This window comes from Sphaerodactylus townsendi, linkage group LG07 (assembly GCF_021028975.2).
Source record: "Sphaerodactylus townsendi isolate TG3544 linkage group LG07, MPM_Stown_v2.3, whole genome shotgun sequence".
Taxonomy (NCBI): Eukaryota; Metazoa; Chordata; class Lepidosauria; order Squamata; family Sphaerodactylidae; genus Sphaerodactylus; species Sphaerodactylus townsendi.
In genome coordinates, this window is record NC_059431.1 from 69,016,066 (window position 1) to 69,160,244 (window position 144,179).

The 144,179-nt window shown below is 41.4% G+C and overlaps 1 protein-coding gene and 1 non-coding gene across 3 annotated transcripts; both read right to left on the minus strand.

Moving 5' to 3' along the window:
• Positions 1-7,503: 7,503 nt before the first annotated feature.
• On the minus strand, positions 7,504-103,975 carry DAPK1 (death associated protein kinase 1). Of its 2 annotated transcripts, none has more exons than XM_048502932.1 (26): positions 103,841-103,975; positions 102,658-102,839; positions 63,500-63,721; positions 60,014-60,152; positions 58,417-58,546; positions 50,799-50,847; positions 50,675-50,701; positions 49,648-49,800; positions 49,358-49,403; positions 48,200-48,289; positions 47,333-47,425; positions 44,731-44,850; positions 40,410-40,508; positions 40,201-40,299; positions 38,506-38,604; positions 37,130-37,327; positions 35,047-35,244; positions 32,278-32,376; positions 28,394-28,471; positions 27,200-27,422; positions 21,203-21,391; positions 17,844-18,041; positions 16,845-16,983; positions 15,167-15,287; positions 11,194-11,382; positions 7,504-9,848 (listed from the first exon to the last, which is right to left on the minus strand). In XM_048502932.1, exons 2-26 carry the CDS (start codon positions 102,717-102,719, stop codon positions 8,616-8,618), a joined length of 4,293 nt encoding a protein of 1,430 aa, XP_048358889.1. In that variant the 5' UTR covers positions 102,720-102,839; positions 103,841-103,975; the 3' UTR covers positions 7,504-8,615. The 2 variants fall into 2 exon arrangements, with proteins under 2 accessions (XP_048358889.1, XP_048358888.1); XM_048502931.1 differs by lacking the exon at positions 103,841-103,975 and adding an exon at positions 103,288-103,777.
• On the minus strand, positions 83,525-83,681 carry LOC125437320. The gene has a single exon (XR_007245172.1). It is a non-coding gene; the product is annotated as a U1 spliceosomal RNA (small nuclear RNA).
• Positions 103,976-144,179: the final 40,204 nt, after the last annotated feature.

Consider the following 144,179-nt stretch of genomic DNA (forward strand, 5'->3'; position numbering starts at 1 on the left):
AAGGAGAGCCTTTTCTCTTTTTGCAGCCAGTAAAATGCAAGTTTCAACATAAAAGTAGTAAACATAATATTTGTAGGTTTGGCAGTCGTAATGGGCAGGTTTTATCCAATGTTCTACCATTTTTTGAAACAGTAGATAAAGACATATGTTAAATTTTCTAATTTGACTGAGTGAAATCACAAAGCACTTCAGGATCTACTTAGCCCTTTTACCATCTAGGATTTCACGAAGAGCAGAAAACTTTGCTATTGTTTGTTGTTTTTGTTCAAAAATGGCAATAAACTATTGCTAGATTGGTGGAGCATTAAAGCAATAGTCTCCGTAGATTCTCTGAATTCCCAGCTTTCATTTAAAAAAGTAAGTCGCCATCCTTTCCTTTGCATAGATATAACGAAAAAGGCATATTTCTGCAGGGAAGGCAATGGAGACATGCTTTAGGAACAAGATCCACCAGACCACGGCCACACAGCCCAGAAAACCCACCACAACCAGTGGCCTTCGACAATACAATAGAGACATACTTTTTTTAAAAAGAAAGAAGTCTGCTGTTGCTTCAATGCTGTAATGATCCAGCAATATTTTATTGCCTTCTTTTAAAAAAGGGAAAAAGATCACTCATCTTCAGGATTATTGGAGGAAGACACTGATCCTTCACATATACTTTAAAATGGCCCCAGCTAACACTGGCTCAGGAGCCATTTTCTTTAGTGTTATGTTCCCTGACTTTTCCACATGTGCATTTGCCATTTCTTCAGCTTTCTGTCGCTAAACTTGTCCCTGAAAAACTACAGGAAAAGAAAAAACACGGGGTGTGGGGCAGGGAAGCCACTTGCACCAGCTGCTCTGCAGGTAGAGTTGTTCTATTAATTGCTACTACTTGATGGAAGAGCTGTGCTTCACATATTATTAAAATGGCTCCAATTAATGCAGGGATGGAAGTCGTTTTGTTGAGTGTTTTCTTCTCCAACCCTTCCACACATGTGCTGATTATTCAATCAGTAAACAGATAATTGTGAGCGATAACATTTTTGGTGGAGGAAGAAATCTCTCTAGAGCTTATGTGACCCTAGTATAAACTGCTAATTTAAAGTACATTTTTTAATTTAGTGTCTAGTCACAGATTGCCTAACGTGAATTGTCTGTTGCTAGAAAGTTGCTTTTTATGAGCCATAATTATGACAGGCATTTTAAACTGATGCAGGCTGTGACATAAACTGCAGTGTAGATGTGCACATTTGCAGATCTGGCATTGTGAAAATCTACAGCAACCCAGAGAACTCAGTAGGAGATGATGAGGCAGGACAATACACTTTGCTAGCTTCAATTGATAAGAGTCATAATGCTGTGAAACCTTAGAGCAGGGGTCAGAATGAAACCTTTTATAATTAAGAAATCTAGCTATGTCAAAACTCAGAGCAAAAGGTCAACAAAGCATTGGTAAAAGAAAGAACATTTGCATATCTGAACATAGATAACATTATTGATAATTTAATAATTATTAACGTTTACCAACATTATTGATAAGTAATCAATGAAGCCTCTGATGCCTTCATTGTTGTTGTGAGTCTTTTGTTAGGAAATGACAAATAAAGAATCTTACAATAAATAATAAGAATACACAAGATGATCCTGTAGAATTGTTTTAGTGCATTGGCATGTGTTTGCACATGGATTACTAGCAACTTTTCATTTCTCTTTCTGTACAAAATGCTTGCCATTTCCTTCACATACTAGTTATTCTAGCATCCCACCTACTGCCTTCCAATATACTTTAAGATTTTTCTTTTTTTTTAAAGAACAGCTGTACTGAACCATGTTTGATTCTAAAACTATACACTACTGGCCTCTGCCTTGGAAGTTCTTTTGTATTATATCTGTGCCTTATACAAATGTAGGAGATATGGCATTTCCAAATCTATTATATGCAACTTTTTCTTAGGGGTTAAGTACATCTATTTTTGCTGTGATGCATTCAATATTTTATTTCTGCTCATTGGCATGGGGACATTATAGCTTCCCTAAGGAGGTTGACAAATGACCTAATAGATGTGTTTAATAGCTGAGTTTAAAAATCTGCAATTCACAATTCCTCCTCTAAAGAACATAAAATGTTACTGTCAAATAATGTAGTGATTGAAAAAAATGCAGAAATGTGTTGTGGTAGTAAATTATCATTCTGCCAAACTTGCATCAGAGAATTTTGATTGTATCTTTATAACCAGGACCACAGACTTTGCCAGCAGTAGTGTTATCCATTTATTTCTAATATCAGCAGTTTGTTCAAGTCCGACCTCCCTAAGCATTGTAAAAAAACATAACCAAGATATCTTTCATAGTTCACGGCAAATCTTGTGCACCAAGGGATAACATGAGCTAGATCCTCAATGGTCCTACAGTTGCAAGAGCAGACTCATTATAATGGAGTCTCATTATAATGACTTCTTAACATTAACAGTTGTAAGGTATCCAGATTTGGCTTAGCTGGGTCAGACCTGGGACTTTCTGTTGCAGCTCTTTGATGGGATCATTTCTGTTCTCTTTCCCTGAAGGCCTCTAAACATCTCCTAATGCTTAAGCAACAAACTTCTTTTGCTGTCCCAGCAAGGACTACTTATACCTCACAGGTTTGAAAATGCTAGATTTTTATTAGTTTTAACTGTATTAGAGGGCTAACAAAGTTGCCATATTTTCCCTTCTCCTGCTTGATTGGTTAACTCCACACCCTTGATAATTTCTTTCCTCCTCCACTCCAATCTTGAATAGCTTCCCAGTATCTGTTTCACTTTTCCAGCGCATATACAGGCCTTAGATGCAGCCATCAGTATACCTACAGCATTGCCCCATTTACAGATTCTTAAATCCACTGATTGGAGCCCCACATAAAAGAGAGATTTCTCAGGTTTGCAGCAACAACCAAAAAAGTCATCTTGTACAGAGTTCACAGAAGGAGGACTTGCTACAGCATTTTATTTTTTAAAATTTATTTTCTATACATTTATTACTCACCCATTGCAAAATACCCCAGGCGGGGTATAATCATAAGAACACCATAAATACAATGATATAAAACCATCCTAAAATCACATTTTAAAAAACCATCACTAGCTCCAACCCCAACTCACCCTTATAAAAACTACGCAATCACTCAACACGCATAGGGACCATTCCAACAAATTTCAGAGATTGAGCTGGGCTGGCTGGTCCAGGAGGGAGCAAATATCAAAAATAAAAAGGAGTGAAGGGGAAGGGGGGAGGTACCATTCAGAAGGGGTCCCCTGTATGTAGGATACAGAGCGTGGACTTAGGCAGGTGCCTAATTCCTGCAGAGTTGGTGCCTGGTGGAACTCTGGGGCAAGTGTTCCAAAGCACTGGGGCCCTCTGGGCAGCCCCTACCCCCAGAAGTTCGGAAGGCGATGGGGTGAAGGTAGTAGTAGTAGTCTTTATTTATAGTCAATGACCAAATACAATACAAGGGCAAAGGTACTGATGCACTCTCCTGGCCCACTTCCACCTGGCCAAGTCCCAATGCAGTGAAGGTTGACAATGTATTCCCAGCAACCCCCACCCAGCCTTGCCACAACAAGTTAGGGTACATGCCTTGCCAGGCCAATGTGGGAGATGGGATGTACTAACCTGGCCTTGTCTTGCCTTGCAAAGGGCAGACTTGTACCATCTCATCCAGTCTGGCTGACCAGCTTAGTCAAGGACTTTTTGCTTGAGCCAGGCAGGTGCTCCCTTCCTTCTTTGAGGCAGGGGCCCAAGACTGGGCCCAGGTGGGCTGGGCGAAAGGTCCCTTTCCAGAGCAGTTTCTTCCTCTGGTCAGCCTTGTATCATGTCCCACCGCATCATCTTTTTTTAAACCAGAAAGGCCCTAACTTTTTAGCGTCTCCTCACTAGAATGGTGTTGTAAACCCTTGATCGTCTTGGTTGCCATCTTCTGTACTTTTTCCAGTTCTGCAATGACCTTTTTGCAGTACAATCACCAGAACTGCATACAGCACTGAAAATACGGTCTCACTATAAATCTATACTGTGGCATTGCAATTTTATTTTCTGTTACTTTCCTAATAATACCCAGCAGGCACTCCCCAAATTTCCCCAGATTCTCCTTTTAAATCCACCCCCTTTGGCATGGATTTAAAGGGACAATCTGAGGTCCCCAGTTTAAACATTGAAAGTGATGCTGTTTCAGGGTGGGGGAGAATCCATCCCAAAACAGCATCACTTTCAATGTTGTTTTAACTGGGGACCTCAGATTTTCCCTTTAAGGTGGATTAAAAAGGAGAATCTGCACTCCCTAGTTTAAACACAATTGAAAGTGATGCTGTTTGGGGGTGGATTCCAGCATCACAGCAGCCGCCCACGGGGGGGGGGTGGGGGCACACAAAACTCAGATGTTACACCGGGCTCCATTTTCCTGCCTGGAGGGTAGAGTAGAAGGGACTGCCGACTACAAGCCCTGCTGGGGGGGGGGCGGGGGGGCAGGCAGGACAGGGGAGTCTGCTTTCCCTGGCCTCGGAGAGCTGCTTTTATAAGCATTGTGGCCAGGGACGGGGCTTGGGGAAACGTGGCCACACATCCCGAACCCCCCCTAAAAAATTTATACCTACGTCACTGGATCTAAGAGACCCAGGTTGAAATCCCCACACTGCCATAGAAGGCTGCTGGGTCAGTTAAATAAATTTAACCTAACCTACCTCGCAGGATTGTTGTGACAATAAAATGAAGAGGAAAATGATGTGAGCCGTTTTGAGTCCCATTGTGAAGAAAGGCAGGGTATATATGAAATTTTTTAAAATCACAATTTTTATTGAACACTAGCGGGGCCCGGCCATGCGTTGGCTGTGGCAATTGTCCTTTTCATCACAGTCCGCAACCCACACAGATGTCTATTCAGGTCCAATGATCCCCAGCATAGCCTTTTGGGGTGGTCAAATGGAATCCCTCTTTCCCTTTTCAATTCACATTGTTGTATGGTGCTGTCTTGTTTTTTTAGTATAATGTAACCCTTTCCATTCCTAGCGGAACTGTCCCAGAGTGCATGAGATCCCGCTGTCAAGGAGGCTGGTTGACACATACAGTCCCCTGGCCAGGTAAGGCAGGAGCACTGGGGCAAGGAGGCTATCCCAGTCAGGCAGCAGAGGCAGGGTGGTGAGGCGCTCAGATCGAGGCCAGCTCCCTGGGTTCTTAAAGGGCCATGTGCAAAAGAAGCGGAGGCAGTAGTGTTGGTTCGCCCCCATCCCGTGGATTTTCTTAGAAGAAAAAGGCAAACTCCAGCTCGCTTTTAGTAAAAGAGAGCTGTGGTGAATATGGGTGAGGAAGTGGGTAAGTGGTGGTTGGATGTGAAGAAGGGTGAGGATGAGCTGGATGTGTATTGTGTGGTAGCAGCAGGTGAGGCACAGAGAGTGAAAGTTACCTGCGTGTGAGTGTCTCACACGGCGTGTGATGTCTCACACGGCAAAGTGTGTATGTTTCACTTCCACTCGTATTACCTAACAGTATCACCTATTTACTGTTTTCACTGCTCATCTCTGCCCATCTGCACGAACATTCTAAGCCCTCATACCAAGCCCTCAGGCCACAGACAGGCTGCACAAACATTCTAAGGGTGACAGTTAAACAGAGGCAGCTTCATGGCCTAGTGCGCCAGGAAAAAGACGTTTTACCTGGCTCAGATATGGACTTTAGGCGATTTGAAGGTCCGATTACCTGCCCAGAACAGGGAGGAATGTCATGTGAAAATTTGGGGGTGATCTGTCCAGCCGTTTCGGAGTTAGGGCATGACTAACAAAGTCACTGTTAGCTTTTTATATATATAGACACATGTGTGCACATTCACAAAAATCTTTGAGGACTTTTTGGCACAATCCTGTTTCTCTCCCAATCTTTTATGTTAAATGCCAGGATGTTTATGTTTGTACTGAAGTCAAACACATATAATGAGGATAATTATCAGCATTCACTTCTACAACAGTTTAGTTGTTTGTAAGAAACCAGAAGGTATAACTATACCTACTGCTGTTTGCCTTTACTGGTTACTCTTAGGCAGCAGATCCTATCTTAATGCACACACAAAGTCATCAAACATGCCATAGATTTAAATCTTTCCTGCTCATATGCTCAATATACACCAAGTCCCATCCCCTAAAAATGTTTTAAAGAGAGGCATCTGTTAAGATTAATGACTGCCCATGTGCTTTGCAGGAAGATGTATCCAAACTCTATTCCAGCCAAAATATCTCTAGTTGTAAGGCTGGAAAAGATGGACTAATTGTAAATTTCTCCCAAAAGGCAAATGGGGACCCCACTTGGAGCCACAAGGTATGCTATGTGCTGCAGTCCTGATCTGAATTGGGGCCCCATGAACCAAGTTTCAAAAGTGATTGGCATCTCTGAGCGTCGAACGCCAATGCACATCTGGGAAGTCTTGGAAACGAACCAAACATGTAGTTAAGCTGTTAGCTCAAACAAAAGCATTCTGGCAGAGGGAGATTTATCTCCAGTTTCTCAAGGTATGCTTCAACAGATAACTAAATTAAACCAGGATAACCCATTAAAACCTCTTAGCAGCCATGTCCAGTTCTCATGGACTCATATGATACAAACAAGGAGTCACTTAAATGAAATGAACTGAAAACAGAAACCAGTTTTCACACAAAGCCATCTTACTAATAAGAAGATTCTGCTGAATGAAGTAGGAAACAACTATGTCATAGTGACTCGGCCTACTATTGTCTGGTGACCGTGATTAATTTGCCAGCTTTCCTGCCTTTTACCATCACTGACCATAGAAATACACTTCACTGCTCTTCCTAAATTCTGCAAAATCATCATTCTTACTGGCACCCTCAGCAGGAAGGAAATGAACTGATATTTTCCTGAGGTTATTCTATTTACTCAGAAAGCTATTTCCTTTTCACAAAAGAACAGGTTATTCATCAAATCAAATGTTGAAAAACATGTTTGCATGTATTTTCACTTTTGCATTTCTCTGAGCCCTCCTTCCTATATTCTACTATGCACAGGTTTACACACATGCACGCTAACAATGAGTGTTCCTCTTGCTCTGTATCTTCTGTAATATCCAGTTGTTTCAGAAGAGTCCAGACTCAAGGTGTGAGGGTTTTTTTTTAAAAAAATAAAAACGTTTATTAAAAAGCAGCTTGTTTCAGAAGGAGCTCTGCCCATCACTTCCAGTATCCAAACAATTATTGGAAGAATAATATTACAATCTCAATTCTTATTGTCTCAGTGCCAGTTTACACATTTCAGTGCCATTGGCTACCTGGTTAGTATATTGTTTTGCTAAAAGACATACCATACCTAGCTGCTCGGTAGAAAACTGCACCATGTACAATGGGCATTAGAATGAGAGTTCTTAGCTGCTAATGGGGACAAGCTGTTATTATCAGCATCAAGTAGGTTTCAGTTCAAAGAATCTTTAAGTTAACAATTCAAAAACATATAAATGAGAAGTGATAAAAAAGACACAACCACCAATGGTTTATTTGTAAAAAAATCCTTTAAAATTTTACTACGACAAAGATTAAAAGAAAACAGTATTAATATATATACATACAATACATATGTATATACACAATATATCTTGTACCATTAAAATTACATGCTTTTCAGACAGAAGAAATGATCTTGTTCCCTCATACCAATTTAAAAACCCTCTCACTGCAAGAATTTCTTGCTTTCCTAAAAAAAAAGGCGAACCTTCAAGTATAAGAAATAAGCACACCAGTATCTGAAAGCGAAAAACCATTTGCTTCAATCCAAATGGATCATTATTAAATACAGAATAAAGTCTGTTCAACTAACACTTGTTTGTGTGCGTGTGTGCTGTGGTGTATTCTACAACTGTGTAAAATCTTTTCCTGAGATATGTGGAAATAATGGAAGGTGCAAACTTGTGGGTTTTAAAGTTTTCATTCCACTTTAACTGAAATAAAAACTGATAATGCATTACATGTTTGTACCTTCTCGGTATCCAACACAAGAGCTTTTCGGTAGAACAAATTTCATGTTACCAACACCTGACAACAGCAAGAGAACACAAAGGCAAGCACCACTTGTAGCAACCAGCATGCAGACAGTGAAACAGAGGTAGCCTTGTCTTAAGAGCTTCAGCAGGATCACTTGATTTTAACTACGTCATCTTCTGCAAAGGCACTCTTTTTTCCCCATTTTTAAGCATGGTGTTAAAATCTAAATGCACTATCATAGCTTTTCAATTAAAAAAAATTAAACAAGCTTAATGGAAAAGTGAGGGCATAACAAAATGAACATTAAGCCAAGGTGTAGTCTTCTTCAGTTAGGAAAAAATGATTAAAAAAACACAGTTGGCTACTTTAAAGCTGGAGTCAGTATTTAAGCAGCACAATATAGAATTAGAAGCAGACTGCAAAATACCAGAAACACACCAGCTTTTTAAAATAAGTAAAATAAGAGAAACAGGTCATTGTTAAAAAAATAGGAAGACTGCTTACAAAGTGATGCTAGGAAAAGGTGGAGATTTAGGAACTTATAAATACATACAAAAGTCAGCCATACTAAACCTTCTTTCACTGTCTGCAATTAGATCAGAGTGTGCTTTCTGGCATTTGCTTTTACCGGGAGACTACTGAACTGATTGAATTATAAGATGTTCCACTGTTGCAGCTAGAAGCGTAGGCCTCATGACCATTAGGATCTAAACTGACCCTGAACACAGAGGATGCTTTCAGTAAAAAATCTGCTGCATCTCTGCGGCCTAATTCCCTCAGCTTAGACATTAAGACACCCACAGTACTCTCAGGGGCATTTCCCCACTCCTGCAGAAGGGCATGGGATGGGCTTGCAATAAAGTCATTTTGTGTACCACTGTTTGTATTATATTTTGCAACAAGATCTGGAAGGCCCAAGTTCATTGCAAGAAGGCACCAATCCTTGCCCATGGGATCTGGTGGATCCAGAAGTCTACTCAATTTCCTCCTTGTAAGTGGATTCAGATCTGACACATGGATATCCATCCCCAAGCTTCCTTGTGAGTAGATATCAAGACACCCAAAGCATAAAATACTGCTAAAACTTTCTTTATAGCCACCCATGGTATTAGTCAATGAAGTCTCTTTTTGACTTTGTGCACGGAAAAAGTCTCTTGGCTGATAGATCATTACTGGCTCATGGTGCTCCCTTAACTGCTGAGGGCTGAGATAATGTTTGACTGTTAAGAGTCCTGGCAATGTTGTGGCTATCAAGTTATCAATGGTACTACAGACAGAATCCAGCAATAAGCAGCATTTGATCTTCTCAGTTTCAAGTCCTCTAACTTGAACTTCAATACCTTGACCATTGTTGACAAGGAGCACAAGGAGCTCAGTTCCACGGTTCATGATCTTTGATCCATTTACCCACAAACGTATATCAGCATCTCCATCTGTGCCCTGCTGATGTATCCACCTGCACAAGTTCACCTGAACTTTATGGAAGATTCCACAAGGAAATGGGGTCAGGTGTTCCACAGGAACAATTCTAACACCACCATAAATCATAACGTCATCCTCCTCATCAGCCCAGGACCTATGCAGGCTGTCAGTCTTGATCAAGGCAGGAATATCTATCATTGTGCCACTGCTGAGATCCCTAGCACAGATATCCATGGCATCCAAAATTTGTATAAGCTCTTCTATATCACTGTCTGGTATCAGGCGCTGGACATCCTCTATGGTGTATCGGCCTCTGTAATGATGAAGGGCTTTGGGGTTCTCCACAGACAGAAGTTTTCCAAGGACATTTGAACATAACCAGCGAGGATCCAGAAGAACAACATCTTGGACTGTCTCACTTTGCATGATATTGATCTGCTCAGTAAAAGAAAGTCACAGGTCAAGTCCAGTACAAGAGGAAAAACAGCACATGAGCTTTCTTCATGGCTTGTCATCCTGCTAATCATATTCAAATTCTCAACTGAAAAGTACTACTAATAACAAATTCTGTGTTTGTGTGGAACTGCAGCATATACACACTGCCCTGCTCGCCTTGCCTCAGCTTTGATTTCTCCCAATGCATTAGAGGGTACAGCTTTCCAAGGGAAGGGTAGGAAAGGTTAGCAAAGACTACAGAGGCATTTTAATGGAAAAAACACCTACTTCTAAAGAAGATATTCTAGTCTAGAATACTGAAGTGATCATTGCCCCTAATAATTGTTAAAAATGGAAACATTTAGAAAGGCTTTCTTAATTTTAAGGAAAGGGTAGGTAGGGGCTGATTTTACCATGGTAGACGAAGTTGAGTTTGAATGCAGAAGAATGAAATTCTTCCTCAGCTATGAAGTTCTCTAGATGACCCTTGGAAAGTTACTCTCTGGACTTATAGTACTTAATAGTGGTCTTTACAAGTCAAAATCACGTTAAACTTGTAGAGTTCTTTGAATAAAGAAATGTTCCACTTTAAGCAGATAACAGATTTTGACTGAAACGTTAAGTTAAACTAATTAATCAGAACATATCCGCAAGATTCAGACTCTGAGCACAATTTATTTGAGATTTTAGATACTAAGTGCAATTGAGGAAATTTGGCAATTATACCATTCCCTGAAACACAGCTATTAAATAAGGGCTAGGAATATAATGTGAACAGCCCTGCAAAGTATATGATTTTTTTTATTTGTGTAGCTCCACACTGAGCAAAATAACTTGTTTGTTTTCAGTTAGAAATGGCAGAGAAGAGAAGAGATCTCAGGAATTTGATCACAAGGTAACATAACATATTGTGAGTATTACATAATTTTTGTTTCCTGACTGCCAGACCTGTGATGATTTGCTAATTAAATTTTGGAAAGGGCTCCTGGTCATCAAAACATTAGACTGTTGTTGCCAATCCAATTATGGGGAGAAGAGGGTCTCCCATATTGTATTGTGCTTTGAAATAGGCAGCAGCAGCTAAGGACTGGGAACCCTTGTTGTGGGTGACCGGGGTGGGTGGGTGGGTGGGTGTCATCACATAACTTAGAAGCAATTTTTGGCTGTTCTAAAATTCAGCATTTTATGAGGCACCATCTTCCTTCTGTGAACTCCTTCTGAGGAGTTTATGGCAGCCACAAGTTTTACTGGCTAGTAGGTAAAGCTAAAACACTGTAATTCTGAGTATCAATAAGTATGTAGAAGTGACTATCTACTTAATATTACAAAACTGTTGATTACTTACTTCTCCTATGCTGTGTAGCTGCTGGGCAATATGTCTCAAATCATCTTCATTTGCTAATGGATTAAGCTGATCCTGCACATCATATACAAACTGTTGCAAGGACATGAGCTGATTGGGTCCATTAATTTTTCTCCATGAAGGCAGGGTGGAGATGATTTTTTCACACAAGTGAGTCATTGGTGGACATGTCTATGAGAAACACCACAGTGAACCTTAATTTTGCTTCAAGAAAGTAGACTCAGATTTTAACTCAGAAAAAATCTCATTAGCAACAAAACTGTATCTGGCTGTCTATGTTATTTCAGCAGCAGTTGTACTGGATGTGGAAGGTTCTACTGACCTTATATGAGATGAAGATTTACTGTCTCTTTAAAATGAATACATATATTCCTTTTTTAATGAATGAAATGCCAGTTAAGGCACTTCCTGACAGTTTTGGGAAGCTATCTCTATTCAAGCATAAGCTCCATCAGTAACCCTGAATTACCTGGAGCAATGGCAAAACACAACTGTTGTAAAGTGAAAGAGATGACCAACCTGCACATTAACTGAATGCTCAGGATGCATACTGACCCCTTCTCCAGCCTCTATGGCCGTGATGGCGAACCTATGGCACGCGTGCCACAGGTGGCACGCGGCGGCCTCTCCTTGGGCAAGCGAGTGCCCAATCTCCCCCTCCCCCTTTCCCCCTCCCCCTGCCAGAGTTGGCTCCCAGTCTGGGTCATCAGAGGCGCCAAGAAGGGCCTCTGAGAAAGGCAGTGCAAGAGGGGAACGCCCCAGAAGGCACTGGAGAGCCAGAGAACCCCAGTGCCTTCTGGGGGCGTTCCCCTCCTTTTTTCTTGTGGGGCGTCCCCTCTAATTCCCACATGATTACTCTCTCCACTATCTGCCAAGAGGCCCAGAGCGAGAGAATGGGGGAGCTTCAAAGGAACAGGAGGTGAGCCGTTTTATCTTGTAAGCCTTTTAGGGGGGGCTGGCGAACAAAAGGAGGCTCCCCGTCGCTTCACTGTGAAGTTTCCTGGAAATTCTTTCTCCTCCTCTTAGTGACTGCAAACAATCCGAGCCCAGGGCTCCAGTTTGCCTCCTGCAGCTTTCTGCGAGGGACAGGGACAGGGGTTGGGGGGATAGGCGGGAGAGAGGAAATTAGCAGCTCCAGCATCCCACTTTGCGGGTGCTGAGGAGTGCAGAACTTTGACCCTGGGATCCATCAATGCACGATCCACCCAGAAAGAAAGGAAAAATAATCTTTCCGTCCAGTGAAACGGCTCCTCCGCCTCGGCTCCCCTTCTCTCTTTCTTTTCACTCTCAATTTGCTTTTGCAGCATCTCATGGTGCTCTTGGTGCATCCCATGTGCAACCACATTTCAACAGGCAAAAAAAAAAAAATGTTAGCAGAGCAGCTTCTGGTGACACCAGCAGCGGCTTCACTGGTAATTCAAGAGTGGGGCAGCTGCAGGACATTAACAGCGAGCCGCTAAAAAACACCGAATGGAGCCAGGGCAAGCAGGTCTACTCAGGAGTTAAGCGCGACGTTGTGCAAGGGAAATGACTCCCGAGAAAGTCTGCGAGTCTCCACTCTGGTGGGATGCACCATCCAAGAGCACCATCACGGGAGCCGAGTGAGGAGGAGCCATCTGAATGGATGGGAAGATTTTTTTCTTTCTTTCTGGTGGATGGGTGCATTGATGGATCCCAGGGTCAAAGTTCTGCACTCAGCAAAGTCTCTGCAAAGCGGAGGGTTGCAGCTGCTTTGCATGAACTTTGCTGAGTGCAGAATCACCCTCCCTGGCCCTTACTCCCACGATGGCGTACTCATGCCTTACAGGGGCATAGGTGGGGGAGAGAGACGGAGGGGCAGCTCTCTGGAATGCAGAGCCAGAAGCGGTCGAGAGAGGCTGGCTCATCCCGGGACCAGGATTGCAGCCCAGCTCTCTTTTGTTACAGCTTCTGCTGGCGTTTGGCTAACCAATTTTTTTCTCCCCTGGGAAGGTGCAAAGGGTGGTACATGCGTTAGAACTCCCCACTCCCTCCCCCCCCCTTTTACAAAAGGCGAAGGCATAATAATCCCAAATCTTTCCAACGCTCCGATTTGTTCCTTTCTGTTTTAAGGGTAGGGTAGGTGGTGCTGCTGGCCCCTTTTCCGGAGATGCGGGGATAGGTTACCAATCGGTGCATCAAGCAAATTATTGTAGGTGTCTGGGCGGCCGGAGGGAGAGGCCGGACTGCTTAAAGCCGAGAGGTGCCGAGATGAGGCAGCCTGTTGCTTCTACTTGAGTTTGCTGGAGGGGCAAAGTTGCAGCAGCGGGACATGCATGTGGGGGGTGGGGGGAAAGAGCAAAGGGGCAGGGTTGGGGGAGGTGTTTACTACCGGCTGCTGCAGGAGCAGATGGGATGCTAATCCAGTTCTGCTTAAAAGCACCGGCCTTTCGGGTAGCAGGGAGATGGGATTGTCAACAAAAGCCGCGGTCTGTGGGAGTGTGCAGCTTTAAAAATTTTTTTTGGCAAGGAGTTCCCGTCAGACTCCCTCCCACCTCCCACCTCTGCGTGGCCCTTTTGTGTCCCCATTCAAACAGCCTCTCCACTCCTTGCTGGCCCCTCTCCCCGCTTTCCTGCCCTATAGTCGAAAAGAAGTTGGAGGGTTTGAGAGAGGAAGGAGTGAGGGAAAGGGACCAGCTTGCACTTAGCAGTTGAGTGCTGCAAGGAAGGGCGGTATGACGCATTAATGGGAACATCTTCGATGGGCTCAAAGAGCCACCGTTAGTTTTCACTCGTTTTTCTCCAAGTAGCAACAGCAAAGGTGTAGATGGAGACAAGAACTCCGCGTATAAAATCACATCACAAGGCATTTTTCCTTTGGACAGGAACCAGTGTGGTGTGAGCACTCCCGCTGGATCAGAGATGCACTTCACAAGTGTTACTGCCAGTTTCTTGGGCTTTCAACTCCTTGTTAAACCATAGCACAAAACACAGTCCCCAACCCCCCTTAAAATACATGTTTACTCATTATTATTAAGATGCTGATTTGCTCCTGATGTTAAATAAAATCATGGAGCTGATAATTGTACCAGGTTTAACTAGTGAACTGATCTCTGTCACCTGGAGATCAGTTGTAATCTCAGGAGATTTCCAGCCACTGCCTAGACAAGATGTTGGTAACTACACATATTGTGCAACAGTAGCTGTTCTTAATTCCATCCCTTCCCCTGGAAAAATGTAGGGACACTTTCCTTTGGCTAGGTTGCAATAACAGTTCTAGTTATTGGGAGTCAAGAATGTGGCACCCAAAGGTGATTACTGCCTTGGTCTTTTTGCAATAGAAATCTGCCATTACCAGGGGCTTGGTTAAAGTGCCGTATTGGCACTTGGCGACGCATAAGTGGGTTTTGAGTTGCAGTTTGGGCACTCGGTCTCGAAAAGGTTCGCCATCACTGCTCTATGGACTTGACTGGATGTCTGCGGGATGGGACCACATGGAGAAAGTGGCCACACGCCCTTCCCATGATCAGCAGCACAGGCATTCCATGCATTCACATACTGCAACCAATCAGGCAACTATGTGAAGGCGGGAGCTCTCTCGTGCTCACTCTCCCTGCCCATTTGTTTAGTCAACACATGGTGGCAGTGGGGTCATCTGTACCAGGCTAATGCTGAAAAATACACAATAATCTGGGAAAATATTGTATAAGAGGAATGCAGCTATCTTTGAACTCTGGAGACATGCTATAAACCTCCATTATTGCAATAAACACCACATTATGTTTATTAGGCTCTGATTTTGAAAATCAGAAAAATACATTTGCAGTCTAATTAAACTCCTGTCTTTTCTTCAAAAAAATAGAAATCTTCCTATTTTTTTTCATCTAAAAGAGTATGAAGTTTACAGTTCAAACTGCACTACAGACTAAAATGACTGAATCCCTATATATGCAGTTTCACCAAATCATATTTCTATTTCAAGGAGACTTTAGCTTACAGAGATAATGTGGCTGCGTAATTCCTGAAGATGGTTTCGGAGAATCTTCATATCTTTTGAGCCAGATGCGCCAGAATCCAAAATAAATAATCTGTCCAAAATGTGGAGGTCATTGCCAAACCTAAGAGAAAGCCATGTATTATTTTATAGTTTTATAGAGCTAATAGTTACTTCTCCTATTTTACACATTTTTAAAAAACTTAACAACTGTAGCACAGGACCAGATATGCTGAAATACTGTTGCATCCTTATCCCATGTGGGTTTATCCAGAGGTAATTACTAGGCTTGGTAATTTGGAATATCCGAATTTTAAAAATACTGAAAAAAAGCTGTATTCATCTTTTTTTGGCTTTTATCAGCCCCGAATACAAGTTGATAAAAGCTGATCAAATAGCTCAGAATGTTGAATGACTAATAGATATTCGACATTCTGCATTCAGGGGATTTAAACTTTAAAGGAAGCCTTCAACAGTGGCTAGACACCTTGGCCTCCCTTTAAAATTAACTACCTTGACTGTGTATAGTTAAAACTAGAAAATGCCCCCACCCCTTAAACTTATGCACTTGAAATTAAAACTAGAGACATCCCCCCCCCCCCGAGAATCTCCCTCCACTTTACTTACCATTGCTATGTGTGTTGGAGGCTCTCTGGTAGGGTCTGGGGTGGGGGGAGCAGCCTGAAGCCCAGCAGAAATGGTGCTTGAGCTGGCTGTGGCTAAGTCTCTCTCTCTCTCTCTCTCTCTCCTTTCCTGGAACTCTGCTGTTTTGTTAATTTGTTTCCAGGGCAACAAACTGGAGACTGGGTGACTCAGCCAGCCAGTGACTGTTATGTATTTCTGCTAGCTAGAAATTTGCAAAGTTTTGCACCTTGAGGGACAGGACACACGAGGAGAGGAAAAGTTTAATCTGCCCAAGCAAAACTGCCCAAGACTGGGATGATTTTCATTCCCTGGGATATTCAAACTCTATTTGGGTTGCCTGGCTGGCTGGCCCCAAAGTATAAATTGTAGTGCTGGTTCCTAGTCAACACATTCTGTGCCAGAGTCCAGAGAGGTAGAGTGATAGTTCAAGAACCTTGAACGTGTCCTTCCTTTGGTTTTTTTTGGCTTTAACGATAATTTTAAAGTCAAATAAAGCTGAATCAGAATTTTACCTAATTTTTTCAGTACTGCTCTAGTAATTACTATCAGATTCAAAGAGCTATAGTCCAACGTAAATGCACACACAGTTGCAGTCTTAAAGCACTCAGTAAATGCAACAACAATATTCTCAAGTTACTAGAATGTCTTTACTTATACTGAAGAGAGCAGTATTATGTAAAATAACTCAATTCAATTTCTTGTTATATACCTAGAAATATCTGAATATTTAATTCATTACATGGTGTTATATTTTGTGCTCCATGTCTTTTTTGGGTTTTCAATTTTTATTTGTATTTCAAAATCAAAGTCGAAAACATATTCAAAATAAAAAATTCATCAAATAAAGTATTTTCATATAGACTTCCAGTTTCTTCTACACCAAATACTAACCCACCTACATGTTCAGCACTTGGCCTTTAGGCAGGAAAATGAAATTAAATCTTTAGCATCATTATTAACAAAAAGTATCACTTTTCTCTGTTGGGTCTTAATTTAACAATCCTTAACTTATATTATGCTTCGTTTCTCATCTCACCTGTTTCTAATTTCTTTTAGAAGTGATGTATCTTTGTCATACTGAAACTCTCCTCCAGCAGAACGTGGAAGATTGACAATGTCAGCATGGGTAGCAACCAACACAACATGCAGTGGGGCTTTCAGCTTTCCTCCAAATGCTTTAAGAAGAAAAAGAATGAACACTTTTAGGGGGTGGGGGTATCTTATTGTGATTGAATTAGGGATTGATTATGCATTTTCACTACATTCCATAATACAAAGATGGATCTTTACCACAAATAGTTGAAGTGTTCCATTTCACGAACAAGGAAAAAGCAAATTAGGAATTCATAAGCCGTCTATTTTAAGTTCCCACAGAAGATATATTTGAGAAAACGGCAACATAGTTTTGAGCAGGTGATGGGGACAGCCACTTTTTTAAAATCCAAAAACAAAATTACTGTATCGCCATCTGTAGTTGGTTCTTATTGTTTTTAATTGTTATTTTATTGGCTGTTATTTATCTGTATTAAATTTAATGTTGTGCTGCACCGAGCCCTTTTGGGATGGGCAGGATACAAATATAGATAAAAATAAACTAATAAACCTCAGAAAAATAACAAATATGGGGTATTGAATTCAAAGCTGATCTTTAGCCATTTTGATATGTGCATGAAATCATTCATAAGCTGGCATTTGGGAGCCAAAAGTCCATGCAGAGTTCAGTGAAGCACAAGCATGTCTAAATAGTCTGGAACCAAGTTCTTTTTTCTGATTATGAAGGGAATGGTTTGCAATTCTCCATGAATTATTATAAACACTCTACAAAACGTTTGTTGAGCTATTAAGGACAGTTGTAGCAAAGTGAATTTTAATTTTGTTATCTGCTGTAATCAAAGTTCATTTTTCTAGATGTGTATGGATGCACAGATACTTTATATACACTTATTTAATATGGAAAATATAGATTTAATTTACATTTTCATGATTGTAGATGTTGGAACAGACAGTATAATGGATAGACAGACAGATAGCATACCTACAGGTTCTTCAATAGCAACAAGCGATTTTAGGAAACTAAGCCAAAAGGTCACTTGGTTCAACTGTATTTCATAGGGTTCTTCAAGACTAAAAAGCACAATGTGAACTGAGGTGGGATCATTGGCAGCAAAATAATCATAGCAGCCGAAATACACAGGATTCCCAGAGAATTCCCATACACTGAAATCACCAATTCCTACAAAAAAAACACACAAAAAGATATCATCAAGTCTATCAGATGAACACAATTTCTAAATATACCAGGAGTCCCCAACCTTTTTGAGCCTGTACACATCTTTGGAAATTTGAAAGGAGACAGTGAGCATAACCCTAAAATGACTGCCACAGGTTGCAAAGCCAAGCCAAGCCAAGCCAAAGATGGCTGCCAAAGGAGATGGAGCCAAACCCAATACCTCCCCACTCACTTTGCAAAAGAACTTCACTGTAAACATGCTGAACACATGAAGCTGCCTAATTCAGAGTCTGGCCACTGATACGCCAAGAGTAATATAATAAGTGTGCGGTCAGGAAGCAGAGTTCAGCCAGCAAGGAAAGAAACTCTGGAGCACAGGTGGACGGACTTCTCCTTAACATTCATCTTCCCTCAGGCAGCCTAGTTCCCTAGACTGTAAGACTTCATGCTATCATTTCCCCTCACTTCCATATTATTTTGTTGATCTAGGTAGGAACATATGGAGCAGATTTAGACTAACAGGTTATAGTGAACGCATGTAAAATCTGTGTATTTATTTATTAAATTTGTAGGCCGCCTCATCCCCAAAGGGCTCGAGTGTATAGTGTAACTTGATTGTTCTTTGAACAGGCAATGTATATACAACTGAATGTGTAATACAAATCCAACATTTATACAGGTACTGGTCACCAATTTAATTTGTGAAGAGATCTTTCTTGGATCTTTCTTTCAAGCAGATGTATGGACATTCAGGCGAGATGCTCATGCTAACACTTTCGAATGTGAATAGCATTAATAAAAGACAGGATTGTCTATCAAAGTCAGAATTTTTTCTACTCTTGACTGCCAAACATTATTGGGAACATTCTAATGTAATGATATTCATGCTACTCAAATCTCTCTTAGGCTTTTCATATTAATATGGCTTTGGGTGGAAGTTTTAAAAACATTTTCCTTTTTGTTTTTAATGAATGTATTTCAAAGAAGAGAAATACAAAGAACAAAGGAATACCTGGTGAGGAGGCAGGAAAAGAAAAAAAAAGAAAATGAAAGAAAGCCTGAAGGAGTTAGGGAGAAAGAGAAGTGGTACTAAAAAGAGGAAAGCCTAAGAGAAGAGGAAGACAAGGGTACATGGGATTGCACAGTAATTAAGGAAAGCCCAGTCTCCTGGTTCTTCAGTGGCTGAGGCGACAACTGCAGTCATTGAAAGCCCATTAATTTGAAGAAGAGCAGCCAATAATAACTCCTGCTTAACAATGGCCCCACCTGCTTCATAAAAAGCTCAACAAGAATCAGGAAAGTATTGGCAGCTTCCAGTGCCATGTTGGGGACCTCTGACCATACTTAAAAAAAAATTAGACACAGAAATCACAGGACTTTAGCCATATATATTTGTGTAGGACACAGTGATTAGAAGAGACTTACTGTGCAATCCACAGAAACCCAGCGGGGAGGGGAGGAGGCAGTTCTGCAGTTGCCAGAGATGGCGCAGTGGCAGCACAGTCACACTGCTTCCTAAGGGATTTCAGGTGGTGCAGGTAGCATAAAAACCTTTTTTACTACCTCATGGGCTACCCTCACTAAATTGTGGTGTAAATTCCCAGGCAGCATAGGGGGTAGTTCTGGGTCAAAAACCCGGTGGAAACCTGAAGTTGGCACCACCCCCTGGGAATGCTCCCTAAATGCCCCCACCTAGGCTGGCTCCTGTGGCAGAGGAGTGTCGGGGTGCACAGCAGCTTCTGGTTTCAGGCTCCATACAGTTGTGCTGCTTCCTGAAGTCAGCATCTTAGCTCCTCCACTGGGCCTTTGCCCCTTTTGTTGGCACTCATGTTGGCGTGCCCTTGTGCTGCTTCCAAAAGTACTTTTGTGCCCCCCCCCCAGTGGATTGAACTACCTAATATGTGCAACGAGTTGCAAAACTGTAGTCAAAATGAAATAAGTTCATCTGCAACACAGTGTCTTTAAGGAAAGGAATGGGGGGGGGGGGTACAGCCTTCCTGTAGAATCATAATAGTAAGCCAAATGGATAAAAAATCTTGCATAAATGTAGCATGGAAACTTTTATACAACATACTCTCCTATCCACATGAGCGTTAGATTTTTTGAGTTCTCTCTTGCTTGACAGACTCTTAAATGTATCACATGAATGCCTTTTTACTATGTGGTATAAGGTCCCCTCAAAAATAAAGGCTTAAAAATGCACAACTTGTATCTCTCAGGAGTAATGCTGCTAAATCTGCAAAACCAGTGGGATTATGATAGTCACAGCTGGTTGCTAATTTTCATTTCATGGGCACTGTGAGTGCTTTATATCCCAACCAACTGTATTTTGCTGAAGATGAAAGAGTGTTCAAACAAGAGGGGAACAAACGTCACCCTACAAAACTAGAATTAGTTTTGACCTAAAGGGTCAAGAAATTGTTTCAAGGGACCACTAAGTATAAAAGGATTAAATATAAAAAATACATATGTATTTATTATAAATTATACTTGTATAATTATACTTGTATAACATCTATACTTGTAAAAGGCACATAATAGCCTACCTATAAGAGGGAGGGGGAAGCTAAGATATCCCATTCTGCTGACAGAAGATCCTTTAGTAAATGAGGATTCATTGCTAAGTGAAAAACATGATTCACTTATTAGTGGTGATGACATCATTCCTGCACTCAAAATATGAATGTTCACAGTTTGTGATGTTTTCTTCTAGATCAAAATGAATGAACTGCAATCAAAGCTGGAGAAAAAAAGTCTTCTTCCTTCTCCCATATCTGAGTGGCATGAAAGTAGGAAGGGACTGGGAGTATTCTGTCTGCTTCTCTAGTTTTGAACACTACTATGAAAGCATTCTAGACATTACGAGACGAGAATTAAATCCTGTACAGAACCCCACCCCTTTATATTTATATCAGATCTATTCAGATACCATGTAAAATATCCTAGGAATGATCTTCTCTTTAACAGGTGATTCATTTCCCATATCCAAACCCAGATGTAAAAGTGATGTCACTATTTCATGTTAAGCATTTATTATAGCAGTATAACTAGTCTAAAAAACTGAGCTACCACACTTCTGGAGATTTCCATACGGAATATTTCTGCACTGAGAACATGCCAGTTGCATTAAAAGCAAATAATCATGCAATGAATACATCTTTTACCGTTCAGATAAGCATTCTGCACATCAATGGCCTTTGTAGACTGATCATCCGTTGAACAGTGAGAATGGTGAGCAGGTGAAACGAATACTTCCAACATCCCTTTGGTCAGGCCTGGCTCAAAAATCATGCTCCGGCTTCTCACGCTAACATTCTCACAGCCAGGGTAAAGATTTGAAATGCTTACAGAAACTAGATCATAGGGAAAGGGAGAAAAAGTACAAACCTTGAAAAATGTACAACTAGATTATTTCAAAATCATATGGGATTAAGACAACGGGACAGAGCAAATTAAAGAAGAAAATAAGCTCCTAGTTCTAGTACTATCAACAGCTGTCAGGAATATCCTTTTAGGATTTACGAGTGCATGGCAATCAATCACAACAGAAGCACTCCATGGTCCTTGGAGATGATTCAGCTGTTTGGAATAGCCCTTTGGTGACAAGGGAGGTCTTTTCTAACATACCTAATTAGATATAAAAAGGAGGAAAAAGACCTAGAGAGATTGGGTTCTCAGTAGGGTGGATTTACTATGCTTAGGTTGTATTTATTTTTAATAGCCTACTTATTAGGCCATGTTTTAAAAGCACTTTATTTCCCTCGTGTCATTATAACACGGATTAAAATCAACAGACCTACACAGTAATTTGAACCAGAATGTTATTTTCTAGCACTAAGAAGACTAACCACAGTACTGTATTTAGATGAAAACAATACAATTTTTAAAAAGTTTTTAAACATTTTTTAAAATGGGGGGTTGTCTTAAACTCTCATGCAAATTTACTGATACATAAAATTGCTCCCATTTCATTACTGGTGAGTTCTGTTGGGGTGGAGGTACTGCTCACACAGCCTGCAGAGATAGGCAAGAGAGTATGCCATCCATTAGCTATATGGTGCAGTTTAGAAATGCTGATGGGCACAGTTGAGCCCTATGTGCTTCGTGGTCAAGTAAGAAAGCATTCAGGAAGAGAGACCACTCCAACAACTAGGGGAGGAGGGCAGAAGTAGCCAACATGACTGAGTCACCCAGAGAACAAAGAAGCCTTCCACAGACTGGGTGGGAAGGGTGGAAGGGAAGAAGGCTGACCTGTGCCGTGTGGAGAACAGCAGCAGTGAGGAAAAGGCCCACAATGGCTATGAGTAGATGGAGTATGTGAAAGGAACAGCAAAGCATTTCCTACTCACTGAGTGATCCCTCGGGTAGTGCTATTAGTGTCAGCAGCCCCAGAAAACACTTTAAAAAGGGATTGTCTTACATACATCTTCCCTAAAAATTATAGTACTGCGAATTTAGTTAAATTACTGCAGGGGGAAAGTGGAGCAAAACAAGGAAGCAAGAAGGGATAAGTAGAAAATAGCAGGAAGATGGCTCGGGGAAAGAGTATTTATTTGGGAATTTTTACTTCAAAGAAATGCCTAAGGTGGTGCATGTGTAAAAAAAACTCCAAAACAGTTTAACACAACTGGAATAAATGTCAGAGCAGAGAATGTGGAGAAACAAATTTTTGTCTTGTTGAAAAGAATTTGGACAACTTAAATAAAAAATGAGTGGTTGCCTAACATCAAGTGTGTAGAGTGATTGTTCACCTGTGGATTGAGGATTTGGAGAAAACACTGGTAATGTAATATCCTGAATATATGGAAGTGAGATACCACCTTAGGCCTAAATTCTAAGCTAGGATGTAGGACCACCTTATCAGGGTGAAATCTGGTAAATAGAGTCTACCCAGAGAGCAAATAATTCTCTTGCTCTCCTGGCAGAGATGATATCGACCACGACAGCAACCTTATAAGACAAAAACAAGTCAGACATTGTCAGTGGCAAAAAAGGTTTCTGTATAATTTGTGATAGTAACAAAGATGGACTCCAAATTGGGAGACAAGGATTAAACATGGGGTAGAGGTTAGTTAGGCCTCTCAAAAAATCTTTTGGAATCAGGTACTGAAAATACAGAAGAAGGAGGGAGATTAATGTTTGCTGAACAGAGGGAAAGGTGTTGTCAGATGATAGAGAGGCTGTGTACTAGCAGAGGCAGCAGAGTCTATGACAGGTGACAAAGAGTATGGAGGGTGGGGGGAGTGGGAGCTTCGACCTGAGTCTTCCAGACTCTGACCACAAATCTGACGAGCAGATTTCAAATGACAATGTCAAGAAGATGGATGACATGGAAGTGATGGATCTCCACATCAATGAGTTGGGAGATTGACACCCAGAAGATATGCTGGACTGAGTCAAACCTCTGTGTTGAGGTGAGGACAGCTGATGTTAAGAAGAGACCTCTGGTGGACAAATCAGGGAACTACACTGTGGATGCGATGCAGATGAGCCCTGGGGTCATGAAATTAGTGGCTTGGCCTGAGTGGTATTTTTCACTTTCTTTTTGGTCTTTTTAACAGGGCATCCAAAGCTGGGCCAGATGATTGCCCAGATAGAATCATAGGAACTAAAGTCACCAAGAACTTATGTGTCCTCTTCACAGACTAAGTGGAAGGAGTATCCACTGGAATGAGACTTTTCTCACAGAGAAACCTCTAAGCCAGCGGTGGCGAACCTATGGCATGGGTGCCAGAAGTGGCACTCAGAGCCTTTTCTGTGGGTACATGTTCACAGAGTTAGTCATGTAAGGGGAGCAGAAAATCACCCCCCCCCCCCCCGTCCCACACACATATCTAGGCTGGCCTGGGCACAATCCTTTACCTGGGAGTAAGCTCGGTTGCTGGCAATGGGGCTTGCTTCTGAGTAAACCCTTCTAGGGAAGTGATTCACCCATTTGAAGTGTTGCACGGTTGCTTCACCAAGCTTACTCCCGAGTAACACGTGCCTCGGAGCCAACTGTTTTTTCTAAATTAAAACCTCAGTATTCAGGTTAAATTGCCATATTGGCACTGCGATAAATAAGTGGGTTTTTGGTTGCAATTTGGGCACTCGGTCTCGAAAAGGTTCACCATCACTGCTCTAAGCCCATTAATTCTTGGCCTTTGGAGTGAAAAGGCAGGAAGACAGGCATGTAACTGGGACGCATGAATCTCACCAAGTCAGAAGAGGCATTCTTCATTATCATCATTATGAGCCATCTTTGTGCCTCATTTGGAACACTTCTTGAACAAAGACATCATGAAGAAAGAAAACATTTTGAAGTAAAATGAAAGCACTCAGTGAAGCAGATCCTCTTTCTATGGCAGCAAAGAGAACTGAGGGAGGAGCACTCTCCATGCCTCCTTTTCTGTGACTGTTTGGATGGGAAACCAGTCCGGTCTCAGCTCTAGAGGGGAGGGGGGAGCTTGCTTCAAGCACTCGAAAACTTCTGGAAGCCTTCTGGCCAGTTCCCCATAGCTGGTCTGCACACTCCCATCAGGACTCCATAATGATGAACTTGTGCTGTTTGTAATGCCTAGTTAGGCGCTTAATACATTTAGTGTATTCTGAAGGGCAATGCATATGGCTATGAAAACTGTTTCTAAAATTATATGGCACAAGCATGTCTTTTGCAGATGGAAGAATAAGCAAAAGACTGAACTATTTTATAACATTTAAGAGTTTAAAACAAGAAAACAAATCTTTTCTTGTTCTGGTTTTGTGTGGCCATTAGAACTGTTTTTCTAATTTAAAAGATTCAGATAAATTGAACAAGTACTAAGGACATATAACAATCTCTGCAGTCAATTAGCCTCCTCTAGTGGTCAGAAGAAGTAATTCTTCTGTGCTGATATTTCTGAAGGCAGAGATAAATGAAGATTTTAATAATAATAATAATAATAGCATATACTTAAAACTATAAATATTCTAATAAATTAAATGTGATGAACTCAAATTTTGATGTCAATGAACTGTGCAAGAAGCAAAGGTTGTATTTAGTATGGAATACTCTTTGTCCTTCCTTGGTACACAGCATTATCTAACAGAATAGGTTCCATTCTTGGAATCCATGAAGGAACATCCTTATAACTGAGGATGCAAAGGACATTCTAGTTTGTTCACATCATTTGGAAACAACAACAATATGTCTGAGATGTCTCCTGTATCGTGGACATTATTTTTAGCTGTCAAGTCACAGCTGACTTGTGGTAACTCTTCAAGGGAAGTGGTTTGCCATTACATGCCCTGAATTGCTGTAGTATTCCTTGGAGGTCTCACATCAAATACTAACCAGGGTCTGGGTTGAGAGTGTGTAGCTCACCCATGGTCACCCAGCAAGTTTCCATGGCACAAGTGGGAATTCGAACCTGGTTTCCCCAGCTTAACCACTATACAACACTGATAGTTTAACCACTATACAATACTGGCTCACATCCTGGACATTAGAGTGTTTATTATTTATTTATTTAGGGGAAAAAAAGAATTTATGCCATCTTTGAATGAAATCTGCCTGTGACTTTCTAAGTAAAATATAATGAGAAAATTAATTGGAAGCCGCCTCGAGCTCTTTGGGGATGAGGCGGCCTACAAATTTAATAAATAAATAAATAAACAAACATTAAAAGCTATAAATTAAAATTCAGCATTAAGAATCAAGCATAAAAACAGACCACTAAACAGCTAGAAATATCAGTTTCAGAGTAAAAGAACACTAAAATGGTGTTAAACAATCAACTCTTTCATTAAAAGCCTGGGTCAACAGAAATGTTCTGTCCTGGCTTCTAAAAGACAGCAATGTAGGAGGATCAGGTGGGTCTCAAGGGAAGTCAGGTGCCACTACTGAAAAGGCCTAGTTTTTTGGCTGCCACCCACCTCACCTCTGAATAGGGCTTGTGAGACAGGTTTTAACAGCACGGCTAGACATTTAGGGCTCTAAACCATCTGTTTGAATTAGCCTTGGAAACAAATGGGCAGCCAGCACAGATATTTCAGTGTTTTGGTGATAGGACTGATTCTGTATCTCTCCTGACAGTAGCCTAGCTGTTGCATTTCAAATAAATTGAGGTTTCTAGACAAAGGCATCTCCACGGACACTTTTCAAGGAATGGCCATAACTGGCATATCAGCCAAAGCTAATAAAAGATACTATGTGCCACTATAGTTTTATAGTTTTAAGGTTTTGTATTATTTTTAACTGGGGCTATTCGATTTGTTTTATTGTGTTGTTGTTTGTTGTTGTACACCACCCTGAGCCCTCTGGGGGTAGGGCGGTTTATCAAATTGAATTAATAATAATAATAATAATAATAATAATAATAATAATAATAATAATAATAATAATAATAATAATAATAATAATAATAATAATAATAAAAACAGCAGGACCTGCAAATTGTAGGTGCAACCAGGGTCAGGGAAAAAACGTTCATCTTGGTCCTCCAGTTTGATACTGGTGGAAGGATTTATAGTGAACTAGCTTCATCTAGAAGTCCAGTGGCACTTTGAAGACTAACAACATTTCCATAGGGATCTTAGCCCTAAAAAAGCAACTGAAGGCCAGCAGCTGCTTTAGATAATTATTTAGTTTGCATTGCTTGCCCTGATCTGGATGGCCCAGGCTAGAGATCTCAGAAGCTAAGCAGCATCAGCCCTGGTTCCTGTTTGGATGAGAAACCACCAAGAAAGTCAGGGGTTGTTATGTAAAGGCAGGCAATGGCAAGCCAATTCTAAACGTATCTTGCTTTGAAAATCATATGGGGTTGCCATAGATCAACGGTAACTTGACGGCACTTTCCACAAACAGATTTGCTGAGATACAACAGCTCCAATCTTTTTTTTTTTTGACCTAGGATATTTTTATTCCAGGGATACAGAGATGTATAACTGCTGACTGGATATATGTTGAAGGAATAAAGCTTTTCCCTAAATGTTCAAAAAGCAGTATTAGGTACTAGAAAAATGCACCCCACCCAGATTTCCCTCTAACGGACAACTATTAGAACACGATGTGGAACAATATCATGCACCCACATCACTATTGATGTAACTAATGCCCAATACTTTAGAATTTAAAAAAATATCAACAGTAAACACAATCATTCTTACTCAAAGGTACAAAATAATGATCTTTAAAGTAGTACCTGATGGCTTATTAGATAAAGGTGAAGGAGGAAACCTGACGGAATTTGTAGATGAAATCCTTGGTCTCCGTCTTCTGAAAAAGCTTCTCAGGAGGCCACATTTTAAAGACTCTACAAGAGTAGTTTTCCCAGATGCAGAGTGGCCAAAGAGCTTAAGTTTTATCCTTGGTTGCAGATTATGTGTAGGTCTAAGATGTTGGATGAACAGCGTTCTGTGAGTATCCTAAAAACACAAATATACATACAATTATGAAGTCACTCTGACTTGCATTACAATCATATGCAGAGTTAGTTCAGTTTAAGCCCAATGAAGTCATAATCCTGCATAGGATTGCACAATAAATCAGCTATATTTCTTGGTACATTCCAGAATAAGGAGGCTATGAAGCAATTGACTTTTTGCTAGAAGTCATCTTAAGAAGTGCCAATGTAGTGGTGACATCTACATTTCCTCACTCTTCCTGTCTCCTACCAAGAGATAACTCCTTAGGGTCTAAAAAGCAGTAGGGAATCAGATGTACCTGATCAGAAAAGATCAGCATATATCTGTGGTGGCGAACCTATGGCACTCCAGATGTTCATGAACTACAATTCCCATCAGCCCCTGCCAGCATGGCCAATTAGCAGGGGCTGATGCGAATTGTAGTTCATGAACATCTGGAGTGCCATAGGTTCGCCACCACTGGCATATATCCTACATACTTTTCTTCCTTTATTCTATCAAGTCTGTAAGTTTGTTGCATATGTAACTATCCAATACCTTAATTTACAATTTATCTGCAGCCACATAATACCAAAATTGTTTAGCCACATTCTATCCTATTCTGCAGCTCACAGCTCACATTCAGTTTTGAGCCAGCCATGGAATCAATATTTTGTGATATTTTGTGTTTCTGTTCAGGTAACCATGAAAGGCTAAAAATTCATACTTAAACTTAGCTTTGTGGCAGATCATTGATGAAATCATCCACAGAACCAAAGCTAGAAACTGATTATCTTCAAGTTTTAAACTTATGTGAAAATGGTAATGTTCTTATCTAATATAGTAATTAAAATAAGGAATTTATGTTTTCTGGAGCTCATTAAATGAAGGGAAGAATTAGATATTTTTAATCCATTTTTTATAATATCTTTTGATGTAAGAATTAGCTGAATTGAATTGAAGCTAAATTGAATTTTTATTCATTTCCTTACCTTTTTTAGCCTTGTAAGCAAACTAGCTACAAGTTCATGCTGCTCTGTTCTAGCCAGATCTTCTGCTGTTTTTCCATCCTGTTAAAAGAAAAGTTATTAATGACTTCTTGTTACATTACCTTTGAGAAGATAAGTGAATGCTGTCAGAAGCAAACTGATTAAGGAACAAAGAAACCTAGCTGGAATATGTAATCTTTTTAGCATTAAAGAAAAAAGGATTTATTTTTCAAAACGAAGAATTGATGTTACAGTCTCAGGAAGCTTAAAATTCACGAATTGAGGATACAATTAGTGCTACTTGAAATAAGTGTCTCCAAATAAATGTACTTTCTGAAGCTATGAAGCTATTTTGTAATATGCATGGACCTTTGAAGGATCATAAGGCTATATGCTGATATGTATTTAACAGGAAGCAGAAGCGGTAAAGACAAACAAACGATAATTTTATTATACTACCTACCATACTTAGGTTAAAAAAAGGACAGAGCACAGCTTTAAATAGCCTAAACATATTTCAGAAAAGTAGGAAATCTGTCTTATGCATTCTTTTCTTGACTTTTTCGTACTCACATTTCACAAGTCAGCAGTTTAACATAAAAGGAGCTATAAGAAAAATCACATGAGGTTTTTAATCTCTTTGGATGGCATTTGTGCACTTTAAAAAAAGATGTATCTTGATGATATATCAGTTTTTCTTTCATTAGTTTCTAACAGTAGAAAGACAACTGCTGTTCTGTATATACATTTATCTCTGTAATAGGACTATTCTATATTTAGAAGTAAGGATCAATTTGATCAGCTGATACAATATGATAGTTTAAAATGAAGAGAAAGAGAAAGAAATACCAGGACTCACATCAAAGGGATGCTCCATTCCTGGCCAGTTTGCAATTCATGTTATCATAATCTTACCTGCACACCACCACATTATTTATTTATCACACTAATCCCCACATTTTATTCTAAGGTTCTTAAAGAATGCTCTAAACAGATTTGGGTCACCTTATCAATATCCATTTTTAATGGTGACTGAATGGCTACTTTATTATGGAAGAGGTTTATTTCAGACTCTGAAACAGTACTGGTGTTTCCCAGTCCCTGTGTTTCCATCTATTAGCAGCAGATGCTTGGTCTGCTCTTCACCAGGGCTGTTCTTCTAGTGACTGATGGTTACCCTTCTGAATCAGCAACTTTTAGTTTCCCTGGAGCATTCTTCCTTTCCATTCTACTTCCAGTGACCTTTTCCTCCATGTTGTGTCATATGTCATTTGGCCTGGAGCTCCCTTGGGGAACAGTTCCTAACTGCCTTTTCTAACTTATCAGTCACCACTATGGCAAGTTGTTCTTAAAAGAATGCTGATGTTGTCAAAGAGTCACTTGGGGTCTTATAATTAGTAGCAGGCAGCATTAAGCAGATACTTGTTTTCTGCTTCTGCATTCTGCGCACAACTGGGTTGTCTAAAATGACATATTTTTAGCAAGCAGGGTATGAAGCTCCCCTGTTAATCCATTTATAAATGGGCTTTCATACAAGGTTCCTTCTTAGCCTGCCACTGCCCCCTCTGAATTGTCAGCTCCAAATCTAGTGAGATAAAATGAGCTTCATTTAAACTCCGTCAAATAGTCTTCTTAGAGCACATCAGTAATTATATGCAGAAGTCCCTCATCTTCCTTGCCATTTCTTGCTATCATTCAAAAGGTTAAGGCAACCCTAATAATGGCCTTCCAAGTGGTGCATTGGAAAGACACAAGTAAGTGTCTTCCTTGGCCTCTTCAACACTGCTAGACCAGAATCTCAAAGTCAGCCAGGGGCTTGCTGATTCCAGTGCCAACTCAGTGAGTAGCAAATTCCTTCTCAAGCAATAATGCTTTACACTGTTACCACTAGCCGTGAAACACTTGTATGAGGAAACCGGCTTTAATAAAGGTTTTCAAGTGCGTGCTACACAGCCTACAACACAGATTCGCCCAGAACACCAAATAGCACCTAGAAACAATGTGGAACCAACGCAAACACTAAGATGTGCAATAGTAACACCCACTGGTAGGGGGCGCTTGTGTAACCTTTATAATCATATAGTTAACTAGGACATAGGGTATGGATCAATTAATACAAATGAATGACTATGTAATGCTGATCCACACTACTATAAACTCCAGATTGGATTACTGTAAGGTGTTCTATGTGGGGTTGCCCTTGAAGACATTTCAAAAGCTTCAATTGGGTCAGCCAGATTCCTGACTTGGGTCAGCTATCCAGAATATATAACTATAGTGCTGTGTCAACTGCCTGGGTTGCTTATCTGCTTCCAGGCTCAATTCAAACTGCTCATTATCATAACTGCCAAACATTAAAGTCACGCTGGAGATATGATTCAAGACAAGATCATGCAGCAGGGACACAGTAAACAACAGGTGAAGAGGCCCTGGAGATTCATGCAGGTTGGAGACTATCTGTTGGTCAGTAAAAAACTCATGCCTGACTTGGAAGCATTTAATAGCCAGGAGACTACCCAAAGAACAGTCAAAGGGATACCTGAAAACAAAAATTCTGGAATTTGGAGTGGATAAATGTTGCCTATTTTACATTAATTATGAAAATCTAGTGGCTTATTGTGAAAGTCATCAGCATGTAGATCAGAAATTTCCTTGTTCCTCCTTGGTAACGCGGATAGTGTCAGGCGGGTTGCATGTCTGATGTTTTCCTGGTACAATGGCTTGCACTTCTTTGGCATCATTGGACACAAATATTAGACAACAAGAATCCATACTCTGTCACCCTGCCCACAACAATGCGTGCAAGACTTTCTTCCTGTAGTATTTGTGACAAGCAGAAATTCTGAAAAAATTCTCCTTGATGTCCACTAATTTGCTGTTAACAAAGAGAGGGGAAGGGTGTGTTATTACAGCGGGCAAATTTCCCTTGGCACATTGATGAGTGCTTTGCATCCATCACCATGAAGTAATAAAGTTGCCGGTTTCACTCTAATACGGTGGGAAGTTTGCGATGTGAGAAAAACACACACAATTATTTCACATTGAGGTGGACCTTGGCATCTGCCCCACCCCGCCTGCTACTGACGTAGGCACTGAGTCTAAGGCATTGTGGGAAGAATAAGAAAAACAAGTTAAAAGATACCCATGTCATAGAAAAGTCCTCTTGTAGTTATAGTAAATTAAAGTGAAATGTTTATTTACATGTAACTTTAAAATGTACTATCTGACTTTTAGTGGTTCTTGCTCTGAGGGGCAAGGTGTAAAGATGTACTAGAAATTTTGGCTGACCAGGTTTTGTGTCTGTTGTATGGGGAAAATGCTGATATGTGTTACTTAGTTAATGATGCATGTGATAGCTGATGGTTTTTCATCAGTTCTTCAGAAAGCCTATTTTAGGAACATTACTCAACCCTGGTGAGATGGAAAAGATGGCAGGTGGTGCTGATTGGATGCAGCAGTGCAGATCGGCTCGACAAGTAGTAATTGCTGTACAAGCTCACTTGCGTATTTGCTTATTCATTCACTCGCCCACACATACATACACACTGTGAAATATAACTTTCATTTCAGTCCAAAAGCCTTTCGGAAGAGCAACTTAAAAAAAACCTGACTAGCATTGATACGTTTTTATGACATATTAGAAAAATGGCTAACAAGTAAGTTGCTGAAACAAAAGCAAGCTATTTCTCAGAAAAGGCATTGTTACTCACAAAGAAGGACGGTGTATTGTTTTCAAGGCCACTAATAATAATTTAAAGTCAAAATAATGTGCCCAAACTGGGTTTTTTTAATTGCAATGGAAAACACTTTTGCATTATGCCAAATTTTTTTCATTTCTTTTTCCTACTAATAAAACAAGATATCAAACAACACGAGGGCATACTTACAGAAGTTAAGGCTTCCACATTAGCTCCACTGAGACAGAGGTACCGGACAACATCAAGAATTCCATTGTTGGCTGCCAGATGTAAAGGTGTGCGCCCATACTATAAAAAGGAAAATAAACTTTTGCTCAGCAACACTCCAACTGAGATATTAATATTCTAGGGCTGTCTGGCAAAAAGAGACACATGTTCAGACTGATATAAAACAGCTAAAAGCTTCTCAACACACCAGTTTCATTTTCACTTTAATTTCTAGCCTCCCACAACCTACTTAGATGATTCCCAAAACACTCCAGTAGGAAGCACCAACAATTTCAATGAATGAGTGCGCTGCAAGAGAACCCATCGGAAAGTTTTGTGCAGCTCCAGGTCTTAATTTTCAGCTCTTTACAGCAACATTATTGAAATCATATTAAAAATAGTATCCATTGCATCCATTTACATAGTATTCTGAAAACTGTCCTTCACAACTACTAATTCCTGTCTAACCAGAGCTATTTCTTTCAGCTGATGTCTTAATAACGTTGTACAGAAGTCCAGTGGGTACATGTCAGTTTTACTGAAGTACTCAATGTCCTAATACACTTCGATGCTACACTCTGCAGAGTATTCAATCCCTTAGAACAGTTGTATGAAAATTCTTTCTTTAAAATTATTCAGTATGATTATTCTTAGGGACTGAAGGCTCTCTGCCTGATTACAGAAACACTGTTTGTAACATGCCATATTGGGAGAATAAAAAAAAAAAGGCCTGAATCTGAAGGGTTGTTTCTATGGGACTAAGAAGAAGGGGTTTATTTTATCCAACTGCAACTCTCTGTGTCTCATCCATACTAGTTCCACTAACCTTGAGGGGTGGCTTTTAGGAGGTGCAATGCTAACAGCCTCCTACTTTTAAGAGTGAACTTTACCTTACCTTCTCCTTCCCCTTGCTGAGACTTTAGGACCCTTTCTCTATTAATTTTAGAGAAGCAGAGAAGTAGCAGAGAAAGAAGCATAAGTTAAAGGGAAGGGGAAAAGGCTTGGTGGCTGAACATACACTTTCAATTAGCAGCGTTTAGGTAATTTCTTACATCAGTGGATAAAGGATCTTCGGCTGCAGAACTGCAAAAGATCTTTGCTTGAGACACCAAAGAATTCATGCTAGTTCAAAGTAGATTTTATTAGGCTGAAAGGATTAATAGGCTGACACTATATAAGACAGCTTATAAGCTATCTGAATGCTTCATCATTATTGCTTTTGAAAGGTTTGATCCTGATGATGTTTTAATGCTAAAATGGTACTGAAAATACATTTTACTCTCAAGGACATTTCACTCTCAAGGACAAGTATGCAATAGAACCTAGGGGTACAAACCATTCTGAATATGGAAGCCTCTGCAGCATCAGTACTTTTTAGAGGCTAAAGACCAGTAAAATCAAATCTTCTGTTGTATGAATTCTGCCTTCCTGAAACAGTTTCTATCATGGCTCTGCAGTTAATTGCTCAATCAGGATTACATTGACACAGGGTGAGCTTGGCTGGGGGAGCTCATTGTAAGTTTTTTACATGGTAGCTGGCAACTCCTACATTTAAAAAATAATCCAGATACATAGTCAGTCAAAAATCCACTTTTCTATTGTGTGCTATAGCACAGAAGGTCACAGGGTGTCTTTAGGAGGCAGAACAATACTTTTAAACTCAATATTTCTTAACAAGACTCTGAAATTTAACTTTTAAAAATGGGCTTTATATAAACTATTATTCAGAATAGCTGTTTGCCAATCAACCTTTTAAAACTATTTTTTTAAAATATTTCTACATATATCTCTGTATGCATGTGTAGAGCTGTATAGACAGCATCAGAGTAATTCAAATTATCACTACAAAAATATCATTTTCCATTGCAATCATCAGAGTGCTGGAGTGAAAATTGCGGAGGTGTATTTTTACGGACTGTTTGAAGAGGAGTCCATGAAAGCACAAAGAGCAAGCCATGCTATTTACTTTTTCTCTTTTTTTTTACAGCAGAAAACATGCAAAACCACTGGGTGAAAGCAGAGGCACAGCTCCAAGGGTGTGTGTGTATGTGTGTGTGTGTGTGTTCGGGGGCATTTCGGGGGCATTCCAGCGGCGGGGCGAGAGTGTTCCGGGACGGGGCAGAGGACGTACTGGGTGCTTTCCCCCCTTGCATGCATGCATGCATCCCCCTTTCACATCTCTCAGTGAAAGCCTTCAACAATACATGCAAAACAGTTCTTATGCTTGGACTGCATCCATACACAGCTGGGTACTGTACAATCCTTGTGCAGCAGCAGTGATTTCCAGCTAGATGTTTCTGTGTGACCACAACACAGTTCAATTGTGAATTATTGCTATAGCACAATATCCAGCAATGTGTCAGTGCAGCCCAGGTGTACTGCATTAGTGTGTTTTATTTTTGCTGTAGAATTCTTTCACCAGAGAGACTCACTTGTTCCTTTCTAATGCCAGCAAGTAAAACCTTTTTGTTTTGTCTGCCATTTCCGCAGGGATTTCCCCTTCCTGCCTGGGTTTAATTTTATTTTTTGTATGTACATTTGCAGAGAAACCCCAGCCCATGCAGCATTAATCCTTGCAATGGAATAAAGAGACTGCATGGAAATTCCCCTCCCTGCATTTTGAGTACTGGGAAAATGTAATTTTCTTGGAACATCACTTCTTTCTTGGGGCAGAATGTCTGCATTCCCTCTCCTGATATTCCACTACCTATATATTCAGTTCTTAAAAATAATTCATTTGGATATTTTTACCTTATTAGTGATATCAATGTTACAGTTTGCTTCGCAGAGTGTCATCACAATAGGAATATTTCCATCTTTGCAGGCTACATGAAGAGGAGTATTCCCATGTCTGTCCTGGAAATCTATACAGCATCCATGACGGATGAGTGTTTTAACGACTTCCATCTGACATCTTCGGACAGCAAGATGAAGGGCTATATGTCCATCCTAAATGCACACAGACAAATACAGGAACCATTTGTTATACTGTAAACAGTATTTCCAACAGAAATGTTCTATGGCCAAGATCCAGAGAACAGAGCAGGTAAGTTCTGCATTCAAAGAGAATCTGTAGCTTCAGTTTCTCTAACTGCAGCATTTCCCCACTCCCACCAATGCCACATAAGACAGGGAGATCCTTTATTAGAAGGGATAAAATTAGAACTCTCTCTCTCAGCAAACCCGAGCTTGTTTGAAGTAATTCTTTAAATACCGGTTTATTCCTGCATTGGAGAAAATCCAGAATAATATAAATTAGCAACAGCTTAAATTAAATAACTACAAACCAGTGATGATGATGCTCCTTACATTGTGATAAGCTTTACACAATTCTCAATTTTTAAAATATTATAGAACTCTTTTACAGGCAGTAACTTTTAGGAGCGGGTAAGCAAAAGGAGACCCTTGGTTCTGAAAGTGAAATGTTTCCAGTGAATAAAACAATGAAGAAAATAGAAAATAAGAAAACAGCAAGGAAGAATGCTTAAAATGTTTTTTTTTCCATGTTCACTTTTTAAGAGTGCTGTTTTTTCCCCAGTATAGAGCATCTCCTGACGCCTCAAAAAATGAAGGACACCACCCAAGAAGAAGAGCATTTTAATTAAGATGGTAGATCAATCTCTCATAGTAAGAATAGTAAATCTAGAGTCTGGATTAATAAGTCTTCTCTTGGCTGATTGGTTTGTACAGATGCAGGCCAGGAATCTCCTGAAGATCTGTTTGATTGCTGAAGATCATACAGTTACAATTGACGACCAGCAAAAAAATGATGCAGATATTCTTTTGGTTGCCGGATGATGGCTTCAAAAAATGAGAGGAGTGCAAGATTTGCTATCATCCTCAGACAAGCTAAAAAACAACAATTATTCCCCTTTCTATCAACTGCTGGGGCTCTGGAGTATGCCATCTGGGATAGTCTCAGCAGGTGAGCTCTCACCGCTTCAAGGATTGCTAGAAAAGAAGGGAGAGACTTCTACATTTCCATTCATTGATTAGCCCGATGTCTTCACCACTGATGACGAGCACATAACTGTTGGAGCAGTCTTAGCAGGTGCACTGAGAATATTGAGATGGATGGAAAGAAGAAACCTGCTCTATCCCTTTCCAGCCAGTCTTTGGTTTTAACAGTTTGTCTGCTGGGACTGTATGCACTCCTCTTCAATTGGAGGACTTGTGGGGAAGGGAAATCTCACTTATCACACCTCTCTTCTCTTCACCAGAGCCAGCTGATGGGCTTGGGCAGCTTTACCATTAACCATCATTACCATAATGTCCCCCCCTCATACAATAGTGCTTCTCACTACTATTGTCACCATATTCTGGTCCTTCCCTCTGTCTTCTTTGGCACCTCCTCTTTTTTCTGCTGTTTCTTTTGCCTGCCTTCAGCTGCTTCTTAATTTTTATGTGTGTGTTTGAAGTCAACAGCTTGGTTGACATTTTTCTAGCACAAACATAGCTTCTCTGATTTTTGTGGTTTCTCTACCAGAGGCCTCCTCAATCACACTGCTGCCTGCCTGCCCAACTTGCTTGCTGCCTTGGTTTGGTGGCTTCTCTTGACTTCCCTGCCAATACCCTGCACACTCACTGCCTCCTGCCTAAAATGTGAATGCCAGATGCATAAAAAGTAGTTAAAATGAATTTAACAAATGTAGTTAACATAAAACAACAGTTATTCCACATTAAATGTATTTAAATCAATCTTTCATAGTGTATCATATTCTGCTCTTTAGAGAATTTTCATTAAATGACAAAAAGCCATATAGATCCATACTAGTTAAGACTAGTTAAGACAAGAAATTCCTTGAGAAATGTGACTCATTCAACCATAACTAACCTTGTCAGTTGCATCAAGGTCAGCTCCATGCTCTGCTAAACATTCCACAATATCATGGTAACCTCTTGCTGAGGCTGTCAAGAGTGGTGTTTCCCCTTCTTTATTTTTAGCATTGACATTAGAACTGGCCTTACAAAGTGCTTTGGTGACAAGGTAGTAGCCATGCCAAGCAGCACAATGCAAAGGCGTTTCTTCTTCCTATAAAATAATACTGCTATTAATAAGGTTTATGTACAATTTTTTAATCAACACTATTTTGCTTGCATAAATTAATCTCTTCCTAGGTCCACATTGCCAAATTAAAAGCCTTATTCTAACTATACTGCCAGATTCAGGTTGTACACTTGGCTTTTGTTAATATTATTTGCAGATCCCAAGCAATATCTATATTAGAGATAGTTAATTTGTGCATCTTACTCCTTGCCCCAACCTTACCAGTAAACATTACAGAGTGTACAGTGTTTTTTCTTTGTATATTTCCAGTTATTTTTTCCACAAATATAACATGAATAAACCCTACAAGATTATAATTTATTCCTACCATAATTAAATGGTTGGTGTCACTGTAATATAATGCATTGAACGTATCACTGCTCAGCCATGGCAAAAATAGGATCTCTAAAAGGAGACTGAATTTCTTTAAACTGTACTTAATTAAATCCCCATGCAATACCATTAAGAATAGCAATCTTTTTCCAATTACTGGGTTTTATTTGCATATCTTTGCATATTTCTCAGTCAGAACCAGTTGATTCAATAATTTCTGTGTACTTGTAATAAATTTCAATCATCTGATGCACAGAAGAAAACATAGCTGGAATCAGCCAGTCACAGCAGACAGCAAGACATATGATATCAGCACAGGAGAAGTTCAACATGAAATGATGACTGGCTGTGGCTTTGTTTGCAATTGGCTGGCTGGCTGGCTTGCTTATAATGTATGACTGAGCACAAGCTCAAGTCAGGAATATGTATCGTATATGTTCTTAGGGAAGCCATCAGCTTCAAACCCCTCCATCACCAAATGATGATGGGGTCTGGGGTTACCCCCTAAATGGTGGCAGAGATCTTGCAATGCAGTGTCACATGATCATAGCTGGCATTTCTTTTATGTATTAAGTTGCAACGTGGGCTTGCGTCAGGATCAGTTCTATAGTTCTGGAGGCTTCAAATCCCCCTAGATATATATTTTTTGCAATATTAAACACACACACATATGCAGCTGTGCATTCTGCACACAAATAAATGCTGCAAACCAGTCATTTGTAGATGAGACAATTTTAACTTTTTAATGTTTGTGAATTGATTTAACTTAAATTTACAAAATGGTAGGACATGTCCTTGTTTAACAGAGAAATAAAGGCGTTACTACTCACCTTATCTTGAAAATTTGGATTTGCACCAATACTACACAGGTACTGTACTACATCAACATGACCATAACGAGATGCCACATGGAGTGCAGTTTCCCCTGACTGTAATTAGAAGACAGTCACATGCTGCTGTTACTTCTCATGCCACAATGTTTACTGCTGCCAGATTATGACAGAAAGTTATAGTGACTTTCTATGAACACCAGATGATCATATTTACATAAGCATATAGAGCAGGGGTCCCCAAACTTTTTAAACAGGAGGGCAGTTCACTGTCCCTCAGACTGTTGGAGGGCCGGACTAAAAAAAACTATGAACAAATTCCTATGCACAAATGATTGTAAAATGTTTGATTTCACCTTTCAGCCTTTCTGTCATGGTCTATTTTTAGAACAGTGACCAAAGTATGTCAAGTACAGGGTGGGCTCCAAATATTGTTGGGGAGGCTGTGGAATACCTTCCCCTGTAAAAAAAAAACCAGAACTTTCCCAATGAAGCATTCCATCTAACCCAGGATCAGGTATCTTCCTGGGTTCTTTCCTCCCTAGCAGCCAGCGAGCGATTCGCCAGGCTGGCTGATGCCAATGGGAGTGAGGCGGAACAGAAAGCCTGAGAGCAACACATGGAGTAGCTGAGAGGGAAGGGAAGAGCAGGGCCCCACTGCACATGAATGGAGCCATCACTGCCATACCTGGCGGGCCGGATAAATGCCTTCAGGGGGCCACATTTGGCCCCCGGGCCGTAGTTTGGGGACCCCTGATATAGAGGGTAGCACACATACAGGACGTAGTTGATTTTGCTACTGCAATTTGCTAAATTGGAACAGCCAAAACATTATTTTGTTCACAATGGCTTTTAACTGAATTTTATTTTCTTGCCTTGTTCTCTTTCCAGTTCAACACATGTTTGTTTTATATTTATGTCAGCTTTAGGGTTGCCAGAAACATCTTGGCAAATGCCAGGATATTTTGAGGGAAGTGCATGAGGAGGGTGTGATTTGGAGAAGATATGACATTACTTTTGGTTTTCTGGGCATTTTCCCTAATTTCTATGGTAAAGACCAGAGAGGTGCAGGGTATTCCTTCTGTGTCACCATGGAGATAATTTTCCAGCCATTCTTTACTCCCATTCCTCCAATTCTCTAGGCAGGGGTCTGCAACCTGCGGCTCTCCAGATGTTAATGGACTACAGTTCCCATCAGCCCCTGCCACCAGGGCCAATTGGCCCTGATGACAGGGGCTGATGGGAATTGTAGTCCATTAACATCTGGAGAGCCGCAGGTTGCAGACCCTGGTTCTAGGGAGACTCAAGATGGGGTTGACCCTTTGAAGTTGTCCAAATGGCAACTCTAATCTACCTGTGTGCTAGTGTTATAGCTACTGTTTTGAAATACTGAAGATTATTGCAATGGTTTATTTTGTTTATAGAGTTATTTTAATTGGTGCATGGTATTGTTTCAAACTGTATTTTTATTGTTTCATTTTCTAAATTTTCTACATAAATAAATATACAATTTCCTTTTCTTGGGGCCATTCCAATGGCAATTTAAAATTTCCTTATTACCGAAGTTTTCAAGGTAGTAAATTTCAGCAAATGGGTTTGACTAATATTCTGGTCTAGGGCAAGCAATTAGGTGAGGTTTACACCTATCATAAAATTATACTAAAAAGTACTTAAAATAAATGTTTCCGCCCTTACCTTGTCTCTTACATCCAAAGGGCATTTATTTACATGGAGGAATTTCAGAGTTTCTACATGACCATGGCGAGATGCCCAATAAATGGCATTAGATCCTGCCTGTTGAAAATGTTTCGTAATAGTAGTCAACAAAACTATGCAAAGCTTCTAAAATCCATTTCAAATAAAAAACACATTTAAAAAACTAGCAATGTCCACAGTCTACTTACCTTATCCTGGACATCAATGCGGGCACTTCGATGTAGGAATAACTGAAGCATATGAATATTTCCACATCCAGCAGCAATCAGAAATGGAGGTGTCCCATGCTGTGAACAATAAACTGTTAAACACTAATCACTCTCATCAGAGATTATAGGACAAATGGATATATGGAAATATTACATTAAATTTTCTGAAGTACGTATCACGCATATAACTCTGTGCTGCTGAAAAGAAGAAGAGTTTGGATTTATACCCCTCCCCTCCTCTACGGAGACTCTATGGGGTTTACAAGCTCCTCTCCTTTCCTCACCCCACAACAGACACTTTGTGAGGTAGGTGGGGCTGAGAGAGTTCTGAAGAACTGTGACTGGCCCCAAGCCACTCAGCTGGAATGTATAGGAGTGGGGAAACAAATCTGGTTCACCAGATAAGACTCCGCCACTCAGATGGAAGAATGGGGAATTGAACCCAGTTCTCCAGATTAGAGTCCATCTGCTCTTAACCACTATACCACACAGTTGGATATTTCAGATACACTTGGCAATAAAATAACAGTATAAAAAATTGTAGCAATACAGAGAATCAAAAACAAATATAAGATGCAGGGTAATTGGCTAGTAAGTAATGGTATTGCCCATCCAACTATAAGAGGCTTTACCTAGAGCAGCGACCTAGCCACTCTTAACTATGGTGACAAATTAGGAAATATGAGCCTGGATCATGTGGTAAATCTCTGTTAATGGAAAGCATTTTATTAGGAGGATTTTGTAGTTTCTCCTGTCCTGTTACTGTCTGAGATGCTCCCCCAAATGATGCTGCTGTGTGGTAATGAGGCTTGGGAACAGCATGAAGGGAGAATTGGTCTGCAGTGACAGGGAGGGAATTAGAAACTCCCACACACATTAGCAGAAATGTACTACAGAATCCAAGCCACATACCCACTGCAGAGATGTTGGAAAGTGAAGAATTCCAAATCCAGACCATGATTTAAGGAACAGAGTACCTTTAATGGGCAGTGGAATTAAAAATTCTAAAAACATTGTAGCTAGCACAAGTAGAGGCAGATGAATTGGAACCTACCATGAAGGTCTCTTCAGTGAGACGAAGTCATTCACACATGGTTAGGTCACGCTCCCTAATGTCCAAGCAGGGCTATAGAAAACTTGATCCTTCTAGTACACGGGCGGTCCTTCCCCTTTGAATTAACTGTTTTGAAGGTTGTACTGAAGGGCTACCACCCTTAGATGTGTGGCCTGAAGCTCAAGTCAATTCATGCTTCTGTCCCTTTTTTGAAGAGACCACCTACCCTGAGTTGCCAAGCCCAGGCAGTGAGCTCCCTAACCTGTCTTGCTTACAACTGTGGTTAATGTGATTTGTTCTGGTGGAATGAATAGAGTGCCCTGTACCAAGTGCCCCCTTTTTAAACCACCACCTGAGATCCCTCTTCAAGGCCTTGTGAAGAGGAATCATCTTGTGCAATCACCTTCCAGTGTCCTTCTGGAAGGCGAGAGTGTGAACCGTAGCATTCTTGAATGCAGTCTGGTCCACCGAATGATGCTTATCGTTGAGATGAACAGTCCCAAGAGAGCTTCTAGAGTCATGAGACCTCAGATATTCCAAAACATCCTTTGAATCTATACCTGCTTGTCCTTGGGTAAGAACACTTTGCCCTTCAAGGTGCTGATCTCTGCACCTAGGTGAACAATTGCATTTGTTGGAATTAAACAGCTCTTGTCCCTTTTAACTAGAAGCTATGACAGCACATGGATTGTCTTCTAGTGTGTTCTCAAGTAGACTGAGAAGGTCATTTACATAGGTAGACGAGTATTCTGTTGAGGCAGAGAAAGGCAATTGAGCTGACCATTACCTTTGTAAAAATCTTGAGATTCAGGATTGCCCTCCACTCCCCCAATTATCTGGGCACTGTGAAGAGTAAACCCTTGGTCTCTCTATGCTACAGGGACTGGCTCTATTGCACCTACATCTATGAGGTGTTGGATGGTCCCCTGTAAAATTTCCACCCTTTTCCTATTCCTTCCTTCCTTCCTTCCTTCCTTCCTTCCTTCCTTCCTTCCTTCCTTCCTTCCTTCCTTCCTTCCTTCCTTCCTTCCTTCCTTCCTTCCTTCCTTCCTTCCTTCCTTCCTTCCTTCTTTTATTTTTATAGCTACCAGTTCTTAGCTGGTTGTTGGCCTTTCATTACAATTCAAGCCTCACTCGGAGGCCTAGGAAGTTGTAATGTGTTGGCATAGTATTCATACGATTACCAGCAAGACTGCCTTGTTGATGCTGATTTTGACAATTTCAAGGTGTTTGAAGTGCTGCCCTAGCATTTTCGGAATGGTGCCCAAGGTGCTGATTAACACGGAGACGACCTCAGCTGGTTATTATTATTTAAAGATCTTTTGTTTCCACCAGCACCTAATCCAGGGCTGTGGTCCCAAATAACAGCTTGCCTGCAAACTTCTCTTCTGAAAGGCTGGCCTTGGTAGAGTAGTCCACTTTCCAGGCCTTGGGCCAGAGATTCCTCTGAACCAGAACTGTTGTGGCTGAGACCTTGTGCAGAATTGCATCACGTCCCGAGAGTCTGCAATAAACCACAATGTGTGCTGTATCTTTAGTAAGAAGCCTTTTAGAGTCGTTGATTCTTTCTCTGGTTCCTTTGTAAATTATCTGCCCAAATGATAAAAGCTCTGGTGAAGCTGGATAGAATGCACTGAACTCTAATAGCCAGGGATATCACCTCAGATGCTTTTTTGAGGGCAATTTTATTTTTCCTATTGAAAAGATCTTTTAAAGCATTCTTGACATCCTTGGTCAGAATGGCTCCTTGCGGTAACTGGACCATCAATTCTTTCATTGCCTCATCTGTGATAGAGTAAAAGTGCTTGGTAACAGCACCTTTGTAATTTTTGTAACTTTTGGGAAACAGCTTGGAAAGGGGCATCCTTTAATAGGATTGGCTGGGTTTTTTTTTTTTTTTAGGGTGGCAACTGTAATTTAGCAGTTGCTGAAATGTTCATTTGAAAAAGGCCTGGCAGATTTGTCCTGGGGATCCTCCTCTTTACTCAGACCACTCACCTTCTTCCTTATCTGAAAAGTCTGGGTCAGATCTGGTTGAAGAGGTCTGTTCTGGGTCCATATTGCTCTAAACAGTCTGAGTGCTCAGATCCCAGAGCTTCCTCCTTTGCAAGGCTTTTCTGCCTCTGTACAAAGGAGAAATGGAACACACGAAGTTCTTCTCCCTCTCATAGTTCTCTTTGAGGCTGGGTGGACACCTATTTGCATGGAGAGCTGAAGCTGAAGACCCGCTCCCTGGCCGCATGTCGGCTCTCCTTCCTCTAGACCCCTGAGGGGAGGGGAAAGCAGATCACAGGAACTCTCAGATGCCTGGTGACTCAGCAGTTCCTTGGGCTCCCCCCTAGTGTTAGCTGTGCTTATTGCGCCAGTAAAAGCTGTAGAAGAGACCAGGAGGGATCTCCCGCCCAATCAGCCAGCAGGGCAGGACAAGGAAAGGCTGAAGAAGAAGGCATCTTTTGCAAAGAGGGAAATGATGGTGGCTTCCCACCAAGTTTGTCCCCAGGAGACTCATTTCCCAGCCACGTGGGAAGAGCCTGATCCACTCCTCTGGAGGTACAGGGGCCTCGATCCCCACTTGGTATATTTACTCTCTGGGTGATCGGAGTCATCTCATCTTCACTCTGCATGCAGACCTCAGACTCCAAGGAAGACTTCAGAGCTGGCCTCAAGGAGGGTGGGCCTGGGAGGTTCTCAGACTCTTCCATTTCTTTGAGCTGCTCCAAAACAGTGACCTGTTCAGATGCAGGGCTATGAAAACTGGAGGGAAAGGGGCAGGACCGCCCCTGTACTAGGAGGAGAAAGTTTTCTATAGCCCTGCTTGGACAGTAGGGGGTGTAAGCGTGATCTAACCGTGCGTGGATGACGAAGCCCCACTGAAGGAGAAAACTGCATACAAGGTTCAACAAAGACACAGAAACAAATGGTTTAAGAGGAATTTAAACAAAACATCATGGAAAAAAATCTACATTTTAAGGTTAGCTCAGCAATGAAATGTGGCCTAAATAGATGGGATTTTATATGGAAAAACTTACATTTTAAATATAAGAACAGAAAGAAGAGTCAACCGAGGAAATACTGCACATGGGCACTTACAATACACAAACAAAAATCCAAACTCAAACTCCAAAAGCCTACATCACTTGCTGGTTCACAACTATTGGGATGATAATTTTCATTTGCTTTTGATATGGTCGTATTTTACTGCTTAATCAGTCTAGCAAGAAAAATCTCCAGAGAACTACAACATACCTTATTGGGTTGATTGATATCATAATTGGTCAAAGACCCCAGGAGATGTTGAAGACCAGGGACATTATCATCATTGATGGCATGAATGATGGCTTTCATGACAAACGAATCTTCTTCATCCTTATCAATTAACCAGAAAACAATATAAAGTGAAAATGGGAAGAAAAAGAAGGGGGAACTCCAATATTCTTTATAAGAATACCAAAAAGGAAATAAAATTGATGCTGTGTACACTGCAATACTATGGAGTGTTCAGAGTATTAGAGCTCAACTTATGAGGCCCTGGTTCAAATCTGTATAGAAAGCTATGAAGTTTACAAGCTGATTTTGGACCACTTGCACTCTTTCAGCCGAACCTATATCACAGGGTTGTTGTGAAGATAAAGTGGAGGTGGGAAGAGCCACATATATTTTCTGACAATGGGACAAAAATGTAATAATTTTGCTATGTCACTCCCAATGCTAAAGTTTTCATATATGTTTTGAAAAGACTTCACTTTTTCTAATGAGCTGCCTCTTTTCCTGTTATCCCCACATACTGTTTATACACCACCTGGGAAACAAATTCTATTTCCAATGTGTTTCCTGTTAGCATTTGCACTGTTTAGGATTTTTAAAAAAATCAAAATTAAAAAAACATAAGAATAATTTATTCCCAAAGAATAAACAATATCATCCATAACAATGCTGCCTTTACTCTTGAGATAACTTATATTTTAAACCACAGTGGCACAATGCTGCAATCCCTCTGGCTCCTCAAGAGTTAGTTTAGCACATAGGTCCATTACTCATGGAGCACTTCTCATGATGCTCCTCACCCTGCAGTAATTTTGCAGTGGGGCATCCTTGTGTTTCCTTGTTTACATGTGAGGAGGTGCCTTCTGCCTGCCCTCATTTTTGGGTTGCTCCCCTGTCCAACACAGGATTGAAGATCGCTGGCTTCTTTTTAGCCCTTTAAATGTAATAACGATATTCCTTATATCAAACTTGTGCATGCTGCTATCATTTTTTTAGGGAAATGCCAGCCATCAATCCCTGTGAGGAGTAGGGGGCAGAGCACCAATGAATAATTGGCCTAAGACAACTGCCTTAAAGGTATAGTACATCAATGTGGAGATTTTATTTGCAAAAATGGGGAAGTTTGTGGAGACAAAAATAAACCAGATTAAAAAAGCAACACTTTTCAGACTTTTTGATGTATAAGCCTTTTAGTTTTCAGGAAAAAATATTTGCTTAGTTCTTATAACTACTATTTAAGCTCCACTGGTCACAGGAATGAATACCATAGAATGTACAGTAAATTAAAAAGGAATTTTCTGGATTTATAGACCTTTCAAGGGTGGTGGCAGCAAGAATTCTTTGGAGAAGTATCAAATATTCTTCCAGATTTTGCTTCAAAATACAAAGTCTGGAAGAATATTTACTATTATTTCAAAGCAGTTTCTTTAAGCGAGGACAGTAGAAATAGAGAACATGCTGTAGATCACAGAAACTGGCTCTATACATGAAGAAGGACTGTTATTTGACTGTATGAGAATCCTGCTGAGAGTGTTGGTTATTTGTATTGCCAAAGGCTTTCACGGCCAGATTCAACTGGTTGTTGTGGATTTTCCGGGCTATGTGGACAGAACTGGGATCTGGCAGTAGCTTTGGGGAGCATTCTCGCCTGCATTGGTGGCTGGCATCTTCAGAGGTGTATCACAGAGAAACAAACTGCAAAATGAATTTGTGAACCTCACCTCCTCCCTGATAAAATCAAATCATCTAGACTGGGCTCAACAGGCTAATGGCTACTCAACAACAGAAATCAGAAGAGCTTTAAGACCAAGAGAAACCCAGAGGACTGAGGAAAAACAGCCCCCCACAGGAAAAATATTTCTACCATACCTCAAGGGAATCACAGATCAAATAGGGAAACTGATGAAAAAACATAGCCTACAAACAATCTTCAAACCTACCAGAAAAATTCAGCAGATGCTACGCTCAGCAAAGGACAAGTGAGACCCCCTCACTTCTGCAGGAGTCTATTGCATACCCTGCAGCTGTGGAAAGGTCTACATTGGAACTAAAAACACAGCATTCAGGAGCACGAAAGACATTGTCAGCTTAACCATCCTGAAAAATCTGCAGTAGCAGAACATGCTCAAAACAAAACTGGAAATAACATTCTGTTTGAAAACACTGAAATTCTGGACAACTCGGAAGGTTACTATGTCAGACTGCACAGAGAGGCCATTGAAATCCACAAACACCAAGAAAACTTCAACAAGAAGGAGGAGACTCTGAGAATTAACAAAACTTGGCTACCAGTACTTAAAAACACCAGAATCAAAGGCCAAGGGCATGCTAGGTTCATGAACAATGGACTCCACCAAGACACAGGGTTTGCATTCACTAAGACTGTTGCTGCTGCAGGGAATGCAAATGTGAATCACTGCCTGGACTGAAAAACCCCACCCAAAATACAATACAGTCAACCACACCTTTGCATAGCAAGTTCCACCCAAACACTTACTGACTGGTTCCCCACCCTGGGACATGGACAATATATACCCTACTAAACATTCCCTTGTCAAACATTATACTCACACCATTTACTTACCAGAGTATCATCACTCCTAGCCACACTCATGTTACTTCTGGATAAAAAAGATCTTGATAATCTTTGGCATAATGATATTAATCTCACAGATTGCTTTTATAAGAGAAGAAAGAGATATTTTTTGTGAAAATAATAATTTGTAATAAAAATGATCACTTGTAATTTTAAGTTCAGCAGACAACATTGCAGGAGAATGGTTACGCTAAATCTCTGTGCAAAAACTAATTTAGACTATAATGTTCACAAGTCTATATAGTAAATTTACTGCAAGGTCTTAATTATGTCACATCCTCCCCACTTTCCTGAGTGTTGAGAAGTCTGTGGGAAGCACTATATTCCTTATTTTTGGCATTTTTGTTATATATGGTCCATTTAAAAATAGTGGTAACAGACTTCTGCTTTAGGCAGGACATGGATTCCAAAGTGCCACCTCCAAACTGTCTGTATCCTATTGGAAATTTCTAATGTCTAACCCCTTCTTAATATTTAACAAGTAATAATTTTAATTTTAACCAAGAGCCAGCATGGTGTTGTGGTTAAGAGCAGTGGAGCATCTGAAGAACCAGCATCAACTGCCCACTGGGTGACCTTGGGCCAGTCACATTTCTCTCAAACCACCTCGGAAGGTCTGTTACCTTGAAATCCTTATTGGGTCACCCTAAGTCAACTGGTATGTTTTGATGGTATGCACACATACATGGAATGCTATACAAAGCTTGGTTATAACTTTTCCACGACAACAATTTTACTTTGAAAAGAAACACTCAAAGAGTTTCAGAACTGAATTCTAGGCCAAAGTTTTAAAGTAAACAAAGACCCTATTAACTTTTTTATTCCTAAAATACAACATCATAAAGAATTCCTTACTTTCCATTTTCTTCGTGCTGCAAACTTTTTGAATTTCTCCATGTTTACAGCAGATGCTTTTCTACTTAGTACTTGCAGAGTATCCTTAGGCTGGGAGGAAATAGAAAGAAGCATTTCAAATGATACATTTTACAGAGCTGGAAGGAAATGGCAAACCATTATGGTCTGTTAACTAGATGAATTTATTTTGCCCTAAACTAGGTTTGCAAATCCATCTATTAGCAAAAGGGAAGGTTTCCAGTTAACTGAATTCTAAGCACAGACAAAAAATCATCCCCCCCCCCCAATTTTTCATTTATTTAATGCCATATTTTAAAAACCCAGACATTTCAAATATGTTAGGTTTAGTATTTTGTCTCTTTTTCAAAATTATTCCCTCGTGGTATATGTGCAGCTATTACCAAGCACCTCACTCAAAGCAAAATGTGGGGCCTTCTATTAAAAGGTACCAATTCTAAGGTACCAATGTAAGAATGCAGCTTAACCAGAGCTAAGTTTCCTAAGAAACCAGAATCCTATGCCCAGGCTTAGGGGCAAATGTAACATGCTGTTTTTAAAAGAGTTGAATCTGGGTTCTCTGAACCCAACTCTGTTTCTCCACAGCCACACAGCAGCTGTGAAAAAATAAGGGGGGAATCCTTTGGGTTTGGACCACTGCTACAGTGGGTGGTTTTCCCATACTGAAATGGTGCTGGGAGTGTTTTTTTCCCTATTTCTGCCAGCAAAATCAGGGAAATAACTCACCCCCTAGGGTACCTGAAGCTAGCCCTTTGAAAAACCCAACATGGCTTGACCTGGCATCTGAATGGGGGGATGGGCAAAGATTAAAGAACAGCTTATGAGGAGAGAGGCAGTAGCCAGGACATAAGGATCCTATCTTAATGTAAGTGGGAACAAAGATGCTGCATTTAGAGCACAGACTTTTGAATTGCAACAGTTCCTTCCACATCAGTCATTTCCTTGGCTAAACATGATAATATATATCCTTGGAATATACTTTTTCAAATCTATGATTGATTTGACCTTCATCTTAGACAAGCTTTGTTCAGTAAGAAAGCTTTAATTTTCTTAACTTTTCAGGTATGGAACACAAATAACCAGAAATACAGAATATAATAACTTAAGGAGAAGGTAACAATCTATGTATTATATACTAACCTTAATCCAGGGGTGCTGCAAGCTATCTTGAATTGTCATCCTTTTCCTTTCAAAGTAGAAACAAATGTTTTCTTCAAATCATTATCATTCTGTAACTATATAGTATTATATACTGCATAATAAGAAGTCATTATGATCCAAGGAGCATTCAGACATTAAAAGCAAATTATATGGGGCAAGTTATGCCAAACAATATAGGAGAACTTTCCCTCCCCAAAAGGTCTAAGAGAAGCTACTATCAGCAAATCTGTGCTCAATGTTACAAAAACACTTGAGGAAAAGAAACTCACTTTGGGTCCTTAACCAGAAGTCTTCTTATAAAATCTTTAGCTAGGGCACTGGTGTTTCTGAAGAATTCTTCCTCGAAGTCATAGTTCACAGCAGATACATTGGCCAACGTTTCTTGCTTGGTTTCTCCAAGAAATGGTGATGCACCACTCAGACTTTTAAAATGAAGTTTGATTAAATAACTATTACTATTGTGTTTTTAAAATCTTAACGTGGTAAAGAAATAACAGATTGCTATTTTCAAAATTCTGAATTGCAAAGGAATGAGGAACAATACTGGTCTTCAAAATACCACAATATTTAAAGAATAGCGTTTTTTTTTAATACTAACATATGTCCTACAACTAATCAATGCTGTACAGCAAGTTAAAAATAATTCTGGAGACCATCTCTTTGGCAGCTCTAACTACGAGTTTTTAGGATCAAATTAATTTTCCAAGAATCTGTGTCTTTTTAGGGTTATTTGTTTGTATTCTTCAATTTTCTTTAAAAACTGATAATTTATTTCAAAATTCATTTTCAAAACCTGGAGGAATGCTGAACATTCTAAGATTTACAGCTGCTGGCTCATCTTGAGGGTTTCAATCTTTCTAATTGGCATCAGCATCATAATTTTTTTCTATTCTGAAATGTGATACTGTATGCAAAATACAAAGATTGTGATAACCAAAGTGGGATAAAGCAGAAATGAGACATTTAATTCCCTAACAGGATTAGTTAACAGGATAAGATAACATTTGGGCTTTTTATCTTTTCTACATCGCCTAATTTAGTAATATTACTGCCCAGAACAAGTGGAACAGTTAATATTTTCCAAATTTCTTTTGTATACGCAGAACTATTGGAAGAAGTTGGAAGCCCTTTTGAGCATTTATCTTCTCTTTTTTCTTTCTTTGTTATTAATTTCTACCCTTTCTTAGGAAAAGATAAATGAGATTAATTTCTGTGTGGATGTTTATATTGTATACACTTGTAAGCAGTAACAAATATTTACAAACACACAATATGATTAATAGCTCTAGTACTTACAGAATGTAAGTTATTACACCAATGCTCCTGCAAAAAAAAAAGAGGGGGAGAAAAATGCTTCATCATTCAGAAATGAATAGCAAAATCACAAATAAAGTAAGTGCTATACATTTTCAGAACTTACCACATATCTGCCTCAAGACCCAATGGTTCATAGTTTACTATTTCAGGAGCTAAGACACAAAGATTAGCTTTAGTACACAGGTGGAACAGTAGGGCAGTTTGATTCAGCAATATTTTATTCTGTATAGCAGTGGTTCTCAACCTTCCTAATGCCGCAACCCTTTAATATAGTTCCTCATGTTGTGGTGACCCCCAACCCTAACATTTATCCATTTTACAGATGGAGAACTCTGATGAAGAGTCTTAGACGACCCCTGTGAAAGGGTCATTCGACCCCCAAAGAAGTTGCGGCCCACAGGTTGAGAACCGCTGCTGTATAGCATTAGGCACTTAGATGAAATTGGGACATAATTCTGCTTACTGTTTATGAACAATATATTCTATGATAAAGTCTAACAGCCCAATCCAGATGTGGGGTGGGGAGCTGAAGCAACTCCTGGAGTTGACACAGAGCTGTGCTGGAGGATTTGTTCGTCCTGGGGTACTTACACCTGCTATGGGGCAAATATGCTGGCAAGCAGCTGCCATGACCCTCTGAGACACCTGGATGTGGTGCTACCGCATCAGCGCTCCTGCACCACAGCCGGCCCTGCCAGCGTAGTGGTGGTGTCCTAGAGGCATGGCCAGGAGTGGAGTTAATGTTAGTGTCAGGTCCCTGCGCACCATGGCAGAAGCCTCAGTGAGTCTGCAGAAGAAGAGGCTGTAGCTGGGCCATCAGTGACCCACAGCATGGCAGAAGCCTCAGATATGAAGTCTGGAGGAGAGGAGGCTGTGGCTGGGCCATCAGAGGTCCAGCCAACTCAGGCAGACTTCGAGCCTGAGCTTTCAGTAGTGGGTGCAGGATCAGGGCCAGGGGCTCAGACAGCTCCTGAGGAAGCAACCCCTAGGATGGAGAATGCTCCCCAAAGCTACTGCCAGATCCCAGTTCTGTCCTTCCCCAGTACCCAGTTGTTCAGTCAAGGGACAGCCCATCAGCTCCTACACCCCCAGGGTCACCTGAACCCCAGGAACAATGACGAAGTTGTGGAGCCACCTACAGGAGTGGAGGCACACCAGCAGGTTGGCAGCCGTACAGCAAGCAAGGAGAAACAGGGAGCCAGGCTAAGGGGAAGGTTGGAAATTAATGGGATTCTGTATATAAGGATGTAGGAATAAGGCTGCAGTGTGGCAGCAATGCTGTTTTGGGATGAGTGAGCCTTTGCTTGTGTTGATCCTTGCCTTAGACTAAATAAACAATAAAGTACCAGACTGCTGCCTTGACTCCTGCTTGGTGGGTGTCTGGGCCACGACAATTAATCAGCTTCCAACTTTGAATTGCCTTCAATTATGCCGGCCTGGGACTATAAATCACATCATTCTTTTGGGTGGCATAAGTACGTAGCCCAATGGAGGGCTTTTGGGCAGCGGAGTGTGTGTGTTTTATTGTTTTTGCCTTCCTGCACAGCCAAAAAGCCCCCTGGAGGTAGCAGCAGCACTGTCCCCAACAGCTCTGGATTGGGCTGTAAAAAGAACCAACAAAACAATGCAGCTGGAATAATCTATGCTAACTAATCATTGCTCAGTTAAAGCAAGTGTGAAACTGTGAACAAAATTCAGTTTGTATACTTTGCATCTACTCTTTTTGCATCCTTGTATATCTTTACTTTTTAAACAAAGATTATACTGGAGCACACTGTTTTTTGGTATGCATATTTATTACCATGGTAGATGATTCTCTGTATTCAAAAATAATTTAAATTGAAGAAAAGGTTTGAACCTGCTTTTACAGACACAACACAGAATGCAGTGCTAAACTATCTAATATTATCTGACACCTGTGAAAGAATGTACTTAGCAGTTCAAAGGTTTTGCAAAAACACTGGATGTGACTTTCCCCTTCGTGACCTCATATTACATAATGACTGCTATTATCAAATGCTTGGCTGAGCCACACTGATGCACAGATCAGTATATCTAATTGACCTTATTGGCACTCTGAAAGATTCTGGGTTCAACACAAAGACACAATTTGTGCTCCAGCAACATTTCTAAACTGTCACTTTGCTTTTTCTTACGGACTGGATTCAAGTGAGAATCCTCCTCAACAAGAAACAGAAGGAATCTTTGGATCTATTTTTATATGGTTAATGTGTAAGTATTCAGTTTATCTGCCTTTGTCACTTCTCCTTAAGTACTAAATTTGATATTTTTCCACAATGTTTTCTCTATGCTATTAAGTTTATTAAGGTACACTCTTGTGTGTCTTGTAGCCTCTCTTCTTTACCTTTGGTTCTTCTATCAGAAAGAAAATGCACCTTTACTCCCTTCATTGTGCGCAAATTTCCATATTGTTATCTGCCTTAATAGATTGTGTGACATCATTGCCTCAATATTTTAAAGTTTCTCCACTCATTTCTTCAGACACACCACACCTCTATGTTATTCTGTTTTGGATTGTTGTTAATTTGAAGTTAACCTGAATTACTTAATTTATTTAATTAGCTTATTAAAAGCAACTTTGCTAGACTGCTTGTTTTTACTTGTTTCCCACCCACACGTTTCTACTACGAATAGCATTCAAGGCAGCTTACACATAAACATTTAAAACAGATTAACACAGATCCCTCCCCCCACTCTGCTTTCTAATCAATTATTTATACTATGGTTCCCTCAACTTTCCTTCAATGTATCATATAAATCTTTTACAGTGTTACTGGTAATTTTGTTTGTTTGGCAACATGCTTCAAATAACTTTTGTCAGATTTGCTCATGATTTTTTTGCTTCACATATCCTTACATCTTTTTTTTAGTATTCATTATACCATTATTATTATTATTGCTTTATTGTGATAGCCCAGGCTACCTGATCTTTCAGGTCTCAGAAGCTAAGCAGGTTCGAACATGGCAAGTATTTGGATGGGAGACGTCCAAGGAAAACCAGGATTGCTCTGCAGAGTCAGGCAATGGCAAACCACCTTTGAAGGTTTTTTGATTTGAAACCCATGTCAGACTTGATGGCAAAAAACATTACTACTTTAACTTAAATTGTTTCTTCCACCACCACCACACCCTTCTCATTGTCTTTGCTGTTTATGTTTCTTCTGGTTGGTGGGGTATGTTAAATTCTCTATGGGGTTTTTTCCTTTCCCAAATGACTATTCTATTGTTTCAACCTTTCTTCGTTGTAGACCCTGGTCCCAACAGATGCCCCCTGTCTACTCAGATAATTTCTGTTTCTGCATGTACGATGGGTGCATTTAGATTTCATAATAAGGTGTAATTAAACAGTTTGTTGTGTCCTCATATCCCTTTCCACTTTGCATTGAGTACACAGTATGACACAGGCCCTTTCCGCACACACAAAATAATGTGTTTTCAAACCACTTTCACAACTGTTTGCAAGTGGATTTTGCCATTCCGCACAGCTTCAAAGAGCACTGAAAACAGTTTGAAAGTGCATTATTCTGCATGTGCGGAATGAGCCTAAGATTTGTGGGCTGAGAACTCCAGTTCCCCATGATGTTAAATCTAGGAACTGCTTCCAATAATCAAAGTTCAAAACTTTGGTTTAATCCAACCTGAGAATCCAAATTTGTGAGAGGTGCCAAAAACTTCCATTCAGACTATAGAAAGTTGGAGTTTGCTGCAAGACTTCTCAAACCTACAAGTCTTAATTGTGTGTGTAGGTGAAAGGTAATGTGTGGGAATTACAAACAAACTGCACTGGTACTCACAGCACAAACTTCAGTTTAACTATAGCTTGCCAAGATATAGGAATGTAGCCACTAACTTTGATTTCTTGTTTAACTCCCCACAATTTCATTTTTAACTTTAAGCAATCATTGTTCTTTTTAAAAAGTCACTGTACATCGTCCTGACTTTTAAAAAAAAGTTTTGCTCTGATCCTCTTTTTGTTCATATGTTGTTGTTGCCTGTGGACGATTACCACCTGCTGCATTCTTCATTCTTGCAGAAATTGATTCATGGTTTAGTCTATAATCTTGATTTCTCATATATATGTGTGTGTGATGAAATATTAGCCAATTTATGGCAACCCCTCAAGGAGTTTTCAAGGAAAGAGACTTACAGACGTAGTTTGCCACTGACTTCCTCTGGACAGCAACTGTCAAGGGATTAGACCTTTTCGTGGTCTCTTGTCAAATCAAACAATGGTTCAAACTGAGTCCTAACTAAAAATCATGAAAGCCCCTCTTTCTGAGAACTAAGGTCAAACTGGTTTTAGCTTCATAGAGTCAGATAAGGGATGTGGGAGGCAATCCAGGTGCTGGTCAGACAATGAGGTCTGGCAGTTTTGCTGCAAACTTCCAAGGCCTTCCCACACATCATTCAATACTCACAACTGTTATTCCCAATGGACTGTTTGCACACTCAACTAACCCAAACACAAAACAGCCACTTTACTAATACGTGAAAAGCTATTACATATGCTTAGTATTATGCATTATAAACTGTACACATATGCAAGTCTCAAACATTATTTCTTTGGGACAGGTATAATATTGTTGCCTGCCCTCCCTCAAATCGGTCCTACACATACAATTTCAATCTTTCATTTCTGAAATGACATAGTGGGTGCACTCCCCATTTCTCACTCTGTGTTTCAGCCCTGCAAATATATTCAGGGGGGTAGAGGTATAAATGTTTTTAATAAACTATCTTCCATATAGGGATGGAAGAATGACATTTGAAGGCAAAAACACTTAGGCCCCTTCCGCACACGCAAAATAATGCGTTTTCAAACCACTTTCACAACTGTTTGCAAGTGGATTTTGCCATTCCGCACAGCTTCAAAGAGAACTGAAAGCAGTTTGAAAGTGCATTATTCTGCATGTGCGGAATGAGCCTTAGAACATTTATTTATTTATCGAATGTTTACCCCGCCCTCCCCGCAAAGGGGCGAAGGGTGGCTACAACACTAAAACAAACAGTAAAACATCATGCTATTAAAACAGATAAATAATAGTTCTAAAATACTCAACATTGACAGTGATTTATTAAAATCCGCATATCCCCCACCCCTGGGAGACCAGAAAATAGATGTTATCCCAGCTGGCCCTCAGAGAAAGCCCGGTGGAATAGCTCCATTTTACAGGCCCTGCGGGAGCTACTCACATCCCGCAGGCCCCTTATCTCAGATGGGAGCATATTCCACCAGGTACGGGTCAGGGTCAGCCGGGTGGTTTTCGGGCCAGGTTCCGCTCCGAAGGTTCCGCTCCGAAGAACAGAGGAGCCTGCCTGGGAAATATGGAGAGAGGCAGTCCCTGAGGTATGTGGGTCCAAGGCCACTCACAGCCTTAAAGGTCAAAACCAGTACCTTGAAAATAACCTGGTATTGACCTGCAGCCAGTGGAAATGGAACAGGAAAGGTGTCATATGGTCCCTACTCGAGGCTCCAGTCAGGAGCCTCGCGGCCACATGCTGAACAAGCTTCAATTTCCGGATTAGGTTCAAGGGCAGGCCAGCGCAAAGTGAGTTACAATAATCTAATCTGGAGGTGACCGTTCCATGAATTAGTGTGGCCAGATCAGAATGGGAGAGATAAGGAGCCAGCTGTCGTGCCTGGCAGAGAGGTAGAATGCAGTCTGGACCATCTTGGCAACCTGGGCCTCCAGGGAAATCCTGGAGTCCAAGATCACCCCCAGACTGGTCATCGACAAGGCCAGATGTAAGGCCTCACCGTCCAGCACTTAAAATTTAATAGGCACCTCAGCAAGATTTTGGAGACCCATTAATTTTCCTTAGGTTGCCCTACAATCTAGACGATTTTAAACTGATTTTCATCAATTCATATAATTTTTGTAATGAAACAAATTAAAGCCACCATCATATCATAGATCTTACATCTATAAGCAGCATGTCTTAGTCTGTTAGCAGCACAACCAAAATAATTCATTTACCACTTTGTGGCACCTCCCCGGGGCAAAAAGGTAATTCCAAAGCACAGATCCTCATAGATTCTCATGATTTTGCATTGGGCCACCCCAAATTTTCCATCAAATGTTTATGAACATACAGAGTGCACTAAAAAAAACACACATATCCACTGCTTTGTGGCACTGTCATGGTCCACAAATAATAGTTTGAAAGCATCACGATTTTTTGCTTCAAGTCATCCCAAACTAAGTGTAAAATCACATATTATGTCCATAGCCACAGACTACACCAGAAAAATCACAGATCCATTGCTTCATGGCATGGTTGTGGCACAAAAATGTGGTTCCAAAGACAGATCCTCCTGGATCCTCACAGTTTTTTCATTGGGTTACCTCAAATTTGAATTCAAATCATGCATAATGCATATACCCAAAGATTACTCCAGAACCATTGCAGATGTATTGCTTCATGGCACTCCTATAGTATAAAAAAGTGGTTCGGAAGCACAGATCCTCATGGAGCCTCAGGATTTTTAGGCTGGGTCATCTGAAACTTATGATCTAATCATCTAATCATATTATATGTATTGTCAAAGGCTTTCATGGCCAGAATTAACAGAATGTTACAGGCTTTCCGGGCTGTGAGGTTATGGTCTGATGATGTTTATAGTTGTAGGTTGCACCATAGAAATCATATATCCACTACTTTGTGGACCTGCCACAGTGCAAAAACAGAGTTCCAAAACAAAGTGATAGGTTTGTGAATTTTGTGGTGTACTCTATGGCTATAGATGTAATAAGTGATTTAATGGTTTGATAAGTGGTTTGATTTTTGCATGACAGTTTTAAAATCCTGCAGATCTATTAGGCTTTATCAGGATCCATGCTTTAGATTCAGGTTTACAATCCATGGTAACTTCATACCGGTGTATCTGTTATTTCTGTGGTGCAATCTGTAACCATGGACATCATGAGTAATTTGAACAGGAGTTTGGGGTAAAAAATCCAGTTAAAAAATCCTGAGGATCAATGAGGATCCCTGCCTAAAAACCACATTTTTGTGCTATGGTAGTGCCAGAAAACATTGGATCCATTACTTTTGTGGTGCAAGTGGTGACCATGGATACGGCATGTGATTGGGAAATGAATTTGGTTGACCTAAAGTGCAAATCCCAAGAATCAATGAGGATCTGTGATTTGGACCTATGTTTTAGCGTATCCTGACATATGAAATGGTGGATGTACGATTTTTGTGGAATTGCCCATAGACTAAGACATGATCTACAGTGTGAAAACAGAATCCCTGTTTTGTGCCATTGCTGCGCTGTAAGTTATTGGATCCATGTTTTTTAAGGTTCAGTCTGTGGTCCTGGCTTTAACATGTGTTTTGATACTGGATTTGGGAGAGTTCTGTGAAAACAACCTGGAGGATCCATGAGGATCTGGCTTTTACTTTTACTCCTGCTATATCTTCCAAGGGTAAAAGGACTGTGCAGATACCAGAGTTTACCATCAAATCATCAACTATCATCAGCTCTGCAGCTACCACACTTTTTACTCTGTAGAGAAAATATACTTGTACATAAATACTATCCCTTTATTTGAAATGGGTATTTTTTGGTTAGTACAACATTGGACTAGAAATTATTTCTGCAGTGGTTGTAGCTGACCAATTTTAATGCTGCCCTGCAAATATGCCATAACTTAGTGAAGGGGAAGGGGGGGAGAAGAAGCAAGAGTACGTACCAACAAATTCTGGTGTTCCAAAAATGTTCTTAAACTCATTACTAAAGTCTATTTTGTGAGCCAAGCCAAAGTCAATGATCTTGATACGAGGTTTTGGTACATTTCTGTCCAGCAGCATTATGTTCTCAGGCTTTGAAAAAAAATAATAACCATGAATGAAATTATACCCATATATATGAAATTTTTTAAAAATAAATACTCAAGAAAACTGTATACAAGCCCCTTCCCCAAACATCTGAACATCTATTCTGAAATAAGATGGAACTCCATAGACTCTCACAGAAATATATTTTCAAGCACAATTCAAAAAAAAATATCAGGACACCCAATGCTAAGACAGTATATAAATACAAGTGTTAATATTAGCTTTCCACATTGTGGCAGGAAAACCCAAGTGTTGCAACTTGACTCCCAACTAATCCAGGGGTCCAAGGTTGAGGCATGTGATGAATAATATTTATGGTGTTCCCGCAAAGTAGTCATAAAGCACACAGTTGCCATTTGCCTTCTTCCAAATATTTTACTTCAGTGTGTAATACACACTGCGATCTGATGTATAGGAATGAGTTTACCTATCCAGGTAGACAACACATAAGAGACTCTGGCAATTTCAACAACAGATTTCTTTGTTGCTCTCAGTGGAGAAGACACACTTTGTTGCTTCCAGTGGAGAAGATACACTGAGACAAGGAACTGTGAGGCTCCTCTTATACAGGCCTCAATAAAAACAGAAACTTTTTTGGTGAGGGCTCAGTTAAAGGCATATAGTATACACATACTGGTATATACATCACATTCCCCTTCTTCAAGCTAACACTGTCATTTTATCAACTGATTGTCAACGTATGAAAACCACATCATAAAACCATACTTCCAGTGCTTTGTCTACCAGACAGTGCATCATTATAGCAATTTTATAACCTTCTAACTTATCCTCAGCTTTTGTAATTTGTTGGTACATTTTTCATTTCTGCTTCAGTTCCCAGTAAATTCCCAGTAAAGCTTAGCACAGAGGATGGCTTAAAGAGTTCCATCCTTTCTGTTCAATATAGGATTCCCAAACAAACTCCCATTTCTGACACTTATTGTCTGGTGTCCAGGAATGAATTCACTCATCCAGATCATCGGCATTGGGGAGATTCTGGCACCTTCAACAACATGCTTCTTCATTGCCTCCAATGGGGAAGACACACAATCTTGTTACCACAACCTCCACTTACTACACACTCTGAACTAAAACAAAGTGAGGTCCCTCACACACAGGCCTTAAGGAGAGAAACTAAAACTGGTTTGTAAGGGTTCACTTAAAGGCATACATACATAAATATACCAAATAGTGGCTTCCACTGTGGTTTGGGTCACAGCAGTAAGTTATGACTGTCTTGCAAATGGGTTATGAGGCCAGGAAGGGGGAGGAGGTGGAGTTTGCCTCTGCACAATGTGAATGGTCATGAAATACAGCTTGTTACTCACTAATGCTATTAATTTGTAAGTACTAAACACAAAAAAAAACAAAATATAAACTTGCTCTATGTTATTTGAGAAAGTGATGAAGAATTTTGATATCTAAAGTTTAAAGGATGAAAAACTAATTTACCTTGAGATCAAAGTGTGCAATTTGCAGACTGTGCAGATAATTAACACCATTAAGGATTTGCTTGAGAAATTCTGTGGCCTCCTCTTCAGTCAAAGATTCCTTTTCAGCTAAAAAATCAAACAGTTCCCCTCCTGCAACTCTGTGAAAACAAGAGCAGTAGTTAATGACACACAACTTTATTTTTTTCTTTCAAGGATTTTGCACAACCATATTAAGGGAGCATTAATTCTGAAGACATTCATCACAGTATTAAAACTAATTGTGGTGGGTTTTCCGGGTTGTGTGGCCGTGGTCTGGTGGATCTTGTTCCTAACATTTCGCCTGCATTTGTGGCTGGCATCTTCAAAGGTGTATCACAGAGGGAAGCCTGTTACACACTGTGTCCAGGGTGACAACCAGTTGAATCCGACCGTGAAAGCCTTCGATAATATATAAAAACTCAATTTTCACATTTTATGTACAATTGATTCTGCACGGTACAAATATAAGAGTTGACGAAGGGAAATATCGTGGTTTGGGCAAGAACTTCACATGGGTCCTTTCCCCAAAGTGGGATTGATCCACGATATTTCCCTCAACCCAGGTTTTTCAGAAAATGCCAAAATTGCAATTTTTTGAAAAAATCCCATGTTATACCCGCTTCCATGGGAACAGCACAGGTGCCAAACTGCAATATTTTTCTCACCCTGTTGCTTGTTCTCCTGCCTTATGTCATGTCAATTTTGTTTCTGCTGAGCTGCCAATCAGTGCGATAGCCCATCATTTCAGAAACGTCTCCAAGCATGTTTCTCCCCTTGGCAGTGACTGTGAGTACCGTTTCACCCAAATGTGTACAGCAACAGATTCTCAACAAATGGGGGCGTTGTGAGCAATGGCCTTCTTTTCTTTCCTTTGTATTTTTTGGTGCTCAGAGCATGTAGCTAGGCAGATGCACACTTTTGGATGTGGATGGGAGATATTGCTTTCCTGAGTTTTTGGATAGATTTTGTTATTTTGTATATCACAGTGTTAAGGAGGATATACAATGCATGCTTCATGTTTCCACGTGTTGTGGTTTCAAAGCCCAAAACTCTGGAGAAATGGGAGTGGGAGGCTTTGGGTTGCTGTAGATTTATTAATTTTTTATATTTTTATCTTGCACTTTCCCCAAAGGCCTCAGGGCAGGTTACAACAGAATTAAGACACACTAAAACATTAAATAAACAGAGCATTAAAATATAAAACACTTTGCAAAATTACAGTATAAATAAGTTATAAAAGAAATAGATGGTGACTTAGATGGATCCATCACAACTCATTCCCTCCCCTCCCCTCTTCCACGCCCCGCTTCAGAAGCTGAAAGGAGATGATGGTGCCATTTAATCCAGCTGGCTAGGTGGAAAAGGCCTGATGAAACAACCATTTCTCCACCAATTGGGAGCATTCACTTTGCAGAGGGTGGAAGCGGGTGTAAGGGGGACTGTGGTGGAACAGTCAATCAGAACGAAGGAAAAACAGGATGTTTGCACCTGTGCATTTGCATTGAAAAAAAAAGCATTCATGCGAAGGGGCAGAAAAAAACCGTATTATTTCCTTCAAATAAAACTGGCAATAATTTAAAGAACAGTAAAATAGACCCAGAAGTTCACAATCATGATGTTGGTCATAACTGTTTGTTAAAGGAATATAGAATGCTATAACAAATTGATTTTATACTTCAAAGGAAGGTATGCAAATATATTCAATAAGATATTAACAGAGAGATAAAGAACTTTTCCTAATATTACATCATTGTATATATTTTCATGCAGTATCAGGGAGATATTATTTATAATATCTTTATGACAGTTAATGTGCATTCCCTAGTTAATTCTCTTGTGATTTTCTAATAAGATTATTTAACAAATTCTGCATAGATTCTTAAAGAACTGTATGTTCTTGAACTCTGATTAGCAGAAGATCAGAATGATTACCACCCACAGACTCTAAACACGTCAAATGACAAAGCATATAATTTCATTAAATTTAGACCACATATTAATCCAGAGTTTTTCATCAGAAAACTAAGCTCTATCAAACACTCCCATATATTAATATCTGAAAGCTTTTATGATTTTCTTCTTAAATGTAAAATACTACACAGAACACATTAACAGATAACACAGGCAATTACTACTAAGGCACATTGTGAAAGGAACTGAGAATCAGTGTTGTGTAGTGGTTCGTGATGGACTGGAAATGGAGATGACTGGGTTTAAATCCCTCCCTCTTTGCCATCAAGTTATTGTATGACTAGTAGCAAAAGCCCATTGTGTGTGGGAGGATGCAATGGGCTCTAGGAAGCATTTCCCTCACGGTCTAAACAGCTGGTGCCTTCTTGCAAGGCCAACTTTTTGGGGTGGGGGGGCGGGAGGAGCATGCCAGATTGCCTGGCTCGGATTCTGGCGGCGGGTTGGGTGGGCAAGAGGAGGGTTCTGTGTGGCAGAACAGCTATTCCGCCACCCAGCTTGGATTTTGGGAGTAGGGGCAAGAGGAGGGTGCCAGGTAGTGGAGAACTTGATCTGCTGCCCAATCCAACTGTTTGGGGAGGTGGGAGGGCTTTTTGGGACCCTCAGAACAGCAGGAATCAAATGTCAGGGTGATGAACTCTGACCTCATTGGTGGAGGATTCATTGTCCTGACATTCAGTTCCTTAGCACTTTATTGTTTAGAATTTCTCAAAGGCAGTTTTAAGAATCAAATGGATGCAAGTTAAACTATGTATGATGCCCTAAACATCTTAGAAGGGAGAGAATTGAAATAAATAATAACTCTCCAAACAGGGGCATCAAACACCATATTCTTGAGGACTTCTGTGACCGATAATGCTAGTCCAGTGGTGGTGAACCTATGGCACTCCAGATGTTCATGGACTACAATTCCCATCATCCCCTGCCAGCATGGCCAATTAGCCAATTGGCCATGCTGGCAGGGACTGATGAGAATTGTAGTCCACAAACATCTGGAATGCAATAGGTTCACCACCATGGCGCTAGTCCATCTCCTTTCCCCTTTATCAGCTAATTCCCTTTGAACTCTGTTGGACTTCCAAAAATATATTTGACAAGGTACCTCACTCAAGACTCCTAAGATAAAAAGATGAGTTCTCTTGTGGATTAAAAATTGGCTAAATGACAGGAAGCGAAGAGTAGGAATAGATGTCACAATGAAGGAAAGCTCCACAAGGATTGGTTTTGAGACTGGTACACTTCACAGAAACCACAAAGATAATGAGTGTATACTTTACATGCAGAAGATTCTCAGATTTCTGCCCAAGTCTCTGGAGAGCTACCGCCAGCCAGAGTAGACAGTTCTGAGGTAGATGGGGCTATGTATAAAACAACTTCAAACCTATTAGCCATATTATACAATTTTATCAAAAGCTGAAAGAAAGTTGCATTTTGAAAAAGAGACAACCTGTGTGATTTTCAGGATTATCACTCCCCTAATTATTTCAAAACTACTTACAGCTCCAGAATAAGAATGACATCCACTTTACTCTCATACACATCATATAATGTGATCACATTGGGGTGCTGGATTTGTTTTAATATGTTTACTTCTCGTTCAATGTCCTCTCTGCTCACTCCCCGACGACTGGATTTTGTTCTCCGTTTCTTGATGAATTTTGCAGCATATTGTGTTCCAGTACTCTTCTCACGGCACTTCCTTACAACTGCAAATTGCCCACTAAAAGACAAGACAGTAGAAATAATGTTTCTATAAAGCACAATTCTTGCCTTCTATGCCTGCACTAGAAATATTACACACAACATGTTCAGACTTTTTTAAAAAATGAGTAATTTCCTTAACTGTAATGGGGGAGAAAAATTATCATTCAGTTTCTGAGGTAACAGGAAAGCATTCAAATGTATTGTGCTGCAGAACTGGTTGCTAGTTTGCCTTCTTAAATGCTCTCCTCAAACTGAAATAATATTTTACATTCAGCTTTTGACAGCCATCTGTCTACCCTGGAAAAGTTAATACTAAAGGAAACAATCTTGATTTATTTTTAGAAAACAAAGCTGCAATAAAATATGAATAGTTCTTAATATTATAGTTAATATTATAGGAATGATTTAGAAGTAATGGCAGATCATGGTTTACTGTTACATGAGTCTGTGGGAATGAATGAGCACTGTTAAACCTTGAACTACCAATATATATCTAACAGAAATGGTGGCTTCTTAAGGTTGCCAAAGTAGAATTGGTTTAATAAAGGAAGCATCTTCTTCTGCAAAAGTACGTTGCTCTTTCATGTTTGAAGATCTGCCACTGAGGACTTGTACTAGTTGACATACTTGGTGATACAAGGTAGACATCCACTAAGAGCAGGCACTTTCAATCATGACCTGAGATCTGTCGAATGTTCGTAACTTAGGACTACGAACTGTTTTACAAAACAGTATTCCTTCCATTCTGATTTGAAAATGAGGAAAAAATATAAACAGCTTTTGAGGACAAGATGGGCTGAGGTTAACAGGAAAAACACTTAAACCTCACTGGGCATCTGTAAGCTCTTGGGCTCATCTATAAAGTCCTTTGTATCCCAGCAATTGTTTTTCAATTAAGGGAAGACCTTATTTAGGCTTATTTCAAATCATATGGGTCCAACACATGAAAGAAGTTATACCTTGAACTTAATATTTTACAACAAGTTTCTGAGAGAAGACTGGTATCAAGGAAGAAGATTTGGACTGAATCACAGTTCACCCTCGGCCTATTCAAAGCAAGAATGAATGTGGTCCCAACAGGTAACAGGAATGGAAAATCTCACTGGATTCAGAATGTTTGGGAGTGGGGGGGGGGGCAGGATATAAATCCTGTGCTCTGTTAAGACTGTGATTTCAACTTGGAATTGAAACTATTCTCCATTGTTGATCTCTTCCTTTTTTTAACAGCTCAAAATGGAAATCAAGGACAAGACAGAAAGTTGAAAATTCAGGTTCCTGCCTCCTGGAGACTGGGGTATGAAATCACTCACCAAGATGGCCTCCGCCTCCAGGAGAACTCCCCGTCAGCGGATACCAGGGGCCTGTGGGACCTTAAACAGTTTTTCAGGGCCTTTGGTTGAAGCCACATGTCTTAAATCCGATTCTATCTGCCAGCTTCCTGCCCAGTATCCACCATCGTCACCTGGCATTGTCCCTCTGTATTCTCCCCCCCTCCCCATGCTCAGATAATAAGATCTGAAATTACATGTGCTGGATAGTTTTTATAGGATTAGTTTGTGTTTGCCATCTGAATTCTGTTTAGACTCTGATGAGTTATTTTGTACAAGTTGTTTCAAGTATCTATGTATGCCACCATGAGCCCATTCTCAGTCATGAAAGGTGGGATATAAATTTAACAAAATAAATAAAAATATAAAAAACTCAGGAGTGCTGCCATGAATAGGGTTCTCAGTTCCCCCCCAGCCAAGGGAGGGGATCTTACCAGGCTTAAAGAGACCTAGTTCACAATGTTATCTGTGTGATAATATCAGTTCTGGAAGTGACATCATCACATCACCAATAACGAGAGAGATGTTCCGGTAGCTGGACAAAAATTATACTAAAAACAGTTTGTACTATAGAAAGTTTTGCTCAAATATCTGAGCATATCCTTGGCCACTGCTTGTGTGATGACATCACTTCTGGAAGTGACATAATCATGCCCGCGACATCAAGATCTGACCTCATTTTAAGCCTGTTATGACCCTCTGCTGGCCAGATGGATGGTACCAGGGGGAGGGAGACTCCTGTGCCTATGACAACCCTTGGGATGAAGGAGCTAGAGCAGGGGTAGGGAACCTGCGGCTCTCCAGATGTTCAGGAACTACAATTCCCATCAGCCTCTGTCAGCATGGCCAATTGGCCATGCTGGTAGGGGCTGATGGGAATTGTAGTTCCTGAACATCTGGAGAGCCGCAGGTTCCCTACCCCTGAGCTAGAGAAATGCATAGTGTAAGGACGTGTTGCTGATGAACAAGATTGAGTTAATTCATGTTATAGTATTTCCTATTACTATTTAAGGGTGTGAACATTGGACAATGAATAAAGCTGACAGGAAGGAAGTAGATTCCTTTGAAATGGCGTGTTGAAGAAGAGTTTTATGGGTACCATAGACCATAAAAAGTCAAATAAATGGGTTCCAGAACAAACCATACCTGGACTTTCCCTAAAAGCTAAAATGACTAAACTGAGACTATTGTACTTTAATAAATTATAAGACGACAAGACTCACTGGAAAAGACAATAACACTAGTAAAAAGCTGAAGACAACTGGAAAAGGGGAAGATTGAACATGAGCTGTATTGACTCAATAAAGGACGTCATAGCCTTCAGCTTGCAATAAACGAAGCCACAGCCCTCAGTTTGCAAGACCTGAGCAAGGATGTTAATGATATAATGTTTTGGAAGACACTGATTCATAGGGTTATCATGAATCGGAAGTGACTTGACAGCACTTAACACACACACAGAGTCCGCCTTGAGTTTCTGTGAGACAATTTCTATAGAAGATCTCTGTACACAGCTGGATCGGGGTGGGTGGGTCCTGCTGTAGTTGTTGAATTTCTCAGCTGTGTTTGACAGTCAGCCCATAAGCTATTGCCCATTGCCTTGCCAACATTGGTTTGCGTGGGACAATCCTTCAATGGTTGATCTCATATCTCCATTATTGGAGTGGTGCTAGGGGAGAGGATCTCAGCATGGGACCCTTTGCTGTGCATAGTCCCAGAGGGGGCAATCCTCTTACCAATGCTGTTTAACATCTATTTGCGCCCCATGCCTAGTCAGGAATTTTGGGCTGGGTTGTCATCAGTATGTAGAGGACACCCAGCTGTATCTTTTAATGGCCAGACACCATCCTGGAAAATCTTGCAGAATGTTTGAAAGCTATGGTGAGATGGTTGAAACAGAGCCACCTGAAACTAAACCCATCAAAAATGGAAGTCCTGTGATTAGACCAGAGAGGTCCAAATCAGGATATTAGGCTTCCCACTCTTGACAGAGTACAGCTATCACCGGCTTCCATTGTCAAGAGCTGGATATGATCTTGGATGCCTCTCTTTCATTGGAGGCCCAGATCACAAATACAGCTAAGAAAGCATTTTTTCGTCTCTGCCAAGCCTCTTATCTTTTGTTTCTGCCAAGCTGGCCACTTATCCGGCCTGCAATGATCTTGCCACAATGATTCATACAACCATCACCTATAGACTACTATAACTCGCTCTATGCAGGGATACCTTTGAGACTGCTCCAGAAACTGAAACTGGTCCAGGATGTGGTGGTATGCATCCAAAGCCATCCAGCTTTCCTAGACCAGGCCCAGCGTTTTTTTAGTTATGGTCCAAGCCTGGCAGAACACTGTGTTGAGCAAGAACTGTATCCTGGAATACTTAACCCTGTTCTGCCGGATTTGTAAGACGGAGATATTCTGCCATGCATATGGTTGTGGAACGCAACGGTGAAATAGATTTGCTGGCTTCCCATCCCTCCTTCCTTGTTCCTTCCTTCTATTCACTTCCCTCCCTTGTTCTTTCTCCCCTTCCATTTGGCTCTTTTATTTTACCTGACCTACTCTCTGGAGCATTTGGGAGTTTTCAGATCATTCCTAGATTCCCCAGCTAGGGTTCATCTCTTTATTTCATTTTACATAATTTGATATTTTTATTGAGAGTGTATTATAAATTATTGTTGGAAGTCGCACTGAGCATAGCCTGGCTTGAGGAGGGCAAGGTATCCTATCCCATACATACATACCGGTAAAAGGCTTGCTGTAGTGGTGATGAGGCTAGCTGTAGTGGTGATAAGTGGGGAAGAGCCCTCCGGGGGAGGGCGGTCTATAAACATAATAATAATAATAATAATAATAATAATAATAATAATAATAATAATAATAATAATAATAATAATAAAAAGACAGTTTATGTGCTGTATAAAAGTCTATGGCTGCTTTGAAACTTTCTACTAACATGATTAAAAGCGCATTTAATGTTTTATCACTATGATAAGCTAAAGGCCTTTTGCTAAAATGCTCCAAAGATTTGCTTTAACTGCTATTCTAATTTGGATCTATTTAAAACCACATAGTGCATGTAGTTTACTTCATGTTTATATGATTCTTAATTTGTAACATTAAAGCTGTATGTCAGCCAACATATTCTTTAAGTTAAATGCATCCCTGTATCCCTATTTGGTTTTATTCTCCTAACATTTGGTATGAAAGAACAAAATATTTTAGGGCTTTGTTTTTAAATAGCATGTATGCAGATTACCTCTACATTAAACCTAAAGATCTCTTCAGTAATTTCCAAATTTTCCAACCTTGAAGTCATTTTGCTAAACATTAACCACTACATTAATAGCACTTGAACTGTTTTACGCATTTCATTATAATGTCCAGTCACAGCTGCTTTAACTGCAAACGTAAGAGACACCAAATAGTTGGAAACTTTTTCCCTCAAATGGTACAGCTTAGTAGTGAATTGGAAGATAATTTTAAAATGCTCAGAATGCCCTTCCCTCTCTGCAGGCTGGCTCCTGTTGTCCCCAATGCCTGGAGAGGGCCAAAGCCGGCCTTCATGGAGGCCAGGGGCGGGGCTTGGCAGCAGCAGTGGCCCAGACGGATGCTGTAGCCGCCTACTGCAGAATCCCACCTCCCTGCAGGGGGGCGGAGCTTTGTGGCGTGCGGATGGGGCGCACGCTGTTTTTTACACAGGTAACCAAAACCCACATGACAAAAGGTGTGTGCCCAGGGACATGGGTGGCCCCATGTCACTATAGGCCATAAGCCTCTGCCTTTGTCCAGTCAATTTCTGTTTCTAGCCCAGGAAATCCTACGTCACATCACAATGTTTACTAGACTGACCATGTTTATGCGGTGGCTTGCCATTACTTTCCACAGTGGTCTACACTTTAACCCCAGGAAGCTGGATACTCATTTTACCAGCCTCGGAAGGATGGAAGATTGAGTCAACCTTATGCTGACTACCTGAAACCAACTTACCCAGATCCCAAAGTATAATGCCATGCAGTCAACCCTCCAAAGCAATCATTTTCTCTAAGGCAACTGATCTCTGGAAATAATTTCAGGAGATCTCCAGGCACCACCTAGAAGTTGGCAGTCCCAGTCCCAACTCGCTGTTTGAGTTGGGACTAGGGTTTGCTGTTTGAATTGGGACTAGGGCAGCCTTGGCAGACTGCTACTAAAAAGTGATTGTTGCCAAGTTTTGGTATTTGGAAGCTGCATATATACATAGATTCAAACACTATCACATTGCATAAGCTGACAAAGGAACAATTAACTCCACAAAGTGAATCAAGCAGCAATATTTGAAGAGCTGACAGTCCCAGGAGATGTGTAATCAGATACAGAAAAACAGCATTTCTGTTCAGGGTATAGTATTAAAAAAATGAAGCTATTGATGTCATTTTGAATGCAAAGACACCAAGCAAACCTAATTTGCTGTGATACTATAGGAGTCATACAGATGTTTGTCAGCTGACAATTAAATAATCCTCCTATTCATTTTCCCCATATATTTTGTCTACTTATCAGAACAGGAAATCTAATTTTACTCATCTCACATAATGTAATGCACCTAGCAAATGAATGGTATCAGCTACCAAAAATTGTGCATTCCTGGTTCTATGCATATTCAAATATACTTTAAAGCAAGCTTATTTGCACCTTTCTATGAGAGAATTCCTAAAACCTGTTGTTGGAGGTCACCTTTTTGAGAACATGTAATGCCTCATAAACAAAAGCATAGGTAGGACAATCTTTGCTTCCCTACAAAGGTATAGTTTTCCCTGGATTCAGAAGGGCAATATGGTGTAACCTTTACAAAATTTATTTCTGCTCCCACAAGGGGCACCAAAGTGGCTAACAAATTAAAACACACATAATAACAATCAGTACACAAATCTTTCAGAGAACAATAATAAGACTTTCTGGTTTTAATTATCTCCACAACTATCTCCACAACTACCTCATAACGAAACATAGCAATCCAATCCTCCAACATCTTCCCCTGCCAAAAAAAGCCTACAACAGCAGTTTAATTTCTAATTCAGGCTTTTTCATGGCTATCATATGCAAGAACATTTGCCATAAGATAGGTGCCTATAGATCACTGATGGTAAACCTTTTTGAAACTGAGTGCCCAAACTGCAACCCAAACCTCACTTATTTATCGCAAAGTGCCAACATGACAATTTAACCAGAATACTGAGGTTTAAGTTTAGAAAAAAAACTCAAACATTACCATCTTTTGTCTTAAAAGGCATTGTGTTCTGCCACACACTTGGACTGCGGCGTAGGTGGTGGGGAAAGGTGCGCTCTCTGTGGAGCTGGCATGGTGCCCAAGTGAGCTCAGGGTTACTGGGCCTGCTGCCTGGTCTGGTAATGAGGTGGGGGAGAGGGGGTACTCATGGGGTGGTAGATGGTACTTACAGCAAATCAAGTTGACTCAAGAGGACCTCCCTGAACCTCAGGCCCAGCCGGAAACAGCCTCTGGCGGGGCGAGGTGGGAAGGGGGAGGCTATCAGCATGTACTGGGCAAAGGCATGCGTGCCCACAGAGAGGGCTCTGAGTGCCACCTCTGGCACCTGTGCCATAGGTTCTCCACCACTGCTATAGATGACAAAGCTTTTTCTTCACTGAAAAATTAACAAATCTTCATCAGATGAGGAGATCAAATCTCTCCTCTCACCAAGTTGTCAAAATTCGCCATCTTCAGTGACAAGAATTTCAGCTCTATTTTAGGATTCATGGATTATAAGAATAACTATCAAGTTTTAAATTTCAACTGGCATATTTATGGCATTTAAAAGTATTAAAGTCTCATCTTTCTACAAACAAAACTGTAAATATGTGTAATACTAAAATACTAAAACAAAAGAGTTTAAAACTGCAAATCTCTCTCTTTTTTTCTTTTTAGATTTTTTTTGGTAGAGCAATTTTTCCAATCTGTACACAGTCCCATTTTAAATATTTTTTGATCTGCACTCTGAGGCAAATGTTCAGAATTAGATACACTGAGAAAAACGGAATAGATAGATAGATAGATAGATAGTTTAATACGGCCAAAGGCCAGCAAAGACAAAACAAAACAACAGCACACATCCACAACAGCAAATTACAACAATTATTACAGCTAACCATTTACATGAATGTTTGACTTTCAGCTCATCCCTGATTAAGTAGGCCCTTGCGTTTTTTATACGCCAATGCACAGAACTTTGCTACCTGCTGGGAGATGGTTGCATCCTTGTCTTCCAACAGCATTTTCCTAATCTCTTGGTCAGAATCCCTTGCAATTATCAAGCTGTGTTGCACAAGCAGAGGTAAAATAAAGAGCTCTCTTTCTGCCTTATGCAGCATGCAGTGTAGCAAGATATGTATCATAGAATCAACATCCCCAGAATTACAAACACATTTCCTCAAATGCCAAGGGGTTTTCCCAAATCTGCCTATAAGCATGGATGATGGAAATGCACAAACCGCGTTTCCAGAAAAGGCCCATTGGTATTTGGCTATGGTAATGTGTTGAATGTAGGGGGCCATTACTGTACCACTACCAGATTTCAATGGTCTATATAGAGCAGGAAGTGAGGCATTATCATTTTGGTAGTCAATGTCATCCAATCGTTGATATACCATCTTAAGAGCTAAGGGCAAGTCCCATTCAAGCATCAGCATAGGGTCTAGCCCAATCTGTTTAAGCTTCAGGATAATCTTCTCCGACCAGATTGGATATGGTGATGTTGACAGAAATGCTGGTAATAGGCCCTGGGGGTGTAGGTGGACTTTAATCCAATATTTGATGGCTCTCTTCCAGACTATAGTTTCCACTTTAGCTATTCCTGCTTCATGTCTCAATACAGTGTTGGACGTACATTTTGGTGTATTGAATAGAGATCTAAGGAATGTTGTTGTAACTTTTTCCAAAGGTGTAAAATTGGATATGTTACCTAGTTGGGCTCCATATGTTAATTGTGGAATGGATTTTGCTATAAACAATTTAACAGCAGCTGGAATGTATCCTCCCCCCTGGGTACGGTAGAATCTCAGTATCGCTTGGCTGCTCTTTTGAGCAGATTGGACAAGGGATTGGATATGAGCTGTAGGTTTGCCATTATACTGGAAAATTACCCCCAAGTATCTGAAGCATTTGACCTGATCAATTGGATGCCCTTCGATTGTCCATCTTTCCTTCTTGAACCTGGCATTAAAATGTACTATTTTGGTTTTGGAATAATTCATAATTAGATGTTCCTCAGCACATTTTTGGGTTATCGCATTTAGGGCTCTCTTAATCCCTACTTTGGTTAGTGAGGGAAGCATAATATCATCCGCGATACATTAGAATGGGTAGTTTTTTCCCCTAAGAAAGTGTAGGGGCATGAAACGCTTTGTATCCTGCAAATCTATTATGAAGGAGTTGACATAAAAGTTGAATAGATGTGGTGCTAGAAGGCACCCTTTGCTCAATTCCCCTTCTGTACCTGGTATAGATGGTGTTAGATGTCCCTCTTGTGTCACCCTTAATTAAAGAGGTGTTCTCATGCAGTTGGATTATTATGTGCAATAAGCGTTTGTCAATATTGGTGTTTGCTAGTTTGGCCTATAGGCGATCCACGTGGCACATTATCGAAGGCTGCCTTGAGGTCGAGCAAAGGTTGCATATAGTGAGCCTCTCTTGGAGTTTAACATATTTGTCAATCAGATGGTTTAGAATCAAGCAGTGGTCCATTGCTGATCGGTCCCTTTCTGGAAGCCAGCCTGTCTGTCTCCTAACAGCTTTTCTCCCCTCGAGCCATGCCAGAAACCTTGTGCACAGGTAGTTGGTATATATCTTACTTATGACATTAAGTAAGCCGATTGGCCTGTAGTTGGCTGGGTCCGTGATTACCCCTTTTTAAATGTAGGGACTATTATGGCTTCTTTCCAATCTGTTGGAATATAGCCTGTGCTATTAATACACGGAAAAAGTTCAGCTAGGATTGTAGCCCACCAGTCAATGTTGACTTTCAATAGATCTGGGGATATATAGTCATTCCTAGGGCTTTCCCAGATTTTAATTTGGAAATCATAAGTGACTTCAGTTTTGGTTGTGGGGCCATGTAGGTGTGTTATCCAGTGAAATATAATGTCCCAAAGAAGGCTGATGGTTTGTAAAAAGTTTGGAAAAAATGCTCACCCAGATTGTTATTGTTATTGGATTAAGTAGGCCCAATTTACTAAGATTATTATTCTGGCTTGTTAGTCTCAAAAGTGGCAGAGTCATTTGATCTTACTCAAATTTGATTAGAGATTGCCATTTTTTGTGCATGGACATTTTTTTCTTATATTTTAACATGGCCTTATAAGTTTTTTCCTTCCATTACCAGTTCTTTAGTCACGCCTCTTTGAACTGATGGAATAGTCTTAGCAGGTTTCTTTGGCCATTCTACAGTCATGATCAAACCATTGTTTGTCACGGTCCCTTTTGTTGGCTGGTCACATTGCTTTTGGACAGGAGGGGTTTTTAAGAATTTGCACAGTTTGTTCATATTCTAAAATGGCTTCAGGTCTCCCTTCACACATATCTAATAGTACTTTATGATACAGCATTTTACCTATATCTGAATCAAACCAGTTCACAAAATAGCTTCTCATATCATCATTCCATTTCCTTCTCAGACTGTTCACTTCCACTGCCAGTTCCGTGATGCATAATCCTAGATCTTAGCCCGAAACAGTAATGCATATCTCTCCAAACCAAGGGTTAATGGAAAGGGTCGCTTCCTCGATCTCGCATAACTCTCAAAATGGCTGATCATGCCTGAAGTAATTCTTGTGACAATTCAAAAGTAGTCAATAACTGAAGCTCTGTTGCCTGACCAGTAGGTAAATTGGGCCAGGTAATCACCTGGAGTGCTATCAAAGATTGCTAAATTAAACTTATGGGACAACTGATATAAAAGTAGCCCTGCAAAATTATAGCCTGCATCCAAAGCTTTTCTTTGGTTAAAGGAAGTAGGCCCAACATCCTCTGGCACACAAGAATTAAATCTGTCCAGTAGCAAACTATCACATTGACCCATTCTAGCGTTCAGGTCTCCCCCTATTATTAAGTAGGCCATGGGATAATTTTGTAATAGGTATAAAATCATCTCTTCCAGTTCTAACCATTTTCCTTTAGTCTGAGACCTAGATTGGGAGGGAGAAAGATATATGTTTGCACAAATTATATCAAAGTCTTTGCAAGGCAATAGTACTACCAAAGCCTTAGAACAAGGAGTGGGAATTTTTTTGATGCTTAACTTCAAGCTTGTGGATATAAGTATCCCTAAGCCTCCCTGATATTCTACCTCCTTTGCACCCCGGAGGCCCTTCAGATGTTATTACAGAGTAGTTTGGAAAAAGAAAAATGTGGCCATCATCCAAGTCTCCTGGAGGAAAACTATATCAAACAGTTTTAGATAGTGGGCAAAGTCCGCATCTGTGGCTTTGGCTTTCCAACCTGCGATATTCCAGGAGGCTATGTTAACTGATTGTCAATTTAGATTTTCTATGATGTCTAGGGCTCCTGATGGGTCTTGCAGAATGCAACCATTACGAAATGAAATCCTAGGTTCCTTTTCTAAGGACCTCCTACATGGAGTTAACGGAATACAGTTAGGATTTGTTCGTATCAGTAGGCTAGCATCACTTTGTGGGTATTCAGTTTCTGGGACGTTAACTTGTCCAGACTGTAATTGAGGAGTATGCTTTATTATCTCTAATTCTTTAAGCTCCTGGTCCCATGTCTTCCCTTCCATTGGTAATTGGGTACTGGATTGGAAAACTCTTTGTGAGTGCTGCTCCAGTTCATACTCATACGCTTCCTCTGTATCTTTATCAGTGGTGTTAAGCTTGTGCTTCCTGTAATCCCTGTCCACTCCATCTTGAGCTTCCATCGGAGAGGCATCTAGATTTATTAAGTCTCGTTTTGTAGTTTGTTCATGAGATCATTCATTCGGTTCAGAATTGCTTCCTGTTCAAGTTTAGGCAGGGTTTTGAAAGACTGCAAAAGGTCCTCCTCTGTGGAGTTATCTAAGCGATTTGTATGCAAGGGGTTGGCAGCTTGCTTCTCTGTCTGCTGTGTTGGCATGCTATGCTCCCTTTGAGACACAGGTTGTATCAATGATCTTAATTTCACATTATGAAAAACTCTTGTTAAGTATATATTTAGGAAGTTAAGTTTCTGTTTTATATTCCACAGCCAGGTTGGTATTTTTTTTGAGCTGAACGTAAGTAAGATTTTCCGTTGTGCTCTATTATTATACAGAGTCTCAAAGTTCGTAAGATCAATCCATTTTGGCTTAATTTTCAAAATAGTTGCTAAATGGTTAAGAATTTCTCTTCTTGAGGCCCAGTAATGCATTCTATGAGGATGGATGGTTAGGCAAATTTTGGAAAAACGGAATATATTCTGCAGCAGCACTTTGCCAATCATGAGCTCTAGAATAATTCAGTACTATTAATCATGAACATAGTCCGTAATCATTAACACAGTCTGTAAATAGGTCATAAAACTAAATTATATTAAACAACAATGTTTAATAAAGGTCATCATGAGTATTATATTCAATTAAATTGCCCAGTTATTAGTTCAAAATTACTGTGCTATATTTGAGAAGTTCTATTATTTTCCAGTTCCAAGGAGAATTTTCTTCTGCCCTGCAGATCTGAGATACTTTATAACCTACTTCATTACATCTATCTTTTCCATGCTTATAACTGCCTTGCAAATTTCTTATGAACATGTTTCACAGACCTACTTTACAAATAAACCAACTGTTTCCAATGATACAGAAATAAAATTGTACATCACGGTAATGTAATCCATTACCATACAGCCGTTTAGGAGCCAGTTCAAAATACTTATTTTCATGCAAGCTGTTAATTAAGGGGTTTTATCTTTTTGTTGGCCTGTTTCTGGTCAGAGGTCTGTTTTAGGGATATTTTGGGATGCTGTATGGCTGTTTTATGCCATTTTATGCCAATTGATTGTTTTTATATTGGTAATTTATGGAATTTTTATGGTTTTATGTTTATTTCTAAACCACCTTGAACAAAACTTTTGACCAGCCTTCAGGTTAGAAGCAAACCAGAAGAACAGCTTTAAAAGGTGGAATTCTTTAATTGGAAGACTGGCTGAAGATAAATGTTTTGGATTGGCATCTAAAAAAAGTAAAACAAGAACCAGATGAGCCTTAAGGCAATATACAAATATTTGTATTTGTAAAACATACATTTAACTATCAGAATCAGCTAAGGCCAGTATTATGTCATATCTTAGAACAAACATCACTCTTTTAGTGAACAAAGTTTAACATCACCCCTTCAATTCAGGCAAGGTCAAGAATCCCAAGTTAGCAAGTGCTCTCTTCATTTTTCTTCCAGAAGCACTGAAAAAATCCTTGGAAAACCCAAAAAAACAATGTTTCTGAGTTTTTCCCCTCACACTTTCACATCTGTAGAAAACACTCTATCTACAAATAGATCTAATTCAGTCAATTCTGATTCACTAGCTATGTTCCCCAGACCAGAGCTACAAGTGACCATACAAGAAGCTTTTTGATTTTATCCACAACATAAATTGAGTATAATTTGCACCAGGATCTAGCAGCCCTGTGCCCTATAACCTGCTTTTAAAGCTACTGTCAAGCTTTAATAAACCAGAATAAAAAGACAAAGGCCTCACATAGCCCTATGTTGTCTTGCTTTGCCTTAGAATTATGCTATCAAAAGGCAGTCCACACTCTAGGAAATTATTTGCATATACAGGATGTCACCTGACATATCTCATTATCTATTAAGCATCACACATAATTTGTGGCTTACTTATGGAAATTATTGGAGCTTGACTGTTCTGTGAAAACACACAGATTCTGCATCTCTGTTTATGGCATATACCACACAATCTGGATTATGCAAATGAGAGAGGGAGAGATCTGGAGAATTTTACTTGGGGCCAATGTTTACTCAGTTTCCAACCTCTATGATTTTACATAGACAAAGTGTTATTACTCATATAAATTTTCTAAGAATGAGTCACAGTTGATTAAGAATGAAGTTCAAGGAGGAAGGATGATCTGTGCAGTACCTGCAAAGCTTATCTGCATTTCAAGATAATTCTGTCCTTCTCTTCTACAGAGATTTTAGGCAGTGCTCCCTCTCTGATTAGATTTCAATTTAAAATGAAATACTAATAATCCAATTATGGTGCATTTAATATTTTGAACTTTGCTATGATAGCATGCTAAGAATGAATAATATAGACGATAAACCCTGAATACAACTATTATGAATACTGGAATTTTATCTTGGGTATAGTCTCTCTCGGTGGATGAAGGCTTGGGGTAGAAAGTGCAACCTATATAAATTTCTGTTCCCAGCTTCTTGCCACGGCTTCCAACCAGCTGATTTAAAAGAATAATGGAACAGAAATCCCCTCTGACACAGACATCCACCATGACCTTCATGGCATTAATGGGGAAGAGAATGAAAAACACACATGGCATATTTTCTACTCCAAGCCTCCAATTGCTTCCCACTATTTCCTTGACATCTCACAGCACTTGCAAGATACTTCAGAACTGTAGATAAGTCCAGAAACCACTTCCCTGGTTTGCAGAGGTTTCTGTTCTCTGTAGTTTTGGATTTTTCTGCAAGAAGTTTCCACTAATTATACTTGGCCCCACAGATTTGATCGATGCTCTGGAGGATCATATTCACAATTAGATATAAAGTGAAGAGGCAATCCAGAGGTTTGCCACAACTGCTGAATTAGGTAAACTATATATAGCTTTAATGAGGATTGTCTTGCAATTCACAGAGACAATCCTGACTAGCATCAATTCTAGTTCATTCAAATTAGATATCATGACAAACAATGGTTCTGAACTCAAGAAAGGGAAAAGATAATTAGAAAGAATGTTGGAAGCCCTGATAAGATTTCTGCTCCTTAAAACTGTTATTTGGAGTACTAAGAACAGGATCTGAATTGAGACTTTGTGTTAGCCACAATGCTACCCCCCCCAAAACAAATTGTGTAATAAAGTACATATTGAATAGAAAGAACACCATTGATGTTCTACACACACTTACTTGGGACTACACTCCCATTGTATTTTCCACTGTTTTTACTTAGACATTCATTCCATGCAAACATGCCTAGCATGCCAATAGCATCTCATAAGAATCTGTGTACTAGAAAAAAATTCAACATAATACATTTTTTTAAAAGCAATCATTGACCTTTAGGCTGCAATCTTTTTTTTTCTTGATATAATTTTAAGGCAAACAAAAACAACTAAATATATACAAAAACTATACTATAAGAGGAAATATAGTTAAAGAATTACCGCTTGCTTCCTAGTTATCATGAAATTGTATTTCAATTTATTCTTAATTATTACTAATTAAATAGGATTCAGATTTTACTCTATTACATCAATTTTCTTATTCTCCTAGTCCTCAAATCCACAAATCCTCTATTTATTTATATATTTATTTTTGAGCCAAAAAGTGCATGGCAGGACTTTGTTATGTCGAACACATTTGTTATGATGGCCAGATATGACATAAATGTGACTTGGCTGGGCCAGGTTTGGGGGGGGGCGGGGCGGGCTGTCTTAGCTGGCAAACCACCAGCAGGCTTGCCAGCCCAGATCAGCATTGTGGGGATAGGGGCAATGGTGGGATTCAGCAGGTTTGCACCACTTCGGCAGAACCGGTTGTTAAAATGATGCTTGTAAACAACCAGCTGTTAAATTATTTGAATCTCATCACTGGAACCTGTTGTTAAATTATGTGAATTCCACCACTGGATAGGGGTATCTGCTTCGGCTGTTGAGCTTGCAACAAACTCACAAGCCTGCACTGGCAGGGGGGCTACCTTGGCTATTGAGCCCACAGAACATTCACAAGCCCAAAGCAGCACTGGGTGGTGACTGCCTCAGTTGATGAGCCTGCAGCAGGCTTGCTAGCCCAGATTGGCACAGGTGTTTGTAAGGTGGGAGTGGGTGTCTGGACTAGTGAGCCTACAATGGATTTGCTATGCCAGATCAGGAGCAGGAGGTGGGTGACTGCCTGGACAGGTGAGCTCACAGTGGAATAGGGTGGCTGCTTGGTCTGGCAAGGCCACAATGTTTTTGCCAGGCCTCACTGGGAGCGGCAGGGTGGTGGTGGCCTCAGCTGGGGCATGAACCTGATAAGGCCTCTCAAGGAGCCAGATCCAGCCTCCAGGCTGCATTTTTGACATCCCTGTTCTGTGGGGTTTCCAGTTATCAATAAATTTAGATAAGTTTTTTTCCCCCAATCAAAGAAGAAAGCTTAGTCATTTCAGACACTTAGGCTGCAATCCTAAGGGCAGTTTCCAGGCAATGAATAATATGAGATTAATATTTTTAACAGACCTGCTTTTTATTTATTTATTTATTTATTTATTTATTTATTTATTTTTTATTTATTTATTTATTATTGCATTTTTATACCGCCCTCCCCCAGAGGGCTCAGGGTGGTGTACAACACTAACAAACAGACAATAAAACAAAATAAAATTAAATTAAGACTTAAAATGCAGCATTCAGCTATCAAACCCAATTTAAGTTTAAAATAGATGGCATCCGGATATTAAAACTCCTCTTAAGAGAAGGACAGTGGGAGCCTAGGAGCAGTGACCCCAGACCTTTGGCACTCAAAGTTAGGGACTACAATTTCCAGCATGGCCAATTGGCCATGCTGGAAGGGGCTGATGGGAATTGTAGTCCATAACATCTGGAGTGCCAAAGGTTCGCCACCACGGGTCTAGAGTGTTTCTCAGCCTGTTTGTTTCGGGCACCCACATCAGCAGCTGGTCTCCCCAAAGGCCCAGTGGAAAAGCTCAGTCTTACAGGCCCTGCGGAACTCATTAGAATTAGCTTAGAATTGTTCCCTCACTCATCTTAGTGCACTGACTTCAATGGACTCAGGGTATAATTTTATTTAGGACTGCATGGTCCATCTTCTACCAATTGGTGACCTAATGAGGCTAATGCTTAATGTGTCTTGAGATGACAGCAAAACATTCCTTTTTCCCCCCTCCACACATCTCCAAAGAGGAAGTTATTCAAATAATGCACATTACAACGTCTTAAATGGTTGTAAGAGAACAGAAGGCATTTTTGGTGGTAGAAAGTCTCAATAGCCCTGAAAATGCAGCAAAGAGAGAGGAGAAAATAAAAAACCTTTAGATATAATCATGTGGATCTTGGACTCTCACATTCAATCTGTTTGTGAATTAGGGACTTCTTGTCTGGACGTTCCCAGAGGGTTAGACTGGGAAACTGGGTTTCCTCAGTTCTTACTCTAAATATGGGAATGCCACAGGGCTGTGTGTTCACCTTTATTGTTCATCCTTTATACATATGATTGTACTCCTGTCTATCATAACACCATTATCAAATTTGCCGATGACACAACGGTGGCGGGGCTCATCTCTGGAGGGGATGAGTCTGCCTATCAGAGTGAGGTGGACCGACTGCTCTCATTGTGCAGGGAAAATAACCTGGTTCTTAATACTAACAAGACAAAGGAGCTTATAGTGGACTATAGAAGGAATAGCTCAGAAATTCAGCCCTTGACTATAAATGGAGATCAAGTAGAGCGGGTGGCTAGTTTTAAATTTCTGGGCGTTATGATTAAAGAGGACTTGACCTGGGGCATACAGACTGCCACGGTGGTTAAGAAGGCCCAGCAAAGACTGTACTATCTGAGACTTTTAAGGAAACAACAACTGAATGGAAAACTCCTGGTGTCCTTTTACCACTGTGCTATAGAGAGTGTCTCAACCTACTGCATCTGTGTATGGTTCTCCAGTTGCACAGTAGCAGATAGGAAGACGCTCCAAAGGGTGATCACTACTGCACAGAGGATTATCGACTGCCCTCTCCCCTCCTTGGAAGAACTCTATAATTCCCGAAGCCTAAAGAAAGCCCAAAATAATATGAGAGACCCGCCTCATCCAGCACACTCTCTTTTTGAACTGTTACCATCCGGCAGACGATACAGGTCTATCAAAACTAGGACAAAGAGGCTTAAAGACAGCTTCTACTCTAGAGCTGTGGCTATGCTAAACTCCGCGGCTTCATGTTGATGTGTTTGGGGCTGTATAGGGATGGGTGGAGGAAGGGGAAAGTGAAGATGGGGTATGAGTCTGAAATTGTGTGCATCGAGGAATGCTGCTGTAAGTTTCGTTGTGCGTGCACATTGACAATAAATGCTTATGCTTATACATTATCAGACAAGCTCAAGTTCAAGGAAATATTAAAAACTTTACATGGAAATAGTATTACCCTTTAAAAGATTTTAATTCAGACACTGAAAAATCAAAAGATTACATTTGCATGGCACCTATCTAGTTTGGAAGTATAATCAGAAGGAAAAGATGTATTTGCTTGCATTAGCATGAAGTTCTAAGATACATGTCAATTCAACCTACAGAGAAAAATTTGATTAGATTTATATTTTATTCTTCTAATATACAACAATGTTATTAACTCTCTAAAATTAAGCATTATCTATACCCTGTTCCACATAAAGACCTAAGTAAAACTGTAACTTCATCTGCCATTTCCTCCTGACTGCCCTCTATGTGCTCCTCGCCCCCCCCCCCCCCCATCGTTGTTAGTCTGGACCAGGCTGCAATTAGTGGGGAGCATGGAATATGTTGCCGGGGGGGGGGGGGGGTGCAGGAGAAAATACTGGATGAAGTTACAATTTTACTTAGGGAACAAGGTATAGCTACTGCTTTATGAGAAAACAGCAATGCCTCCCCCAAAAAGCAGGTGTTCCACTTTGCCATGAAGCTCACTGGATGATCTTGGGTCTGTCAAGTTCACCTCACCTAATGTATCTTATAAGGTCATTGTGAAGATAAGATAAAGAGAGCCATGGAAGAAGGTAGGATAAAAACAAGATAAACAGTTTGTAGTGGCAGCTTGTAAACTGTAAATGCTTAGGACTTCAAAAATTATTTTACATGCCTGAAGATTTGTAGAGAAGTAGTAAAGGAAAATGAATACCTAGCTTTTACTCTGTTCATACACATAGCTAGAGTGGATGGTGCTTCACCTCCTCCTGGCAAGACACACATCAATTTTATACAATTAAGTCCTATGTTCACATACTGTGATGAGATGATGAGATGTTTGAATTAAACTTTTATTAAACATGAATTAAACTTTTATGTTTGATCAACTGCCAAACTAGAATCAGAAACCACAGCCTTCATATCTGGATATAAATAAATTCCAATATCATACCCTTCCAGTGTTATAATATTATCTGTATTATATTATCTGCTCAAATGGTATAGTGCAGGGGTAGGGAACCTGCGGCTCGAGAGCCGCATGCGGCTCTTCTGCCCTTGCACTGAGGCTCCCCGAGCCGAGCCGCCAGCTCCATCCTTGCCTGCCCTGCGGGCAGCAGGGCAGGCGCACCAATTGCCCACGGCCGGCTGGGCCCTGCAGGCTTCCCTCTGCGCCCGGTCCGTTGGAGGCCGGGGCAGGCGCTTTCCCGGCAGCCGGCGAGGCTGGGCCACGGCTTCATCCTTGCCCACACCTGCAGGCAGCAGGGGCGGGGCCTGTGCAGCGGCCCGGCTGGGTCGCCCCATGACCCTCTCACCCACCCCGTTTTAAATGTCAAAAATTATTTGCGGCTCCAAGTGTTTCTTTTCCTGTGGAAAACGGGTCCAAATGGCTCTTTGAGTGTTAAAGGTTCCCTACCCCTGGTATAGTGGTTGTACTGATAAGAAAATAAATTTCCCAAAATAAACAAACTGTGGAATCCTCTTCTCTGTAACAAAGACACATTCCACCATGTCTAAAAGGACATTCCAAACATATAGGAACAGAGAAGTCAAGCCATGGTCAGGAACAAAAACAGGTTTCTTCAAGCTGTGTTTGAGAACAATGTACATGAGAGGCTTAAGTCACAATTCCAAAATGAGACCATTTTCAACTGGATCTCTAAGGAGATAGTGAAAAGAGTCTATGCAAGTGCCAAGAGAATCTCCTCAAGAAAAAAGATTATCAGACAAACAAAATCATGTGCTTCTATGAGTCACTGCCTGAACTGGTGTGGTTACATGGCTAAGTATGAATGTTGCAACTGAATCCTGATAAGATGGAGGTAATACTGGTTGAGAAGGCTACTCTGAAGAACATTGCACTTCCCAGATTTGACGGAATTCAGCTGACCTTTGCCATATCTGTGACGAGCCTAAATAATATTCTGGACTCTTGCTATTGCTGATTAAGCTAGTTGATTCAGCAGTAAAAACTGCTTTTAACCATCTCCATGTAGCCTGGAAGATGGCTCCCTACTGTGATACAGGAAATTGGGCCTAAAAATTGTATTTGATATTAAATATATATAATGGATCTATATAGCCAATGTGACCAAAGATTCAAGAAGGTTTTCTCTCTAGGCCAAGTCTTAGCAGTTAAATTCTGGTAAAAGCTACACAAACTATGCAGTTGAGTTTCCCGCATTTGGGGAAATTGCAGGGGTCAGCACACCCGCAATGGATGAGCCTCACCCTGGGAAAACCTCCTTCGTGATCAAGGTGTCTCCCTTGCCAGGTAAAAGCTCATCATTAAAGAACGTATGGTACAGCGTGGCACATAGTTCAGAGGTCAGAAGTCAAAGGAGACATAAAACTTGTAGGAACAGTGAAATTGTATTTTAATGAACACTGAAATGATAGTGAGATATATGAAAAGTATGCATAAATGTAGTCTAGTAGGCTCACATATAGAGATCGTTATAATCATTTTTTAATATTTTAAATGAATAAGCTATACGTTTGTTAAATCTTCTTACACTGGAGAAGTCTCCCTCTTGGTATACTAATCCCTCAGGAATTCAGGTGTCTGTCTTGAGAAAAACCAGACACCCTAGATCTTGGAGAAATATGATAATACTGGCTATGTATGTATGTAAGGGGAGGGATTTGAATTGTGATGTATGTATTTTTGTATCTATAAAAGATGGAGATCTTTGTCTGGCTGGGTGTGACTCTCTTAGAGACCACCCTGTAAATAACACAGTAAAAATTAAAATTTCTTCCTTAAAGCCTGAATCTTTGTTATTTTTACTTCATCAGCCTTTCAAAAAGTAACTGAGTGGGGCTAAATATAGATTATAGCCCCACACTACCTTGACAAAGATGATCTGGCTATGTGGACTTATGTTATGGTGACTAAACTGATGTAATGTACTGATGTACATCTAAACTGATGTAATGTACTCTACACAGGTCTGCCTTAATGTCAATCCAGAAATTCCAGTAGGCACAGAATGCTGCAGCTCAGTTACTACTGGAAACTAGGCAGTGTATGAATATGACACCCATTATGCAGTTATTCCATTAGCTACTTATCTACACATTACAAAATTCTCATGTCTGCTGGAGAACAACATTAGGACTTTGTTATCATCTGTGCAATTTAGGTTCTGGGATGGCTCTTCTGCATTTGCAATTACAGCACACAAAGATAAGAAAATGCAGCCTTCCCTGCAATGTTTTCATATCCTCAAACTGCCCCATGAAGCTGCCGTTGGCTCTATCGTAAAAATCATGTAACTTATGTGGCTACATGTAGGCTTCACAATGGGGCATGATATAAGTATATAAAATTATGCATGGGGATGAAATAGGATTTAAAATAACTTTTTCTCCCTTTCCCATAACACTAGAACTTAGGGGCACCCAGTGAAGCTGATGGGCAACAAATGAGTAATTCACATGAACATAGTGATGATATCTTTAAAATGGGGTGGGCAGGCGGAGATAAACAGATTCACGGAGTATAGGTTCATTGATGGCCATGGTATGTTACAGTGAAGTCTTGCTGCATTGGCTTGAAGGCTGCTAGAAGAAGAGAGTAGTAAAAAACAATAGAATAGAAAAAGGTTGGGAATGGTCTTAAGGCTGGCTATAGACTGATCGACACACATAAAAGAGGAAGATAGAATTTAAAAGATACAGGATAGCACAGATAACCTAACTAATCTTTTTCTCCTCTGGAGACAGGAAAAGAACTGAGGACCAAAGGGCAAATCCACTTCAACAGGAAGGAGGCAGGAAATGAATCGTTTCCTGCCTCCCTGACTGGACAGTGGGAATCACCCACAAGATGTCCTCCAGCTCAGGGAAGAAAGAGAAATCCTCTGAATAAATGAAAATATCTGCTATTGCCTAGTAATGAATAATATACTGATCTGAGAAACAAAAGGAGGTTGAAGAGGAAGAAGAGTGGGGATCAAATAATGCTTTAGATTTTAAGCCAGTGTTTGCTTGACAATTGAATGTAACAGTGAAGGAAGAAAGGAATATGCTACAAAGCTGAGCTATCCATGGAATGGACATGCAAGTTCTCAGTGAGCCTTCAATGAAGATATGGCAGCATATTTGATATCATTTTGCCGAATGCTGGGCAAGACAGAACCATTGGAACAGCAACAAGAAAGCTGAATGAGAAGTGGGTAAATTAAGGGCAAGATGACTTTGCAAGGCAAGATAAATGTAATTTGCCTTAATAATGGGAACCTTAAATTATGTCTCACTGTGCAATCCAAATTTGCTGGGGCAGGGTGGGGTGTGTGGAGGCTGAAGCCACACTGGAAGCAGAGGAAGGGTTTACACCAGGGTTCGCATCACCACTGCCACGCCACGTAGAGGTATGGATGCCTCTGCTGAGGGACTTACCAGAAGCTGGGCCTTGAAGCAGCTGGACACCACCACAAATGCCTGCGGCAGCATTCTAGGAGACATTCTGAGAGCATTCCTGCAGGCGCAGCCAACTTGTCGGCACCCAATCCACTTTTGGCCCAGGAACACCTCCTCCCAGCGACAGAGACTTATGCATCCGAAAAGCATAGCATAAATTGTTCAGGAGAATAGGCTACCCAAGGACAGGTAGCCCATGACACCAATTGCCCCTTTGGAGATGGCACCTCAGCACTGTCTCTGGCAGCTGCTTTACTCCCTGTCTACTCTTTGGATTAGACTGTTAATCTGGCCTGTTGCTGAGATGTTTCTATGGATTGAAACTAGCATCAATGATCAGCAATACACCCAGCTATTCTCAACACTTCTCTTCCAGAGTAAGTTTAATTGTTCTTTTACTGAATGCCATTCATGCAAAACTAATCTGTATATAACTTATCTGACTGACACTAGTATTTCAAAAGGTCAGTTAAAACAGAAAGCTATCCTCTGCCAAAATGATCTTTTCAGTTATTACTGTTTTGCAAAATACTTTACAGGACTTTTTCATATGACCAATCTCAAATAAACAATTGAATTCATCTGCTTGGAAATCTTTAGTCTGTTCACACCATAAGACAGTTGTTCAATCGCTGAGCTAAAGGAAAAGTGTATGCAGTCCAAAAACATGACAGTGACAATTATAGGAAACATGATAAAAAGCTGTGGGCAATAGTTGCTGGCAGCTGCAACTTAGACCTTCCACTGATATAGTTACTCCACTCACTGCGAAAACTGACTTTAAAAAAGGCATAGCTGACTATCAGATCCAGAGAATATAATGATCATACTCAGCTAAGCAATTAGGTCAAACTTTGCTCTTTAAATTACTGAGGTCAATGAAGATCAAAAAATGCATAAATGGAGAAGAAGGTTTATTCTTATCCTCAAAAATTTTTGGGGATGCAAGTGGTCTAAAGGCATAAACACAAAGGTGTTTGTGAGAGAACAAGTTCATGATGTTTCCTATACTGAGCTTACAGTGTTTGGACCTTTGGACACTTGTCTACTAACATGATCCCTCACTTCTGATAAATTTCTAACCACCACAGCTAATGGAAGAACAAATATCTGCTAGAACATTATTTTAAAGAATACCAGCTATTATAAGCACAATAATACGAGGATTAAGACAAAGTTCATGGTTTCATTGGAAAATATTGGCAAACAAAATGAAACTACAATTTTTTTTCTTTCCAAACCTGGCTTAAGGTACAGTTAAGAAGAAAAACCACAACAGTTTCAGTGAATATCTAATGTATATCCTTGTGATATGAAAAAAAAAATCCCTATTTTAAAATGACATTATCTTTGAAAATAGGAAATAACATGTAAAACATGATGTAATTCTTCTGGCAAATGTCAAATAATATTAAGAATGAAAAGGAATTTGTTTTGCTGTGCATTCGTCTTTCAAGAATTTGTATGGTTCAACAAATGGGCCCATAGATTTCTGATAGTCACACACATACAACAACTACATGAGCTTGCCTTATGAACAAACACTTTCTGTGCTGTAATGTGTGCTTTAGAATGGAGTTTTGACCTCTATGGACTTTAAATTTGGGTTAACATCAAGATGAGTAAGATATATAGCACTAATAACTGGGACACATGAGACATTAGGAGGTTCCTTCCACTACCTGGATGGAAAATACACTTCAGGCCTAATGTACTTAACATGGCTGTTAAGCAGCTTGGTATAGTAGAGCCAGCATGGTATAGTGGTCAAAAGCAGCAAATTTTAATCTGGATATGTGGGTTCAATTTCGCACTCCTCCAAATGAAGCTTCCTTAGGGGCTTTCCACACTGACAGAGTTGTACTGGTTTCTATCTAGGTTCACCTCAGTGTATCCGCACTGCAACTGAGCTCAACGTTGTTTTGTCTCAGCCCCTCAGAACTGCGACATCCCTGTCACAGTTATGAACTGCACCTTTCTGCTGGAACAAGGTCGATACTGCTTCGAAGCTTCGAAGTGCGGATGCATCGAAATGACACCTCATCCGTTCAACCAATCAGGAGCCGCTTTTGTGGCATGCGCAGAACGGGAGAGTCGTGGCGGGCATGTAACTGTAAACTGTGACAAAAAAAAAGAACGCTCCCGTTTCCCATGGTAACACAAACTCCAATCACGATCGAGGAGCGAAACAGGCACCAAGATGATCCCGCCAACTATGGCTCATTCCGCACATGCAGAATAATGTACTTTCAAACTGCTTTCGGTGCTCTTTGAAGCTGTGCGGAATGGCAAAATCCACTTGCAAACAGTTGTGAAAGTGGTTTGAAAACGCATTATTTTGTGTGTGCGGAAGGGACCTTAGCTCAGTTTCAGGGGGCCAAGTAAGTTGCTGTGCGGACAGCCTGGAATCGCCCCCCACTGAAGGGAACCGAGTTGACCTTAGCTCCTTTCTGTAGTGCGGAAAGCCCCTTTTAGAGACCTTGGACCAGTTATAGTTTTTTCAGATCTTTCAACCCATGCAGAGGCAGGCAATAGGAAACCACCTCTGTTTGCCTCTTGCCTAGAAAACCCTACAGGGGCGCCATAAATCAGCTGTCACTTGAATGACGCTTCACACACACACAGGCACACATTTAAAAATCAGAAACGAATGGGAATGCAACTACAAACACATCAGCATTTCTCTGTGACAACCTAATGGATTCCCTGTTCACTGCTAACATGATCGATGGTCTCTACCAAGGGACCACCAACTGGAAAAGCATTAGGGACCCATATCAGGCATACAGACATTATATTAATGAGGCTTTTTCTGCTGTGAAAATACTCAATTTAACAGTTTGGTTTCAACATATTTATACATATTACACCCCAAACATACACATAAATGTGTTAATTATTCTGGGTCTACACAGTGAAGTCCCCTAAAGTCTTAAACGGGAATTAAAATAGTTGTAACACCCAAAGTTAATAACTGCAAAATGCAACTATCATAACCATACTTAGCTTGATGAACAGGTCACTTACGTCAGGGTTCTCATAACCTGATAAGGTGATTCGTTACGATATTCCTATTTTACAGATGGCAGAAAAACAGAGGGAACTTTATACAAAGTCTCTCATCAAAAGCTTTAAGTGACTGGCATAAATGGCTGATTTTTCTACGGCTCAGTAACTGCAAAAAAAACAACAAAGCAGCAAATATACATAGCCAATTTCATTACAGCAGAAGTATAAGGAAAAAATAGTTTCAAATATCATTGAATTATTCAACATCAAAAGATTCCAAGCAGATACTGGACTGATCTGGCAGATTCCTCAGAAAGCAGAAGCTATAGGCACATGTGCCTTAACTCTATCTATGGTATTTACTTAATACCATACTTTCCCCCCCAGGTATGCCATAAAATAGCAAACCACCTCTGTTGGCTAGTTTTTTCCCCAGGTATACCATAAAAAAAAGAGGGGATTGTCTTAAATTTGCATTCATGTTACAGTTATGTCCAGTACTAAGAGCTGGACTTGAATCCAGTAGCACCTTAGACACCAAACAAGATTTTTGGGATATAAGCTTTTAAGAGTCAAAGCTTTCTTCACTAAAAATCTTATTGATCTCTATGGTGCTACTGGACATTAGTTCTTCAACTGTATACTCATATGGCTACCCTCTGACAACACTCGAAAAACTGTTTTGTGTACAACTTTTTGGGCTAAGGGTTATCTTGCACTTAGGGCTATTTTCTTTTGAGTAAATATGATACCTGGGCGTACCTGTTTCTATATAGGGATGATACGCTCTTCCCTTCAGATCGTAGTCTAATGATCAGAGCCTATTGCTGGGCAGAAAATCAGATAGCAAATGGCTTGACATTCAGAAGAATTCATCCCTCCATATCCTGTTTGTTCCTGTTTTGTTTATTTCTTTCTATATTGTAAACTGTGTTGGGTCCTCAGTGGGGAAAAAAGTGAAAAATAATTAAATGCAAGTAGGAACCTTCAAGGACTTGGGGGAGGAATCTCATTCCCCCACTATTTCTTCTTTCCCTTTCCTGAAAGCCATCATGGCTTTTCTCCTTCTCCTGACTCCTCCTTTCCATAGGTCCCAACTTTTGGCTGGGATCAGTTCTCCAGGGGAACTGATCTCTGTTACCTGGAAATCAGTTGTAATTTCAGATGATTTCCACCCCCATCTGGTGGTTGGCAAGCCTAGTTCCCATGTCGGAAATGGCTGCTTTGGTGGATGAAATCTATGAGATTATACCTTCCTGAAGCCCTTACCCGCCATATACATCACCCTCCCCAGATATTTCCTTACCGAGAATTGGTAACCTTCTCTCCTTCCCACCCAACAGCCAATTTACCTTTATCTGCTCCTCTGTCACCAGCTTTCCCTCTCGCCCTGCCCCTCCTCTATCTAGGAAAACAGTAGGCCCAATTAAATGGTGCCAGCCACATGGCCAGGTCCACTTGCATGGCAGGGAACAATCAAGGACTTGTGGACTGATACTTTACTTTCCTCTCGCTTGCTCTCCCCATACTATTTCCTTTTTCTTTCTCATGGCAATCCCCATTTCCTCTCCCCTTTCCCTGCCTCATTCTCTCTATCTCAGCCTTTCACCAACCTACATTTTATCTACTTCCTTTCTTCAGCTATATTTTCATTTACTTAATCTATGCCCCACCTTTTTCTACAGTGGAGATCAAAGCAGATTACAATGTTCTTCTCCCCTCCTTTATAGCCACACAACAACTATGTGAGAAAGGTTAAGCAGAAAGTATTTGATTGGCCCAAATTCACCAATGAGCTTCTATATAAGAATGGGGATTAGAATCTGGGTGTCCTAGAACTGAATCTGAAGCTCTAACTGTTAAAGCACATTGGCTTTCATAGGGTGGCTGCTGCTGAACAGTAGCAAGCAGCCAGACCTAGCTGAGTCATGCAAGCCAAGTGGTACCAAATCACTGAGAGCTTGCTGGTGGGACCTAGAAATCTCCCGAATTACAACTGAACTCCAGATGACAGTGATGTACTCTAGGAGAAAATGAATGCTTTGGAGGGTAGACTCTGACATTATATTAGGTTGAGACCTCTTTGCCCTCCTCAGAATTAGATGCAAAATCTCCAATAATTTCCCAACCTGGACTGGCAACTCTAGATTTGACAGGAGTGAGTCCTCCCTCAAAGGCCAAAATAGGCCTGGAAAGCCCCCCCCCCCCTTTCTTTTACTCACAGAAACTGAAGCTGGGAATACTATATTTGCTTAGCAAACAGCCACTGAGAAAATCCATTGCTTAAAATACAGGCACTCTTTTCAGAATTTTTGGGTTTTCTAAACCATCCTCTGTGTGTATGTGCGTGGTTTCACATTTTTCTGCAAACCTTTTTAGGCTTGTAGAAGGATCTGTCTTGCCTGTTCACAGATCTAGTCACCAAATTTAAGTATCTGAAATTTTCATCAACTTTACTATTAGAATATAAAATATTTAAAATATATTGCCTCTATTAATTGGGAAACTCAAGACAATCTTTTAAAACTTATAGGGAGAAACTATGAATATTATTATTCCTCTATAAGTAGAGCAACATCCGTAAACATGATATGTCAATTTAGATAACCTGTCAAACCACTTAAGCTTCCTTTAGCAGTGCTTGGTGAGAGGAATGAATTCAATTCATGTCAAGGCAGCACAAACAGCACAGCTCCACCTATACATTTGTGCACTTTTGTCCACATATCTGAGGTACACCTCACATAGGCTGTTGTACAGTTGCCTGGTCAGTGCATTCCTTTTGCACGTATTCCCTAACCTGCAAATACTCCAGTCATTCAGCTTAAAACCAGTACTACATCATAGCCTTATTTCTCTGTTACAACTGTTAATTCCATTGAAATCAAACAATTCCATAGACACTTAGTGATAATGCACCAATAGAACTGATTTCCCTTTTGCATAAATTGTTGTTGTGTTGAAAGCAAATGTGGAGTTTCAGATCCTACCTTTTCCTTATATTTAGTTGACAGCTTTAGACAAGTTACCATTCTCTAATGATAAATATAAATTAGGGAGAAATACAAGATTGTAACTTGTGTGTCAAAGATAGACGCTTTGGAAACTTGTGATGTTTTCTTTCAGGAGGGTGAGTGTCAGAACTTTGGTCAAGTTGCTCAGGCTGTGAAATGTTTCTGTCTCCTTTAATTGGAGGGCACTGTTCTGATTAGATGCTGTTTCACCTGTTTGATGTTGTGAGAACGAGCAGGGAGTATTAGCTATCTATCTCAGTCTCTCAAAACATTAAAGAGATGTTGTGATTATCTGTGTCAGGTTGGCCCAAGTCACTAATTGGCTGACGTGTAAGTATGACCAGAAGCTTGGCTCTGGAAAGTTCCATTTAAATGTGGCTCTAATTGGTTGAATTAGATTCACCTCTTACTATGGGGCCAGTTGCTATTCTATTCTGAACCCACGTGAAATGCTGCAACTTATTTTTGACATGCTTGTTGGAAGAAATTAAGGCCATCGCTAAATGCTTCAAGGACTGTGCTAATATTTGCATATTTGTGAATGTTTTATCCTGTCTCATGTTTCAGCTAATCTTCTGCTATTTATGCAGACGTTATTATTCATGCTGAAGGACTTTTCATGCTGAAGGACTTTTCGTGCTGACTTTTTTATTTTTAAATAAAACTTTTAAAAACATTATTTGGACTGATGTGTGTCCACTTACTGTCAAGAACCCATGCGAGCCGGGTGGCAAAAGCCTAGGCAGTTTTTCTTGACCGTGATCATTACAATTCTTTAATTCTAAGAGTACATATACAATTCTAAGACTGCATCTCCACACCACTCTTTCCATTGAACTGCACTGCACCAGCTGGCTGTAAATCAACCAATGAATTATGGGCAAGAAGAAAATATCTCCCCAGCGCATCCTGGGAAACAAGGACCTATATCAGTGGTGTCGAACCTTTGGCACTCCAGATGTTATGGACTACAATTCCCATCAGCCCCTGCCAGCAATTGGCCATGCTGGCAGGGGCTGATGGGAATGGTAGTCCACAACATCTGGAGTGCCAAAGGTTCGCCACCACAGACCTATATCAACACTATATCACTACATGATAAACAGAGGTTCAGCATGTGGCTACCTGGAAAAGGTCAGAAACATTGGCAGGGGGAGAAAGAGGTATATTCTGCCCACCCACAAATGGCTGCCTATTTGCCTGGCCACTGCCACCAGTCTAGTATTTTCCAGAACAGTCACAGTAAGTATGGTGGGATTTCAGATTGCTTTTATGTGGTATTCTGTGCTCAAAGTAGGATTTGGAGTATTCAAAGATACTTTTTAATCAGAAAAAAGGCTAGATTTTCCTGAACTAAATTCCAAGTGACCATCAACATTCATTTACTTTTACAAGATCATTGTTGTCCTCAGGATGATGGCTGCAACAAAGTTATGAGGCTTCAGTACAGTATTAAGGCCAGTGAAGGAACTCAAATATGGTTCACAGGATTGGCTTCTAATGTATCCTTTTTTTTCTGGTCACATCCAGCCTTGTCTGATTTGTTTCCTATATCAGCATACATGTATATGTCTGTCTGTCTGTCTGTCTGTCGAGAGATGCATGTGTGAGAGAAACAGAGACACATACAATTTTGCAAGTCTTTCCATGTACATGAGAATTGAAGGAGAAAAAAGAAAAAAGGCTTACTCCATCTCAAAAGATACATGCATCTTTCTAGAAACTTCTAAGTCAATAGAAGAATTAAGCACATAAAATCCCTGTAGCATGTGATACAGTTGCATTCTTGAGTTGCTCCCTGTCCTGAGGTTTCTATGCAAGTTATTTTATGATTTCAGATAGTAGTATGGTTTGTATTAAGTTTATCTATGGTAGCCTAATATCCTGTATGATATTACTTGGGGGCAGCAACTTATAAACTCATTCTGAAGCTTAGGGAAGGAGCATATTTTATGCCAGCTCTGTCCTGTTGATCCATCAAACTCCACTGATGAGGACAAGGTAAGATGGGTAGAGCCATAGTACCACGCTTTTAGTAAGAACCAGTTACTGCTTGTCTCTTAGAAAACAGGTTTAATCCCTGACACTAGGATTGCTGTTCTGAAGTCACTAGGAGAACAGCACAGGCATCTGGATAAGACTTTCAGTGATCTGACAGAACCATCCTGCTCTTGTGCTGATAATTTCTCTGTTGTTGATGAGATTGAGATTCACAAGGTATGAGAACCTTAGAAGGAACACCTTTCTCAAGTGATGAGCTGATACACAGCTAGAGTTGCAGGGGAGGCAGGTTTTTGGTAATGGGAGATTCAGTCATTGGGAATACAGAGGAAAGGATCTGTGACAGATGATTTGCCTGCCTAGTGTGATGGTTACTGACCTCACATGCAATCTAGACAGGCTGGTAACTAGTACAGTAAAGAAGTCTGTAACCGTGATACACATCAGCCCTAATGACATTAGAAAATATAGCAGTGCAATCCTGGGGGAAAAATTTAGATTTCTAGACAGAACAGGTCCACCAATGGGTATTAACCATGTTAACGAAAGGGAAACTCCATATCCACAGGAAACAAAGTCTGAATATCAATGCTAGTAAGCAATATCAAGGAAAGGCCTTGGCCTCTCTCCTCTGTTGACTCTCTTGGGCAACTGGCTAGTTGCTTTATGAAACAGAATGCTAGATTATATAGAATCATCATGGAACCTTTTATGTTCTTATGTAGGGAAGAACACACAATCTAAAATAAAGAAATCTCCTTATTACAAACTATCTCTATCTTTAAACTATCTTGTCTTTAAAAGAATCCAAGGAAAACAGCATACTTTAGCTGAATCTTCCAGCAAATACTAAGCTACTGTTGGACAAGTGTGAACCTCTCTGGCAGCAGTCCAGCCCAAAATCCATGAAAAAAAATTCAAGACAATTTTCAGTTTCTTAAAAAAATATTCATTTTTATTTTATTACATTTAATTAATACATTTTAAGATAATATTAAATATAATAAAATAAATATCATAAGCTTATTATATCATAAGCTTATTTTTCACATGTATCTCTCTTCAGAGACAATCATCTGTTCTCCCCTCTCCTAGCCAACAAAAGCGAATAGATACTTGCAAAACTAATAACAAAATGACATGTTTACCCTAGATCTATGTAAAATAGCTATAGCATTTCATTAGTATGTTGCAATTCACAATTGAGTCATGGGTTTACCAAAGACAGGAAGGAAGCAAATACAGAACTAGATAGCTGAATCTTGATAAGTTTATATAAAAGTTAAAACTAATATACCTTTTTTTGTTTTGCAGGTTTGCCGTTAAGCATTGAAAACCATTGAAGCACAGAACTTCTCTGAAAGTAAGCAATATTACCTGTGACAGAGTTATCCAAAAAAAGTCATCACAATGAGGATTAATTGTTTTGCTCAACAAAAATAAAAACTTCAGAACAATGCAACAGTGTGGCAACTATATATAAAAGTAGTTGAAACAACAAAGAATAACAGAGAAACTACAGAATGGTCTATTTAAAATGCACAGTCACACAGCTTTTAAACCACAGGAAAACTAAACCAGGGGTAGGGAGTGGGGGAAGGACAGACTTGTGTTTCTATTTCATAATAATTTCCTCTTCAAATGGAACTGAAATCTACTTTGGCCTCATGAAATCATACACTAACTGATTGCTTATAACATCTGCTTAAGAGATAAACAAAGGACAACTAAGCATGATCTTTTAACATAGATAATGTGGCACATGAATGGTTTACATATTAATCTCGAATAATTTATTTGTAAGTATTGATTTCAATGGAACCAAACTTTGTAGCAAAACGTGTGGCCCTTGCAAACTTATGCTTGATATATGTATGTATGGCCTCCTTTCCTGATCGTGGTCATATGCAACAAGCTCTGGGGACGGGCAAAAACGCCTTGTCCCACGAAGGGAGCTGTTCAGGCAGGGGAGCAGCGCTGAAGCTGCCATTTTCTCCTGGACCTCAGCCTTAACTTGAAGGCTTGAGGTTTACGGAAAACGGCAGCTTCCAGCTGCTGCCGTGCTAACAGCTGGAAGGCGCCATCCCTCCCCCCTGTGACCGGTTGACCTACCATCTCTGGGGCCGTCCGGCGCGTCGCCGAGGCCTGGGGACACGCCCCCTGCCCTGCGATGCCAGAGCGGTCACACAGGGTAGGGGGGCGTGTCCCCTGGCCTCGGCGATGTGCCGGACAGCCGCAGAGACGGTAGGTCAACCGGTCACAGGGGGGAGGGATGGCACCTTCCAGCCGTTCGCACGGCAGCAGCTGGAAGCTGCCGTGCGAACAGTCCCGGGGGAGGGGGGGTTGGGTTGGCGTCATGTACGCCGACCCAACCCCCATCGTGGCCATGCGGAAACGGCCACAGTGAGTGAGTGTGTGTGTGTGTGTTATTAATAGTATGCCTTTCACACCTGGACTCAAGGCAGATTTTAAAGAGTGAGTCAATACAATTTACAGTTAAACAGTGAAATAGGATTAGGATTGTAGAACCAATCAGAAGTCTAAAAACAGAATTTAAGCAGTGCATGAGCATTAACATGATACAACAAATGATGCAAGATTCCACATTACGATCCTACTTTCAACAGGCAGCACACAATAGTATAGATGACTTCATAATAATTTGTTCAAGTAATGTTGGGAATCATTTAGTACTGTGCAAGTCTGTTGCCTGTAAAGAAAAGCCTTCTTGAATAATTCAGTTTTGCATAAGTCATGTGTGATCTGGTCCCCAAATACAGGTTGGGCAATTCAACAGTGATTCACTTATTTAATCCTTGCAAGTATGCTTACTCTTTGCCCATAGTTAAAGGTTCAAATTCCCAAGTCATTGTAGGACAACAGCAAAACACAGACATATATTGTTTATATCACCATGTTTTGTTGTTGTTGTAATGATTGGGATTGCTCCTAGCAGTTGGACTATCCAACTTGGGATCTTTTGGAGGCTTCATGTCTGGTGCCCCTCTTTATGTGGAATGCATCAAGAACTACATCTGCTAGAGTGGACCCTATTCTTCCTGCAGTTTCTGCAGCTAGAGAATAATGGTGCATAATATCATGACAATATTGATTTGATCCATTTAAATTTAAATATTAAGCCAATACAAAGCTTAATATTGGCAAGAAATCTTTTTATGGAGGGAGTCTCAGGAAAAAATGGAACAAGGAGCTAGGCTGCTGTATTTTGCCAAAGCAATTGGATATGGGCTTAAAGTCGGTGTGGTACAGTAGTTGAGAGTGTTGGACTGGTATCTGAGAGACCCACATTCAAATCCTCACATACCATGGAAGCTCACTGTGTGAACTGGGAGGGCCATTAATACTCTCTCATTTGAACATACCTCACAGGGTTGTTGTGAGGATAACATGGAGAAGAGGAGAAAGACGTAAGCTGCTTTGGGGAGAAAGGTGAGATTTAAATGAATTACATGCATACAATTTATACCTGCTTTCCCCAGGAATACTGAGACTTGCTTAGCAAAAAAATAGTTTAAAATATACTGGACACCATGGTGACTCTTTATGAAAGGACTGACTAAAGTGTCTTTGCACTGTAACTCACAGCACACATGCCTTAAACTTATGCTTTGGGTATGTTCAGTCATTCAGCTTTTCTGGAAAGAAGTTACAAATCATATCAATTTTGCATTGGAATGTTTACTGATTTTTGAGAATGCTAACATACTTTTAAACTACCAGCTCATCTCTTGAAGGCTACCCAATGGTCAACTAAAATGGACCCTCCATGCCCTTACTACAGCTAAAAAGCTCATATCATGACACTGCAAAAGTAAGTGCCCACCTTGGTGAGTCAGTGGATTCAGGACCTTAGAATTATCAACATTCAAACATGCAGAACATGTATCACAATTACCTGTGAATTTATTTTTAGATATTTGAAAACCCTTTACAGAAACTTATATATAGATCAGCTACCACTGTTGTTGTTTTTCTCTATTTATATATATACCTTTTTTCTTTTTATTTTATCCTAATTTATTATGGCTAGGCAGGGGACAGTGGGACAAAAATATTATTAATAAATAAATAGATAGATAGTTGTTGGCTTTTGATTCTTTCCCTTGTTTTTTCTTTGTTTAAAAAGGAAGACTTTAAAAAGTGCATGAATTGTAGAAGATCCTTGGTTTAATGCTTGGAACTTTAACTGAAAGTCCCTCTTCAGAAAGCTTTCTTAACATACTAAATTTAACTTGACCTATTAAGTCCTGTTCATCTTATACCCTCTGAGTTATACTGCATGTATACACTATGTTTTGACTATATGATCCTGAATATGATTTGCTTAACTATTTTTCCAGTATTAACATGTCCAGAGCAAACTACTACTAAAAAAATCAGGATCAATATACTGAAGATGAAAAACTAGCAACTTTGTGCTGAACATTAGCAGCAGTTAGTAAGTAAAACAAAGCAATGCTGGTTGTTGTTTTAAATACTTTTATCACAAGCTAAAGAATTTGATACAGTACTTTAAAACATTCTGGCCTCCTTTCTTATCTGTGACTATGTTTATCATAATTTTCCAGACACACATTACATTCTCCAACCAGTGTGATCTATAATCATGGAGTGTTTACTTTTACATTCCTGGTAAAATACTTTAAAATTCTTAAAATAGAGCTTAGGAGTTAGTACAAAGAATCAACTAGGCATGGATCATAGCAAATAACAGAATTGAAACAAACTGTGTTTTAGGTTAAAGATCCCATTTTAATTACTTCATACCTATGTATGATTTAAATCAGAAATAAAATGCAAAATGGTACGAATTCAGGCCTATAAAGCAGTTTCTGTATCTGAGTTCATTTTAGAAAGATGTGGATTTCTCTGGAATGGCCCACAGGAAAAATGCCCACCTTCATGAAAAAATGCCCACATGTAAAAAATACAACTAAAATAACAAATTACAAAGATATATGATATAATTAAAAAGAATAATATAAACAAAAGACCCAGTGACCATTACAAAGGACCACCTAACCCTAAAACAATTACCTAATAATTAAAACCTAATAATTAAAACAATATTTTTGCTACTAAATTTTTACCCATAACAAGAGAGGAGAGACAAATGAACTCAAAGCACCCTTCCTGTGCTTCCCCCCCCCCCCCCCCCGGCCCAGTGTAGAAGTTAAGAGAAGGTGGATTCTAATCTGGAGAGCCAGGTTTGATTCCCCACTCCTTCACCTGAATGGCAGAGGCTTATCTGGTGAACCAGATGTGTTTCTGCACTCCTACATTCCTGCTGGGTGACCTTGGGCTAGTCACAGTGCTTCGAAACTCTTAGCCCCACCTACCTCACAAGGTGTCTGTTGTGGGGAGAGGAAGGGAAAGGAATTTGTAAGCCACCTTGAGTCTCCTTACAGGAGAGAAAGGTGGGATATAAATCCAAACTCTTCTTCTTCTAGGTGACCAAATAAGGCACGAGGACCCAGGAAGAATAACAACAATTTATTAAAGAGGTCTAATTACAATAATAACTCAAGCAACATATAGTATGATGAGATCACTAAAGGCCAAACAAAAACTACACCAAACAAAAACTGACAAACTGAGTGCCTCATTTTTTACTCATTTCCTCTTTTTTGTAAAATATATCTCCCCCACTCCCCAGCATTACAGTAAGCTTGTATGGCAACTCCAGCTGTGCGCTGCCAGAGTGATGTAGGACACCACAAAAGGGTGTCTGCTCATGGATATATCCTTGCTTAACACACCAAATTTTGAATTAGCTACAGTGTGCATTTTCCGTGTGGGCATTTTTCTAGTCACCTTCTAGAACACATCAAAACATAAAATCTGCTGTTATATTCACAAAGCTATGTATGTCCAGCTTGCAAAAACTTCAGAACACACTAGTTTTGTTTATCAAAATGACCAATCCTCGTTAAAGGAAAAGTCATAGTATTAGAATTATATTTTGCATAGCAGTTTTAATGGTATAGCCTCAAAACCAGTAAATTCAAAAGGAACTCAATTTATAGAAATACTAAAACATTTATTTATAGAAATAGTAAAACATTCATTTATTTATAAAAATAACCAGAAAGGAAAATATCTCCTCTGCAACAATTCAATGTCAAAGATGAGAATAAGCATACAATTTGACTATTCTAGAAACACTGAATAAAAATTTTGTTCTGTATGCACCACAACACTTCAAATACATTTGTGCTAAAAGCCACAAGTATCAAAGTATCTGTCAATGATAGAGGTTAAGAAAAATATTTAGACCTCACATACTTAAAGTTCCATAAATACACAGAACAGTGTTACTGATATCATTTTAATGTCTTTTCTCAAAAACAATTTCACACATTATTTTGTAACTGGATTGGAACAGCAACGCAGACATTCAAACTACAGATTAAAGCTTCAACAATTGGATATACAGCCTGGTCCTATATTTGTTTCCATAGACCTCAACACTAAACAAAATTCAATGAAGGGTAGTTTCTATGGAGCACACCAACTGGATGTTTTAACATGAACAAAACAACATTAAAAGCAGAATTGTACCAGGTAATCAGCAGGAGGTCTGGGGGCATTGGGGAGAGGAAGCTGGGATAGCATGTTCATCTCTATGCTACTAAACCTGGATGTGATGTAGAGAGACTCTAGGAATCACTCTAAGGTTTTACCACATGGTTTTCAGCAATTCATGGAAACACTCTATGACACTTCTGAGTTTGTTCTGGAAATGATGTAGTAGCACACCTGATACCAATATTTTTCTTTATTTTCTGCCTCAAGGATGACTATTGGTACGAGGCATCCCATGATAATGGGAGGCTTGGTAGCCATACTTAAAAGCACACATGAATCTTAACAACTTCCAGTTTGAAATCTACACAGTACAATTTCTAAAATAAATTATGGGACTATGTATTATAATGGAATCTTTAACTATGATGCGTAGACGCATAATCAAAGGTTTTCGTGAAAAGATTTTGTGGTTCAGAGTGAAAATTTTACAGAATTGTGTTTGGAGCATGAAGAAACCAGGTTCAAACTTCTATTAATTCATAAAGCACTTTGAAAGGGTTACTGGCTAAAATCACATGACATGTCAGAAACACTCTCACTATTGTGCATAGTCTCACCTCTCCCTGCCTCCCTCCTTCCCAGTTTATGCAAATATACTGTGATACCCTCTCTGACATGCAGTGATTTATACTTATCACCAGATCACAGTGTGCGAATGACAGTTAACCATCATTTGATGTTAGCTCCTAACATAGCTTTATTTATTCCTTTAGATACTTCTATCATATCTTCTCATGTGCTTTCAAGGCAGATAACCATACACTATAAATAAACACAATGAAAGCATAAACTGACAATAAAATTGAAAATAAAATACAAAACCAAAGAAATCAACAAAAACCATAAAAGACACATAAAAGCACATTGCAAAGCAGTTGCAACTAAGGCACCACCAATCAGCTACAAACAGTGAAACCAAGAAGCAGAGGATTAAGGGCAAAACAAAAGCATACACCAATCATGTAAAAGCATACTGGAAACAAATTAAGTTTTGGTTGGGACCCAGAATATGTTCAAAGGTGCTAGATTCAGTAGAGGAGGAAGACATGATGCCAACGCTTGCCAACTGAGGCACTGTAACAAACTAAGATTAGCGATAATCAAGAAGTGAAAATGTAAGGAGGACTAAGAGGGCTGATATCTAAACTATGATATTGAATAATGCTTCAATAATGCTTGTCTTTCAACAAAACCGCCTGTTCTGGGCTGCTATAAAGGTAAAACAAAAATAGTAAAACACTTACCACATTGGAAAATTCTATAAAAAATACAAGCCTACATTTCATCTAAAAGCATTTTAAGAAATTATAAAAATTGAACTAAGATGTAAGCATACAAGCACTCCCTCAGAATATATGTTTCATTTAGCAATTAAGCTTGGAGATTTAAAAGCAAAAGCAAACTACAACTGCTAGTCAATGGTCTGGGTTTTCCATCATAAAGCTGTGGCACAGAAACAGCATTCTGAGCTATTCAACTAACAGGCTTTATGAAAGCTGTGTTAAACCTACACTGCTTAACGACTATAAATCTCCTGATCTGACATTTGGCTGGAACAGAATAATTGAACTCTGATACCTTGAAAGTGACTGATCTTCATTAAACTGAGGACAAATACTAGCCATTATCTGGATCTAGACACATTAAAACCAAGATGTGGCTGGATCGGTTATTAATAGTATGTGTCAGTTTTCAATTCTCCAAGTAAACTAACAATCTGCTATGGTTATTATTAGAACTTAGCAACAATCAACTACACATGCAAACCTGTCTTATGATGGATTGCCCAGAATACAAAACAGCAGCCCAACTGTCAATCTAAATCCACTAGCTTAAATTTATTTAATTCTACAAAATGCATTAACTTGGAATCACCTTTCTATTTTAATATCATCTGAATGTATATTTATGTGAGGTGAGGCCTCCTTAAAGCATAATAATTATCCCAGTAATTATTTGCTAGCTTTACTTTGCATGTGTTCTAGATACTGACTCCTTCAAGTTAGCAAAATATATTCCTTCATTTCTTGCATACAAGGAGTCATCCATACTAAATACAAATACACTTTAATCCAGTACAGCCTGTTCCCCTTCTTTCAAGTAGCATATGAATTTCCTCCACCTCCCATTCTGTCCAGTTCTTATTGTGCCCAATGATTCTTGTTTGTGAAGACATCAAATGCTGTCCCTCCAATAAGTACCTTCCAAGTTCCTCTCCGATCTCATAGTAATCATCCAGATTCTCTTGCCTGAAGACAGTCATGATAGCTGCCCCTCCTCAGAAAGACAACCTGACATTGACTGCACCACCTTTGCCTTTCAGCTCATCACCACAGCCACCCCAGTAGAATCCATCGACATGTTATGCATGGCTGCAAAAGCTCTGAAAAAGAGAGGGAGAAAGAAAAAACAGAAGGTTAATTAAAATGCCTGTATTTGCAAGAGGGGTGTGGTTACATGCACACTGCAACACAGACGCTCCATAGCGACTGGAGAATGTCATAATAAACCAAGGTTTCAGAATCACTGTAGTGATCAATCGCCAATCATACATGGCCACTGACAGGTTAAGTTTGCTCCCCAAGAAGCCCTGGATCAGCCTTGGCAATTGGACTACCAGCAAATGGAAGACTCGGGGGTTTTCACCCTGCCTCACATACATGAAGATCTCCTCTCCTCGTCTGCAAGAGCTGCAAAATGGAAACACACCAATCTGAGAGACCCAATGCTTCGCCCTAAAATAAAGCCTCTGCTGAAAAGAGACCGGGGGTGGGGGAGGGAGGAATCCGCCTTCACAACTCTGAAGCCTTGCCTCTTAATGCACGCCTCACCTTTTCGCCGCCGCAGCAGGGTCACCACAAGCCACCATTTCACCTCGGGAAGGCGCCTCCGAGCCGCACGGACGCCACATTCCTTAGCGACTCCCCCTCCGTTACCCGGTCAACTAGGACGTGCTACCAGGAGCAGCGGCCGCGGCTAAGGCAAACTACAACCTGCCTGCTCGCCCAGAGCCACATTTGCTCCACAAGGCAACCAGCCGGGGCATCCCCGCCGCCCTAGCGACACCCTCTCTCCTCGGCTCTCCGACCAGGCCTTTTGCATACCCACCCCTCCCTCTCTCCCGCGGCGTCGCCGGCGAAGGAGGGACGAGGGAGAGACTGGGAAGGAAGGAAACCCCCCTCCGCCTCTCCCCTCCACCGAGCTCTCCTGCAGGGGGATGGGACGGACACCCAGGAGTTCCTAACGCAGCAACCCTCCCCTGCTTGGGAAGCCGGAGAGCGAAAGAACACCCATCCCCCCCTCCCTTCAACCAGGCAGCGTTTTTCTTCCCCGCTCCCTTACCCAACCAACCAACCACCCGCCCTCTGGCTTGTTGCAACTCACCGGCCGCACTAGGAATCAGGAGGCGGCGACAAGCTCCCCTCGCAGGCGTCCTGGTTCTCCAGAGCCGCACCAGCGAGAGGGACTCCGGCAGCCGGCCAATGAGAAAGCGGCCGCATTCACACCCCTCCTTCTCCTCTCGTGACCTGCCCGCGAAAGAGGCGAGGGGGGAAAGTGCCAGGCGCGCGCACCCAGGCGCACAGGTGTAACGCTACGCCGCGGAAGTCCGGTGCGAATGCTTCCTCGCTCTGCAGAAGTAATAACAGCTTCGCACCCCGGGTCCTTCTCCAAACCATCTGACTGGAACAGCAGCAAGGGTTGGACTTGCAAATGCTTAATTGCCAGCAGTACGAGTGCTGGACGGTCCTTCTTGGGGTTGATGAATGGAGAGAAGAAAATGTGGTTCGCAGTGTGTAAGATCAGAGCCTTGCCGATCAACCCCGGTTCTGACTCTAAGCCCTGCCATTTCAGTATTTTGTCCTCCATTCTGTTTTGGCTGTAACTACAAGATGAGCTTTGCAAGAGATAAACTGCCTCGTAAACTGAATCGCCACTGTAATTCAAGGCAGTTTGCAATGTAAAATAACATTAATTAATTAATTATTAATTCCCATGCCATTAATTACCAAATTATTAATTACCATACCATAATTTACCATATAGTACCTCACAAGGGGTCTGAGTAAAAGCTGGATGCAGATTATTTTAAACGGATCCTCATGAATTCATATGATTTTTGCATTGAAATGAAATGAAACCATCATGAAACTATAGACCAGGGGTAGGGAACCTTTAACACTCAAAGAGCCATTTGGACCCGTTTTCCACAGGAAAAGAAAACACTTGGAGCCGCAAATAATTTTTGACATTTAAAATAAAGATAACACTATATATAAAGGGGTTTTTTTACCTTTTACTCCGCTCATTCTGAGAAGCGCATGGATGCGCCTGCAGGACGGGCAAGGATGAAGCTGGCGGCTCGGCCTTGCCGGCCGCCGGGAAAGCACCTGCCCCTCTCCAACGAGGCGTGTGAGAGGGGAAGCTCCCGCCGGCGCCAATAGCTCCAGCCGACCATTGGCGGCAGTTGGTACGCCCCACCCACCTGCTGCCTGCAGGGCGAGGCAAGGATAATCGGTGCTGGCTGGCTCGGCTCATGGAGAAACCACAGTACAGCAGGGCAGAAAGAGCGCCGCATCGTCACGGCTCTTGAGCCGCGATGAGTTCCCTGCAATTCTGCTATAGACCATGTCTTGGTCAACAGGCAGCACCAAAACAATCATGCATCCCACGCTCCGTGGCACCGCAGTGGCACAAAAACCTGCTTGAAAAACACGGATCCTCATGACTTTTCTACTTGGTCACCTCAAAATCACCAACACATCACAGTTCATGCCCCTGGCCACATGTCTGAACACAACAATCACACATCCCATTGAAGCCCTTAGCCACATGCCTGAACATAACAAACACATCCCACGTTCCGTGGCACCACAGTGGCACAAAAACCTGCTTGAAAAACAGATCCTCATGGATCCTCATGATTTCTGCATTGTCACCCCAAAATCACCATCAGATCACAGTTGGAGCTCTAGACACATGTCTGAATACAACAATCACGCATCCCATGCTCTGAGGTGTTGCAGTGGCACAAAAACCTGCTTGAAAAGCATGGATCCTCATGGATCCTCATGATTTCCCCACAAGATTACCCCAAATCATCATAACATTCTAGCTCCTGTCCCAAGCCACATGTCTGAACACATTTATCACATATGCCATGCTTTGTGGCACCACAGCGGTGCAAAAACCTAGTTGGAAAGCACAAATCCTCATGGATTCCCTAATGGCAGCATCAAGTGACATGTTATTCATAAATGACCTGGAAGTAGGGGTGGGTAGCGTGGTGGCCAAGATTGTGGATGATGCCAAATTATGTAGGGTGGTGAGAACCACAAGGTCCAAGTGGACCTTTATAAATTAGGTGAGTGGGCTAAGAAATGGCAAATGAAGTTAAATGTAGTAAAATGTAAAGTGATGCAGATAGGGGCAAAAAATCAAAACTTCAGAAACACACTACATAGAGGTCAGTGCTATCACACACCAGGAAAGGGATTTGGGCGTCTTAGTTGATAGTTCCATGGGAATGTCAACTCAATGCATGGCAGCTGTGAAAAAGGCAAACTCTATGCTGGGGATAATTAGGAAAGGAATTGATGATAACACTGTGTGGAGAAATAGCTTTCCCCTCCCCCGCCCTTCCTATCTTCCCCTTTTGTCCCCAACCAGGCACCATAGAGCGGGTGGGCAGAAGTTGCAGTGAGCCTGGTAACAACATCAGGGGGAGCCAAAAAAGTGTGGGAAGATAAAACCAGCCAGAACCCTGTGGGTGGGTTCTTCTTGTCTTGCTGGGCTCTGGGAAGAGGGAGGCTCTGCCTGGGGGAGAAGGCAGCAGCCTTTTCCCTGCAGGCCGTGTGCTAGGCCCAGTGATGGGAGCTTCCTCATAGACAATCCCTGCTTAAGCTGAGGACCTACCTTGCTGTGCAACGACTAGTAGGCAGGGTATGTGATAGTGACAGGGCCAGAGGGCTTGCGGTTTGCCTTTCTTTTATTTGTGTCCCTTGATGTATTTAGGTGCCGTGCCAGAAAAGTTCTCTTAAATGTTCTACTGTTATTAAAACTTAACTTCGTTTAATCTTTACCGGTAGTGGACCGTTCTCTGTACTGCGTATGCTCCCCCCAGTTTGGACACGCTAGTGCAGGGGTAGGGAACCTGCGGCTCTTCTGCCCTTGCACTGCGGCTCCACGAGCTGAGCCGCCGGCTTCATCCTTGCCCGCCCTGCAGGCAGCAGGGCGGGCGCACCAATTGCCCGCGGCCAGCTGGGCAGTGCCACGGGTTCCCCCTCTCGCCCACCTTGTTCAAGCGGGGCGGGTGCTTTCCCGCTGGCCCCCATCCTTGCCCGCCCTGCAGGCAGCAGGGCGGGTGCATCCATGTGCTTCTCAGAATGAGTGGAGTAAAAGGTAAAAAAACCCAAAATATACAGTGTTATCTTTATTTTAAATGTCAATAATTATTTGCGGATCCAAGTGTTTTCTTTTCCCGTGAAAAACGGGTCCAAATGGCTCTTTGAGTGTTAAAGGTTCCCTACCCCTGTGCTAGTGGAAGAGGAAACTGGGAGGTCCTGGCCCTTCCCAGTGGGCAGTCCTAAAACTGGCCAGGTGGTGGCAGCGTACCCTGGGAATGAGATAGCCCTCTCCAGGGAAAAGTTGATAACTCTGGGAGAGGGCTGAGAGCGAAATAGGGTCTGCAAACCATAGGCAAGCCTGTTTCGCCACACACTGCAAAGATCGTCATACCCTTATATAAAGCAGTGGTGCGACTGCACTTGGAGTACTGTGTTCAGTTCTGGTCGCTACATCTCAAAAAGAATATCAAAGAGATAGAAAAAGTGCAGAGAAAGGCAGTGGGGATGATTGAGGGACTAGAGCACCTTCCTTATGAGGAGAGTTTGCAGCATTTGGGACTCTTTAGTTTGGAGAGGAAATGTCTGAGGGGGGATATGATTGAAGTCTATAAAATTATGTATGAGGTATAAAATGTCATCAGAGAGAATTTTTTCTCTCTTTCTCACAATACTAGAACCAGGGGGCATACATTGAAAATGCTGGGGGGAAGAATTAGGACTAATAAAAGGAAACACTTCTTCACGCAACGCGTGATTGGTGTTTGCAATATGCTGCCACAGGAGGTGGTGATGGCCTAACATGGATAGCTTTGAAAGGAGTTTGGACCGATTTATGGAGGAGAAGTCGATGTATCTTGATCCTCCTTGATCTGAGATTGCAAATGAAGATTCTGAAGCCTGTGCCTCTGTGCCTGTTGACATAGTATTTAGCAACCATGTTGGCCATTGCTATTAGTACTTCTCTGCCATAGGGTATTCCTGAAAAACACACCAGAACATGCCTAATCCCTCTGAGTTCCAGTAAAAAAAATATACTGTGTGGACTTGTGTTGGGATCAAAATTCATGAACAGCAAAACCTTGGCAATTGTCTCCTCACCTGTAGGGAAGGTATAAATGGATATCAAAATAAACGATTGTTGTAATTCAGACATGTGTCTAGGCTTGAACTGTGAACTGCTGGTGATTTGGGGGTCTCAAGAAGCAAATCTTTAATTCTATGGATAGCCAGTCAGAGCATGCAATTCTGAGCAAGAACCCATACAGTATAAAGTAACTTTATAAATCCATACATCCATTAATCACTCTTGGACCAGAAATAAGCCTGGGATTCTTCTGCTTTAATGTTTGCTTAGCAGTCCTGCAAATTCCTGGGTTAAATTGACAGCCTTTTCAAGTGTGATTTTGCAAACAGCACAGGGTCTCTTCTCCATTCATGTCATGATCACATTTTCTGGTTAGGGTGCCATTGCTGGAAGACATGCCAAATCTTCAGGCCATGGTGATTTCCAACTGAGCACTTCTGAGAGGTGTGGTTACTTTTATGTCTGTTTTGATCCCCTGGAAAGTGAACCATCTCTAATTCATGATAAGTTTGATGCTGGCAAACTCACTTTTGAACAAACTTCAACATTGCATTTCATCCAGAGTCCATTGTTTCAGTGATGCTTAGATGGGTTTTACCTGGACTTATTTGAGGGCTAAAATAGAGTATATGGAATTGCTGCACTTTTCTTTTAAGTGTGTGAGCTGCTTTGGGTATTGTCCCAGAGCAAGGAGTGAATTTAATACTGGCATCTTTGTTACTGACCCAATTAGGTACACCTTTAAAATTGAGCTGAAAGGCTATGGGGTTGATTGTAGGGTATCTATCTATTATTTTAAAGCAACTATATTCACTAAATATTTTTAAATTAGTGTGCTTTGTGATAAGGTATAAACTTATTAAAGGGACCAGTCAATGCACTTGAAATTTTACCACAGAAGTTATGTATATCTGAATAGAAGATAATTTCAGAACTGCAAATTCCCTCATAGGTCAGAAGAGCAGGTTACACACCCAACAAATGAATGATCCTTCAAAAATCATATAAGTTACCAGCTAAAGCATAAGTTAACAAACCTATTTTTATGAATTGCTTTAGTTTGTAGGGATTGAAATGTTTCTAACTGTTTGCTGGACAAGTTGAACAAGATATCAGAACTATGTGGCAATATCTATTTTCCCAATATAAATGGTGCTATTATTTGTAGTTAGTTGTCAGAATTAGTCTAACTTTCACTATACTGAGTTATAGAAAAAGGTGATACATTTTCTAGCAATCAATATATTAATTTCCTCCATATGCAGGACTGTCCCATAGCTGGAACACAGCAACAAAATGGGTGCCACAAAATAGTTTCTGTAGGAGCAAAGCCATTGAAAAGAGCCACCATGGTGTAGTGGTTAAGAGCAGGTGGACTCAAATCTGGAAAACCAGGTTTTATTCCCTACTCCTCCACATGAGCAGTGGACTCTTATCTGGTGAACTGGATTTGTTTCCCCACTCCTACACATGAAGCCTGCTGAATGATCTTGGGCTGGTCACAGTTCTTCAAAACTCTCTTCAAAACCCATCTCCCTCACAAGGTGTCTGTTATGTGGAGAGGAAGAGAAAAGAATTTGTAAAACTGCCTTGAGTCTCCTTGCAGGAGAGAAAAGTGGGGCATAAATCCAAACTCTTCTTCTTTGGCTAAGCCCTAACGTTTTTAACAGGTTAAACCACAGTTTTGGGACCAGCTGTTATTAACTTATTTTAATATATTTATTATACTTTTCTCTCATCCTTCTTCTAACAAGCTTGAGTGCATAGCCAAGAAGTACATGACTCCCTTATTTATTTACGGTAATCTTCAGAACAATCCAGAAAGGCAGGCAGAATTCAGATATAATGGCTTGTTCAAGGGTAAATGGGAATTTGAGCCCATGCTTCCCCTGTCCTGATCCTCTTAGGCGGATTCCACATGGGCCAAAAACAGTGGTGTGAAAATGGTGTTAAAATGGTGTAAACCCTTTTACACCATTTTACACCATTTTACACTGTTTTCACACAATTTTCATACTGCTGTTTTTGGCCCATGCGGCATTCGCCTCTGACTACTTGTTATAAGGTTAACCGTAATAAAAATAATAAAGAACATTAAAATACAACTTAACTAATGTATCCTAAGGACTCAAGTCCTTTCCTGTCAGTAGTTGTGTCTTCATATCAGTGAGACTACACATGTGCAAAACAGTTTTGTATTGGAATGTGTTTTTGTGTTTTATGAAGAGAGGAAAGCCATTATGCTGAGAAAATTGCTAAGGATGGAAAGGATACTTTCAGCAGGTGCTGTTTCTCCCACTGTTACAACACTATGTTGTCTTTTGTTCCTGACCAAACTAAAATTGTGTTTGGTTCATTACAATGATTTTTATTAATTGCAGGGAATTCAATCTGGCTGAAAGCCTTTATGTTTCATGCCATGATCTACAGTAATAAAGATCATATTATCTTAACTCAGCAAATGATTTACAGTGCTCTTCAGGATCACTTATGCACAATTTACACAGCCATCTCTACTTACAAATAGTAGGCCAACAGACTCAAATTTTGACTTTCTGTTCCCAACTGCTTTCATGATTTTGTTGTTAGCCAACAAAACAAGACAGTTTTATCCTTCATTGACATATACTGTTTTAGTATCAAATCTTCTTGATTATTTACCAGTGAGATAATATTAGTCCCTCAAGTTTTTGTTAAGAGTGTGAGAATATTTACTGGTAGATCTTGGATGAGGGTAGACCTACATTACATATTACAGAGAAAACTGAGACTGCTTCCACAATCAGTAAGGCCATTTTGTGAGATTCAATTTAGGGTGAATTCTCACTGCCACTTAAAGTATTTTTCAGCTCTTCTTTATTGGTGCCCATGTGTGAAGGACAGAAAGGTAAGTCTAAAAATGCATCAACACATGTGTCAGAAATGAACAGCTTTAAATGTGCCTGTATGGTGTTCTGAACTTTGTTTTGCTGTCACATTTGAACTTTTCTATGCTTAGCATTGCATGTGACATTTACATAGCATTCCCCAGACCTTCTTAACTTACACAATGAACAAACAAAGCAGAGAATCACACAGAGATATATACACTATGGATAGGCAACAAAAACCTTGCCACCATTATCCTATTCCCTTTGTCCTCCTACACAAATTCATTGTATTTGTTTAAGAAGTCTGGAAACTGCTTCAGTGTTCTGATGATGCCATAATATTTTGTGCCCATTCCCCCTACAGCAATGGCTGTCGCTGGTCGGAGATGGACAGTGTTGATCAAAATGTCAGGACACAGGGCAAATTGAACTAGGTATTAGAATGAAGGAAAAACTCAACACAGGCTGTAATGTTTTTTTAAAGAGTAGATCTGATTTCTGTGAACTGTACTAGTAAGATTTTTTCAGTATTTTCCACTGATGATTAATCAGCATGAACTTTAGTTTTTCTGTGGCTTACAGTACTTATTTTTCTTTATAACATATTCTCTTTCTATGACAAAGATACATAAGCCTGCTAATATTTCTTCTCAACCTGTCATTGATTATTATTATAAAGAAATTAATCTTGTATTTTCTCCTCTTAGAACCTGTATCTGGTCCCAGTTAATCAAAAGCACCCTATTCTTTTCTGGTAGATGTTTATGGAAATATTTGCTGCAGATTGGCTTGATGTTAGCCAAAATGTGTGAACACTTTCTTCTTGTTTCCCAGATGGTGCTTTTTCCCAGTAAGCTACTGGGGAGATAACAGAAATGCTTATTGTGAATGTGTTGCTTGTTGTTTCATTGCTTGTGTTTCTCTTGCCTTGCAAAATACTGCTCTTCCAAGCATTTCGTTCCCCCACCAGGATCAGAATCCCTGTCTGGAAAAGGGTATGGCCTCTCCACAGGAGTTTCCTCTGCCAGGTGAACTGTGGAAGCGTTGACTGTTGAGTTGTGGAGACTGTGCTTTCCCGTTGCACTGGCCAGGTCATAAAGGTATGTTTTTAATATGTATTTGCAGGGGACTTTGGGATCTCTCAGTCTCACGGAGCGTAGAAGTGCCAAAGTCTGACAAATAGCAGTAGGTGCTGTAGCAGTAATGGCTGAAGGATTGTACCTTAGAGAGCGTCCTAAGATGGAAGGCATATTTTGAGACCACTCATTCCATTGTTCTAGGTATCTAGTCACAGTCCAACTTCAACTGGCTCACTTCATCTTCAGCTCCTTATGATGAGTCCAAAAGTTATTTTCAAAAATTAATGATTTTATTACAGAGATCTGATAATGGAAAATGAAAGCTACTGGCAGTCAAGGCGAAGACAAGTACCCCTTGGACACCCAAGAGAATTACTGACTATACTTCACCTTGCAAAAGTAGTGGAAAATTAACTTAATATTCAAGGGGAACTAGTCTCAACTATGGCCCTTTCCACACCGCAACGGTGCGGGGGTGTGTTGGCATAAAAGACGCTGATGCGCCCCCCCAGGACCGTTCGCATGGACGGTCCCGGGAGGGTGGCAGGCGGCGGCGCAGTCTTCGCACAGGCTATGATATCTCTCTCGAAAGCTTATCTCGAGCCCTGGAGCTCGCCGCGAGAGGCTAGGGGCACGCCTCTCTACATGGCTGGAGCGATGGGCTTCTAGAGTCAACAGGCTAGGGTGGCGGTCCCCTGGCCTCTGCGACGAGCCGGAAGCCAGGAGACGAGGTAAGCTTTCAGGTTGGGAAACAGTGGCTTCGCGCCGCTGGGGGGAAGCGAGGGCGGCGATGCAGCAGCACCCCCCATGCGAACAGCTCCCTAGTGACGGCATTTTTGCCATCCCTAGGGTGCCGTTTTTGGCCCGTGTGGAAAGGACCAATGTTAGCAAAAGTCAACATACCCAGGAGGTTATACATACTCCACCCCTCCTCCCCAAAGCCAGTACTTCTTTCAGTGGCACCTGGATTTAGACATCTTTAGGAATGGAAAAGCCAATTAAGGCAGAAAAGATTAATTATGAGAATTCATATTGAATATGAAACCTTTTAGGCAGTGGAGACAAGGTACGTGACCCTTAAAGAAATAGCATAGATCCAAGGAGGGTGAAACATATACAACTGCCATTCATTTTAAATGCAAGGCTTCCAAACCAAATGATAAAGTACATGTCCACTTGAAACATTCTCAATTGCCATTATTGGTCAGGCATATCACAACTGGAGTACACTGTCTACCTCCTCCATATATAGAATTATGGGACTTAGAGGGTTTTCAAGCAAGACTGTGGCCGTTTCCCCACTCACCTTTTGTTGCGCGCTACTCGCAGCAAGTAACACGGGGTCCAGCCGCACTCCCCACTACCTCAGTGGCAATCACGCAGCGACCCCGAATCTGCCGCTCTCCTTCCTCCTCAGCGCACGGCATTTTTCCTCCTGGATGGTTGAGCACCTTTTTCAAAACCCCACACCAAGCGTGGGGGAGTGGGAAAGCCCAGGGGGTGACTTCAGGCTTGATTTTCCCGCCGCTGAGTGACGTGATTCTCCCCTCCAGGTCACGGCGGGGTGTGCGCAGTCTGAGGTTTTTTTTACATTTTTTAAACACCAAAAAGCGTTGTGCCGTTTCTCCGGCTCTGGGGAGGAGCTGCCTGCTTGCTGACTACCAGCTTGAGCACTACTCATGGCTTCTGTCGCTTCAGTGTCCTCCCAGCCTCTGACCCCCGGGCAGGCAAGGCGGATTTCTTGAGTACAGATGCACCCACAGGGCTGAAAAGGAGAGGGGCAGGCAGGAGGAGGGGCTGCTGCTGCAGCTGACAGCTGCTTGGGACTGGGGAGCTGGCCAGGATGTCCCACTGGGAAGCGAATCCCAGATCGCCTTTTGGCAGGAACCTGGCGGGAGCCATTAGAGGCAGAAAGGTGGTTGGGAGGGCTGGCTGGAGGAGAGCGCTCGCCCAGCCTGTCTCATCCCTTTTCTGAAGCCACAGTGAGACAGGCAGAAGCCCCGCTGGGTGAGAAATCCGGAGAGAGGGCAGACAGAGAAAGGGGAAGCGGCACGTGGGTGCATGCATGGGTTTCTTTTTTGGCACAAATTTGATCCTCCCTGAAGATCATCCACACGTCGGTTTGAGCGCTCAAATAGACGTGGAGACGTCGATTCATTTTTTAAAAATAAAAAATTCCCAAATTTAGCGACAACGTGAAGCAGCGTTAATCAGGGACATCCCCGCGCCCGGGATTTCGCGCTAGTTGTGGGGAGTCCTGTGTGGCTGCTGTGCAGCTGCTGGTTTGTTGAACCAAGGAACCAGAAGCTACAGTGGGGACCATGAACCCGCGCTCAAAAGGTCCCGCAGCAAAGGAAACCGCAGCGTATTGACCTCCATTTTGTAAGTGGGGAAACGGCCTGTATCTCTTTCTATGCTCCAAGCACTGTCCAAGGTCAGCTTCTTAATACCTGTTAATTTGTTTGTGTCTATAGTGCATCATCAGAGAGATCCTGATTCAGCCAGTTACATAAGTGTGTGCATCACTATAAAGTCAAGGGGATGTGATTAAAGCAAGCACAAGATGTAAGTTGCTGAAAATTAATGTATCTATTGCATCTAGCAACAAGCAGGAAGAACTCTGCAGATTTCCCAATGATAACCTAGCTCCTTTATGCAAAAGCCACACAAACTGTATAGTTAAACTATCATATGCTCACAATTCCTATTGTATAAGAAGCTAAAAAATACTTTTTTTTGAAAGATCAGCTGACTTGAACCTACAAAATATAATTTAAAACCTCATGTCACAAACACAGTCTAGTGCTGTTTAATTAAATCCAAAGTTTCTTATGAATTTCTGAATTTAACATTGCAAATCAAAAATTTCTGTTTCCCCAGCCATCCAGGCCCTTTGTGACACCTAAGGTGGTGACATCAAAATAACTGCTCCAATGGCTACAACAGATCCATGCCATCAAGGGCCTTCCTCAAGTTGTCTGATGAGTCTTACAAATCTAGAACCAATCAACTGACTGCCATGACACAGAAGCATAGCGGGGTAAAATGGCACCTGGGGCAAAATGGTGCCCCCCACACCTTGTGGTAGCTACACACCCACCTTGCCCTGCTGCCCCCCATAGTAGCTACACACCCCCTGCAACTCCATCTCTACCTGGAGCCGGGTGCTGCACATTAACCCAGCTCTCCAGCTGATCGTGCTGCAGCCTGTGGCTCCAGCTGGGAGGCCCCAACTATTGGTTGGCTCCACCCAGCCCAAGCTCTAGCCCCCAGGTTGGCCAACGGCCTGGCTGGCCCGCTCCCTCTCACTCAGCCCGACCAGTCAGGGCCTGCTGGGTGTGTGTGGTGGTGGGTCAGAAGTGTGTAGGGTGATTCACCAGGAGGCACCCAGGGCATTTGTCCCCAGATGTCCCCATTATAGCTACGTGACTGCCTTGACATGAGAACAGATCAGCCAATGGCATTAAGTGGGACAGAACAGGTGGAAGAGATAGAGGCAGACAAACTTGAGCATTGAGAGACCCTTGGCTAGTTCTTGCACAGTTAAATGTTTCAACAAGAGGCACTGTTCTTCTTTGAAGTACTTGTCTGAATCATATTGTTTTAGATTACTATACTTAAAAAAAACATATTCTATAGTATAAAGCTTTTATGTAAAGCATTTAGCCATCCTTCTTCATCCAGTCTAGTTGTCAAGTCCCTGTGCCAAGTCTTTCATATAGTTTCAGATTAATTCAGGAAGTCAAGAACAGTCCTTTAGGAAAGAAGTAGTATCTGCTTCATAAATCTCAGTTAATTTTTTAAAATCTTACTGACAACAAAGGGAGTCCCATACCTGCAAGCATGTCAGTTATAATATCTTCTTTAAGTAAAGCCATTATGATGTCCTTATTTGAAATGTATCCAAATGTATGGGATTTTTTAACCACCTGCAAGTCTTAATTTAGACTAAGCATTTGTGCTATCTATGACATTATTTGTTGAGGAATCCTGAAGCTTTATGATCATTACATAGGATAATTATGGTATATGGTATATGGCATAGATTATTTGTGAGCTACACAAAAGCAACACAAAAGCATTCACTTTTCACTGTGTTCTATCAGAACGATCCTTTGACAAGACAGCATATTCTTACATGCTCTCATTAATACTTTACAAGGCTCCCTTCAGGTATAAAAGTCAAGGCATGATGATTACTTAGGTTTCAAAAGTGTTATGAGTCACACTACCTTGTTTCCTTTGTGGCCATCTTTAGCATTTTCTGTTCTATTTGAAGGATCCTTTTTTGAGTTCTATTATGCTTGTACTTTATTTCACTATGAGGTTCCATGAAGATTTCAAGGCAGTTCTAATAATCAGACCAAGGGTTATTAGTGCCCCCCCCCCCCATAGATCAATAGGAACTATTGTTGCATGGGCAGCCTGCAGCTGTTTTGTAGAATGGGCTCCCTCTGGAAAGTCCAAACTTTGCTCCGATTTGGGAGGTTCTGTGAAGGGAAGTTTTTCCAGTGGAATTTTGGTGGCCTATGAGTACAGGTTGAAGAATGCTCCCTTTTATTTGTATTTCTATAGGCTTTGAATATGCATTTATTTTTAAATTTGATGTAAGCAGCTGTGAGTCCCATTGATCAAGAGAAAAGCAAGATGTAGATATGATGAGTCAGTGGATTATAGGTACCAACAGGAAGATATTGAGGTCTGAAAGCAACATGTTCTTAACCACTATGCCACTGTTGCTCCCCTGGATCAGCGCGGGGGAGGAGGGGGTTGGGGGCGATTTTGCACCCCCCCCCCATTGTGCCCAGGGTCATTTGACGCCTTCTGTCCCTGTGGGGAGGGGTGGCATGCAAGGGGAGGAAAGGGACTGAGGGGTGGCATGCAAGGGAAAAGAATGACAATCAGAATGGGCTGGTGCTTTCTAAGGATATCTGAGTTACTCTGCAATTACTGCCAGAAAGGGATAAGAAGTGGGGACAATAGGTTAGAAGTGAAGTCTTTTTCCCTAGTGTACCCTAGAGTTGAACAACAGCACAGAAAGGAAGCCAGGAGCTACTGGAGCAGGTACTGCGATTGCCTTCAGAGTGCCCCAAGTGGCTCTCTCAGGTCATGTATGAATGCAGTGCTTACCTTGCAGCTGTGGATACTTTGCAGAGGATTTTCCTTTGCAATTTTTTGTTTAAATGGAAAAAATCCCACTGCAAAGCATGTACAATCAAGCTCATCTGCCATTTGGCCTGCCCCCACTTCCTTGTTTAATCTGTGTGAGAGGAATAGCTCCTATGTAGACAGGGAAAACCGGAAGGAGCAAGAAAACCTGAAGAAAGGGAAACACATGTTGATTCACTTTGCTTTCTCTGAAGAGTCGCTCTTTGAGAGCTTTCAGAAACAGCAGACCGTCTCAGAGTGAAGTGAGTTCTGGAGAGGAGCAAACTTGTGTGTAACCGAGAATCTAACATGAATCCAATGTATTCTCAATACCAAGGGGGCTGCAAGTGCATAACAGCCCCCAATCTCCATCGTTGCAAAATATCTGTATTTACTTGTTCTGAAATACCTGCTATATGTGACATATCAAATATCTGTGATACTACATGTGAAGAGTCAAATACTGAAAGCACCATACAAACACTACATCTTATAGCGCATACCTTCCACAGAGGCAAATTTATCAAGGCAATCCTGCAAGTCATAATAACTGGGCCCATTAACTTATTATCAAGGGTTTTATTGTGGTATTTATATGTAGAGCTTTAATATGTGTATTCATGGCAGATTAGTTCACATATCAAATCATGATCTCAGCTTGAATTAAATGAATTTAATTACACCTAAGAGAAAAGTTTGCATGGGGAGTGGGGGGTTGTCCCATGCCTGCTGTATTTTCATATGTTGGAAATAGCATTTGGAACCACAAATATGTGACAACTGCCTTTCCAGCACCTGGAACAACAATCCAATGAAATCCCAGAGCTATATACTGTGCAGCTGTTCGCAAAATGTTCTTTGCATGGCCCTAATCACCATATCAATACACTCCTTTCCAAGATTACTTGGATACGTATTGTCAAATATATATGCTCAATATATATGCTCATTAACAGAGCTTAGCAGAGCTGCAAGAATAAACGAGTCAGAGTCCTAGTTGCTATTAAAATGAGAAAAACTTTACTAGCTATTAAAGTGCAAAAAGAAGAGTTATACATGTGGTCTATAGTTCTCTCTCTCTCTCTCTCTCTCTCTCTCTCTCTCTCTCTCTCTCTCTCTCTCTCTGTTGTCTGCTACAAGAGGATTTCTGAACAAGGAGAATAAGTTAACTTTTACAAACCTTGTCGTAAGTGCTATCTGGCTTCCTAGCAATGTTGGGCTAAAACTAACCAGTAGCTAACCAGTTGGCTCTCTAATTATGCAGTGACCTCAGCAACTATTTAACATACTAGCAGTTAACTCTTTCCTGGCTTAGTTGTGTGACAAACACTTGCCAAATCCCAACAACACGTGCTAAAACAGTGATGGTGAACCTTTTAGAGACCGAGTGCCCAAATTGCAACCCAAAACCCACGTATTTATCGCAATGTGCCAACACGGTTATTTAACCTGAATATTGAGGTTTTAGTTTAGGAAAAATGGTTGGCTCCAAGGCGTGCATTACTTGGGAGTAAGCTTGGTCGTAGTCGGTGGCTTTGCTTTGAAGCAACCGTGCAACTCTTCCAATGGGTGAATCACAACCCTAGGAGGGTTTATTCAGAAGCAAGTCCCATTGCCAGCAACCGAGCTTACTCCCAGGTAAAGGATCACGCTTTAGTTCTTCGCATGAAAGTCAGTGGGGTTTAACAGCTAGTTGTAACAGGGTTTCACTCACTCTGGCTTCCCCAAAACTAGGTCTTAGGTTTAATGCTAATAATCAAGCCCAGCAGCCCAGGCCAGCCTAAATATGTGTGTGTGTGGGGGGGGCATTATCTGTTTGCGTGTGCCCACAGAGAGGGCTCTGAGTGCCACCTCTGGCACCTGTGCCATAGGTTCGCCACCATTGTCCTAAAATAAACACTTGTATATATAAAATGACAAGAAATGCAACCCATAACAGTGTCATTAAGATGTTCAGGAGAAACTATAATCTTGCGTGGCACATTTCGTGCACAGATATCCCACCTGTCTATCTTGCAGACAAAGACACAGATCAGATTAAAATATCTAGGGCATGATATTTGCACAGAGAGTTGTTGCGCTCTTTTCACTTAATTCAGAGCTCTGAACTAACACTTTTATGTGGGCACAAGTTTCTATGTAGTCATTGCACAAATTGATATGCAGGCAAGAAATTGCATTAGTTCATATTTGGACCAGGAACGGTTTGGCTGGAAGGAGTAGTGCCAGTCCCTAAACACCAGGAAATCCCAGCTGCTCACACTCAATGGCTTCTCCTTACTTGGAACTGCAGCAATGTAGCTTTCTGTCCCTTGAAACCTGTAAAGGTCTTCTGTCTCTAAATGTCCTGAAGGCCTGTCACCTACATTTACAGCAGGCACAGAAAGAGATCTTCCTGCTGTCATTTAGCATTCCAGTGGGGAAAAACCACAGCTTTCAAAACTTGCCCTCCTCTGTTAAAACTGTCCTCTTCATTGACCAAGATTTTTAAAAATAGGTCACTCTAATTTAAATATCCTAAGGGGTGCCAAAACAAAGTAATTGTTTTTTTTAAAAAAAAACATTTGCAATGGTTCCATTTCTAAGACAGGTGAAATGAAAGTCAAAGGCACACAAGGTACTGCTGCTGTGCAACCTCTATTTGTTCACAGAATAAAACACTGTGCCACCTCCTGCCCGTTAGAGTGAGTGGTATTTGCAACATAGCAACAAAGCCTTTGGTGGGTACTATTCAAAGCTACCTCCTGTGGATTAGCAATTTCATTTTCAACCTAGTCTATAGCTGGTAAACTAAAATATGTCCCTATTCATAAGTTCCCAGAACTCTTCCTTAGATATTCCATGCTATTGTGCCTTATTAGCATAGTAAAGATTTCTAAAAGAAAGATAAGTTGCTGCCAAATAGTCTCATCTGCAAAATTAATTTAAATGCAGTACTTGCATCACAAGAGGTATACATAACATTTCAGCAGAATTGATTTGCTGGAGACTACACCAAATAAATATGCTATTAAATTTGCATTTTAAATATGTGATTAAAAGCTATTTGATGAAGTAGCTTTTGGGTTTGATTTATGTATCCAGCTCTATGTGCTGCAGTTTATTTCTTCAGCAAAAATCCTGTGAAGACAGAGAACATTGTTCCACAGCATAGGCTGCAATCCTGCACCAGTTATATATTGATTTTCAAGCTGTTTGGGGGAGCTTTCTTAGAAACTTTTCCAGAGGTTCTTTAGTGAAACAATTTTGTGGGGCAGGGAATAATATCTTCCCATTTACCTCTTCGAACCAATGTCAAGAAATTACTATTAGAACTAGATGTATTTGTCCCATACGCCGCCGGAGCCCTGGCCGCGCTAATTGGACTCAGCAGCCACACCCCTGGGCATGCTTCGATCCAGACCTGGCTACACTGGGACTCCTCTGGCCGCTACCCTGCCCGATCCGGACCCGGCAGGCGACCAGGAGAAGTTCGCGGCACCAATGGGGGAGACGTCGGGGAATCCCCGGGCGGATCCGAAGCTCTGCGGCCCCGTCGTGTGCCTGTTGCACCCCTGGGGGGCCGCGCGGCCGGGTGATGGGGAGACCTGCCGGGGAAGCGGCGGCGAGGCCAGAAACAACGGGGAGCCATAGCCCCGACCGTGCCCGAAGCGCAGCTCAGCCCGCTTGGCGCGGCTCAGACTGGCGTCAGCTGGGGAGAGGGAGGGTTTTGAGGCAGGGAAAAGCACTTAAGGAAGGGAGTGCCTGGGATCTGGAGCTGCCGCTGCAGCGGGGTGACGAGGGAGGGAGCCTTGGTGATAGCGGGAGGAGCCCAGGGGCGTGGAGGCTGAGTTGGACAAGCGAGCGAAGGAGAGCTCAACTCAGGGAGTTGACAGACACCCAGTGAAGAAACTGGGCTGAGCGTGTCTGCATTTAGGGGCTAGGTCCAGCTGGCAGTGAAGTAACTGCAGCAGGACCTAGGGTGGGCACGTCGGGGAGTTGGGAAGAGGGGACGGGGGAAGCAGGGTCGGGCCGCCTCCAACACCAGGCGCTCTGTGGGCTACATTATTTCTTGGCCCCTCGGGCCAATTGGAGAGGGACATCTCTGGGAAAGATAGCCCCCAAGAAAGGGAGGGAGGGAAGGCACCACCGCCCGAGAGCCCTGTGCGGGGAGGGGAAGCGCCACAAATGGTGGAGAATGCAGGCACTGTAGGCTATGGTGGTAGACCCCTCCCCCACTTGCCCCGCCTTACCGGCTGGACGGCACCAGGGCGATCGCAGTTGCGCCCCGCGGTGTTCCAACCCGTTCAGGGAAAAGAGCAAGGAGACCCTACTTCGGCTCAAGGGGCCGGCATGGAAGGGGCCATGAACTTTACCCAGTTCGGCCAGTGGATGGCCGAACATCAGGCAAAGCTAACCCGGGAGCTGGCCCAGATACAGCAGGATACCCATGTTGCACTTATGAAGGAGGTCATGCAGCGGCAGGATGCTCAGAGCGCGGCCCTGCATGACCTCACCCAAAAGCTAGGGGAAGTGGCCAGCAAGGGCCCTCTGGGTGCTGGCCGATTACCTCATGTCCCGCTCACCAAACTGTCCACGGACGATGACATTGACAGTTTTTTAAAGACCTTTGAGAGGACTGCCGAGGCTGCCGGTTGGCCCAAGGCTCAGTGGGCTCTGCTGCTGGGGCCCTATCTCATGGGGGAGGCCCAGGTGGCCGTGAAGGCTTTGCCCTGGGGTGACGTGTTAGATTATGAAAAGGTGAAAGCTGCTATCCTCACCCGCTATGATGTCTCACCCGAAACCTACCGCCAGCGGTTTTGGGCCTTGGCCTTTCAGAAAGGGGATCGTCCGCGGGTGGTGCTTAACACGTTGGCCGACTTGGCTACATGCTGGCTGCAACCGGGGAACCCAGAGGCCCTGAGGGTGCTGGATTTGGTAGTGTTGGAGCAATTCACCCAAATCCTGGGACCTTGGGCCCGGACGTGGGTGCTTTATGGCAGACCTCGCATGGCTCAGGAGGCCGCAGAGTGATAGCAGAGGGTTTCCTAGCTGCTGAGGCTCGGGAGAGTCAAGATAGGGAAGGTCCCCGGGGTGAGGGGAGAGGCTGGCCTCCCTGACTCCCGGCCCTGGAGTTGGGCAGGGCCCGATCGGGGGGCCGAAGGTTGGTGGGCCCTGCCAGTGCATGTGGGCGCCCGGACTGTTCCCTGGCGGCCACTGGAGGAGCTCCCAACCCCCGGGAGTTGCCGGAGAAAGGAGCCGCTGGCAGCGGTCCATGTTATAAATGTGGCCAATGGGGCCACTTTCGGCGCGAGTGTCCCCTAATGGAATGCAACCTAGAGTGGTCTGAGTCATGTAATTATGCTGCTCCTGCCTCTAATCCAGAGCCCTATTTGGTGATGGTCAAGCTGGCTGGGCGACAGATGCGGGCCCTATTAGATAGCGGCAGCTCCATCTCGATGGTCTGAGACCACTTGCTGCCCCGGGGGCTCACAGTCTTATGGCAGGGGGCAGTGACAGGTGTCCACTGGCACACCAGAGAGTATCCGGTGGTCCGCATAACCTTCTGTTGGGGGGCCCTAGAGGCGTTGCGGGGTTTGGTAGCGGTAAGCAATGGGGTGGTGGTGGACCCCCGGTGTGCCTTATGGTGGCCACATATTGTAAAAGAGCGGGGCGTGTGGTACCGGGAGTTGTCAATCAAGGGACAGGTGGTGAAACAATTGTTGGTGCCAGAACCATTCCGGGCCACCATGCTAGAAATGAGTCATGAGCATGTCTGGGCCGGTCACCCGGGGGCTAACTCCACCATCAAAAATGTGTTACAGGCATTTTTTTGGCCCTCGCTATACCAGGACGCCAAGTGCTTTTGCCGCTCTTGTGAGGTTTGCCAGCGAGCTTCCAAAGGCGCTCCTCCTCGGGCCCCATTAGCCCTGCTGCCCATCATAGGCGTACCTTTCGAACGTGTGGGTATGGACTGTATGGGTCCTCTACCCCGCACGGCCAGGGCCCCCCGGTTTGCCCTGGTCCTGGTAGACTACACTACCCGTTACCCCGAAGCTGTCGCATTATGGTCTATGAGGTCCAAAGGGGTTCTGCGGACCCTCATGCATTTTTCCCCCACGTGGGGCTTCCCAAAGAGCTGCTCTCAGATCGGGGCGCTCCCTTTACGGCCCGGAATACGCAAAACTGGTGTAAGCAGATGGTGATTAGGCAGATTTTCACGGCAGTGGCCCATCCCCAAACAGATGGGTTGGTGGAACGGTTTAATCAGACTTTGAAGTCTCGGCTGGCTAAATTGTCCCGGGAGCAACCCCAGCAGAGGGATCTGTTGTTGGACCCCGTTTTGTTTGCTCTCCGGGAAATGGTTCAAGCCTCACTGGGGTATGCCCCATTTGAACTGGTACTGGGGCATAGGTACCGAGGCATGCTCTCCGTGCTAGCAGACAAGTGGGGCCCGCTGGCAGCATCAACTCCGGAGGTGGCCGGGTCGCTGTTTGTCCAGGAACTCCAGGACCGTCTGAGGAAACGATTAGCAGAGGCCCACAAAAACCTAGCTAAGGCACAGGAACACCAAAAGGCCCAGTATGATAAAGGGACCTGGGTTAGACAGTTTCAGGTAGGCAATAAGGTGTTGGTACAATGCCATTTGTTTGGCGAGGGCCCTTTGAGGTTACCCGAGTTGTGGGGCCTCTAACCTATGAGGTCCGGTGCGGTTGAAGGGCCGGGCGCTTAAAAAAAATTCACATGAACAATTTGAAAGCCTGGCGGGACCGGCCGGTTCTAGGCGCTTTGGCCGTGGACCCCACGGACCTGCCCACGGGCGAGGGGCCCTGGCAGACCAAAGACGAACCGCAGGAGGGAGTTAGTCCACAACTAGCGACTGCTCTGTCCCCTTCTCAGCGGGCCGAGTTGTTTCACTTACTGCAAGAGACCCCGTCTCTGTTCAGTCTGTTGCCTGGGCATACGAACATGTTATCCCACGAGATACGGACCCCGGAAGGGTCAGTGTCACGAGCCCCGTGGCGTCCCATCCCGCAGCAATGCTGGGAGGTTATTGAGCAAGAAGTGAAGCAAATGCTGTCCTTGGGAGTGATAGAACCGTCCAAAAGTGCCTGGAGAAGTCCAATTGTGCTGGTCCCCAAGCCGGATGGCTCGGTCCGGTTTTACGTGGATTATCAGGGGGTCAATGCCATCGCACAATTTGACGCATACCCCATGCCGCGGGCAGAGCATTTGGTACAATAGTTAGGCATGGCCTGTTATCTCTCTGCCTTGGATCTCACCAAAGGCTACTGGCAAGTTCCCATGCGAAGGCAAGATAGGGAAAAAACGGCCTTCGCCACCCGGACCGGGTTGTATCAATTTACCGTCATGCCATTCGGACTGCATGGTGCAGCCGCCACGTTCCAGCGGCTGGTGGACACTGTCTTGTCCCAATGCCAGGCCTTCGCCGTGGCTTACATCGATGACATTCTAATTTTTAGTGCAGACTGGACCACTCACCTGCAGCACCTCCGACAGGTGTTCCGGGCCCTGCGTCAGGCAGGGCTGACAATCAACCCAAAGAAAAGTCATTTGGGGTTCCAGGACCTAAAGTTCCTGGGGTATGTGGTGGGCAACGGGGTACTCCGACCTCAACCGGACAAGGTCTCTTCTATCGAGCGCTGTCCAGCTCCCACAACCAAACGCAAATTACAGCAGTTTCTAGGGCTGGTCGGTTGTTACAGTAAATTCATCCCTCGGTTCGCCTCCCGGGCCGCGCCCCTAACAGATCTTCTCTGTAAGGTCGCCCTGACCAGGCTTCGATGGTCCCCGGTCCATGAGGAGGCTTTTTACGACCTCCAGTTGGCCTTGTCCTCCGGGCCAGTCTTGTGCAACCCCGATCCTGCTCGGGACTTTATAGTCCACACAGATGCGTCCACTACCGGCCTCGGAGCTGTCCTATCCCAGCAGGGTCCGGATGGAGAACACCCTGTTTTATATCTCAGTCGGAAGTTACAGCCGGCAGAACGGCAATATTCCACTCTTGAGTTAGAGGCCCTAGCTATCAAGTGGCCCGTGGGACATTTACGGTTTTATTTGAAGGGTCGACCCTTCACCCTCATCACGGATCACGTGCCACTACAATGGATGTCACGCATGAAAGATCACAATGTGCGCATCTTATGCTGGTATCTCCGGCCGCCCCCGCGCCCGATCTGGACCCGGTGGGTGACCAGGAGAAGTCCGCGGCACCGATGGGGGAGACGTTGGGGAATCCCCGGGCGGATCCGATGCCTTCGCGAGCCGCTAAGCAGCTCCCTTGGGCCGCGGCTGGCCGCTGGGATGGGGAGAGACCTGCCGGGAGCCGGGCGGGCGCAGGCCGGAAACGAAGGGGGGAGGTTTCATAGTCTCCCATGCCGCTACCGCGCGGGAGAGGGAGGGTTTTGAGGCAGGGAAAGGCACTTAAGGAAGGGAGCGCCTGGGATCTGGAGCTGCCGCTGCAGCGGGGTGACGAGGGAGGGAGCCTTGGTGATAGCAGGAGGAGCCTGGGGGCGTGGAGGCTGAGTTGGACGAGCGCGCGAAGGAGATAATCGGGGAGTTGACAGACACCCAAAGAAGAAACTGGGCTGAGAGTGTCGGCGTTTAGGGGCTAGGTCCAGCTGGCAGTGAAGTAACTGCAGCAGGACCTAGGGCGGGCACGTCGGGGAGTTGGGAAGAGGGGACGGGGGAAGCAGGGTCGGGCCGCCTCCAACACCAGGCACCTGTGGGCTAAATTATTTCTTGGCCCCTCGGGCCAATTGGGGAGGGACATCTCTGGGGAAGATAGCCCCCAGGAAAGGGAGGGAGGGAAGGCACCACCGCCCGAGAGCCCTGCGCGGGGAGGGGAAGCGCCACAGTATTCTGTAACATATTGTCAGTTGCAGCCTAGCTATAGTGTAGCCCAAGAAACCTGGTCAGTTTCTCATGTCAACTGAATGTGTGTCCTAGATCACATTTTCAGCAATGTAGTGGAATTCCTAGAATGCAGTTAATTTTCCAGAAGTATATAATTTAATTAACTGGATACCAATTTAAGAACATGTCACATAAGAACCGTCTGGGTTAGGCTAGCTTGATCTCATCAGATCTCAGGAGCTAAGTAGAGTTGAACCTGGATGGGAGACCACTTGGAAGTCCTGGATCACTACATAGAGTCAGGCACCTTAATCTTTTTTTTGCCTTGAAAATCCTAATTGGTTGCCATAAGTTTGCTGCAACCTGATGGCACTTTCAACCACTTCAACATAAGAACCGTCTATATATGATGCTAGGGTTTGTGCTCCAGAGCAGAGGCATATGGGAGGGGGGGAGAAATGGTGCCTGGAGACAACTCCTTCTACAGTCGCCCCCACCCCCAGATTCTTAATACATGGCAAACATACGTTAACAAATTTATCTGGGCCTACAAAAGACTAAGAGTAAGATTTAAAGTATTTGAAAATGAGAAGAAGAAGAAGAAAGTAGCATTACCAAATATTAAATTATATTTATATGCAGTTGGGCTAACTTGGATCGCTGATTGGATACTGAACGCAATTCACAATATTGTGAAATTAGAAACTGTGGGTCTTACATCAGGTATACATAGCTATTTATGGCAAGAAAGAACAAATTCAATGAAAGAGCTGATTACAAATATTCACATGTAATAAGAAAAAAATTATTTGAAATATGGAAAAAAATTTCAAGACTCAGCCCTGCAACTTCACCTTTAAAATCTCCAGATAGAAGCACACTGTGATGTTGAAACTTTGAAGAACGGTAATATAACATACAGAGAAATGATGAACAAATAAGGGTAAATTAAATCATGGCAAACCATAATGACAGAGGGAAGCAAAATACAGTGGTTGACATATTTTCAGATTTCATCTAGACTTAAAGGAGAATTAAGTTCACCGAATGGAAAACTATGGGACTTAACAGATTTTGAAAAAGTGATCATAACACAGAAAGAACATTTGATGGGCAGAATATATAAGAGTGTACTAAAAATGGAACCAGAAATGGGAACAAGTAAAAACATGCATGATAAAATGGATGCAAAACTTCAAGGAAGAGATAACTTTTCAACAGTGGGAATCATTGTGAACTAAAAATATTAAACTCTCTGCAAGTCAGATACTGAAGGAGAATTGGTATAAAATGTTTTTAGATGGTATTTGACACCTGAAATTACTAAATAATATGATGATGTCTGCTGGAGATGTAATGAAGAGGTTGGAATTTTTTTTCATATGTGGTGGACTTGTAAAAGACCCAAGAAGTTCTGGATAGAAATACATAAGAGGATACAGCAGATAATCAAATTTCAATTTCCTCTTACTGCAAAAACAATGCTGTTGGGCTTTCTAAGAAACTGAATGAACTGTGTTGGCACTTAATAACTGCTGCAAGAGTTCTAATCGCAACAAACTGGAAATCTGATATAGGCCTCACAATAGAATGCTGGGAGGATAAAATTAGAGAATATGCTATCGTGGCCAAACCAACTAATCTTGTGAATCGACATCCAAAAGATGAATTTGAGGTGAAATGGAGTCTTTATTTTTTTTATCAACCTTTCATGACCTTTTTATTAACCTTTCATCACGTAAAAACAAAGTCTGGAATTTAATGTTTAAGATATAAATAATGGATTAGAAGCATATAAATGGTAAAGCATATAAAAATGTTTAGAAGCATATAAATGGTAAAGATTTTAAAACTTTATAAAGTCTCTCTAACAATTAGAAAATGTTATATTGGAATTCATTATGCAATATGTACTTAATATAATGAGGGGTAGATCTTTCTTTTTTGATGTAGTTATGTCTGTTTTCTATTTTTCTTTTCCTTTCCTTCTTTCTCTTCTTTTGTATGTTTAATAAGTATTAAAAAATAATGATAAAATATTTTAAATAGTGTGGTGTGACTCCACTTAGGATGGCTTTATAAGTATATTATCAGGAAGAGGGGGTTGCTTCTCTTTAAAACTGCAGACCTAGCAAATTGCATAAGACCTAATACAAATTAATGTACACAAGAGGCATGAATAAAACAGTGCATTAAGTTGTAGCTAAGAGTAGACATTTATTTTTCATTAGACTTTTATAATCTGAAAGAGGTCTTTGTTTAACAGGCTCAGATGCTGGCAATGTTGCCTCTGGGGGTATAGGGATCTCCTTCCCCTCCTCTCATTACTTGCTGATTCTTTAGGGGCCAGCAAAGGAAAGAAAATTAAATCCCAGAATTGATGTCACTCAGCACTAGAAATCGCTGAAAACTTTACAGTTTTACTGTAGGGTTTCCAATAGAGTGGTGTGACATCACTTTGGGTGTTTCCACTGAAGTAACATAACACCATTGTATGTTACTTGTATGTTACATTGTATGTTACCTAACATGTTCCTGCCCCCTGACTCCTAAGGTTGCCAGTTACATAGCTGCCAGCCACTGGCTGGCAACCCTACTGCCACTTCAGTCCTCCCCAGATTCTGCTCTGGGATTGACAACCAACCACTGGCTACCCTAGCTGGCAGTCTAACAGTCTGCTGGCTTCTAACAGACCAGACTGCAGGAATCTGTGTTAGAGTTGGAGGGACAGGGAGGATTCTTTGTTTCCATTCTCCTGATCAGAAGCTGGTAAGAAAGTTTAAACAGGACCGGCAGCTACAGAGTCAGTGGGGTTTTCTCCAGGGACTATATATCCTGGGATAAGGAAGTGAAACATCCCGGTTCAGCCAGGACTTCCTCATGGCTTCTGGGCCTAAAATCAGGCCCTCCCCACAAGATTTCCCTTATCCCATAGCTTTCAAAAAACGATAAAACATTTTAAAAGCCCAGGCCGATCCTGCTCCCATGCAAACAATCAGGAGACGGACCAGTTTATTTTTCCTGCCTTGCCACTTGCTCTCCCTGCCCAACAGCTGCTCTCCCCGCCCCACAATCAGAACGTCAGAAAAATGGGAATATTCGCACATGCACAGGAATCCAGGGGCTTGTGCATAATTCACTTGAGTTCTTCCTTCTGGCCTGAACATGCTGACAGGGCAGCTGTGCAAAGGGAGAAACTGAGATACAAACAACCCAGTATGTTTGATTCTGGTTTTCCCTTGGGATATTATGTCCATGGGGAAAATGCCAGAGATGAGACAGTCTCCTGATTTTCCTGCAGCACAGCTGCCTCCTCAGCTGCCAGCTTAGTTACCCTTTTAAAACTTCCTTACCAGATTCTAACCACAGGGATCTGTACTAGAGATGAAAAGTGGGGTGGGGTGGAGAGAGGAGGACTTTTTCCCTCCGCTCCAGCACAGCTTATCCCCAAAGTCTGCTGAGAAGTTCGTTTAAAAAAGGGCAGCTGAACCAGCAGCTATAGAGACATGGATGAGAAGGATCCTCCTTGCTCACCTGCATGCCTATATAGCCAATCTGTTGCCCCATTTAAATGGCCCGCTGGTTTCTGACCAGCAAGACTGTGGAGACTGTGAAGAGAAGCAGAACTGGAGCGGGGGGGGGGGGGGGGAGGGGGGTTATATGCTCCCGTTTGCCAGATAGAAACTGTCAGGAAAGTTTAAAAAGAGTTACTGAGGTGGCAGCTATGGGCAAGAGGGGTGAGAAGGAGTCTTCCCCAGTGGCGTAATGCATGGTGTCCCCAGTGGCGTAATGCGTGGTGTCCCCAGTGGCGTAATGCGTGGTGTTTCAGGGCTTTCTGGAGACGTTCCGGGGGCATTCCGGAGAGAGGCAGGCAGCACTGTGGCAGGGGTGCAGGGCATGCATGTGTCCTGAGTGCAGTTCTCCCTCACTCTGCCCTTGGTCTTCTCCTCAGTAGCCTCCATAGCCATAATGTACAACAAGTTGTTGCAAGCCCCACTTGTCTAGGTAGGTATTGCTCAAGTGTGGTCTCGATCTGCAGATATCTCAATCTGTGGTTTGGAGTCATGCTGACACTAAATAGATTTTCCTGGAAATTTGGGAGACACCCCAGAAGAAAAATCTGAAATCTTTAAAAAATACAGTGAGGAACTTAAATTTCCCTAAATACCTTTCTTCTTCAAAGCTGGTAGAGGCAAAATCCAGAAGCTGCTCTGGGCCCAGTAGTGAATGCTGGGAGCTGCCCTGAGCCCTGGCAATGGTAGTTGAATGTAGCTGAAGGTGGGAGGCAGATAAATTGTAGGTTGGTGAATGAATGAGAAGGAGAGAATGAGGCAGGGAGAAGGGAGAGAAGATGATTGCTAGAAGTGAATGAAGAAATAGTGTGAGGAGGGCATACAGGGAAAAGTGAAATCCCCCCCCCCTCCAACCAAGCCCTTGAGGGTTTCCTATCAAGTGGGCCTTGGCCAGTGGCTGGCACTATACAACCTTGCCATAGTTTTCCTAGGTAAAGGCTACTGGAAGAGAGAGGGAAAGCAGAAAACAGAGGGGCAGATAAATGTAGCTTGGCTGTTTGGTGAGAAGGCAAGAAAGAATCAGAAAAAAAGGCTATGAAGGCTTTCAGGAAAGGGAAAGAGAAAATAGTGGGGGAGAGGGAAATGAGATATCTCCTACAAACACTTGTGAGTTCCAGCTTGTGCATGTATATGGACAAAAGAGTGGGAAAGGTCATCACTGTGTGTTTGCACAGAGGAGGCTGAGGCTTAAATATACGAGGCTCCACATGAGGCCTCTGGAAAGGTTTTGCCCTGGCCACGCCTCCCTGCATTCACATCAACAGTAAATTTAGCTTGATGTCATAGAAATCGATTTCATTTATTTTTAGCTAAGATTTTTTTATATTCTTTCTCACTCACTCATAATGAAAAATCCCTTTCTGTAGAAACACTTTCCTTGAAAATAAAAAGTTGGAACCAAACCTTAAAAAGAAGAAACAAAAAAACAAAACAAAAACAGCAAACCACATGTTCAGTCATGTTATTTGTAGAGGCTCATTTTAAAACAGAAATTCTAACTCTAAATTGTTTAAAAACAAAAATGTACCATAGTCTATAATTTTTTTTTAGAATCTATTCAGTTCTTTGGAAAGAAAAATATATTATACTGTAATCCATGAGAGTTTTCGAACAGCCCTAATCAGATTTTAAATGTTTTTAAATATGTTTTCATTTTTTGATGCCATGCTGGTGCAAGGGTGAGGTGGTACGCTGAGAAAATGTGAGAGTGTTTCATCATCTCAGGAGAACAAGAGTTGAAATATGAAATTGCCTTGGCAGCATTTAAGAGAAAGCTTGATCCCCTCCCCACCACCAAATCACTGTGCTGCCTTAAATAACAGACACTGCTAGTTGCAGTATAGATAGGGGTCCCTCTCCAAATACAGCTGAAAGAGGGGAATTTTTCTTTGGAGCTGGATTGTTCAGGAGGCATTTTGCACACCTCTCCTTTTGAATAACTCTAACATATACCTTCCACCATGTCTTATGGTATAGCTACATCTTATACTCAGTGGTGGGATTCAAATAATTTAACAATTGGTTGTTTACAAGCACCATTTTAACAACCGGCTCTGCCAAAGTGGTGCGAACCTGCTGAATCCCACCACTGCTTATACTCTTTCAACAAGAAGGCTGTTCAATTTTTAGATGCAATTGAAGATGGTGGTGGCAGAGTTGCTGATAGATGAAGAAAGTGTGGGAGTTGATTGCACACTGCCGAAACCTGAAAGAAAGCCAGTATGATATAATTCTACTCTGGGAATCTATTGCTATGGCAACAAAGAACAGAACTTTTTTAAAGGTTCCAATTTAAAAGTATTGCAAAAGCACAATTAAATCCTTCTTTCTTTTTCTTTTTTTTAAGTTTCTGGCTTAAATTTCATTCATTTAAATTTCTAGAGAAATATGTTTGGATGCATGGTTCCGAAGCTGAAAGAACTCTGCCAAAAATTGTTTTCTGTTTTAATTTTATTTACATAGAAGCCAGACACAGCATGGAATCTTTACTGCCATCTTCATTCTGTTTTCTCAAGGCAACAGTTTCTCTGTGGCTTGACTAAGAAGTTTAAGTGTCAAAACACTATGCCTAACACATGCAGATGTAGCAGAGGAAATTTTAGTTATAATTCTATCATGTATTTAACATAAACAGGGCTTAACTTGAGCCAGGCCTTAGACCTAGAACTGGTTTACAATCAGAGAGTCCATTATGGAAGTATGAACTAATGATAAAACAATAACAAAGTAATGGCAAAGGTGGCCTCTGAGCATGTACAGAGAGCCTTTTCTTTAATCATGCATAATGACAACCTGTTCCTGTCCATAATTAGCAGGAAGTGGTTCGAGGTCTGAGAAAGGTTACATGTACTCAAAATGCCAACAAGTCTTAGAAATGAAGCTAACAAATGAGAGACCTGTCCAAAAATTGAGAACAGCTGGAGGGCAGTTCCTTCAAATTTCATCTTGTGGAGCTTTGTTATCAGGCTAGCTGTCTGGGTGAATACTGGCGGGGTGAGTGGTGGTGCTAGACAGGAACAGCACAGGACCTTTCCCCCAACTCAGCTATTGTTATCTATTGTGACTAAAATTTGAACCTTTCTCCAGGCTATGATGCTTCTTCCCACAGACGAGCCACTTAAGTTGGATGAAGTATGCTTAGGGTGAAGGAACCTCCTGCAGGGTAAGGTAGGATAGGTGGCCTTGTCACTACTCCTTTCATGTAGCGCTGAATGGACAAATCTATACCACTTGCTTTTTCCAGTTCAGTCACACAAATGGGGATTCAAAGACTGATTTTCCAGAACCACGTACTTTAAAAAGGTACTTTAAGAAAAGATGGCAAAATGATTTGCCCTAACTTGAAAATATTTATTTGAAGCTTGTATGATTGTGATGTGTAACAAAGGAAAGCAGCCATCACTATTTCAAATGATAAAATCTCTAGAAATCAGACTGTATACTTCAAATGGTCACATTGATCTGGATTTGTCCATATTTGCAATTGAGTGCCTTTATGTAAACATGGATGTTATTGGTCAATTGTCGTGGGTTGGGGGTTTTTTTGGCCTTCCAGAAATAGATCATCTGGGGTTCTTACCTGGGTGCCTACACTCTCCCACCTTAGAAAACATGATATTGTTTTTCCTTGGGACACTGAAGTGTTATAAGATGCAATGCTAGAATAATGAGTGACAGAGAGAGGCTTCCTTAAGCCAAAAATGTATGTTCTGCAGCAGCAAGAGAGTTTTCCTCCTCATCCTAACAAAAACAAGCTTCGTGCATCTGTACTTCACAAGAAAATCCATATATTCTCTGTGCATTTAGAAAGCTTCCTGGGAAGCAAGCAATAGCACAGCAATGTGCAGGGAGGATGCCCATTGCTATGAATAGAGTTTATTGCAGCACCTTGCAATTGCTCAGCTGGCTGCACATTAAGGGGGAGGGAGGCTTAAGGCAGGCATTATGTGGGAACTACCTCTGAGGATTCATTAGAGCAAATAATTGGGCAGCAGCTCTGGAGCTGAAGTTACAGTTTCTCACTAGATGTGCTGGCTCTGAAAAATTGCATCTGCTTCTCATTTATTTTTGTGGCCATGGTCAGCATTCACTTACCACCACCATAATCAAGAAGATGAGATAGTAAGCAATTCTTTTCTTTTTGCTCCTGGAAGGAAAAGCATGGCTTTTTTTCATCTAAGGCTAGCATGGAACCTAGTTTTAATACCAGGCCACAGTTCAGTCTGCTGGTGAAGACTCTCAAGGGGCTGGAGCCAGGGTACTTTAAGGAATACCTCCTCTCCTACTGTTCAGTTTGCCAGTAAGGTTCTTCCTCACAAGCCCTGCTATCCATGCTCCTGCCTGCAGAGATAAGGCAGGTGGTGGTCAAAGTCAGGGCCTTCTCAATGGAAAGACCTTGCCTCTGGAATGCTTTTCCCTGTGAAGGTTATTTGGCACTAATCTTTCTAGGCTCCAGGCTGAAACATTTTTTTCTTTTTTTGCCCAGGTGTTTGATCTTTTTAATTGTTTTCACAATCTCCTTCTAGCCTGACGACTGTTAGGCTAAATGTTCGAGTTGCTGAATGTTTTATGCTCTTGGTTTTTTATGAGTTGGCTTCTTAATGATTTGGTTTTAATGGTTTCATGTTTTCTTAGGATTTTATGAAGAACTGTATTGAGCAGGTCTCTAGAGGCAAAATATCAATTTTAACAAAATGAATAAGTGAACTGGTAACAAAGAAAAGAGAATCTGGCAGCAATTACAACAGAGCTGGCCAATATCTTCCTATTTCTGCCTCTCTTTTCTTGACACAGTCATCAAGTGGGGTCCAGGGTAGATTGGAAGGAACAAGCAGCATTTGTAGAGGGTCCCATCCTCTATCCCCCATCCCACCCTCATCCTCCTTCCCCACTGAAGATGGGAAGAAAGGAAAAATAGAACCCACCCTCATCTCCAGTGGAAGAGGAACGGAAGAAACAGGTTCACTGTGGCTCCTGTTAAGCTCACACCCAAGTGCCCTGTGCAAGGATGGGGCTGCCATGTGTCTTGTCTGGTCCATGTGGGAACTAATGACACAGCCATGAATACAATTGCAAGCAAGAAGGCGGACTGTGAAGCTCTTGGGAATAACCTGAAGGGAATGGGACACAGATAGTGTTCTCTTCTATCTTCCCTGTCAAAGGAAGAGGAATGCAATAGAAACAGAAGATAGTGGAGGTAAACCACTGGCTGCATTGGTGGTGCTGGTAGGAATGATTTAATATTCTGGGACCACAGGCTAGGTTTTTTGGACAATGATCTACTAGCACACAATGGACTTCACCGATCAAGGTCAAGGAAGAATGTGTTTGGAAGAAACCCTGGAAGATTAATCAGGGGGGCTTTAAACTGACACTGCAAGGGAAAGGAGATGACCAACATAGGGATTTAAATGAAGGAAACCAAATGGCAGAGGGCCACCTAGATGTAGAGAGGGAAGGAGAGAACTGTAACTATTGGAAGCAGCCCAAAAGGGCTATTGAACAAAGAATCCTGTGGTTTTTGCCTTCTGTAGTTGTGCTGACTGGTTGTTGGGGTCTGAACTACCCTGCAAGGATGGTGAAGAGAGGTGGCACTTACAGTGTGGTATTTCAGGTGTATATGTAACAATGCCCAAAGTTGGGCAATAACAAGGAACAGCTTTTAATGTTGACAGAGAGATATGATTTAGTAGGCATTACAGAGATTTGGTGGGATGATTCCCATGACTGGAATGTAATAGTGGATGGATATGAATTGTTTAAGAAAAAACAAAAGGGTCGAAAAGGAGACGGAGAGGTGCTGTATTTGGGGAGAGGGTTTGCTTGTCAGTAAAAATACCTGAAGACAAGGGTGACAGCTCAGTTGAAAGTATCTGGGTGACAATAAGGGAAGGACAAACATTATTGTTAGTGGAGTCTCCATGGTGAGGAGATGGATGCTACGTTCCTTGACCAGCTTGACAAACAACATGACCTGGTAGTTATGGGTGACTTCAAGTTCCCTGATGTGTGCTGGGAGACAAACTCTGCAATGCATCCATAGTCATGAAAGCTGCTCCCCAATCTGACCAACAACTTCCTTAATCAAATACAAGAGGAAGTGATGAGGGGCTTAGTCACTGGGTGGGAAAAATAATATGCTTCCTGTCTACTTTGTTCATGCAGACCAAGCAGGAACGTCTTCAGCCCAGCATGGAGAAAAAAGATCACTAGTTTAGCAATTTTTGAAAAACCCAAGTTGAGAGAAATAAAACAACATGAAAATGTTTTGTAGTACTTACATAAATAAAAGAATTACCATAGAGAAAGACTTTCTCTGCAATAAAGTCTATGTCTGCTATTATTCTATTTGCGAATGAGGTTATTACCCATGCAAATATTTTGACGGGCATTTTTGTTTATAATATAGTACTTTTAGTTATGTATTCATGTTCCTTTGATCCTTCCACTTTGGAGCTCTTTTTAGGCATTATGTTTCTGGTTTTCCTTTTGGAATTTTGGCTGAAAAATGCAACATGTATTTTTAAACTATGGTATGTGCTATCCCAAAGCTGAATTTTCCAGGGTACATGATTACATATATCAAACTGTAGAATCCTTGTGTTCCTCCTTTCTGACAAAATGGCAATCATGTGTACTTGGAGGACTGTGGGTCATGCTTTTTCCTTGTATGTGAGATAGTAGAGCCGGAAATGTAATACCTGAAAAGACCTTAAAACTTGGCCTTTGCTGGTCCTTCCATGAGATAACCAGTGTTGGTTTTTAAATGTTAGATTTTAAACTTCCTATTCTACTTATGCTTCCTGTTTTACTTATGGTATAAATTACCATATACACAAAGAATGCCATAAAATACTTATAGTTAGGTATTAGTCAGTTACTGAGTCATAATTTCTAATGTCCCTTATGGTGGCTTCAGCAGCATAGAGCTCATTACTCATCAGTTTTGGATGCACAGAGAGCTAAACCTTATCACTGGTCTCAAATGTGGGGAAGCAGCCATCCATCTATGCTTTCTATCAGAACTTCACCAACCTTAGTTCCCAACCATCTTCTGCCTTCTTTTGTTCCTGACATGGTAATTTGCCTTCCCAATTGAATCTCCAATTCACTGTGCTTGAGCTGGTTGCTGTAGTGGGGCTGCTGAGAGGTGGGGCTTCCTATTAGCTGTGTGCCTCAGCCTCTGGAATCAGCAGAGGTCTCTGGAAGCAGCAGCAGAGCAGTTGCAGTGGAGAAGAGGAACGGGACAGAAAGAGCTAAGTGTGAAGAGGGGATTGGAATGTTGTTCAATTACTGCTTAACACCTGCTGTGAAGTCTTGCTGTCTGTGTTATCTGTATTACTTGGTGCCCTTCCCGGACCGGCTTGGTCTGGTGTTTGAAGGTTTCTGTGGTGGACGGGCCAAAATTCTCTTGCACACTTTTCTCTAGTTTTTATCTCGTTGCTTGCAAGCCTTTGAATGGAGCTTCAGCCTATTCTTCTATAGAGATTCTGATTGTCTGGTCTCAGTTCATTACACTAAGTGAGCTCTGGTTTTCTTGGAGGGCTATTCTCAAAGCCACATTTTTTTAGCCACATCTTTTTAACAGGGGTTAACAGGGGTTAACAGCCACATCTTTTGAACAGGGCTTTTTAACAGGGGTTTTCTTGTTTTCTTTGTTCTGGCCGTGTGCTTGCCTCAGGCTTCTGAGAGGTAGAGCTGCTGAGAGGTGGGGCTTCTTACTAGCTGTGTGACTCAGCAAAAGAGGTATCTGGAAGCAGCAGCACAGCAGTTGCAGAGGAGAAGAGGAGTGGGACAGAAAGAGCGAATTGAGCTCTGGTTTTCTTTCGGAGGGCTTTTCTGAAAGTCACATATTTTTAGCCACATCTTTTAAACAGGGGTTAACAGCCACATCTTTTTAATAGGGGTTTTTAACAGGGGTTTTCTTGTTTTCTTAATTTCTAATGTCCCTTATGGTGGCTTCAGCAGTGTAGAGCTCATTACTAATCAGTTTTGGATGCACAGAGAGCTATACCTTACCACTGGGCTGCTGGCGCTCAACATTAAAAAGGTGGCAGAACAGCTTTTAAACTGATCCCTGGGGGAAAATTGACAGGAGCTGAGGTGACCGGTTTGGAATACAGTAACTATGGGGATGCAGACAGAGAGGGAAATTTTTCTAAATCAACCACATCCAAGAGTGGAACATAGCAATGTGCATGTGATAAGTGATAGTGTCTACAAAGGGCTAGAGGGCAAAGCACATAAATTCCAGGTTAAGGATAGAGACAGGGTATACAGGTGTCTCCATGCTAATAGCAGAAGCCTTTGATCTAAAATGGGGGAGGTGGAGTACAGAGTTTTGAAGGAGGACATTGATATGGTGAGCATCACAGAGACATGGTGGAATGAGGAGAACCAGTGGGATGCTATTATCCCAGGTTACAAGCTCTACAGGAAGGATAGGAAAGGGCATATTGGGGGTGGTGTTGCCCTCTACGTCAAAGAGAACATAGACAATGCAAGGGGAGCTGATTCCCCTACAGAAGCACTGTGGATATTAATACCAGGTGTGAAGGATTGTCTAATATTAGGAATATATTATCGTCCCCCTGACCAAAGCGCACAAGAGGATTCTGAGATGGAAAAAGAAATTAAAGAGCCCAACAAAAGCAAAAACATAGTAGTAGTGGGTGATTTCAACTATCCCCACATTAACTGGAAAAATGCATGTTCAGGTCATAGTAAGGAGAGAGCATTCTTGGATATGCTAAATGACTGTGGCTAAGAGCAGATGGTTGTGGAACCAACCAGGGGAGAGGGGATCCTAGATCTAATTCTATGTGATCCAGGACCTGGTACAGGAAGTCAGTGTTGTTGAGCCGACAGGGAACAGCGACCACAACACTGTCAGATTCAGTATCTCTGCGTGCAAGCAAGTGACAAATACTAAGGTAGTTACATTTGCCTTCAGAAGGGGAAATTTCTCAAAGATGAGGGGGATAGTCGCAGGAAGCTGAAAAGGAAAATCAAGAGAGTCAAAACTGTCCAAGATGCTTGGAGGTTATTTAAAACACAGTAATAAAAGCTCAGCTGGAATGTGTTCTGCGGGTTAGGAAAGGCAGCACCCAGTCCAAAAGAAAGACACCAAGGTTAACAAGGGAGGTTGAGGAAATTATTAGAAAAAGGCAGATGTCTTTTAGAAAAAGTCCAGTTCGACTGATGAAGAATACGAGAAGGAACACAAATGGTGACAAAAGAAAAGCAAGTTAGCTGTAAGGGAGGCAAAAAGGATTATGAGGAACGCATAGCTGCGAACATCAAGACCAGCAACAAACAGTTCTTCAAGTACATCAAAAGTAGGAAGCCAGCTAGGGAAGCGGTAGGCCCATTACATGACGAAGGAACAAAAGGTGTGCTAAAGGTTGACAGGGAGATTGCAGAGAAGCTGAATGAATTCTGTGCATCTGTCGTCACCCGAGAGGAGGTGAGGAAAATTCCTGCGCCTGAACTATTCTTCTTCGGAGGTGAATCCGAGGAACTAGTGAAGATAGTGGTAGACAAGGAAGAAGTTCTGGCAGCCACTGATAAACTAAATGCTACCAAATCCCCTGGCCCAGATTGCATTCACCCAAGAGTTCTGAAAGAGCTCAAGTATGAAATTGCTGATCTTTTCACTTTAATATGCAACTTATCCCTGAAATCGGCCTCCATCCCTGAAGACTGGAAGATGGCCGATGTCACACCAATCTTTAAGAAAGGGTCTAGGGGGGACCCAGGAAATTACAGGCCAATCAGTTTGACATCTGTTCCTGGTAAATTAGTAGAATCTATCATTAAAGATAAAATTATTAAACATATAAAAAAGCAAGACCTGCTGAGAAAGAGTCAGCATGGCTTTTGCAGAGGCAAGTCCTGCCTTACAAACTTACTAGAGTTCTTTGAGGGTGTAAACAGGCATGTGGATAAGGGGGAACCAGTGGACATTGTCTACTTGGATTTTCAAGTAGACAAAGTTCCTCACCAGAAACTATTGAGAAAACTCAGCAATCAAGGAAAAAGAGGGGAAGTCCTCCCATGGATTAAAAACAGGCAGCAAACGATGGGTGTAAATGGGAAGTTCTCACAATGGAGAGATGTAGGGAGTGGTGTCCCCCAAGGATCCGTTTTGGGACCGGTGCTCTTTAACCTATTCATAAATGACCTGGAAGTAGGGGTGGGTAGCGTGGTGGCCAAGTTTGCGGATGATACCAAATTATGTAGGGTGGTGAGAACCGCAAAGGATTGCTAGGAGCTCCAAGCGGACCTTGATAAATTAGGTGAGTGGGCTAAGAAATGGCAAATGCAGTTCAATGTAGCAAAATGTAAAGTGATACACATAGGGGCAAAAAATCCAAACTTCACAGACACGCTACAGGGGTCAGTGTTACCAGTCACACACCAGGAAAGGGATCTGGGCGTCTTAGTTGATAGTTCCATGGGAATATCAACTCAATGCATGGCAGCTGTGAAAAAGGCAAACTCTATGCTGGGGATCATTAGGAAAGGAATTGTTAATAAAACTGCAAAGATTGTCATGCCCTTATATAAAGCAGTGGTGTGACCGCACTTGGAGTACTGTGTTCAGTTCTGGTCGCCACATCTCAAAAAGGATATTGAAGAGATAGAAAAAGTGCAGAGAATGGCAACGAAGATGATTGAGGGACTGGAGCACCTTCCTTATGAGGAGAGGCTGCAGCATTTGGGACTCTTCAGTTTGGAGAGGAGACGTCTGAGGTGGGATATGATTGAAGTCTATAAAATTATGCATGGGATAGAAAATGTTAATAGAGAGAATTTTTTCTCTTTCTCAGAATACTAAAACCAGGGGGCATACATTGAAAATGCTGGGGGGAAGAATTAGGACTAATAAAAGGAAACATTTCTTCACGCAACGTGTAATTGGTGTTTGGAATATGCTGCCACAGGAGGTGGTGATAGCCACTAACCTGGAGAGCTTTAAAAGGGGCTTGGACAGATTTATGGAGAAGTCGATCTATGACTACCAATCTTGATTCTCCTTGATCTGAGATTGCAAATGCCTTAGCAGACCAGGTGCTCAGGAGCAGCAGCAGCAGCAGAAGGCCATTGCTTTCACATCCTGAACGTGAGCTTCCAAAGGTATCTGGTGGGTCACTGTGAGTAGCAGAGTGCTGGACTAGATGGACTCTGGTCTGATCCAGCAGGCTCTTTCTTATGTTCTTATGTCAATATTTCAGTCTAGCACTTTCTCGGATCTTTGTTGGCTCCACATACATGTCTCCCAAAATAAAATGTATGTTGCAAAGGATATAAAACAGCCTTTTATTTTATATTTCGGTAGTTTCAAAACACTTAAATAACAAAAGTTATAAATAGGGAAGTGGTGGCAATCTTTTCAAGAGCAGATGGGTCTTGTATGCTTGGTGTGGGAGTTGCTTCTTCTGTGCTGTTTGTCTTTTCTTGGGGACAAAGAAAGTTCCTTAAAGTTGAACTAGAAGGTCTGTCAGATTTTAAAAAGTTGACATTTTTGATGTCTCTTGGGAATTGAAACCCAGGTTTTGGAGCACATCTTATATAAACTTGAATTCTCCCTCAGTTATACAGTTTTATTTTGAAAGTCAGTTATAAACTGAAATTTCAGTGTAGAATTTTTGTACGTCTGTACATTTTAAAGAGCAATTTTAAAAAATATAAAGAAAATCAATCACCAAATAAGGTCTTAATTTAATGCTAAGTCTATGTTTGATGAGTCAGCATTACAAATGACAAAATTTCTAAAACTTGCAGAGTGGATGATTCCCAGATTGGTACACTGGAGTGTAATTTAATAAGATTCTCGAATTCTTTATATAAAGAAAGATGTAGCAGGATTTTTACAGGATCGATTTAAACTTACTTTAGGGTAGGAGCACATAGTCGTCATAGCTTTCATTAAAATAATGCCTCTAGATTTGGGTGCTGTGTGGTTTCCGGGCTGTATGGCCGTGTTCTAGCAGCATTCTCTCCTGACGTTTCGCCTGCATCTGTGGCTGGCATCTTCAGAGGATCTGAATGCCTCTAGATCTGAATGCCTCTAGACATCATGTCCCTAAAACAAGCTTTAAAAGAGTGGAAGTACCAAACACCAAGTCTGAACATTCAGTACCCAGTACAGCTCCTTTTCTCTTTTCCATGGTTTCTGCACTTTCTGCAGTTCACACCTTAATACTCCATGCTCCTTCCTCCCATCAGAACTACACTATTGTGTTTACCCTTTTATTTATTTAATCATGCTTTTATCTTACCCTCCCAAGTGAGACGAGTCTCTAAGTGGCTTACATCATCAAAATTCAACAATAAATAAAATAAATGGGATATAGTATAATTTAAGAATCCCAGTAAGGTCTCAATAAAACTGATCTAAAACCAACCAAGAAACTGAAGGAAAATAGCATCTGCTGCTCTTGTAATAGCACTGTCACAAAATGATTAGAAATACAAGAGCATTTAAATGATTAGGTGCCAGGGCCTGGATCCTGCAATGAATATTTGTCTTCAGAATACATACAAAATACAAACCAGAATATAAAGCGAGAACAGTGGAACATTTTACTGCAGGTTTGTGCTTATTGTAGCCTGGTTCATTTACATTCCAAAAAAGTTAAGGTGGTTAAATGATTAATCAGAAGGTATGTGCCTGCATTACTATACCAGGTACCCTGAAATCCACTGTAGGGCATCTGCAGACAAAATGCACTGATGCTTTCAGGCAAGGCCACAGCACCAGCAGTTCTAGCAGGCCAGAAGCATAAGAATCACATGACAACAAGTTGACTGCTGCCAGGCAGAATTAGGAAGGAAATGCACAGTAATGTCTATAATCCTGAACAGTTTGATGTTCTTGCATTTGGAACAGCTTGTTCAGGCTTATGTGTTGTATGAAAGATTAAGAAAGAAACTCCGAGTGAGATTGTTCTTTGTGAAACACCTTCAAGTGGTAGCATGCAGGTTTCTTTTGCCTTGTCTTCTCTTTCTTCCAGCTCTTTCCTACAAGTATGCTCATCCGTTTTCTGCTTTAAAGAAACGAGAGGTCTTATCATTAATTTCATAGCTGGGAGGAAAAAAAGAAAGACGTTTTAGTAAGGAGAGCCTGATGCAGCACTGTGCAAAGTCATGAACAAATCTATTGTTATGCAATAGCTTGGTGGTATCAACAAAGGAGTGGTGTTTCAGCGGTGGCAGAGAGATCTTCCAGGTAAGGAGCTTTCTTCCGGCATAAGAAGTCGCAGGCAGAAAGCTGTTTCTACTTGTGGAAAGGTTTGCCACCTGCAGAATTTTTTAAAAATCATATGTCTAATTCTGAATCATGTGGATCAAAAAATCCACAACAAGGGGCTGGCTGAAAATATGATATGATATTTAATTTGTATACTGCTCTTCCCCGGAGGGCTCAGGGTGTTGAACAACATTGTAAAAAACAATAACATAGGAATGCAAAACCAGCAATTCAGTATAACCAATAGTAACACCAGGTTAACAACTAGTCACAACTAATCAACTAAAAATAACAGCATCACCAACATTAATACAACATTTCATAACAACAACATGTGGATCAAAAAATCCAGAACAAGGGGCTGGCTGAAAATATGATATGATATTTAATTTGTATACTGCTCTTCCCCGGAGGGCTCAGGGTGGTGAACAACATTGTAAAAAACAATAACATAGGAATGCAAAACCAGCAATTCAGTATAACCAATAGTAACATCAGGTTAACAACTAGTCACAACTAATCAACTAAAATAACAGCATCACCAACATTAATACAACATCTCATAACAAAAGCATAGTAATTACAAATTAACAATATAACATTTATGATAAGATAACAAAACAATAATAATAACAGCGATATAGCATAACAGCGATATATCTTATCAATATCCCAATAGTCTACACAGCATCATAAATCCATAACAGTATCCCAATTACAGTGCACACAACAGCATAAATCCACAATAACATCCGTATACAATAAATAAATCATATACCCTTCTGATATATATATGTCAGTTTTCATACTGATAGGTAAAGATAAACTTCTAATTTATCATTTTATCATTTTCTAAGATCTCCTTGATCTGCAGGGGCTTTTATGAAAAATAGAGAAGATTGAAGTTGGGACTCTCTGTATGCAAAAGTTATGCTTACTACAGAACTGTGGTCCCTCTAATAAAAGGTTGTTACAGAACATTTCCTTTTAATGTGTGTTGCATTGCCTTTTAATAGTTATATTGTTATGTTATTGTTATGTTATTGTTATGTTTCACAGCCTTTTTGTGATGTCCACTATTGGAAATAATTACAACTGAATTGACAAAGTCCATCAGAGGTGTGATGAAGGGGCAGAAAAGTGACAGTAGAAATCTCTCGGATGGAGGTGGTGACCTCTTAGACTCTAGTCCAGGGGTGGGCAATTATTTTTTCCATGGGGCCGCATAAGAAACAGAAAATATTGTGGAGGGCCGGGCCAAAAGGCTGAATTCAATTCTGCATAATAATACTCTCAAATGCTCCCTAACAATGGAAATTTTCATGAGTTACAATTTGGAGTATATTTTACATCCTAAGATTCTAATGTATCGTTCAGACTATTAGAGCTTATTGCAAAATACCTGATAGTAACTTGATTGCTCCTTTGCTAGTAAACCTCCTGCTACTATTGAGCAAACTTGAAAAAAATACCATAGATAGCTTATAGAATGTATTTTTTCATACTGATAGGTAA

Bases quoted from the DNA above. Each gene is read 5' to 3' on its own strand.
- DAPK1 (XM_048502932.1), bottom strand. From the start codon at position 102,719: ATGACTGTCTTCAGGCAAGAGAATCTGGATGATTACTATGAGATCGGA. The intron at 50,848-58,416 runs GTACGTACTCTT...TTTGTGTCTTAG, and splicing joins TGGAACACCAGAATTTGTTG to CTCCTGAAATAGTAAACTAT. The intron at 32,377-35,046 runs GTAAAAATATCC...TCCTTTTTATAG, and splicing joins ACATTGATATCACTAATAAG to TATGGGCGCACACCTTTACA.